At 39.3% G+C, this 144179-nt stretch overlaps 1 protein-coding gene across 1 annotated transcript; it reads left to right on the top strand.

Annotated features, from left to right (window-relative positions):
* The first annotated feature begins 23306 nt into the window (after nt 1-23306).
* RHOJ (ras homolog family member J) lies at nt 23307-139563 on the top strand. Its single transcript, XM_056134372.1, has 5 exons — nt 23307-23878; nt 115620-115678; nt 126552-126716; nt 128561-128656; nt 138835-139563. The coding sequence occupies exons 1-5, from the start codon at nt 23635-23637 to the stop codon at nt 138979-138981; spliced, it is 711 nt and encodes a 236-aa protein (XP_055990347.1). The 5' UTR covers nt 23307-23634; the 3' UTR covers nt 138982-139563.
* Nucleotides 139564-144179: the final 4616 nt, after the last annotated feature.

Raw genomic sequence — 144179 nt, 5'->3', positions numbered from 1 at the left:
AAGATCACAAAAATATTAATTCCAAAAGACATATGTATATTAATATTTATTGTAGTGCTATTTATAATAGCCTAGATCTGGAAAAAATCCCAAATGTCCAACAACAGATAAGAAGTGGATATAGAAATGTGGTATATACACAAAATTCAGCAATAATTTTAATAAAAAATGAAAATCTTACCTCTTACTACAACTTGGATGGTACTAGCCAGTGTCATATTAGGCAAAATAAAATAGAAGAGAAGGACAAATATTGGGTGATCTCATTTGTGTTGTATATAAATAAAGTGAGGAAATGGATAACGTCCAATGAAAACAAACCTTTGAATGCTGATAACAGAACTGAGATTACCAAACGGATGGAGGCATGGGGTGAGGGATGGAACTGACTAGAAGAGACACAGAAGGCTGTGGTGGAGAATTTCTGACACTTTGATAGTTGTGGTAGTGCATTACCTTTGAACACCTAAATTATAAATATTAATATTACTGTATTGATAAACAATAAAATTAAATTTTAAACAAAATATGTGTGTAATATGTGAGGCCAGGAGTATGACCTCCAATGAGCATTAAGTGTGTTATATGTAATTATCATAACTAAATGTGTGTGACCCCTTGCTAATACTGTGGCTAAATGTGTGGTCACCATAATTACAAGTATAATTCCCAATAAGTACCACAAGCAAGTGTGTGTGAACCCCAGCCATAGCAACAACAGCAACAAAGGAGAGGTCAGTTATATTAAATCATTTTATTAAACAAACTAAAAGCAAATGACATGTACTTTAATTTTTTAATAAAATTAAATATTTGGTGAATCTGGGTAAAGAATTTTTTTTTGGCTGGAAATGCTTTTAATCAAGGTAAGGTGTTTTCCAATTAAATAGTAAAATATTATGAAACATATCAGGAAAAAATTTCATCTAAAACAGGACTTAAATTGTCCACTCAAAACCGCTCTTCATCTGAGAAATTCAACACACGTGAGCATTACCAGAGATACTTCCAATTCATTAAACATTTGTTTTTGCATTTTGTTTTACATTCAGAAACCTTTTCTCTTTTTTTTTTCCAAAGTTTTAGCAACCACCACATATTATGCAATCCCATGTGGAGGTCTCCACACTCTGGGTAAAGAATTTATGGGCCATCTTTTTATTATTCTTGTACTTCTTCCTTAAATTTGAAGCTGATTTAAATTTTAATTGTTTTAATGTAACTCTCCAAGCAAATTGATGAACAACAGGAGGACAGTGATACAGTGCAGTGCTACTCCCAATGTAACCCTTAAAATATGAGATTATTCAGACTTCAAAAATAAAAGTTATTATTTTTAATACTCACAAATTTGGCTAATAATGTTGGTGAGTTCTAGAACTTAAAAAAAGTATGTTTATTAGTTGGAGGGGGCACTTTGGGGCCACACTGGGCAGTGCAAAGAGCTCTGTGCTCAAGGATCATGCTTGGCAAGCTCAGGGGACCATATGGGTTGCTGGATTTGGAACTCCAAGTCAACTGTATACAAGGAAATAGCCTTCCTGATTACTATCACCCCAGCTCCCAAAAAAAATGATGTTCATCAAACTAAGACTACAGATCATGAGAGCTACCCATTAAGCAGTTTAAAGTATTATATACATATTAGAAATGAGATTTTTGAGTGATTTTTTTCATAGTAACTTCATTATGAATATCTGAGGACTAAGGATGTTCAGAGTGAACTTGAATAACCTCCAAACACACAGAAGGCTAACATTTGAGTATCAACTGTGCACACTAATACCTAACTATACAAGTAGCTAGCTCTGATTTCATAGCTATATGACCTGGATATGTTACTTTTCATGAACATATCTCAGTTTCAACATCTATAAAATAGATCTTGATAGTGATGTCTATTTCATAGCATTCTTATAGTAAGCACTCAATTAACATTAAATAATGTTTTCTTGGCTGCTGCTACTATACAAAAAATTATCACTTCCAAGATTAGTCTTTTACTAGTATCTTTGAGTCTACATTTGTAACTCTCTAATCGTGACAACAACCGGAGAATCTTTATTTTAAAAAACACTAACAAAACATGCCATTCCTCTATTTAATGGGCTCCAGCAGCTTCCTAGTTCTGTAGAATATGATCCAAACATTTTTCCAAAGCTTCTGTGTCCCTGTTTGACCTAACCGAGTGTTTCTCCAACTTTCATTATTTGAAGATTACATGATGAGCAGTCAGTTGACATAGTACTACAAATTTTAGGTTAAAAATATTCAAAAGCACCCGGGATCTAACTCAATTATTGGGGCCCGGAGAGATAGTACAGCAGGGAGGGCATTTGCCTTTCATATGGCCAATCTGGATTCAATCCCCTGCATCCCATATGGTTCCTGAGCATCACCAAAAGTAATTCATGAGTGCAGAGTCAGAAGTAACCCCTGAGCACCGCCAGGTATGACCCAAAAATCAAAAAAATCAAAAAATGAAATAACTCAATTGTTGAATACATTCCTACTGTGTTCAAGGCTCTCATTTTTATCCCTGGCATCGTATGTTCCCCCAAACATCACCAGAATAGAGCCTGGTGGCTTCCAGGCTCAAACACCAAACCATTATACTTACACTGTCGGGCTGAGTATCACTAGGAATGGATCCCTTCACACCTCAGCATCAACAATATGGCCTCTGTAAAAGAGACAAAAACAAAGTTTTATTTCAATATAAAATTAAAATATTTAGAATCAAAAAATAATTATAGTCACATATATGTGAGAAGAAAAATTGTTGCTTGCAATTTTTTCACTAAAGCATCCAGTTCTAAAACATATTAGATCAGTTTCCATCCACATAGAAATTATTTTCTATTTCTAATAAACTATAAAATGCTAGATCACAAGAAATGCCGAATGAGTGGATCTTTCAGAGTCTATAATTGAATTAAGCAGATGACACCAAAATATACAGTGATATCTCAAAGAAGATAAATTTTAAAGCTCTGTCAGGTACCATCAGGAACATATCACATCACACACAGAAGCAAAAAAATTAGCAACTTAATATATTATAATATAAAAGTATCAAATTAGTACATTTTAAAAATTCTACCATAGCACTTAGATATGGTTTTCATTTTTACTCCAACATAACATAATTGTTTCTGTTATCAGTTGAGGTCAACATTTTGTACTGGATGAAATAAAAAATCTCAACAATGTATTCTTTTTCTCTATGGGCTAGTATTTTTAATAAATCCTTTCATTTACTCACAATATTAAGATTTCTGATATGCCAGATTTCAAACAAGGTATCAAACTATTTGAAATTCTGATATCACTTAGATATACTTGAACAAGCCATTTGAAAACATATTTCAATGGCATTCAGCTGTTATCAGGTCATCATGAAGAATTACATTTATCTTGTCCCTCATTGTAAAAGCTAGTGAGCACATTTATTCCAATTCTCTTTCCTTCTTCTATATTATTGTTTTTCCTTTTTATTGTGATTTTTTTCCATCATCAAATAAAATAGGCCTCTGTTCCTTTCAATAAAAGAAAACAACTACATCCCTAACCACTCTGTAACCTCTCCAATCAGTTTTTTGTTTCCATCAACTCCACCAAAACCTACTCTTGTCAAGATCAACAAGTTGCAAAATCCAATGGTCTGTTCTCAATCTTCCTCTTACTTCATCAGCAGCATTCAACACTGCTGACCATGGTAGTCAGCACAAAGTGCCTCCCGTATTTGGTCTCTTGGACACCATATTCTCTGAGTTCCTCCTTGAAAACTCTCTTTGCTCTTCTTTGGTCTCCTTTGCTCTACTGACCTCAAGAAATCTCTTCTTTTTCCGCAGAATAAAATCTACAGCTTCTGCCATAATTTTACACAGAAATGGTGGACCGTTTAAATGTAAGCCACTGAATACTCAGACCTTCATTAATCTAATAAACATACCTCCCTTTAAATCTTTTCCTTTTCTAACTGCAAATATCAACTTGGTTTTTTTTGGGGGTTTTTTTTTTTTTTTTTTTTTTACTTTTTGGGTCACACCCGGCGATGCTCAGGGCTCACTTCTGGCTTTGCACTCAGGAATCACTCCTGGTGGTACTCGGGGGACCATATGGGATACTGGGAATCAAACCCGGGTTGGCCGTGTGCAAGGCAAACGCTGTGCTATTGCTTCAGCCCCTCATCCTGAACTCTGTATGTTTTTATAATCTACATTCAAACTTTAAAAAAATTCTTCCCCACATTCAGAGAATATAATCATCAAGAAGATAAGGAATCCAGTGTTTATATGGGAGTGGGTCACCCAATATCATGAAATAACATTTGGAGTATTGTTGTAACCAGCTTCATAATAATAAACATCTCAGCATTACTGATCTTTATGTGTGATATCCAATAGGCTTAGTATCCTCAATGATGGATAGATAGATAGATAGATAGATAGATAGATAGATAGATAGATAGATAGATGAGAAAGAGGGAAAGAGAGAGAGTGAGCATCTGACTTGGGAGGGGGTATCCATAATTATGACTATAAGACTTTTCACCGTATCTAAGAAAGTAACTTGGAACCTATGACTATACAAGTTTTTATATCCTTATCACATTGTAGTGCTATGAGTGGTGCAAAGTAGTACAAAAATAAGATTCTTCCAATACTTCCAGGAACAAAATCTATTTTGGATAACATTCTGAACAATCCCAAAATGAAACTAGTGGGTTCATACTAATTTCAATTGAGCTAGTAATCCAAGATAATTCAAGTATATAAAATATGAAATACATCTGCTTGATTCGCCCCCTGCGCCATGTGATCCCATCAATGGCCAAGACCCAGAGACTATAAAACCCTGCTCCTGGAAGCGGACATCTTATTATCTAGTTCTTACTCTAGAGAACCTGGCAGGCTACCAAAAGTATCCTGCCCACATGGCAGAGTCTGGCAAACTCCCCATGGCGTACTCAATATGCCAAAAACCAGTAACAATGATGGGTCTCATTCTCCTGACCCTGAATGAGCCTCCAATGTGACACTTTTTAAAATTTTTCTAAATTCTCAGGACTAGGACGAAAGAGATGTTACTGGGGCCTGCTCCAGGCAATTGATGAACAACAGGATGACAGTGATATAGTGATTCTCGCGAGGAGCTGTGAAAATCCCCAACCACAGGGCTGTGTAAGCCCCTCACGAGCACGGGATTACACGTGAAAGGATGTTCTCAGCTCTCCAGGCAGCTTTCTCTCTCTCTCTCTCTCTCTCTCTCTCTCTCTCTCCCCCCCCCCCCCCCCACGGTCAGTGCTCTCTAGCCACTTCTGCACCTGGGACGGCCACTGCTTTGGAAGGACGAAGGAAGAACGAGGGCCAATCTGGTTGCTGATTAGTTGTCGTTTATTCAATCCCTCGTCTCTCCCAGCTCTCTCCAACTCTCTCTCTCTCTTTCTCTCTCTCCCTTTCTCTCTCTTTCTAACCATGCAATTCTTTCTTCCCGCTGTATCCATCTCTATTTCTCTCTCTCTCTGCTGTCTCCGTTATCATCTCTCCTTCAATCCCCTCTCCTTCAACCAATTAATCAATCAATCAATCCCCGTTTTACCCTGCAGCCGCTCTTTTTTTGTCCTCTCACCACTGCTCCCCAACCATGCCTCCCCACAGGAAGCGTGATCAAATGTTTTTTTCCAGACATCCCGACCACCTGCAGCCCACAAGGTCAAAACAGCCCTCAAGGTGTGTTTCTCCTCTCCTTAGACCTGCAACTTAATTAGCATCTTAAATTTTCTTTCCCAATATTTACCATTCTGTATGGACACAGTAATAGACACTTTTAGGCTTATAGGGTGACTCTCCTGGGGACATCTTACCACAGACTTAGACTGCAGTGCTCAGGCTAGATCAATTATTCCTAACCCCAGCCGGGTCCAAATCTAGTTATCACTTTTGGATCATGACAGAATTTGTCCATGACCAAGCTCTTAACTTATAGTTAAGCATTAGGGCACTTTGGCCAGGCCCATTTCAATGCCAGAGTAGCTCATAGCTCACTGCTTGCCCTGAGTCCATCCAGTCCCTCATCAGGACCCTGCTTTTGGGGATCTAGGAAGTAAGGGCAATTGAGGTTTAAGTTGAGAGAGCAGATGTCCAGGAGGTATATTATCTGGAGTCAATCAACTCGCAAGCCACAGGCTTGTCTTTTTAACTGTCTCCCTGTATCCATACAAAAAAGCTACTGCTCTGAAATAACTAACTATGCAAAGGACATTAGGGAGAAGAGAAAGACAATATTTACAAGTCAGAGTCTGATCAGGAGACAAAGGTAATTGACAGGTTGGGGGGCAATCAACAAACACAAGCTCCCAATGGCCCAATGGCCAAGGAGACAGGGCAAACCAATGTTATCCTACATACCCCCAAATCCAAAATATGATCTCTTATCTTCACTTTCTCTGCTACTCCTCTCATCTAAGTCACCATCGTATTTCACTTATATTGTCATAACCAGACTCCGTGTTTTCTTTCCCCCCTATACTTCTATCTATATTACTTACATAAGCTAACTGGTCCTTTTTAAGTACATCAATCATTATCACTCTTCTATTTCAACTCGTCAGTAATTCACCATTCACTGTCACTGTATCACTGTCATCCCGTTGGTAGTCAAATTGCTCGAGTGAGCGCCAATAAAATCTCTATTCCTCCCAGCCCAGAGATTTTAGCAGCCTCTTCTTACTCATCTTTTCCCAGCGATTGGAAGCTCTTTCAGCGTCAGAGGAATGAGACCTATAATTCACCATTACACTTAGTCAAATGCCATACCGTGACCTAACAGGCTCCACAGCTTCCTCCATTGCATTTAATTTCCCAAAAGTCTGTGTAAATCCTGGTTCTATCACTTTCTAGATATGTAAACTGAATTTCTATCCCTGGGTAACTTACTAGAAAAATGATAATTTACTTTTTTACTTTTCGTTTTTATAAGGGACTACCTCAACAGTGGGCTGGAGCCATAGCACAGCGGGTAGGGCATTTGCCTTGCATGTGGCCAATCCAGGTTCGATTCCTCCTCCCCTCTCAGAGAGCCCAGCAAGCTACTGAGAGTGTCTTGACCACATGGCAAAGCCTGGCAAGCTACCCGTGACATATTTGATATGCCAAAAACAGTAACAACAAGTCTCACAATTTGTTGTGAGACGTTACTGTTGCCCGCTTGAGAAAATTGATGAACAATGGTAGGACAGTGCCACGGCGCTACCTCAACAGTACTCAGCTTCCCAGTGTTCTGGGATCAACAGAGCTATAACCAGTGAAAATCAATTGTCGAGTATCTTAGCAGTTCTGGGACAGAGAGATATAATGTCAGGGAATGAACTCAGGACCTTGCATATGCTATACATATATGCTGCCACTTGAACTGTTTCCCCACCTCCAAGTGGTAAGAAGTTCTTACCACTTCTCCTGGTAAGAAGTAAGTATTATATGTTAGTATGTACCAACAAATACTATGTACTAGATTATTATCCAGGATTTTATTTTTGTTATTATCATTAGTACACTACTAGTATCAGTATTATTGTTATCACCATTACTTTTTTCCCACTTTCTACCCTAATAAACTATCTATAATTCCCTTTCTCAATCCCTTCCCCAATTTTAGCGCTGTGGTTTTATAGACAAGGTGGAGTCAAACTGATTCAAACCCACCAGGATATTTCTTTTGGGGATGGGGTGGTATCACATCCAGTGGTACTCAGGGTTTACTCAGGGCTCTGTGCTCAGGGATTACTCCTGGAAGGCTCGGGGAACAATATGGGGTGCTAGGGATCGAACCCAGATATCTGTGTGCAAGCAAATGACCTACCGATTGTACTGTCACTCTGGCCCCCATCAGTATATTTCACTTTACGCAAGTCAGAGAGAAACCTGACTTCTGAGCAAGAAAATCTGAGACACACAGTAGACACACACATGCTGAAGAAATGACATTTCCCTCCTACACTGTGGCTGAGGAGTGGACTAGAAATGCCAGGAATCCACTTGCAAAGCGTAAAGTTGGAGATGACCCAAAAGCAAAAGGCCAAGAATAGATCCTAGTGATAACATTAAGTCCTATATCAGCCAACCTTAGATCCTAGTGATAACACTGTTCTGAATCAGCCAACCTTAAAGCCAGTTCCCTGAAATGTTTGGTTACATGATTATAGGTTCTTTTAGCTTAAGCTATTTAGGCTCTAGTTTGTTCCTTAGATCTTCTATTTATTCATAAGTACACTTTATAGAGGGATTATTAACATTTTTATTTGAAGAAGACAAGTTATTACTTAATGAGGATTCAGAGATATCAAAAGTAGGCTTATGTGACTTAGATCCAGTTTTTAACCAGATGGCTTAGTTCAGGCTATTCTAACAAAATAATGTAGATTATTATAATGATGGAAATTGTTTCTCACATTTCTAAAAACTAACAGTCCCAAAATGAATCCAGAATCAGTATTTGATAAGAGCTTACTTTCTGGATCACAGGTTATTGGCTTAACTGTGGCAGAAGAGAAAATAAACTCTCTGAGCTGTTTTTTATTAGAGCTTTAATCTTGATTTAAGAACTACTTTCTAAGAGTTCTATTTTCTAATGCTATCACACTGAGTTTTGACTAATTGGGGGTGTCATTATTTAGTACCACATAGGAGCAAAAGCAAGAAAATTTGAAAATGAATTCAAATTATAACACATATATCCAAAAAGTCCCCACAACATTAGATATCTCTATTCAATGAGTATGAACTTATAAAGTCATATCTATATAAATTCCTTAAAATATAACATGGCATAACCAAGACTATCCAGGAATTCACCATGATTTTTCAGACATAAATCAAATGCAATAACTTAGATCCTTAAAAACTGATTTAACTAACATAATGGACTGGCTCATTCAGAAGGGAAATCCTGGATTATATAAGGAATAGCGGATTTAAGGGAGAAAATGTATGATCATGAATCTTTTCTATTTCAGCTTTATTTTTGCATAGTGCCAGAGCTATAAGAATATCTATAAGTTGGCTGTCAGATCTAGAATCCTAGATCTACCAATTGCAGTTGCATGGCATTGATGAAATAATTTAGCTTTACATTAATGTTTTCAGATTGCAATCTGTTTTGTAGCTGTATCCACCTTTTTTCAGCCTACTGTTTTCCCATTTTTCCTTGGATTGTGTTTATCATTACAGTTCAAATGAATCTCTTGTAAGCTAAAGAATGTTAGATTCAACTTCTCCTCTCTGGAAAGAAAGATGGCGGCCACATGGGAGCCTGGTGGAGAGCAGGTCTGAGCAGGAGGTGGGGGCACGACTGAAACCTCATGGGACAGGGGGCACTCTGGCCCGTCCTTCATGCCCGACCCAGGTCACCAGTTGCCCCCCACGAGCGGCTCTCTAGCACGGCCACGGCCCCAGAAGCACAGAGACCAATCTCTTAATTATCTGACTCTCAGTAGAAATACTTGCAGGGTTAATAAATAAAATAGCAGAAATCCAAAATTGCGCGGCCGCGATAGCGGCTGCGCGACATCATTTAATTCTTGAACCCAGTTGTAGAAAGCAGATCATTTCACAATGCTTTTTCAGCATGGCTGAGTTTGGGGGGAGGGGTAAAGTCTAAATAATTATGGTGCAACTTTTATCAAAACAATGAAGCTAGTCAAAGTAGACAGAGTGTTAACTAGAATTCATCTACCCCACAGACACTGGGGGGGGTTGGGGGGGTTTACTGGGGTTCTTCGTGGTGAAAAATAAGTATTGGTAAAGGGAATTGTGATTGATATTTGCATGACTGAGACCTAAACTTGAAAGCTTTGTAATTTTTCCCACAGCGATTCAATAAATAAATAAATAAATAAATAAATAAAAAAGAATGTTAGATTCAATTTTGTGATTGATTTATCCACTCTGTACCTGTTTATTGGTGAGTGAAGGCCATTGAGATTAAATGAAATTTTTGAAATAAAGTGAAGCCATGTTTTTGTATGGGTTCTAATTATGTCTGTAGTCTTTGCTTCTTGAGTTTTTTATAGATTATTTAGTGCTCGAGCGGGCCCAGTAACGTCTCCATTGGAGACTTTGTTGTTACTGTGTCTGGCATATCGAATACTCTCGGTAGCTTGCCGGGCTCTCCGAGAGGGGCGGAGGAATCGAACTCGGGTCGGCCATGTTGGCTGCGTGCAAGGCAGACGCCCTACCCGCTGTGCTATCGCTCCAGCATCTTGTTTAAGTGCTTATAACATTTAGGGTGTTGGCTATGTCATTATCATTTCCTCCTACTCTAGAGTTTCAATTGAAACATGTGCACTAATTTTGTGGGAAACTCCTAGGTGAATTTTGGTTTACTCTTGCTGCTTTTACAATAGTATCTCTTATCTTTTATCATTTTTATTACTACTTATTGTAGGATAACACTGTTCTGTCCTTCCTCAGATAGCTTAGGTTTATCGGGTCACACCCATCTAAGGACACTGAACTTGTAAGCAATGTCCTTATTGTATGGACACAGGAAGACAGTTAATATTATGCTTTGTAACCTGGGAGTTGATTGACTCCGAATAATATTTACTGCTGGGCATCTGCTTTCTTGACTCAGTTGCCTTTAGTTCCTAGCACCCCAAAATCAGGGTCCCAATGAGGAACTGAATGAACCCAGGGCAAGCTGTGAGCTACCCTGGCATTGAAATGGACCAAGCCAAAGTGCCACGATACTCAACTATAAGTTGAGGGTATGATCATGGACAAATGCTGTTATAATCCAAAAGTAAATAACGACAAGACTAGGACCCTGCTGGGGCTAGGAAGACTAACCTGGCCTGAGGACTGCGGAATGTATAATGAGATGTTTATATGTCTTACTGTGCTCACACAGAATGACATTGCTAGAAATATTAGAAGTAGATTTACTACAACTATTTAAGTAGATTATTAGCTGAGGAAAGAACACACCCTTGTTAGGATCCCACCCTTGAGCCGATCTCCTAGTAATCTGGAGTAATCTCTTTAAATGAGATTTTATCCTTGAGTTAATCTCCTGGAGGAGTGGTCTTACCTCTCTTTGTTGATTTGTGGATGATCAACCCACCTTTGTGTCACCACCCTACGTAATTGCTATATAAACTAAGAATGTAAGCTCAGAGGGACAGAGTCAGAAGTGACAGAGCTTGGTCTCCAGAGATCCAGAGTCAGAGCCAGAAGGAGAAAGTTTCCAGATTGGGTCCCAGGAGAAAAGGAGGCAGAGAAAAGACAGGAGTGAAGAGATTTTGAATAAACTACAACTGATATCGACCAGCCTGGCCCTCATTTCTTCCTTCATCTGCCCTTGGCCAACAGCCGTCCTGATCCAAACCACACACAGAGGCTCAAGAGCACCAAATGCAGGAGGTGGGAGAGAGCCAACCAAGAGAGCTCGTGAACATACAATTTTCAGCATGCTAAGATTTTTTACAATTTATCTTGTTTTTTTTTTTTTTAGAATTCATTCTGATTGGAACTCTCTGAGCTTTCTGGATTCAATATCTAAATTGATATTAAAACTAAGCAAGATTTTTCAGCTATACTTTTTTTTTCTCACCAAAATGTCCCTAAACTCTTTCCTTACCTCTGGGGCCCCTATAATTCAGATATTATTTATTTACAGAATATTGTATATATCTCTGATGTTTTCTTCATTCTCTTTTTATTTTTCCTCTCTCTCTTTCTCTTGGATGGCTTTGTGTATCTTGTCTCCCCATAAATTGATTGGTTTCTGTACTTCTCCCATTCTTCTCTTTATTCTTCTATTAGAGTTTTGTTTTGCATTGGTTTGATTGCCTTGGGTTTTGAGTCATACCTAGTGGTGCTCAGGGGCTATTCTGGGCTCTGAGTTTAGGAGAGACCCTTAATCTAGTCTGAGAGTACAATATATGGTACAAGGATTTAAAGTGGCACCAGTCACATGCAAGGCAAGTACCCCATTTTCTATACTATCTCTCTAGGCCTCTATTGTATTTTTTTAGTTCACCTACTATATTCTTCATATCTGATTTCTGATTAAAGTTTTTTCATACTGGAACCAGAGAAATAGTACAGTGAAGAGTTCTTGCCATGCACTCAGCCAACCTGGGTTCAAAATGGGCACCCCATATGGTCCCTCAAGCACTGCCAAGAGAGTGACTCCTGAGTGAGAGTTGGGAGTGGGCCCTGAGAGCCACCAGGTGTGCCCAAAAGCCAAAAATGAGTAACAAAATTTTCTCTTACTTATCTTTTCTCATAACCCTCCTATACTGTTTTCTTCAGCAAACAGCCAAACCTCTGTCATTTCGAACCCCTCATTTGGCATATTAGAGAGTGCCTGGAGTCTTCACAAGGCTTTTGTCACCATCCGTCACTACAAGTGAATTTATATGCTTGTTCATTGTCTGATGTGGAGGCAGCTCTTTTATGTGGATAGGTGTGTAGCACTATAGTACTGTCGTCCCCTTGTTCATCGATTTGTTCAAGAGGGCACCAGTAATGTCTTCATTGTGAGACTTGTTACTGTTTTTGGCATATCGAATATGTCACAGGGAGCTTGCCAGACTCTGCTATGCGGGCGGGATATTCTTACTAGCTTGTCAGGCTCTCCAAGAGGGGCAGAGGAATTGAACCTGGGTTTACCACATGCAAGCAAACACCCTATCTGCTATGCTATTGCTCCAGCCCAGATAGGAAAGGTTTGTAGCACTGTAGCACTGTCTTCCCATTGTTCATCAATTTGCTCAAGAGGGCACCAGTAAAGTCTCCATTGTGAGACTTGTTACTATGTTTGGCATATCGAATAAATCACAGGTAGCTTGCCGGGCTTTGCCATGCAGGTGAGATACTCTCAGTAGCTTGCCTGGCTCTCCAAGAGGGGTGGAGGAATCAAACACAGGTTGACCACATGCAAGCAAATGCCCTATCCACTGTGCTACTGCTCCAGCCCTGATAGGATAGGTGTGTATGTTCAAAACTTTGTGCGGGCTTTCTTGACACATGCGTTATGTGACCATGAACTGCTTCCTCAGCCCGCCTGCAGTCACTGCCAACAGACACATGAAGGAAGGAAAAGGGCCACCAGCCATTGTTTATTCTACTCTCGCTACACACCTATTCCAGTCTCACTGCACGCCCAGTTCTAGTTTCCTCCTGTCCCTCATTCCCGTCTCCTACTCTCACTCATGCTCATCTCCTCACACCTAGTCTTGCTGCCTTCTTCAAGAGCCCAACTTCCAAGATTGGGGGTAGCAATTACACATAGGTCAGATACCACAATCAATATATGTAAAGCCCTTCCATCACAGAAATCTCTACTAAGACAAAGATCTGAACCTGATAGGAGATCCACTCAAGGACGGAATTTCATCTATGGGCGTACTTCTCCTTTCCTTAGTCCATAAACAGTCATCTTAAATTTACTTCTTAATAATCTTTCTAGTTATTTAGAATGGACACAGTAAGAGATCTGTTAAGTGTGGACACAGTAAGAGATCTGCTTCCCTGGGGACATCTCACTATAGATCCCAGACTACAGTCTTCAGGCCAGATTAGTCCTTTCTAACCCTAGCAGAGTCCCTAGTCGCTTCTCTTTGGGTCATAACAGAATTTGTTATGACCACTACCATGCTCTTAACTTATATGTTTCATGGCACTTGACCTGTCCCATTTCTATGCCAGGGTAGCTTGTGACTTGCCCTGGGTCCATCCTTGTCCCTCACTGGGACCCTCATTCTGGGGGTGTTAGGAAGTAAAGGGCAACTGAGGCTTTAGTCAGGTAAATATAACGGATGCTCAGGAATAAATATTTAGTCAATTAACTCCCCTGTTACAAAAGCATAGCATCAACTGTTTTCCTGTATCTATACCAAAAAGACATTGCTAAACCACACAAAGTACATAAAGGAAAGAGAAAAGGAACATAGGATTATTGGTGTCTGATAGAATTGGGTGTGCCTCACGAGCACTGTTGTGGGAGTAATTCAATAAACCTAAAATCCTTGTGGGAGGAGCAAGGACAAACCAATGTTATCCAACAAATAGGGAGGAGATCCTAAAGGGGTCTAGTTGGATCAAGGGGTGGCTAAAAACTCATTACTCTATCAATACTCCTTCCTCCTAGAATAATGGGCTCTTATATTTCTTTATTTTGTGTCTTAGGTGGGAGCACATCCAGCAGTACCCAGGGATTACTCCTGGCTCTAGCTCTGTGTTTAGGGATCACTCTTGTCTGAAACCATATGCTATATGAGTCAGGGTAAGTAGCACACAAGAAAAGCACCTTAATCCCTGTACTTTCTCTTCAGCCCCTTACTCTATTTTAAAATTTTTTAATGAATATTATTGTAATAATATTCATATTATAGGTTTTGATGAAGATTAAAGGAGTTCAAATATATATACGCATCTACCATAATCACTATTATCATCTTCAGGCAGGATCTTTCTGTCTGTGACAAAAATGGCCCTAAGAACAGGCTTATTTAATCTTCAATGAGAAAAATCACAGGAAATGAACACCCATTTCCAGATAGTATTAGCTAAAACCCCAGAGATGATTCTCAGTTACCAAACCTGAATTATATGCCCACTCCTGCCTTGATAGATAGGGTGAGTCCCAGCTGGACAACTTAAATTGAACATCAGAGAAGAATAAAAGGAAAATTGGAGTGTTATTACAAAAAGAGGAAAGAGAAGTTAGACAGGCAAAAGTAACTGATGTCCACTACAGAATGAACTCTGATGACTAAGATAATATATTGTACTTGCTCTTTCATACAGTGAACAATAGTATGCAAGAGGACTCAAAATCTGAGTCATGTTATTAAAAAAATTCTTTATTGTTTGGAAATTTAATTTGATAGTTATAAAATACTTTCCAAAGTCGATGAAATCGGGCCTTGGAAATATTGTGAGACATAATAAAAAATGCAAATATAATAGTAATAAATTTTTAATAGTACAGAGTGAGTAGAAGTAATCATGAAAGCTCCACATTTTAACTAACAAATTAAAATACTTGATTTTGCCATAAATGAGATTAGTTATAAATGCTTTTAGACCGATTATTTTAAGGGATCACTTTCTTTTAATTGGGGAAATAGCATTTTTTATCATACAAAATAAAAGTTAAAGAGAAGTTACTGTTAGACTTTCAAAGAATAATGAGATATGCATATACAAGATCAATTATATTTTTTATTATTTTATTAAAAGTATGGTATACTATTAAAATTATGTGATTAAGAAATAATACATTAAAATGCAAAACTAGACAATACTGAATGGCCCACAGTATTTTTCAGAAGTCAGAACAATAATAAATATCAAAAGAAAAGGAAAATCCATAAAAATTTCCTGCTAAAATAAACACTTTGAAAGGATTCTCCTCTTGACATAACAAGGAGAGTCTTTTCTAAAGCACTCAAGTTGGGTCCAAATGTCTTCTTCACAAGGTCTTCTCTGCTTCATGGACTTGATGCAGGAACACCAAAATCTCAAACTTATCTAACTTCCAAAATGTACCCTTTATTATTTTTTTCAATTTTTTAATTATTTTTTATTTTTTATTTTTTTTAGTGAATACCATGAGGTACAATTGTAGACTTACAAACTTTCATGCTTGGGTTTCAATTATACAATGACCGAGTACCCATCCCTCCACCAGTGCCCACTCTCTACCATCAATGATCCCAGTAGCACTTCCACCCTGCCTCTGTGGCAGGGCATTCCCTTCTGCTCTCTCTCTGTCTCCTTTAGGGTGTTGTGGTTTGCAATAGAGGTATTGAGTGGCCCTTGTGTTCTGTCTACAGTCTCCTTTCAGCACACTTCTGGAAGATCAGAAATCAGTGGTAAGTTTCTTTCTAAATATTAACTCTACCTTTCTAAATATTAACTCTACCTAAATTTTCTGATTAGGTCAATTAACTATTGACTATGTTCAATTTTTCTTAAAAGGTTGTTTTGTTTAGTTTGGGGGCCACATCCAGTTTTCTCAGGGCTTACTCCTTGTTCTTTGCTCAGAGTACCCTGTGTGGTACATGGATGAACCAGGGTCAACCACATACAAGGCAAGCACCTTAATCCCTGTATCCTCCCTCAAGACCCTAAAAGGTCTTTAAAATTTGGTTTCCATGGAGGGATATTTTAAAAGGTTGATGAGTCACAATAATTTTTCTCTACAATAGGCTTGTATTCAGAGTTAAATTATGTTACAGAAAAAAAACAAAAGAAGCATCACACACAATTTTACCATTACTGACCAAGCAGGGAGTGAATGGAGCATCAGGAATGAGACCGTTTCTCATAAACATTATCTTCGTGAGATTCAGCTGTAGTCTGACCTTTCCACACTCACAGTTGAAGTCAGCCAGCATTTGTGACACTTGGCTAATGTTTGGTGTTATGAGAACAATGTCATCAGCAAAGCGGAAGTGGTGTATTGCCAACTGTCTATCTTCATTCCCTGTCCTTCCCATTCTAGTCGTCACATGACGTTCTCAAGGGTGGCACTGAAGAGTTTCAGTGAAATGGTATCACCCTGCTGAACCCCTCTCTTGACATGGATGATCACTTCCTTGTAGAATGGTGAGATCCTGGTAGTGAATCCATAATAGAGCTCACAGACCAGCCTGATGTACTGAGTTTGAACGCCCTGTGTGGCTAGGGCTTCAATGACCACTTTTGTCTCAACAAAATAAAAGGCCTTCCTTAAATCAATGAATGTTAGACAGAGCAGCATCTTGAACTCCTGAGAAACCTCAATGAACTTGGTTATCATGGGGATATGGTCGATCATGCTGAATCCTTTTCAGAACCCAGCTTGCTGGCATGATTGTCCTTCATTTAGTGTTCTGCCAAACCTATTAAGAATGACTCAAGTGAACAGCTTGTAGACGACAGTCAACAGGCAGTACAGTCCTGCTGGTTTTCCACTTGGATGAAATCTTGCTTTCAGACAGGTAGCGTGTGAAGAGCCAAGCCAGTGTATTGATCAGTACTGATGTGAGGTTCTTCAGGTGTTCGGGTCTGAACTTGTCTGGGCTGAGTACTGTTCGCTTCTTTACTGACCAAATGGCATGTCGGATTTCAGAAGGGAGAACATTGGAAACGATATATCCATCCTGCAGAATTTGGTATATGGGCAGGTGAACATGGCTATCAAAGAGATCTGAGTAGAAGTCATGGATAATCTTCTCCAGTGCCCTTCTGGAAGATGGGATAGATCCATCAAGACATCGGAGGGCAGTCATCTTGGTCTGTAGTTGGCGAAGGACAGGCAGGCATTGCGAATGCTTTTCCCAGCTTCTGCCACATCTGCCAGCACTGCTGCTCTTCTCTTTGAGGTCTTCCTTTATCGCTTCTCTGAACTGCTTTGTGAGCTCGGACGTTTGCTTGTGGTTGCCTGAGGCTTGCGCCAACCCATGTTGGTGAATAAGCTGAAGAGTTTTTGAAGACAGGTTTTTTTGTGCCTATCTCTCTCTTGGTATTCCTCGCACAATCATGGAGGTACTGAACCAGTCGATCATATTCCTTGTCATTGTTGTCAATGAAGGCATCTTCCCATGTTGCCGCAATAGTGCCAAAGTGCTCTGAGTTGGTGGTCATTCTGGGAGTTCTCTTCTTAAACTTTGCAACCTTTTCTCCCTGCTCTGTCAAGTAGAATTTTGCACGAAGAAGATGGTGGTCTGATCCTGTTTGGAATTTTGAGACAACAGCGACATCAGTTAGGCAAATCTGTCGATTGAATATGATGTGGTAAATTTTATTGTGGAACCGTCCACCAAGAGACTCCCATGTCCAACGTTTAGATTTTGCCTTCTGGAACTGTGAGATGGTCTTGGTCAATGTGATGAACTCAGAGAGTCTCTCACCCTGTTCGTTCCATTCTAGGCCATGGGTCCCGGTGTGGAGTTCTTTGGCTAAACTTCTCGGCATTAAAATCACTGACAATGATCTTGCGGAAGGTGTGATCTTCTTTATAGAACTTCTTCAGCTCCATGTAGGACTTCTTAATTTCTCCTTCATCATAATTGGATGTTGGTGCGTAAACAACAAAGATAGAAACTGCCAGCAGTGAGCCACAGCTATTCAAGTATAATCGTCCGATTTGGGTTGTTAGGCATTCGAATGAATCAATGCTCATGGCCAAGTTCATGTTGACAAGGACTCTGACACCACCGACGCCTCTTATGTTGCATGTTCCAAGGAGTAGTTCTTCTCCGGTATCAAAAATGGCATGATGTGACTGATGCCTTCTGGTCTCCGTCAGACTAATGGTGTCGTACTAGATCTTTCGCTTTTATACTATCAGGTCCTCGAATGCATCCGATGCCAACGTATGTGCATTGAAAATACAGTCAATTTTATCTTTCTTCATTTTGGCAGCCTAGCTCGGCCTTGAGATTTTATCAGCCTCTCCTTCCTCATCCTTCTTAATGCTGCCATATTGGTGGCTCTTTCAGGGTCAGGGGAATGAGATCCAATGTATTTACTGCTTTTGGCATATCGAATATGCCACCGATAGCTCGCCAGGCTCTGCTGTTTGGGTGAGATATTCTAGGTAACTTGTCAGGCTCTCTGAGAGGGATAAAGGCTTTTAGGGTGGCACCTAATTGCCCTTGCAGGTGTTCCCATGGTTCAAACCATATTTGAACCCTATCAAATATGGTGCGGCAATCCAGGAAGATGGGTATTATGATGTGTTGCAGGCTGCTTCATGGCCATGTGGTTTGGAAAGTGTCCTGGAGTGGTCTTCCCGGAGTCAGTTTGCTTGGGAGTACAGCCCAAAGCGGGAGGTAAACTCCATCTAAGGTTAAATACCGGCACGAGAACATTATATAATATTATAAAATATGATAATGACATAAACATAGCCAGGAGCTAAGAACAGGTGGCCTGACAGAAAAAAAAACTCAGATACATGAGTGTTCCTGAGGGCAATGACTCATTTCCCTTGGGGAGGAGTGATTCCAACCCATCAGTCTGAGAACAGTTTGTTAAGGTTAGCAGTCCCCTACTGACCTAGAGGGTTAGGCCCTCTGGGAGATTGATAGCTCTCCTAAAACTACTTGCTCCTCACACAAGGCACATATCTACAGGGGGCTGACTTTCATATTAATCCCAGAGAGGGAATGGGGGTGACTCATGACTGGATCAAGGATCATGAAATCATAGCAACCACAGCACATCTCACATTTCTAAGACTGACATCAAAACAGTCTCCTAAGGAGAGGGCAATCCACAACCAGAGGATGCAATACAATTGCATTATTCCCCCATGGAACTTCAAGTTTCAAACACAAAAAAAGGGGAGGGGGAGAAAGTCTAGGCTCTTATTAAAACCAATTTAAAACTAAAAGTGATCAGAACAGAGTTTTATCTTTATATTTTATGGAATCACTATGAGATAGACCCTTACATAGCTGTTTATGATCAGGTTTCAATCATACAGTGCTCCAACACCCATCCCTCCACCAGTGTACATTTTCCAACACCAGTGTTCCCAGTTTCCCTCCATTACCTCCCATGTTACCACCCCCACCCAGGAGAGAATTTTATTTGTTAAATGTTCTATTGGTATCTGAGGAAATTCATGTGAAACCAAAGTTTATAGAACAAGAAGGACCCACACAATTAAGAGTTCATAGGGAAAAAATCAGGAAATACTACCCAACAAAATTTTACCATGTATTTATAAGTTTTTATAAATATGGTATTTGTGATAAACCAAGTAATTAAAATTTACAAAACCATATTCAATCATTAACATGGCCCAAGGCACAAAAGTATACACGAATCCAATGGGAAATATTTTAATTAATGGCATTTAGACTTCTTGTACATTGATTCTTATAAACATTAGGTATTAAAGGATACTCCTGACCATTTTATCTGAAAAAGTGGTCACAGTTCTATGGACTTGTGTACCTACAAAAACAATGCCAAAATATCTTTACATTTTTAAAAATTCTGTTACTATGGTAAATGTCAATAACTTACTATTTCAAACAACTTATTCTTACAAGAACAATGTAATTCATAGAAAACTATTAAAATTTTAATAGCTTGCCATATTTACTAGGATATCTCAAATGTTTGTTTATGATAATTATTCCATTTGGATATAAGCAAATAATGAAGTGAGCAGCTTAATTTAAGAAATCAAGTCAACATTCTCTATGAGTAGACTATTTTTGCTATAATGCAATCTAACAGATTAAAAAATCCTTGAGTTTTATGCTTTAATTCTTTATATATCTCAAATTGCAGTGAAAATATCAGTCAGCATGACTTTTCATCTCTGTGTCTGTTTCTGCAAAAATTAAGTTATAGACAGATATAATAAAATTTCACCTAATTTCATAATTTTTTCTATATGAAGTCATCAGTAGATTTGGGAATATTTATAGAATAGGAATATAGGCAGGTATCCATGGCTTAAAAATCTATATTCCAATAAACTGTTCACTCCATGTCATGTTTATTGCCTGAGCAATAAAGATTAAAGTCAGAACCTCCTCAAAGTTCTTCCAACCAGATAGTGTCACATTCTGCTCAAAGAAGTCTTGATTGGGGGCTGGAGAGATAGCACAGTGGGTAGGGCTTGCCTTGCATGTGGCCGACCCGGGTTCAACTCCCAGCATCCCATATGGTCCTCTGAGCACCGCCAGGAATAACTCCTGAGTGCAGAGCCAGGAGTAACCCCTGTGCATCACTGGGTGTGACCAAAAAAGCAAAAAAAAAAAAAAAAGAAGTCTTGATCATATTCAGGGTGGAGTGATTGAGACTCACTTTTTTATCTTTAAATCATTACTCGATTTTCACTTTAGAGCCTCTTTTTTCTAGAAGAAAGCCTAAGTTTACAAGTTGTAGTATCATATATGCCTGATATTTTAGGTGGGAAAAATAAAAATAAAATTATATGTTATATTTTATATAAATTTTGATGGCATAATTATCAGACTATACAAATTGTAAATGTCTTCAAATTATTCATGGTAGCACTAAACATAATTTAACTTCTGAACATCTAACTGAACTAGAATATTTCTGGTTTGCTAAATTACTCAGGCTGTTCATCGATATTTGGCTTTCTCCTCCCTGGTTATGACAGGATTTTATATGCAACCCTATTGAACTCTATGAGTATATGACTTACTTTGGACAATGTATATGAGTATAAGTATCACCTCTAGAAGAAAATTTTAGGATTCAGGCCTGATAGTTAATACTGGGATGAATGCACTTGTCTGGCATACAGTCAACCACTGTTTTATCCCCAGTACCTCATATGGTCCCCTGAGCACTGACAGAAGTGATTCCTGAATACAGAGCAAAGAGTAAGCCCCAAACACTACAGGGTATGACCCAAAAACAAAAACAGAGAAAATGCTTAGTCAATGACTTGTCATCACATTAATCTCTTCTTTTGACACAGTGATTGCTATCATTCTCAATATTGATGACAACACACACACACACACACACTATGGATACAATATGAGCCAATAAATCATGGAACATAGAGAGAGGGAAGAAGAAAGAGAGAGTGAAGAGAGAGAGGGAAGGAAGGAAAGGAAGGGTGGGAGGGAAAAAGGGAGGGAGGGAAGGAAGGAAGGAAGGAAGGAAGGAAGGAAGGAAGGAAGGAAGGAAGGAAGGAAGGAAGGAGAAAGAAAGAGAAAGGGAGAGAGAAAGAAAAGGAGAGAAAAAGAAAGAAAGAAAGAAAGAAAGAAAGAAAGAAAGAAAGAGAGAGAGAGAGAAAGGCTGGGACACTGTATATAGCAAGTGTAATTTCAATGCAAATCAGAATAAATTTGAAGCCATATATTTTATAAAGTAAACCCTCACTTAACATTATAGATAGGTTCGTGAAAACTGTGACTTTAAGCAAAACTCATGAAACCACTTTTACCATAGAAACTGAATATAACGTATATCTTTTGGATGTGAAAGTGAAGTACCTGCACAAAATGCACACAGACACTAGGAGAACATGCAAACTGTACACAGGTTTTGACTTTATTTTTCTCGTTAACTTTATATCTAAATGAAAAAGACAACTTTTTCAGAGGAGTTCGGTATAAAATGCATATACATCCATACTCATACAAATCCATATATGAACATATATATATGGATTATGATAGTCACCTGTTAAAACAGACTAATCACAAAAGTAACCTCCACAAATCAATTTTTCTATCTGAATTTTTAAAAACAAAAACTTAGAAATCACAAAGAAACAGTTCCTCCATCAGAAAAGTACTTCACCTATTTGTCAAAACCATTTTCAGAATTCCACTTCTCTTGTAAGACCAAGTACATTAATCAAATAGAGGGCTTCAAAGGGGCTTCATTTTGAGTGACCCAACAGACAAATAAATTAGCTGCCAATGACTCCTTTGTAATTGAAGAGAGCCAGGCTGACTCAATAGGAGAAGACTAAATAAAATAGGAAACATCCAAGCAGCATTTGGGGACCTGAAGCAAACTAATAAAGCTTTTCCTCACACTTTCATTTCCAGTAGTGTGAGCCAAGCACGTGTGTTTTTACTCACTAATAAGATGCAAAGACCCCACATCTGATTGATTTCTTATGTGTTACAAGCACACAAAAATATCAGTAATATGTATTTTGTGCATTGTGCTCAAATGTGGCAGCTTATAAACGAATCACACATATTATAGCTATGGTCTATAAAATACTTCTTTTTGGAACAATGTGACTCTGGAAGGGTTTCGTCTTTATTGCAAGGACAAATTGCTTAAGATGTCTCATTTAAGTATGTGAAGAACTGCCCATTTTTAATTCACAGAGCTTTTAACTGGTGACTCAGTGAGGGATGATGTCATATGTTATCCTACAACAGCTGATGTGTTTCTCTCTGTTCACTTAAACGGTTCCCTCTGCTTCTAAAGCAGACAGTACTCCCCAGTTTCCATCCTTCCATCAGTTTCTTCTCAGCCTGCCACAGGCAAACAGCCTTCCAGCAGTGGATGAAACAGGAAGTCTGACAGCTTGAGTCTGCAGTGGGACCCTAGAGTTTTCCCACTCCGTGTCCTGGCAGCGTTCCCCAGAAGTACACACACACACACACACACACACATACACACACACACACACACACACACACACACACAGAGCTCCATTGTTGCAGCCTTCCCAGCCCACTGATCCTAATATGGAATGCAGCAGGAAACCCATGATTTCCTGACACTCAGCAAGCTGAAGGAAGCAAGGGGAAACTCCATTTAAAAGCCTAGCTTTCCTCCATGTTAGCCGTGAAGTTAAAAATGGGGAAGATTTAGCAAAATTCTGGTGTTTTTAGCTAAGCTGGAGAAAAGAAGTGCATAAAGAAAATCTCAGTTGAAATTTTTAGACAGTCAGGGAGTCCCCTGGAATTTAGTGATAATGAGGGTTTCTTAACTCAGCTGATAGGAAACGGGACAGACTCTTTCCATCAGTCCATCTGGGTGTTACCTTCCTTTACCAGCATGGCAAACCAGAGGGCACATGCCAGCCACGTTGGACATGTCTCTCTGATCCCAAGGTACTCAAAGTGAGTGAAGGCAGCCTGCCGCTGACTTTCCCCACTTCATGGGCTTCTGGAGTAGCAGGAGAAGCAACAGCAGCAGCAGAACAGCCACAGCTGGAACTGCAACAATGAACTGCAAGGAGAGAAATGACAGCAGCTGTGGCTGCAGTGGCAACGAAGAGAAGAAGATGCTGAAGTGTGTGGTGGTGGGGGACGGTGCCGTGGGAAAAACCTGCCTGCTGATGAGCTACGCCAATGATGCCTTCCCAGAAGAATACGTGCCCACTGTGTTTGACCACTATGCAGGTAAGAAAAGTGGGAAAGTAGATGTGTGGGGTGTGAATGATGCCAGGGTGACACCCACACTTCAGAGGGCCCAGGATTAATTATTTCTAATGCTAGTATCGTATCAGTTGCTGGCTTGGTAGTAACCAGGTAGCTTAAAAAAAAAAAGGAACTGAGCACTTTGCTGGAATTGATAGAACAATTTGTTCTGTTTATGTTATGACACAAATTCATTTGTATTATGACACTTTTTCCTTCATCAAATCAAATACATAACTCTGAGGAAATACATGGAACTACCCTCTAGCATTTGCGATCAGAGATGTTACTCAACTTTATCCTGAAGATCCTAAACTTTTTATTGGGAACATTTAAAATACAATTGTATCACAATTTGCTTTTACAGAAAAAGAAAAATCAACACTAACTCAAAAAATATGGTAAAAGAAATGTGCTTGCTTCTTTTTATATTTCATCTCACAGCATCCATAAAAGAAAATGTTGATTACTGAATATTAGAATATTCACTTTTCAATAACTATTGGTGCTATCCCATTGTACTTTATTTTCTTGAGAAAAGTGTTAAAAAGTTCTAACTAGCAATTAGTAAATATATCTTGGGTTAGCAGAAATGTCTTTAATCGATATGTTTTAATAAGAAAAAAAGAAAGGTAAGATTAAAATCTGTTTTATTTAAAAGTATGCCCCAAAAGGACAGAATATTTAAATCATGACAGTTAAAAAACTATAGTCACAATTTCTGTCTTTCAAGAACATTTTTTGAGTGTTCTTAACTTTTTGTCAGTGGCTCCCTTATCTAAATTTCTCCATTTTGACTTTCCCTTTTTCTTTTATTAAGTTTCTCAAAAACAAGTTCATGAAACTTTCAAAGTTTACAGTTAACTAAATTTTATAACTTCTAAAAAAAAGAGAAATTTTTATAACTTTCTTACATAGTGAACAAATAGGAAATTCTCAGAGAATTGGGGTTTTGTTAGAGGAAAAGTTCTCCTTTACCACCTTGGCTTTGGGACAAGGGAAATGGCCCACAGGAAACCTGTGTGAGTGTTGGCTTTGCTTTGTGGTGATTTGAAATCCTCTTTCTGTAGGAAGTAGCTTCTTTTCAAGTGCTAAACAATCACCTACATCCCCTCCTTCTACTCCTTCATTGACATGATTTATGATATTAAATAGAAGACAGGAAGAAACAACAATGAAAACGCTATCCTTTTTTTGGCAGATTTTTTATATTTATAGAAATTAAGAGCAAATTTTAATGTTGGATTCCTTGAGAATTTCTGAAATTATAACAACTATTCTTAGAAAAGAATTTTTTAATTGAGTCAACATGCGATACAGTTACAAAGTTGTTGTTCTGATTGGATTTCAGTCATACAATGTTCCAACACCTGTCCCTTCACCAGAAACATTTCCCACAAAGACAATATTTTTTAAAGAGAACAGAGTAAAAATAAGACAATTCATTTGAAAAATATCAAGTTACAGAATTAACAAATTTATACCTTTAAAAAGTTACTAGAATGTGAACCAGAAACATAGATCAAAGGGCATATGCACGAGGTCAGAGTGCAGTGTTCTACACAATACTGCCCACCAAGTACCTGTAAGTGTGACTCAGGAAGCCCTTAAGCACTACTCGGAGACCCCAAAAAATAATAATTTAAAAGTTAATAGGATATTTTATTAAGTGTTTTAACAAGGTGATTTGTTCTATGCCTTCTTTTTGCGAGGCAAAAGAAACTAGCAGTAACCAGATAAAAGATAAAGCTCAGAATCTATTCAGAGCAGAGCTATCAATTGATTTTGGAAATTATGCATTCTAATCTCCAGCTATCAGGTGATTCAATATTGGTAGTGTCAGGGGAAAGAGGATAAAACTATCCATCAAGAAAGAAATCAGCTCTAAAAAAAACATAAGTTATCAAAGACTGAACCATTACTAGATTCTCTAAGGATCAGAGTATTCTGTATTTCTACTACCTACATGCTTATGTTTATTTTGCACCTTTTCATTTTTATAATAATTTGATATTCTTTCAGTTGGATTATAAAGGAAATGCAGGCATGAGACACACACATCTATGATAACAATGAAATGAACATTTCAGTAGAAAAGTCTTTCTCCATCACAAAGACTCTAGTTCCTTTTACCACCACCCTCCCCATATATGATTTATTGACTCTAAGTCCTTAGGCTGTCAGATGGTAATCTCTAATCAATTACAAAAGAATTGATGCTCTTTTCTCCAAGTGGAAATGTATCTATTAACTAGACTCTGGGTTCTACTGGCCCATTTTGAAATGACAGCCTGAAACTGAGCTATTGGGTACTTAGAACTTTGCAGTTTAAATCAGCTAGAACCTATTTCTTGAAGATTTACACCAATTGACAGACTAATGATGATAGAATAATAGCACACTGCAGCAAAGGCTCAGCCTGTGCTAGTACTAGCTCTGACATTATTACTGTGTGGTATTTCACTTCTGAGTGCCTTGGTGTGTGAGACAATTAATTTATGCAAAGCTCTCAAATAGTATTTCACATATGATGAGTGTAGGATATATGATAGCTATGAATATTAATAAAAGGTTCTACACTGAAACACAAGTATGAAATGAATAAAAATATAACTACAAGATAAAGACTACAATAAGAAAAATATAATCCCAAAAGTATTCTCCAAATATAGCATGATAGATTATTGATTGCCTTTAAATATAGGTATTTTGGTAACTAAAAATATACCTAAATGGAGAGTAATAGGGGAATATTCACTTTTAGAAGAATTTAATTTTGCACAAAGGAAGAAAAAATAGCAACCAACTTTTAAAAATGTGCTTTTAGTTTTTATAAATCTTATTTGTTCTCTCTTCCTCCTGCCTGTAAGAATTCAAAAGTACGTCTTCTCCATGCAGCTTTTCTTGACTCTCAAATGAGTGTTCCTTGCTCCATCTTCAATCCATATCCAGAAAACTGTTGACATTTTTAGAACATAATTCCTACCACTGCATAGAAATTTATCTGTTTCTTTACCTTCCAGCTCCCACTATGCTTGAGGACCTAAGAAAAAGAATTGCATCTTTCCACAATCCACTGTTTGATTCTCAGTCTTCATCTTACTTGATCACTTGTTCTCTTAGATATTTTTTTATGGTCCATTATTTTTCTTTTTTGTTTACTTGTTTGTTTGTTGTTCTTTAGGCCACATCTGGCCATGTTCAGGGCTTACTCCTGGCTCTGTGCTCAGGGGTTGTTCTTGACAGGGCTCAGGGGACCATATAAGTGCCAGGGATCAAACCTGGGTCTACTATGTGCAAGGCAAGACTTACCTATCTGCTGAACCATCTCTCCAGTCCCCTCTATTACCTTCTTTGTGAAACTTTTTTTCTTGATATCTGAAGTATTAAATTCTTCTACTTTCATTCTTATCACTGGAAAATATCTATATCCTCTGCTATTTTACCAACTCTACCCAGCCACTTAATGTTAGCATGCAACAGTTTTCAGTACTTCAGTCTTCCCTATGCACATGCCCTAACAGATTCTATCTAATCTCATAATCTTGAATATTGATTCATTTATGAACCTCCAATTTGCATCTGTATCCACAATACTTTCTAGTAACTACACACACGCGCACACACACACACACACACAAACACAAACACACACACATCACTGCCCATTTGGAGATTTAATCGGCCTCTCAAAGTTTATCTTTCCAGCACAGAATTTTTTTTTTAATAATTTATTTCTTTATTGAATCACTGTGGGAAAAGTTACAGAGCTTTCGGGTTTAGGTCTCAGTCATGTAAGTATCAAACACATTTCCCTTTACCAATACTTATTTTTAACCGTGAACCCCAATAGAACCCCACCTCCCACCCCTCCCAATTCCTGTGTGGCAGATGAGTTCTAGTTAATACTCTATCTACTTTGACTAGATACACTGTTTCGATAGAAGATGCACAATTATTGTTTAGAGTTTATGACCGCCCCCCCCCCAATCAGATATGCTGAAACAGCGTTGTGAAATGATTTGCTTTCTACAGCTTGGTTTAAGAATAAAATGATGGCGGCCGCGCGGTTTTGGATTTCTGCTGTTTTACTTATTAACCCTGCAAGTATTTCTATTAAAAGTTAGATAGTTAAGAGATTGGTTTCTGTGCTCTGGAGTCATGGCCGTGCCGGAGAGCCGCTCGTGGGGGGCAGCTGGTGACCTCGGTCGGGCATGAAGGACGGCCCATTACGCCCCCCTTCCCATGAGGCCCCTGCCGTCCCCCGCCCCCGGCTCAAACCTGCTGTCCACAAGGCTCCCGTGCGGCCGCCATCTTTCTTTGCAGAGAGGAGCGGGCGAGCAGGACAACACCCTTTCCCCTCCAGGCAGGCATGGTGGTGCGGTTTAACACATAGTCCATTTGCTTTTCTGCTCCAGGCGGGTGGCTCTCTGTGTTAAGTCCTTGTGCCTCCGGGGCCGTGGCCATGCCGGAGAGCCGCTCGTGGGGGGCAGCTGGTGACCTCGGTCGGGCGTGAAGGACGGCCCACCCAGCACAGAATTTTTTATTTTCAAATTTTTAATTGAGTCACAATGAAATACACAGATACAAAGTTATTCCAATACCCATCCCCTCACCAGTGCACATTTCCCACCACAATGTCCCCAGTTTTCCTCCCACTCCCAGCCCCAGCAGCCTGCCTCTATGCAAACACTTTTCTTCTCTATCTCTCTTTTTCCTTTATTTCTAATATTATTATTAGGTGGGCTGGAGTGATAGCACAGTGGGTAGGGTGTTTGCCTTGCATGCAGCTGACCCAGCTGACCTGAGTTCGATTCCTCCACCCCTCTCAGAGAGCCCGGGAAGCTACCAAGAGCATCTCGCCTGCACAGCAAAGCCTGGAAAGCTCCCCATGATGTATTCGGTATGCCAAAAATAGTAACAATAAGTCTCACAATGGAGTCCTTACTGGGATTGCTTGAGCACATCGATGAACAATGGGAGGACAGTGACAGTGACAGTGATTATTAGGTACTGTGGTTTTCAATGCTGTTACTGAAATGGTTATGAATATCATGAATATCATGAATATTACTTTTTTTCAGCACTCAGTTCTTGTCCAGAGTAATCATTCACAGCTATCATTGTCATAGTGGTCCCTTCTCAGTCCTAACTGCACTCCCCCTCCCCATTTGTGGCAAGCTTCCTACAATAGACCAACCGCTAGGCCTTGTTTCTACTGTCTTTGTTTATTATTCACATAGTATATTTTTTCATACCTCACAAATGAATGCAATCATTCTATGTTTGTCCCTCTCCCTCTCATTCATTTCAGTTAACATTATACTCTCCATGTTCATCCTTGCACAAACAAATTTTGTGATGGTTTTTCCTAACAGCTCTGTCATATTTCATTGTGTATATTTACCATAGTTTCTTTATCCAGTCATCTGTTCTTAGGCACTTGGGTTGTTTCCAGATTTTGGCCATTGTGAATAGTGTTGCAATGAACAGGGGAGTGAAGATCTCTTTTCTGCGTTGTGCTTTTGGGCACCTAGAGTATATCTCCAGGAGTGGTACTGCTGGGTCATATGGAAGCTTAATTTCTAGTTTTTTTAAGAATGTCCATATTGTTTTCCAGAAAGATTGGTCCATTCAGCATTCCCACAGCAGTGAATGAGAGTCCCATTCTCTCCAAATTAATGCCAGCACTAGCAGTTCTTTTTGATGTGTGCCAGTCTCTGTGGTGCAGTACAGAATTTCTTTAATCCCCCCAGTTTATTACTCCCTTAGACCTCCCTCCAAAAGTTCATACAAAAGTACAAAAGTACGTACATCTTCTATTCTGTTTCTCAAAACAAAAACTTTGGTATTATTCTTAACTCCTTTCTTTTTTTGACTACATTTCCCTCCCCTCCATCCAAGCAATTGTTGTCCCTTCCAGCAAATAATCCAACATCTAAAATGCATCTCAACTCTTATCACTTCTCACTACTTCCATTGCCTTCACTCTTATCTAAATAACCATCTTTTCTCATTCAAACTATAGTAATCACCTCTAGTTTCTACACTTCTAATCTTGCCTCCTATAGTCAATTCACACAGTTGTGAATAGAAGGATTACTTACAACTTGAAATCCTTCAATCTTTTCCCTTCACACTCAGATTCTATCTTTTATCATGTATCATGGTCTACAAGATGCTCCATAACTTGGTACCTATTATCTCTCCAATTTCATTCCCTAACTTTCCTTTTTAAGTGTTTCTGATTCAGCCACCCAAGTAATTTTGATATTACTCATACGCAACTCACCACCTCCTTCCTTAAAGATTAACTTGCTTATCACCCAGTATTTCATGTTTCTTCCATGGTCACCGTCTACCTAAATTAACCACATTATTCAACACAGTCATACATACAAACATAAACACATGCAGTCACTCAATATGTTTTTAGGAATGGACATATGAAAATATTTATTAAACTTATTCTTTTCTTGAACTATTTTGTTTATCTTTTAAACAACCATTTCTTTTTTTATTTTATTTATTTTTTTATTTATAATGTAGGAGTACTGCTATTTATTCAGTCATAGACTAAGTTGATTGAATTGGGCATGAACTCCACATTACTTTTTTTTTAACTGAATCACCATGAGATACAGTTACAAAGCTTCCATGTTCGAGATTGAAAACCTATCCCTCCACCAGTACACACTTTCCACCACTTTTTGGACATTATGTTTTGCTCGAATTTTCCCACCACCATTCAAGCCTACCTGCCAGGGGCAGATGCTAGATCATTTATTGTTTGTTGCTCATTTTAAATATCTTGGGTGCCCCAGCGTTGTGCCTCTGGAATCCTAGATTGTAAATGGTTGGGTTCCAGAGACATTTCTTTCAGGCACTAATCCATTTTGGGATTCATTTGGGCATCTCTGGACCAGGGTTGTTGGTATGCTAAGATGATACCTGGAGGCACTTTGTGGGCTCACAGCCAGGCCAACGAGTGGGCAGGCAGCCAAGGAGGGACAGTTCATGCCTCTGCCGCCATGCGGCATGAAGATTTAATTATGGAACCGCATACCTGGGCCTGGTGTGTGGAAGCTCTTGGTCACCGGGATTCCATCTGGAATACGCAGGGAGACTGCACCTGCTCCATCTGGGATGCCCCAGTGAAATTGACTTGTTATGGGGCCCAGAGATATCTCTGACTCTGTGGTGTCTTTCAGGACTCACTTCTGTGTCTCTAGACCAGGGCTATTGGTGCACAAAAGGTGGCACCTGGAGGTACATTGTGGGCTGACAGTCATGCCAATGAGTGGGCGGGGAGCCAGTTAAACAACCATTTCATATCTAGTTATAATAAAATACTGATTTTTTATGGGTGGGGGAACATACCCGATGGTACTCAGGGTTTACTCATGACTCTATGCTCAGGGATCACTTCTGGCAAGTTCTGAGGACCATATGGGGTGCTGGGAATTGAATCCAGGTTGGCCACATGCAAGGCAAGTGCCCTACCCATTGTACTATCACTTTGGCCCCAATCAGTACAATAAAGTATTGATTTTTTTTAACTAAGTGAACAATATCACATCCACTGAACAGTATAACTCTAGAATGGATTAATTTGGAAAAAAGTGTGATATAATTAAAAGTCTCCATTTGCATTCTATTCAAAAGCCTACTAAAATTTTGGGCCATCCACACAAAAACTAATATGTTCTATATAAAGAGCTTGAGTAACACCAATTGCAGCTAATGGATAGGACTAAAATCTCCAGATAACTGTATGATACGGACGGCCTCAAATGCTGGGGGAAGAGGCAGCTCAGATAGAGAAGGGAACACCAAGTAAAGGGTATTTGGAGGACCAGCTCTGATTGGGAGATGCGTGCCGAATGTAGACTATAGATCAAACACAATGGCCACTCAATGCCTCTAGTGCAAACTACAACACCCAAAAAAGAAAGAGAGAACAAAAGGGAATGCCCTGCCTCAAAGGCAGGGTGGGGTGGGGGGGATGGGTTGGGGTTGGTGGGAGGGATACTAGGATCATTGGTGGTGGAGAATGGGCACTGGTAGAGGGATGGGTACTCGATCATTGTATGACTGAAACGCCAGCACGAAAGTTTGTAACTGTACCCCACGGTGATTCACTAATAAAAAAATTTAAAAAAAAAAAAAAGAAAAGAAGTCCACTTCATTTGAAATGTGCGTAAAGTACATGGTTTGCCATTTCTATCAATCATGTTCTGTATTAGAATTAATTTTGTCTGTGACTCTTTCCTCTTAGAATTTTGTCAAAAATCACTGTATTTGGAAACATTTTATGTCATTATTTGTGAACTCAGTTTATGCAGGAAATTAACACACTTCATATAAAGTAGGGAGTCCTGAATGGGCTGCAGAGCAGGAATTCAGTTACTTTATCAGCGTGTGAAATGTATAAGGAAGTTCTTTTCACTGATACCTGAATGCCAATTCTAATTTCTTCAACCTATTTAAGTCATAATTGGTTCATGATTGATGCAATCACAACATTAATGGCCTGGGCAGAAGGAGAAACTATGGCCAAACCCACAGAGTATGTCAGGGTACATGTGGTTTTGTATAGGGGTGAGTGAGTGTTAATATAAAATAATAAAGATCAAATAAAACAAGATTCCAGACATATAAAGGTTGCAAGATCAACTATCATTTAGAAATATTTATTAAAGGGGGAGGGACAACTGAATATCTCTGGAGGATGACAGGATTCATTTTTTGTAAGTCAAAGGATATTTAAAACAACTCTCATGGGAATATAAAATAATAAATCTCCAAATGGTTAACTATTTACAAAATATTTTTAAAAAGTCTGTGAAGGAGACAAAAATGGGCCACTTGAAATATTAACTCGGTTATCTAAGTTTCCAACTCTTAATATATCTTTTGCAGGGACCTCAATGTGTGTATGATACTTTTTCTATGCTTTGTAGATTATACAAAAGACATGTTAGAGCAAATGTATGAACAGTTCCTTTACAAGATATTTGCAAGAACAAGCTCACTCAGATGCTTCAGGAATTCAAATTATATTCAGAAAGCCAGAGCTTACTGCAGAGTGGGTTCATTGTGAAATATATCTCTTTGGAGTAAGAAAGAAGAAAAAATTTTAAAAGATAAGAGAAAATTATTTGACTGGAGTAGTCCAAGAAAAAATTATGCTCTGCTCCCAAGGTTGAAAAACGCACCTGCAGTCTCTAACCCCCTGCCTTCCATCTTTAGTTAGCAACAAGCCAAGGACAGCCACACATGCAACTTCAATGAGCAGACTCTCTAAGACCAAGACTTAGTTACACACAATAAGCTTCTCTTCACTGTTCAGGCTTGGAGAAGCTTCCTAAATTTTACTGCATGACTGCCCATTGAAATTGGATCCCAGACACATGCATACGCACACACTATTATATATTCATATATTATATATTTTATTTATATGTTTTTATGTCTAGGATAATTTTTCAAACTTGCAATCACTCCCACTTTTTGTGGGGGCAAATAACAAGTTTTACTCAGAAATAGCTTCGTATATTTGATGTCAATGTTTGGGGGGGCGGGGAGAGAGTTCTAAAAAGGAAGCATGAAAGTGAACAAAAAATATAAGGCCTCTCCGGAAGGTACAGGTACTTAAACTCCACAAAAACAATTGCCCTTGTTGATTGATTCTATGTACAAGATCCCCAAGGAACTACAGAGGCCTGACCTTTTTTTGTAATAAAACAACTTCTGATGAGGCTCAAAATTTGTTTGCCCACAAACAAGAATTTGGACCACTCAATGGGTTAATTGGATTCAAAAAGTTATTTTTTCTGAGTATAACATAGTCAGAAGTTCCATCATGAATCCAATAGGGATCAATTTTGAGTCACAGAATGTCCTGACATCATTCCTGAGCTCTCTGTAGTCCACCAACTTATTATATATGCCCAGATTTCCTGAAAACAAAGGACTTGAGTCATGTGCATTTGCTCAGCATTTTTTTTTTGAGTTTGGACCAGGGAAAATAAGAGAACTTTCCAAGGACTCCTTTCTCTCTTTTTCTGAGTGTGCACTTGCGCAGGCACACACACACACACACACACACACACACACACACACACATCCAATTGAAGAATATCAGAGTCAAAGAGATCTTGGGTGGAGAGAAGAAGGGGTTGAAGAGAAGTATCAGCTCACCTATAAAAGGGTGACAATTTGATTAAAAGTAGATTGCTCAATGTCAGCAACAAAACCCTGAAGACAGTTGAATCCCATTTTCAAGGGCTTTTTTAGGGAAAAATCTATTAACTTAGAATTGTGTACCTAACATATATATATACATATATAGTATGTATTTAAATACATACACATATATATTCATGGTTGAGTCCCACTTAGTAATGCTCAGGTGTTTTTCCTGGATCAATGCTCAGGAGTGAGTCCTGGCTGCTTTGGGGAACCATATGTGGTACCAGCCCGCACAGCAAAGCCTGGCAAGCTACCCAGGATATATTCGATATGCCAAACACAGTAACAAGTCTCAAAATGGAGATGTTAGTGGGCCCGCTCAAGTAGATCGATGAACAACGTGAGGACAATGCAGTGCTTTTCTGAGTTCATATTATAGCTTTTCTCCATGAGATGGATATCATTCTGGCCATGTGGGATTCCACAGTTTGGTAGAATAACTTTTCACTTATTGTGAAAAGTGCTAACAACAGTTATAGTAGTTATATACTCACATAGGCCTTGCTATTAGTTATGTGTTTTTGAAGTATTTTATATATTAATTCATTACCTAATCAGAAAGATCCTGACATGCTATGACTTTCCTGATAAGGAAACTAAAGCACAAATATATTGAACAATTTTCACCCCATGTTAAATAATTTGTAATAGAATAAGCAAAGGGTACAGCACACAATTATTATTATTATTATTTAAAACCCACTGTTAAATAAATCTGCTATCATCTTTTATAATCAAAAGATTCAGAGATCTAAGGATTAATTCCATGGTAAGGTTTTCCTTGCTCATGTTATGGGCCTGGGCTGGTTTTCAAATAAGTGGGTCTGCTTTCCTCCATTCATCCATTTAAGGACCCAGTTTCCTTCTATAATATTATCCTGCCATCCCCAAGGATCTCTTAGTCATCTATATTCAACCAATCTACTGAGAATGAACATGAAGAATCCTGAATGGAAATTTGTACAGGTTAAATCCGGTAGTCACATGAAACATGATATAGCAATCACAGTACATAAGAAATAATTTAGGGGGAAGAAAGATAATATAAGGATTAAGGAACATACCTTGCACACAGTAGATCCTGATTCGATCCTTGATACCACCAAGAGCTATCCCTGCACACAGGACCAGGAATAAACCCTGAGCACTGCCAAGAATGGCCCAACTCTCATACCCCACAAAAATAATTCAGTGAATCAAAGCCACATCTCTAACAAGGAAGGTTGTAAGATAAACCAACCTGTGCTCTAAAAAAGGAAAATGGATTATGATAGAATTTAGCTTTCTCTGACTTTACCAAATTTTCCAGTACACCCCCCCTCCAATATTCTCACATACCTTTTCCCTACAAGTAAAACAGTTTATTGTTTTCTCAAAAAGAACCAGAGTCACGATTCTGTCACTGTTCCAGATGATGATACAAGTGAGTTTATTTCTATGTTATGGAAACATGATCCTTTAATAGAAGAGTCTGTGCCCGATACACAATTAATTGCCTGTGCCCTATACAAAATTATCACTTGGACAATGGTAGAATAGAGATGATATAACTAAAATATTCAAAACTTCTTTCAGTAGAGGGAAGAAGTGAAGAGAAATATTAATAATAAAATCCTGATACAAACTTTGGGAAGTTTTTTTTAATAATAGAGAATTTTCTTGAATTTAGCCCTGATGCTATTCTCTGAGAGAAATTCCATAATCCATTTTTCTGAACCTCTGTTGGCTCAGGTCTCTGGGGCTTTCTTCTTCCTCATCTATTATTTTCTAAAGCATAACATCTGAATTGGGTAATTGGTAACATATCTTTATTGAGGTTGTACCAAATAGCTATTTGGAGCAGTGTGGAGGCTCAAGTATTACTTGACAATCATTGTCACTGTCACTGTCCTCCCATTGTTCATCAATTTGCTCGAACGGGCCCAGTAACATTGTGAGACTTGTTGTTACTGTGTTTAGCATATCGAATACATCATGGGGAACTTGCTAGGCTTTGCCTTGCGGGAGAGATACTCTTGGTAGCCTTCTGGGCTCTCCAAGAGGGGCAGAGGAATCGAACTCAGGTCGGCCGGGTCAGCCTCATGCAAGGCAAACGCCCTACCCACTGTGCTATCGCCCCAGCCCCTATAGCGATGACAAACACTAATATATTTATTCTTAGAATTTCTTTGGAGATTCAACCCTGAAAAACTTACTTGGCTTCTTATTAGTTCCATGCATCAGAACCATATAAAGACCAAAATATGTCTTTGCTAAGCCCTTTTTTAAAAAAAAAATCTTTTTTCTACTTTCTATAACAGAGTTTCCAAAATTTATGCAATTTGCCTTTCTTTAAAGAGAAGGAAAAACGTACTTTATGCTTTCTTTAAAATCTGCCATCTGCCTTCTTTAAGCAATCAATCAGAAAACATCTCCCCCTAAATTACACTCAAGGCTCCTACTGCTCCTGGATCACTCCAGAGGCCCCCTAAGAGGTAGATATCACCAACTTTGGGAAACATTGCTACAACCAATGCTCAAATTAATAATAATTATTCATACAATTTCAAGTAAGTAGGCATAGGTGAGAGGACAATACCCAGGATCTTATTTGACACAGAAGAGATTCTTCTCAAATTGAGAAATGGACTGCAGTTTTCTTAAAATCCTTTTTTCAATTGTATCTTCTATTTGTGGAATCCAGGTCATCAATTTTCCAACTCCCTGAGGCCATTAATATCCGTGTTCTATCAATCTCAGCTTAAAAAACAACCAATTCTGGGTTTTTTTCTTCCTGCAACATCTTGGTAAACACAGCAAATAAAAGCTCCATTCAATACAACCTCACTAGTTTTTTTTATTTACAATATTTAGTTTGAGTTCAATGGATGCTGTTGAAACTAAGTTTGCCTTCCAGGTTTCAGACAAAGTTATGTTAATGTTTTGCCTCATTATTACATAGGTCTTCATCTTTTCAGTCTGTTCCTTCACCTTCCCACTTGCCACTTACAGGTTAAGCCAACAGCATACTCCTTTCAGGCATTTTTAATGATGACACTACCTGCATAGGACAATGTTTTACAACAAGCAGATTCATATATATATATATGTATATATATATATATGATAATTCAACTTATCAGGACACTTCTCCTTGCTTATATAGAAGACCTGTGCAAGTGCTCAAGTTGATGAGATGATTCTGTTCTATGTGATCATTCAAGGATCTACTTTTTATCGTCTATGACTCTGCTACTAACCAGGCCCGACACTGCTTAGCTTCCGAGATCAGACGAGATCGGGCACGTTCAGGGTGGTATGGGCTGGAGGGATAGTACAGCGGGTAGGGCGTTTGCCTTGCAAGCGGCCAACAGGGCCAACCCAAGTTTGATTCCTCCCGCCCTCTCCAGAGCCCGGCAAGCTACCGAGAGTATCTCTCCCACACAGCAAAGCCTGGCAAGCTACCCGTGAAGTATTCAATATGCCAAACACAGTAACAATTGTCACAATGGAGACAGTACTGGGCCCGCTCAGAGCAAATTGATGAACAATAGGAGGACAGTAACTCTGCTACTGTGTAGGTCTTTCTAGGGTTTTATAGCTAGACAGTGAAAGAATATGGAAGAGTGAGGATAAGGAGTCAAGGGGTGTGTGTATGGGGCATGCATCACTTCTGCTCACATTTCCTCAGAGAAAAATTAGAATCTAGATCATACACAATTGTGCAAGAGGTTAGCTATATGACAAAATGAAGAAAAGATTTTAGTAAACTTCACCACCACTAACCTTACATCATTTCTTATAACAGATGCAGTGGAACTACATAAAAAATATAAACTTCCATAAAAATTCAAATTAGGTACTATTAAATTTATAATAACATATATGTATTTAAAATGTTTACCTTGCCATCAGAAAAATCTACTTGTAAAATGCAGATTATTTAATTCATACTATAATGTTGTTGGGAGTTTTGCAAGACACAAATGAGCTCCACTCAGAGAAACCGAATTGGGAATCTTTATTACAGAAGCTGAAGACTGTGAGTAGACTAGCACCCGCAAGAACTCGTGGTCAAGTCCAGTTAGGGATGAATTTATAAAGACAAAATTCACATCCTAGCCAATCAAGAGTGGGTAAAGGGGCAAACAGGAGCTATAATGAGTAAAGCAATTTACTGAAGAAAAATAAGATAGTAAATGGTTAAGGTGCCTTATGGTCATAGAGAACAATTGGCTTGCAGTTACTGGGGACAATTATGATGGGGCGGGGGAAGGAGTGATTCCTGGAACTAGACAGTATTTTTTTGTGTGTGGGGGCTGTACTTGTTAATGGGTTACACCTGACCCTTGGGACAATAAAGAGAAGTTTCCTTCCTGCTGACAAGCTACGAGGGTAATAAAGATGGAGTCCCTTTCGTAAGGAGCCCTTAGCTCAATACCAGACCCCTTTAGAGAACAAGCTATAAATATACATTTCAACACATATCATAGATATGACATAGCCTATGAAACTACCACTTTATACTTCAAAACTGCTGGATATCATTAGTTCAGATAGCTTGGTTTAACGTAATTTAGCAAATTCAACTTCTTTATGCTATAAAGTTGACTATGAAATGTTTTAGGGGGACATTTTATAATCAATCAGTAAAGAGAAGTTAAAAGAGATGCAGATGTATAAATTTACAGATAGTGTATGTGTATGTGTGCGTATGTATGTGTGTGTGTGTGTGTGTGTGTGTGTGTGTGTAAGAGAGAGAGAGAGAGAGAGAGAAATTGGGGGTGGTGGGAGGGAAAGACAAAGAATCTTCCTGACTTGAAATTTCTAATAGGAGAGATTATGTGCAACAGGAAAGTTCTTTGGTGTTCCTCAGAAATGGCTAGCAATTTCCTAGAAGAGGAACCAAAGTGTTCTTTTAAAAGATCTGAGTCCATACCTGAGATGACGAAGACACTAAAGAAAAAAAAGAGAGAGAGAGAGATGGTGAGAAATCATAATATTTAAGGCTCACAATTAGCAAGTGTTAGGACAGGGTTAACGCAAGGTAGGCAGAGAAAGCTTGGAGACTCAGAACAGCTAAGTGGAATTGCTAAAGCATAACAGAAAGGAAGGAGACTAACAAGGCAAATGCACTGAGCACCAGCTGCTGAAAGAAAAGCCTCAGGCATGGTTGGCAAAGCTGCATAATTGTAAATTGCTGTTTGCTGAGCCTGCTGTCCCTAAAACAGTGTTCAGCACAACTGTGAGACCTTCTGAGAGGTCATAGAGGGATATCTGAGAATACCTGCTCTCACTTGAGAACAGTCTTAAGAAACAGGGACTGGAAGATTTCGCAGGGAAGCTCTATCTATTATTGTTCTTCTATATCTCTCGGCCCTACAGTTATGAAAAGAACACAAACATCTGTTTTCCCCTCAGCAAATTCTCTTCATGCTTTGACCTAACATTTGGAGGAAAGGAGGAAAAACAAAATGGCTTAAGTTTCCATTTTTTGAAGACCAAAATAGTTTCTGCTGGAGCTTAAAACTGGAACCTGAAAGATAATTGGAAATACTGGAAAGGCAGAAATTTCCTAACAGTCACTCAAACCCCTAATCTGGACAATGAATTGACAAGCCCTTCCATGGTGAGAAACAAGTCTTCCTTTAGATTCTCTCCAGCTAGAGTCTCTCCAGCTGTTTCAATGCAGATTAGTAAATCAAGCCTCAGAATACCATTGCACTTGTCAGCAAGCAAAAAATAATGTTCCAAGTGGTCTTAAAATGCACCGTAGTGAACAAAATGACTTTATTGTGTTTTCAATAAGTATTTGGAGTTTATTAATAAAATAGTAATTTTCTAATATTAAACTTTAAAAGTATTTTAAATGTCAGCCTGTGTTATTTTTGCTATCTTCCTTGAGCTTCACATTATTTATAGTAAGTAAGTATCATCATTTCATATACCCCTCAAAAAAATGAAATTCAGGCAAGTAACTTAGCCAACCTCACACGGCTAGGAAGTGGCAGAACTGGGATTCAAATCTGTCAGCACAAAGGTTGCCTCTTTGGAGAGGCCAAACATCCCTGATTACACTGTGCTCATTTTCCAAACCTGCTGATATTGTCTATAGTTAGCCTAAAACAAGATTCTATCCAAATAAATTTAGAAATCTAACTGGCGCTTTTTTTTTAAATTCACGAATGAGACAATTTCCCTTCTAACAAATGAGAAAGGTTCAGGAAGAGTTTTTAAAGATGGGAGGTTTTTTAATAGTCTGAAGGGAATAATAGGCCCAGGGATGTAGCTCAGTGATGAAGCACCCACTTTGCAAGTGGGAGGACATGAGTTAGATTCCTGGCACTGTCCCCACATGCTTAAGTACAGTCCCACCAGCACTGCCATTTGTGATCTCCCACATCACAACGAAAGTAGACACTCGCCAGAGCATCAGAAACAAGAGTCTACAGGTACTGTAATCGAAGTGTGTCACATCCTCAACAAGCAACATACTTAATGTGAGTACCACAACCAAGTGTATGGAGCCCTTAAACCAAAAATCACTTAATCACTTAATCACTTAACTTCCCGTTAGTCGTCGATTTGCTCGAGCGGGCGCCAGTAACGTCTCCATTTGTCCCTGTCGCGTGCTAGTGTAGCCCAATGGCATCTCTTCGCTCCGGGAACATGGAGGGCCTCAAACCGATCGTTCATGACCTTGACAAAGAAGTCTGACCATCTGGTAGGTGGGCGGCCACGCGGTCTCTTGACATCCCGTGGAATCCAATCAGTAACAGCTCTAGTCCAACGGCCGTCTTTAAATCTCATTACGTGACCAGCCCATCTGATTTTCGACACCTTGGCAAATGAGACAGCGTCCCTGATCCTTGATCGTCGACGGATGTCAGAACTCCGGATTCGTTCTCTCATTTGAGTGAAACGTGATATTCCAAGCATAGCTCTTTCTATTCTTCTTTGGGAGACCTGAATGGCGTTCTCATCTTGTTTGCGTAGGGCCCAGGTCTCTGAGGCATATGTTAATGCAGGAAGAACAGTGGAATCAAAGAGATGTGCCCGGAGCCGGAGGTTCTTCGTCCTCTTAGCTATTTCTTCGACGTTCTTGAAGGCGTTCCAAGCCGCTCTCTTCCTCCTGCGCAGCTCGGGTGCCAGGTCATTTGTCATGTTGACCTCTCGACCTAGGTACACATAGCTGTTGCATTCGGAGATGGTCGTTCCATTGAGAGCGAATGGGGCGTCAGGAACAAGGCTGTTTCTCATAAACATTGTCTTCGTAAGATTCAGCTGTAGTCCTACCTTTCCACACTCACGGTCAAAGTCGGCCAGCATTTGTGCCGCTTGGCTGATGTTTGGTGTTATTAAAACAATGTCATCAGCAAAGCGGAGGTGGTGTAGTTGCCGACCATCTATCTTCACTCCCATTCCTTCCCATTCCAGTCGTCGCATGATGTTCTCGAGGGTGGCACTGAAGAGTTTTGGTGAAATGGTATCACCCTGCCGCACCCCTCTCTTGACATCAACGATCACTTCTTTGTAGAATGGTGAGATCCTGGTAGTGAATCCGCAATACAGCTCACGGAGGATCCTGATGTATTGGGCTTGAATGCCCTGATTGGCTAGGGCTTCAATGACCGCTTCCGTCTCAACAGAATCAAAGGCCTTCTTTAAATCAATGAACGTTAAGCAGAGCGGCATCTTGAACTCCCGAGAAACCTCAATGAGTTTGGTTATCGTGTGGATATGGTCGATGGTGCTGAATCCTTTGCGGAACCCTGCTTGCTCACATGGTTGTCCTTCATCTAGTGTTCTGCCAATCCTATTCAGGATGACTCGAGTGAACAACTTGTAGATGACAGACAATAGGCAGATCGGGCGATAGTTGCCAATGTCATGGATGTCTCCCTTCTTGAACAGTAGTACGGTCCTGCTGGTTTTCCATTGAGATGGAACCTTGCATTCAGACAGGTAGCGAGTGAAGAGCCGAGCCAGTGTATTGATGAGTACTGACGGCAGGTTCTTCAGGTGTTCAGGTCTGACCTTGTCTGGGCCGGGTGCTGTTTGCTTCTTTACTGACGAAATGGCGTGTCGGATTTCGGAAGGGAGAACGTTGGGAACGACATACCCATCCTGTGGAATTTGGTATGTCGGCAAGTGGACATGGCTATCGAAGAGATTTGAGTAGAAGTCATGGATAATCTTCTCCATTGCCATTCTGGAGGATGTGATGGATCCATCAGGACGTCGGAGGGCAGTCATCTTGGTCTTATAGTTGGCGAAGGACAGGCGGGCGTTACGAATACTTTTCCCGTCTTCTGCCGCATCTACCAGTACTTCTGCTCTTCTCTCTTTGAGGTCTTCCTTGATCGCATCTCTGCACTGCTTTGCAAGCTCGGACGTTAGCTTGCGGTTGCCTGAGGCATGCGCCAAACCACGCTGGCGAATTAGCTCAAGAGTTTTCGAAGATAGGCGACTTTTTGTGGCTATCTCTCTCTTGGCGTTCCTCGCACATTCATGGAGGTGCTGAACCAGTTGATCGTATTCCTCGTCAATGTTGTCAACAATGGCATCTTCCCATGTTGCCGCAATAGTACCAAAGAGTTCCCAGTTGGTGGTCGTTCTGGGAGTTCTCTTTTTGAACTTTGCAGCCCTTTCTCCCCGCTCTGTGAAGTAGAATTTTGCACGAAGGAGACGGTGGTCCGATCCCGTTCGAAATTTTGGGACAACAGCGACATCAGTCAGGCAAAACCGTCGATTGAATATGATGTGGTCTATTTCGTTGTGGAATCGTCCACCGGGAGACTCCCATGTCCATCGTTTAGATTCTGCCTTCTGGAACTGTGAGTTACCATGAATGGTCTTGGTCGACATGATGAACTCAGACAGTCTCTCACCCTGTTCGTTCCATTCTAGGCCATGGGTTCCGATGTGAAGTTCTTCAGCTGATCTTCTCGGTCCTATCTTGGCATTAAAATCACCCACAATGATCTTGTAGAAGGTGTGGTCTTCTTTATAGAACTTCTCTAGCTCCATGTAGAACTTCTCGATTTCTCTTTCATCATAATGAGATGTTGGTGCGTAGACAACGAAGATAGAAACTGCAGGCAGTGAGCCACATCTATTCAAATGTAAACGTCCGATTCGGGTTGTTAGGCATTCGAATGAATCAATGCTCTTGGCCAAGTTTGTGTTGACAAGGACACCGACGCCTCCAACACCTCTTTTATCGCATGTTCCGAGGAACAATTCTTCTCCAGTGTCGAAAACGGCATGGTGAGATTCGTGTCTTCTTGTCTCGGTCAGACCAATGATGTCGTACTTGATCATTCGCGCTTGTAACATCAGGTCCTCGATGGATGCATCTGATGCTAGAGTACGTGCATTGAAAGTACAGACGATCATTTTTGTCTTCCTTCGTTGTGGCAGCCTAGGTCGGCCTTGAGATTTTGTCGGCCTCTCCTTTCTCATCCTTCTCAGTGCTGCCATGTCGGTGAAGCCTTCAGGGTCAGGTGAATGAGACCAGTTGTAGTTACTGGTTTTGGCATATCGAATACACAGCGGATAGCTTGCCAGGCTCTTCCGTGCGGGCGGAATACTCTCGGTAGCTTGCCAGTCTTTCCGAGAGGTATAGAGGCCGTCGCCACACTCCAGGACGCTTTCCGGACCCGCGCGGCCGCAAGCGGCCGCGCGACACATCATAAGACACTAAATACCCGTCTTCTGGAATTGTCATACCATATTTGATAGGGTTCAAATATGGTAACACCTACAAGGGTGATTAGAGGTCACCCCAAAAGCCTCTATACCTCTCGGAAACCAAAAATAGCATCAACAAAAGGAAAGACAGTAGAAAGGAAAAGATTGTGGAAAGGTGGGGGAGGGAGGGACGTGGTAGAGGTGGCGGCTTTATCATAGAAAAGTATCATAAACAATACTAATCAGGAAATTCCATATTCACTTACAAGGAATTAGAAATCTAATTGGCAGGGTGAAACTATAACTAAATTAGTTATTAATTCACTAATCAGAAAGGGTGAAGCTATAACTAAATTAGCTATTAATTCTTAATGGCACAGCGGTAGGGCTTTTGCCTTGTGCGTAGCCAGCCTGGCCGAGCCAGGTTCGATTCCTCCGCCACTCTCAGAGAGCCTGGCAAGCTACTGAGAGTATCTCGCCCACACGGCAAATCCTGGCAAGCTACTCTTGACATATTCAATATGCCAAACACAGTAACAGCAAGTCTCCAAAAAAAATGGACATGTTACTGGCCCACTTGAGCAAATCGATGACAATGGGAGAACAGTGTTTGGGGCCAGCATGAATAACTCAATTTTGAGACTTTTGTTTCCCTAATAAAATTTTATTATAATTATTTTTATAGAGGTATCATGGTTTACGGGTTGGAGTGATAGCATAGAGGGTAGGGTGTTTGCCTTGCAAATGGCCAACATGGCCGACCCGAGTTTGATTCCTCTGCCCCTCTCGGAGAGCCTGGCGAGCTACCGACAGTATCTTGCCCGCACGGCAAAGCCTGGCAAGCTACTCGTGATGTATTTGATATGCCAAACACAGTAACAATTGTCACAATGGAGGCATTACTGGGCCTGCTCAAGCAAATCGATGAACAACAGGAGGACAGTGACAGTGATCAAGGTTTATAATAGTATTAATATTATTAATTTATCTGGGAGTTTTATGATTCCATATGAATTTGAATTTGAATTTGAATTTCCATATGAATTTGGGCTGGAGTGATAGCACAGCGGTAGGGCATTTACCTTGCACACAGCCAACACGGCCCGACCCGAGTTCCATTCCTCTGCCCCTCTCGGAGAGCCCGGCAAGCTACCGAGAGTATCTCGCCCTCACGGCAGAGCCTGGCAAGCTCCCCGTGATGTATTCGATATGCCAAACACAGTAACAACAAAGTCTCCAATGGAGACATTACTGGGCCCGCTCGAGCAAATCGATGATCAACGGGAGGGCCTTTATGAATTTGAAAAGTGTTTATTTGTCCTTAAAGAGTGTCATGGAAATTTTGACAAGAGTTGCATTGCATCTTTAAATTTCTTTGAGTAAAACGGTCATTTTAATGATGTTGACTCTTCAAATCCATGAAAATAAGTATATTTCTATTTTCTCTTTCTTATTTCAGCCATGACTTGTAGCATTCACTAAATTGGTCTTTTATTTTCTTTAAATTGATACCTAGTCACTTGAGGTTTCTTTTTTACATGCTTGTAAATGCAATCCTTCTTAAAATTTCTTCTCATCAATAACATTGTTTGCATACAAAAATGTAACAGTTTCCTATGTGTTGATTTTGTAGCTGATGATTTACTTTGGTATAGAAGTTTTACACCAAAGTATAAAGTAAATAAAATATAAAGTATAAAGCAAAATAGTAGTAAATTAAAAGATAAAATAATTTACTTTATTTCTAGAGGGTTTTTTTGAGGCTTCTTTAGGGTTTCCTAATGTTCAATCTCATGTCAGCTGCAAAAGTGATAGATGGACTTTACTATTTTGTATCACTTAAACTTCTCTTTCTTGCTTAATTGTTGTAGCAAGGCTTTCCAATATATATAGAGTAATAGTAGAAAATGTGGAAACCTTATCTTCCCTAATCTTAGGGTGTTAGGACGCGGATAGTGATCTCCCTTTAGCGACAAAGAGACTCCAGAGACTGCAAACAACAAGCAAGGTTTATTGTGAGACTGGCTAGGTAGGGTCGAGCCACCAACACAGACACGCAGGTCAGATAGGTGAGGCAAGATCTTGAACTTCTTCAAAGGGGATCTTATATAGGCCTTCACTGGCTGTTACTGCAAAGCCCGCTCATTTCATAGCCAATAGATTTGTAACAACATGTACTTTCTTGACCAATTCATTTGAAAGTACATCACTCCTTAGCCTATAGATACAAAGATCAGTCACCGCATATTTCCTGGATGTCTAATTTTATTTAATTGATGAAACGCCACTTGTTTTCAACCTTTCCGAACTTGACTTTTTCACTCTGTTTGACTGACATTAGTTATCACTGCTATTTTGAATTATGATCATTTTAACTATGAATTATTAATCTTAAACATTTGCAATCTAGTAGAAATTGGCAAACATTATGCTGCATAAGAACTGTGAGATATATATATATATTTGCTCACATACACATATGTAAGAAAGAGGTAGTTTGTTATGTAAGCATTTAAGCAACTAGGCAAATAACATGTACGAAATATATATTTCTTATTAACACAAAAATCCATTCTCCTAAAGGCCTCATTTTATGATAACACTTTAAAGAATGATTTATTATTTGCATTTAATATTGATGAATACATCACGGCTGGAGCGATAGCACAGCGGGTAGGGCGTTCGCCTTACAAGCGGCCAACATGGCCGACCCGAGTTCGATTCCTCCGCCCCTCTCGGAGAGCCCGGCAAGCTACCGAGAGTATTCGATATGCCAAACACAGTAACAGCAAAGTCTCCAATGGAGACGTTACTGGGCCCGCTCGAGCAAATCGACGATCAACGGGAGGGCCTTTACCTTTACCTTTACTATTAATTTTGTATATCTCATTAATTAAATCACATATATTAGATGATCCTTGCATCCTTGGGATTCCCACTTGTTTGTGGTATATAATCTGCTTAATGTAATTTCATATCTAATTTTTTAGGATATTATTGAGGATCTTTGCATCTATGTTCAACTGGGACACTGGTCTTTAATTTTCTTATTTAGTGAAATGTCCCTCTCTGGTTTTGAATTCAAGGCAATGTTATCCACAGAAAGTGTTCAGAAGAATTACTATTTCTTCAACTTTCTGGAAAAGCTTGAGAAGGAGGGATAATGGTTCTTTGAATGTTTGGAAGTGTTTACTTGAATGTATCCATATGGCCTCAGGATATTGCTTAGGGGTAAATCTTTTATTACTGTCTTGACTTACTTAATAGTAATAGGCTATTCAGATTATCTGCTTCTCCAGACCTAATTTCGAGAAGTTAAAAGGCTCTAAAAGTGTATCCATTTGTACAAGGTTAGTGGCATAAAGTTGGCATAGTAATCTCAGATGATCTTTTGTATTTCTGAGATGTCTATTATAATTTCTTCCCCTTCATTTCAGATCTGACTCACCTATTTTCTTCTCTGTTTTCTTTGTGTATCAAGTCAAAGGTTTTCAAATAATGACATGAATTAATATGAAAAGGAATAAGTTATCATCTCCTTAAGGTATACAGTTATAAATGTAACTCTTCAGAATTATGTTTATAAAAATCAGCCATTCATTTGCTAGAAAATATACTAATTCTTAGTCAGTATGTTTATACAAAATATAATGAATCTCTTCATATATTTATAATGGGCCACTTTGTACTTGTCAAGTAAGAGCTATTAGAGAAAAAAGGATATGCTTCCTCTCAAGACTTGTCTCTGTTCATATTGGATAAGCCTGCAGTGTAAGTCTTAAATGCTTCTTTCCCCAAATAAAATGACTTTCATATGACATATGCAATAGATCAATCAGTAAATAAAGTTTTAAGAATTTTCAATAGTAAAACACTCTTTTCGCAAAACTTTTGAAGAGGAATAGAAAGTGTTAAATCTTGTGTCAGTATTAAGCACAAACTTTGCTGTAGAGGTTTCATCTTTTTCATATTATCCATTTCTTCTCTTAATAACCATGCAAGAACTTCCTTTTAGGTAAATTGAACCTTTTCAACTGTATGTAGATCAAATCCATTTCCTCTCACTCCATCTAACCAGAGGCAAAGAAATCCTCCTTGTCATCTTCCAAATTAGGGCTGTTCATGTATTTGAAGACCAAGGAAATTTCCAGTTCTGTCATCCTCAAACAACTCTCCTAAGGCTTTCCAACTTTCTTCACAGATATTTAACCCATTTCATCTCCATTTTAATATCCAGTTTCTCCTAAATTTATTTAGAGTCATTCGCAAACAATTTGCATTTCAAATCCACAGCCAGCACATAGCATATTTTTTAATTTTTGTTAGGAATGGGTATCTTGTTCTAAAAGGATGTGAAAATATTTAATAAATTATCTTTTATATTGCTTCTATTTTGTTTTTCCCTTATTTAAGTTATGTCTATCTTTATTACTGAAGCCATCAATATGAGAATACTGAATTTCTAAATATATATTTTAATGGATCTCAATTCAGTTATTTCCAGGTTTTTCTATATTATATTATGTTAGAGCTCTCAAAATAGAGCACACTTTTGATGCAGAAATAATAAAATTTTGGGTATTCCTAATAATTCAAACACTCACAACTGTTGATTTTAAGATCATGGTCGATTTTGACTCCTTAGATTAACATATCCTCTAGTATTATAAAAGATACCTTGATCAGGATATACAAAGTACTGGTTCAACTCCACAAGAAGAAAACAACCAACCCTATCAAAAAGTCGGGCAACGAAATGAACAGAGACTTTCTCAAAGAAGAAATCCGAATGGCTAAAAGGCACATGAGAAAATGCTCTACATCATTAATCATCAGGGAGATGCAGATCAAAACCACAATGAGATATCATTTCACACCACAGAGACTGGCCCACATCCAAAAGAACAAAAGCAACCTGTGTTGGCGCGGATGTGGTGAGAAAGGGACCCTCCTTCACTGCTGATGGGAATGCCGACTGGTTCAACCCTTTTGGAAAACAATATGGATGATTCTCAAAAAATTAGAAATTGAGCTCCCGTTTGACCCATCAATACCACTCCTGGGAATATACCCCGGAGAGGCAAAAAAAGTATAGCCAAAGTGACATCTGCACATGTTTGTTTATTGCAGCACTGTTTAGAATAGCTAGAATATGGGAAAAAAAACCTGAGTGCCCGAGAACAGATGACTGGTTAAAGAAACTTTGGTACATCTACACAATGGAGTACTATGTAGCAGTTAGAAAAAATGAAGTCATGAAATTTACATACAAGTGGTACTACATGGAAAATATCATGCTAAGCGAAATGAGTCAGAAAGAGAGGGACAGACATAGAAAGATTGCATTCATCTGGGTAACATAAAGTAACAAAATAAGAGACTAACACCAAAGAACAGCTGTGATAAATACCATGTTGTTCACTCTATGGCTTATAGGCTAACCACACACTCTAGGGACAAAGGCAGCTCAAATAGAGAAGGGAGCACCAAATAAAGGGTGCTGGGAAGATCCGCCCAGGATGGGAGATGCATGCTGAAAGTAGTCTATAGACAGAACATGATTGCCACCCAATGTCTCTTCTGCAGACCACAGCACCCAAAAGGAGAGATAGAACAAAAGGGAGTGCCCTGCCACAGAGGCAGGGTGGGATGGGGGATGGGGAGGTGGGAGGGATACTGGGATTGGTGGGGGTGGAGAATGGGCACTGGTGGTGGGATGGGTACTCGATCATTGTATAACTGAAACCCAAGCACAACAACTTGTAAGTCTACAACTGTACCTTATGGTGTTTCACTAATAAAACAAACAAAAAAAACAAAAGTCATTAAAGGAAACAAAAAAGATACCTTGATCCCTGTAGTGACCATAAACTGAATATTCTGTTATTATAACAGATACACTAGTCTTGCTAGTACTCAATTTATTGGATGATTACAGAGCATTCTATGTCTTTTCGGACCAGTTAACACATCAAAAACTTCTTTAGGGTTGTGTTTCTCATCCAAACTTCCAAATCAGCAACCTCCAATTTAGTGAACCATGTTTCAAATTCAAGTTTTGCAAAATATATCTTAGTCCAGTGAAATATAGAACTATGCATATTTTGGACACAAAAAAATCTTCAGCTCCAAGCTACAAATAAACCCTGAAGTAACTACAAAAGGCTATCATTTTTTAAACCTTCTACACCCTCAACTTATTATTTAAACTTATCTACACCCTCAAATTATATTAATCATATAATTTACACAGAAAATGAAATTAACTCATGTAGTATCTAATTCTATATGTGGGTTCTAGATTGACTTGGAAAATTTCAACTGTTAATGCTTATAGTGGTGCAGAAAAGGGGGATTGGAACCAAATTAATAAACACATAGCTTTTAAAGTATCTAGACCACATTTGGGGAAGCACATTTTATTTGCTTTACAGTTACAATAATTCTACTATAAACTTTCTTTCTGCTCAGCTTTCTTAACTACACCATCTCATAAACAGTTTAAAAGCCTTCCCTGTGAAATGAGGGAGAGAATTTCTTTTCTATGACAGACACTTAACTTTACTTTTACAGCCAACATCTGGTTACTCCCACAAACTCTACAATTAACTCACAGCCTAGAGGAAAAGAGCACCAAGTAAAGTATTTTGATAAAAAATTAGAAAGATCAATCCAAAGAATGGTCCATTTGTAATTGGGCACAGTAACCTTTAACCAAAGTAAGTAAAATTAATGATTTTGAAGGATAAAAAGACATATCCTTTTTATAATTCTTAAGTTTGATAGTCTGAATTGAAAGATATACTCAAGGGTGAAAAACTCATAAATTTTTAGTTTTAATCTTTTTATGAGTTTTTGATACTTATTTTTAAAGCACTATAAGCCTTTCTTTGATGTATGCATTAAGAGTTTTTCACTGTTTGATTAATTCTACTGTAGAAGAAAAGCACATTTTCTAAAGGAAAAAAAAAACAGTGGAATATTAACATGACAAGCAGCTCCTGATAAGCCAAGCTTTATGCTAATACTATTTAAATTTTATCCTTGACTGAGAAAAAAATAAAGAAATATTTGAATGGCATAAGTTAAACATAAATTCAATTACAAAAACCACATTGTGATGCAAGAGGAATAAGGAAGGACTGCATATTTCTTGTTGAATTAATCAGGTCTAAGGCACTCTACCCCTGAGCAATGTCTATCAAATCTATGGAAAGAAAAAAAATTAAATAAACTTTGATTATGCAATTCCTCAAGGACAAGTTTCTTTTTTTAAAATCTAATTTTATATTTTATTTACTTTTTGTTTGGGGGCCCACACCTAGGTGTGTTTGGGACTTAATCCTGGTTCTGTGCTCAGGGAACACTCCTGGTGGAATTCAAGAGCCATATGAATGCCACAGATTGAATTTGTATTGGTTGTATTAAAGTGCCTGGAGCAATAGCATAGCGGTAGGGCGTTTGCCCTGCACGCAGCCAACATGGCCGACCCGAGTTCGATTCCTCCGCCCCTCTCGGAGAGCCCGGCAAGCTACCGAGAGTACTCGATATGCCAAACACAGTAACAACAAAGTCTCCAATGGAGACGTTACTGGGCCCGCTCGAGCAAATCGATGATCAACGGGAGGGCCTATACCTATACCTATGGCACTATTTCTCCAGTCCAAAAGGCAAGCTTCTTTTAGCCCCATATCCTTGGTATTTATTCCACTGGAAACCTTTCTTTGGTACAATCAGCAGCCCTTCTCTATCACTTCCATAATTTCTGTTCTTTTCTCACTTTCACATCAAGTCTCAGAAACAAGAAAGATAAAGTGATTCTAGGAGTGGTAATAAGAAAGGGACACTAAAAAACCAGAGGGACAGATGAAGATGCTTGCCTTGCACTTGGACAAACTTGGTCCAATCCCTAGCACTGGCTCTTTCCCTGAGCTTAGAGAGAAGGAAGGAAGGAAGGAAGGAAGGAAGGAAGGAAGGAAGGAAGGAAGGAAGGAAGGAAGGAAGGGAGGGAGGGAGGGAGGGAGGGAGGGAGGGAGGGAGGGAGGGAGAAGGGAAAAGGGATAAAGAAGGTGAGAGGGAGAGATGGAGGGAGGAGGGGAGGGAAGGAGGGAAACAGGGGGAAGGAAGAAGAGAAGGAGGGAGGGAGGGAGGAAAGGAGGGGGAAAGAAGGAGAGAAGGAGGGAGAGAGGAGGGAGTGAGAGAGGGAAGGTAAAAAGGGAAGGAAGGAAGAGAGGGAGGGAGGGAGGGAGGGAGGGAGGGAGGGAGGGAGGGAGGGAGGGAGGGAGGGAGGGAGGGAAGAAGGGAGGGAGGAAGGAAAGAAGGGAGGGAGGGAGGGAGGGAGGAAAGAAGGGAGGGAGGGGAAAGAAAGGAGGAGGGAATAAAGGGAAGGAATAAAAGAGAGAAAGGAAGGAAGGAAGGAAGGAAGGAAGGAAGGAAGGAAGGAAGGAAGGAAGGAAGGAAGGAAGGAAGGGAGAGGAAGAAAGAAAGAGTGCAGTTCATCTTATTGTTGATACTGGCGTGTGTGTATGTGTGTGTATGTTGTGTGTGTGTATAGACAGAGAAAAAGAAACTCCCAAACTCTTTTATACAACTCTGTCTTTCAGATTAGAGCTTAATTTCATTATTCCAAAATGACTTCAACTTATTTGTCTTTTAAGAAAATATTATATTACCTATAAAAACTCTTTTAAAGTTTTTACACTCTCATTTCAATTTTACTTTACCCTAAGTAGATTAAAATTAAAATAATGCTATTTCAAAATAAATTGTGCAACCATTATTCACTAGTGCATTCAATATAATAGTTAAGATATAGAATCACCTAAGTGTCCAAAAACAGATGAATTGATTATGAAGATTTTGTATATATAGACAATGGAATACTATGCAGCTATAAGGAATGATATGATACAATCATGCAATTTGATGCAATGTGGTTGGAACTGAAAGATATCATACTGAGTGAAGTAAGCCAGAAGAAGAAAGACAAACACCAGATCACCTCATTTATCTGTGGCATATAGTATAGTGGATGAGGAAATGTATTGTAGTAAAAGAGGGATACCTAGATCTCCCTTGACCCTAGCATTTAGAGAGGACATAGAAGGAAAGAATTCAAGTGGGATGCAGTCCCTATAAGGATACCCATGACATTTTCCAAAGAAATAGACAAAACACTCCTAAAATTCATATGGATCAATAAATCCCCACGAATTTTTAAATCAGTCCTTGGGGAAAAGATTATTGGAGACATCACCTTATCCAACTTTAATCTATACAAAGCAGTGGCAATTAAAACAATATGGTATTGGAATAGAGACAGACCTGCAGACCAATGGAATAGAGTTGAATATATTGATAGAAACAAATACATGATCACTTAATCTTTGATATAGGAGCAAAAAATGTAAAGTGGAGTAAAAAGGGCAGTATGGATAGAGAATGGGCCATCATGACAATGGTGGTAGGAAGAGATGGTAGAAATGGATGGGAGATGTGTGCTGAAAGTGGGTAAAGGACCAAACATGATGGCCTCTCAGTATCTGTATTGCAAACCATAATGCCCAAAAGGAGAGAGAGAGAGACAGAGAGACAGAGAGACAGAGAGACAGAGAGAGACAGATACAGAGAGACAGAGAGAAAGAGAGAGAGACAGAGAGAGAAAGAGAGAGAGACAAAGAAGAAAATCTTACCATTAAGGCAAGCTGGTGAGTGGCAAGAAGGATACTGGGTATACTGGAATATTGGAGATGGGAAACGTACACTGGTGGAGGACTGGGTGTTAGAAAAGTATATGACTGAAATCCGATCACAAAAGCTTTGTGACTATATCTCATGGTAATTCAATTAAAAATAATAGTTAAATTAAGTAAATAAATTAAATTAAATCTTTTTTAAAAAAGGAATCAAATGGGGAAGAAGAGAATGGGAAGTAATGGGTGAACAGGCATCAGGGCTTCAGTTGTAAAAGTGATGTGGGTGAGTGGCATAGCCATATATCCAAAATACAGACTCAACAAAATTGGAAATATGAGATCTAAATTACAACCACTGAAACTTTGTAATGTGCCAGTCAAGCTGACAGGTGGGAATGGAGTGAGGATTGGAGTGGGAAGGGGATATGGAAATACTGGTAGAGGGAAGCTGACATTGGTGGTGGGCGTGGCATTGAAATATTATACACCTAAAGCTCAATTATCAATGACTATCTAAATCACAGTTCTTTAATTTTAAAAAGACTTAAAAATAAATAAAAGCAATAGAAAGGCAAAGATATATACATCGTGAAAATTCTTTATTACTTAAACTCTAACATCTAATTTTGCATTGAAACTAGATATCTAGGAAGTAAACTATCTTCTTGAGAACTCAGAGTTATAAGGATCCCAAGGCAATTAACCTGTACTAAACAAACAGCCCCAAAAATTCACAAATTATATAATATAACAAAATATTTATTCGAGCTTGAAGGAAACTCTGTGCCTTTTTGGGGCAGAGTGATAGCACAGCGGGTAGGACATTTGCCTTGCATGTGGCTGACCCGGGTTTGATTCCTCTGTCCCTCTCGGAGAGCCCAGCAAGCTACTGAGAGTATCCCGCCCTCATGGCAGAGCCTGGCAAGCTCCCTGTGGTGTCTATTCGATATGCAAAAAACATCAACAAAAAGTCTCACAATGGAGACATTACTGGTGTCTACTCGAGCAAATTGATGAACAGGAGGACAGTGCTACAGTGCTATAAAGGAAAAGTGTTATTGTTTTATTAGTAATAAATTGCTGTATTTATTAACAGACCCACAAGTGTAGAATGGCGTAGGTGCACTTAACTACAAGAAACAATGAAAGCATAAAACTAGACATCCTCTTTACCCAGGATTGCATCTCTAAGAATGCAGCTAATCTTCCTTTGTTCTACATCCTTACATAAGCAATATTGATGCTTGGGTGCCAGGAGTAGGACACACAACTGGAGGTCTCAGCTTTGTGTATTCTAATTCGTACACACAGCCTACTTGTTCCTTTTATGAGTGGAAATGCCTTTGAGTTGTTGGCATTATCTCAGAAGCAGGTGTGGGAGGGGAGAGGGTGTTCTCCACAGCTCAAATCTTCCAGCTGCAGTCCTAGAAGAATCATTTCTAATCAACTATGTAAATCTATTTTTATGACCTTAAAAAGACTCACAATAAGAACATTTGGATATTAAAACACTCTATTCTAAAGACATAATTGTAATTGCACTGTTTTACTGTTGATAATATACCTCAAACCTTTATTGCCAAGTAAAAAAATCCAAGCCTACTTCATACCAGATTCACAAAGCAGTTAAGAAGTACAATCAGTTCCTACTAGTATATATTTAGAAGTTGGTTCCTTCAAAAATACTGCCCATTTCTTCCCTGATTTCATCATCATTCTCCGGCCTCTAAAGTTAAGGCTCACCTTATCTCTCACCCTGCACCCTGGAGAGGAGTTCCTTTCTTTCCACTCCTAGTATTAGTACTTAGACCCTCAACCCCATCGCAATTTTGGAAGTGATTGAAGTTAATATCAAGGAAAAATATTTTTTCCAATTACATCCAACTATCATTTAATGAACATTATCACTTGTACAATAATAATTCATAAATTTTTAACTATAGTTGGAAGTTGATGAAGAAAAATTTCCCTTAGAGCAATATTAGTTGTCTCTAACTTTCTGGGACAGGGTAATATTGGCTACAAAGGAAAATAATTTAAATACTGAACTTGTAATCATCTCATCTCTATTACTATAAATATTGAAATCCTCTACTTATCAATTTTATCTCTTTTGACAAACATCCCCTAATGTGAGATACTTATACTATTTTTTTTTAATTAGTGAAACACCATGAGGTACAGTTGTAGATTTACAATTTTTTGTGCTTGGGTTTCGATTATACAATGATCAAATACCCATCCCTCCACCAGTGCCCCTTTTCCACCACCATGGATAATATCCCCCCACCCCCATCCCCCCCCATCCCACCCTGCCTCTGTGTAATTATTGATCACTGTCAGGTGTGGCAATCCCTTGTGTTCTCTCTCTTCTTTTGGGTGTTGTGGTCTGCAAAAGAGGCATTGAGTGGCAAACATGTTCAGTCCATAGTCTACTTTCGACATGCATCTCCCCTCCTGGGAGGACCCTCCAAACACCCTTTATTTGGTGCTCCCTTCTCTATCTGAGCTGCCCTTTCCCCTAGAATGCCCGGCTGGCCTCTAAGCTATGGAGTAATCCTCCTGGTCAGCAAGCATCATCCTCAATGGGGAAAAACTGAGAAACTTATACTATTTTTATGTTCATTAGTTATACAATTTTATTTGTTTTATCAAGACATTTCTTTCAACTTTAGGGAACAGAGCAATAGTACAGTGACTAGGGTACTTACCTTGCACATGGCAAACCCGAATTTCATCCCTGATGCCCTATATGGTTCCCTAAACCCCACCATGAGTGATCCCAATAGAGCCGGGAGTAATTATTGATCACTGTCAGGTGTGGCACAAGAGAAAAAGAAATTTCAGCTGCAAGATGACTCTTGAGACTTTGTGAAAATGAATTTAATATGTATTGCTATTCAAATAATATTTCATTGCAGCATTTTAGATAACCATGATTGAAAAGTTTTATCCCCTCCCTGAAAACAATCCAAAAGAAAATACGGGGTTTGATGTAATTCCATTTGTTTCTTTTTCTTCCTATCTGCTTAGCTTGGGGTTTTTTGTTTATCTATTTGTCTATTTTTGTTTTGTTTTGGATTTGGGTTTGAGTTTGGGTTATTGGCCTATACCCAGCTGTGTTCAGGATTGGCGTCTGCCTTTGTATTCAGGGGTCACTCCTGGTAGTACTTAGGGACCACATATGGTGGTTTGGGGGCCACATATGGATTCCCATGTAGTATCTCTCTGGCAAGCAAATTTAATTTTTTTAAAAAGTTAATTATAATAAGGAGTGGAAAATAAAAGGCAGAGACAAGTCTAGAAAGAATACCAGATAAATGCTATGTATAAATCTGATTGGTCCCTGTCTTGGAAAATAAATGACTGACAATATTTTGCTATAATTAAGAACATTTTTGGAAAAAGTTTACTTTGTATCATTATATAGATTTCAGATATGCAGCATTAATTTGACATCTGTGTATCACAATGTGATCAGCAGCAAATGTCTAATTTTTATCATCCACCATATACTTGAAAGAGCATTTTAATGTATACAAATTTTCTGGTAGGGCTGGAGGGATAGCACAGCGGTAGAGCATTTGCCTTGCATGTGACCGGCCTGGCCAACCTGGCCGACCGGGGTTCAATTCCTTCACCCCTCTCGAAGAGCCCAGCAAGTTACCGAGAGTATCTTACCCACATGGCAAAGACTGGCAAGCTAACCATGACGTATTTGATATGCCAAACACAGTAACTACAAGTCTCATGATGGAGATGTTACTGGGCCCACTCAAGCAAATCGATGAACAATGGGAGGACAGTGCACTACAGTGCAATTTAGAGAGTTAATGTTCATTTTCTTGGATACGCAATACTATTCTGGTTATGTGGAGAAATAACACTTTTAAAGCTGTTACTAAATTACATAAATTATTTACATATGGCTAAATGTCTCCATATATACGTGCAATTCACTTTTTAAAACGTTTTTATTTTTGAATGGGGGACTATATGCAAGTAATTTGAGAGAGAGAAAGAAGAAAACATTTGTGGCAAAATTTTAACGTTATTTCTAGTTGAGGGTACAGGGTATATCCTTTTTCAACTTTTCCAATAGTTTCAAAATTTTAATATTAAAACTTAGGATAAAATCCTCTTTGAAGAACTGCTTTAAAAATGTAATTGTGCTCTCAGCTGCAACACATATTCATTCAAATTACAACAGTCATTGATATTAGAGTTAAGTGTGTCTGTTGTTGGTAATTAATCCCATAGAGACAACAGTGTTTGTTTCTGATTTTCTATTTTAGAACTTTGTTTAAATGGGAAGATTTCTAATCCTACTAGAAACTACAAAAAGAAGCCACGAAGTCTACAACACTGAAATCAAGAGACCCAAACTTCAATGACCAAAGTTAGAAAGGTTCCGGTCAAGAGTTGGATGGGCCAGGGAGATAGTATAGTGGGTAGGATATTTACCTTGCACACAACAGATCAGGGTTCCATTCTTGGAAATCCTTACTGTACTCAGAGAGCAAAGCCAGGAGTAAGCCTTGAGCATCGCTTGGTGTGGCCCCAAAACGAAACAACAAATCCCCCAAATAAAAGGCATGCTGGAGGGGGCCAATATGGAGGGAACCTGGAAACATTGGTGGAGAGAGGTATACACTGGTGGTGGAATATGTGCTGCAGTATTGTAACTCAGCTATGAATAACTTTGTAAGTCACAGTGCTTTAATTAAAAAAAAAAAGAAATAGTGGAGTAAATCTAACAGACTATGGAGGGATATTTGTACTTTAGTGGTGGGCATTGTGTGGTAATAAACACTAAAGGAGTTTTAAACCTGTACTCTAAGATACAGTGTGGCAAACCAGTTACTCAACATAAACAATTGAGTAAGAATTATTTTTCCAGAGGCTGGAGTGATAGCACAGCTGGTAGGGTGTTTGCCTTGCACGCGACCAACTCAGGTTCGAATCCCAGCATGGTCCCCTGAGCACTGCTGGGTGTAATTCCTGAGTGCAGAGCCAGGAGAAACCCTGTGCATTGCCGGTATGACCCAAAAAGCAAAAATATATATATTTTTTTCCAGAGAGGATGTATTAAAATACAAGTTTATTATTTTTTAATAAATAGCTTTATATGGATAAACATTTTCATAGAGGAAAAATGTGTATATAGAACATGTGGAAGAAAGTTTCTTAAATATGTTTCTTCAATTTTTAGAACATTATCTAAAATCCAGCTCCCGGAACGAATGCGGCCGCGCGACATCTTATTGTGACATCTTATTATCTCATTCCTACTTTGGACAAACTGGCAGGCTACTGAATGTAGCCTGCCCACACAGCAGAGTTTGGCAAACTCCCCGTGGCATACTCAATATGCCAAATACCAGTAACAATGATGGGTCTCATTCTCCTAAAGAGCCTTGAATATAATCTCAGAGCTAGGATGAAAGAGACGTTACTGGGGCCTGCTCGAGGCAATCGAGGAATAACAGGATGATTTGTGATTTGTGATTGTGATCTAAAATCAGCACTCACAATTATTTAACATGTATCAAATCGCCCTTTTTACTTCCTTCTACACTGATTCCAGAAAGTCTCTTAAATTGCCTCAAATTTTAAGAAAGACTAAAAGTTTTTATGAGATCATTCAGGTTTCATGAATCAATTGACATCACACATTTGCTTTTACAAAGCCTTGTAAACAAAACCTAAGCAAACCAACTCTGGTGGTAGATAACCCAGCTGCATCAACTACAATACTTCTTGGATGTCTTTTCTAAAGTTGTATGAAATATGGAATGTTGTCTTGTGGCCAAAAAACAGTAAAAAGTCCAAATTCTCTCTACATAAAGGTTTGAAACATACACACACACACGTGACCTTACATGGGAAACTTTATTCAAGGACCTTGATGAGACAATAGAAAAAGAAAAAGAAACAAAATGATGCTTCATGAAATATAATTTGCCTATAGAAACAAAAGGAAACATAAACATAATAAAAATTATGTATTTTACTTTTGTTAAGAGCTTGGAGCTATTAGGAAGCAATATGACATAACTCAGAAAGAATGATCCGACAAAACATTAACCAGCTCAGTTTATTGTATGAGCTTCAAAGCTTAAAAAGGATTTCATTTCATTTCCAAAGTACTCTACACAACACTTAAAACAGCATAAATGTTAGATCAGTGGTGATCTCTGGAAAAGATTAATTTTTAGCATCAAAAGATTTTTGAGAATTATTATTTCTTAAATTCTCCTAGTTTCCCTCCTGGGCCAATGATAAGAGTGTGTGACATAGAGTTCTGTTAACAATTAGTCAAAACCTCCAATTACACACTTAAGTTTCAGTTTAATTATGGCTCCAGCAGGTAGTTTCTTGTTTAGCTTTCCAAATAATATCTAAAAGATAAAAAAAATAGTGACGATGTTAATGAAATTTTAGGCAGATGTCTTTAAAGTCATATTTTATTACAAAGTTCTTGAAAATCGATTGACATGTCTCCTTGGGCCATCTCCATCACACCTGGAATTGATGACATCAGGGGATTTTTCACATGCATCTATAGCAAAAACAATGTAGGTGTGGAAGGAATTTGTATTTGTTTTTGGGGGGCCCACACCTGGCTGTGCCAGGACTCACTCCTGACTCTGTGCTTAAAGAACACTCCTGGAAGGACTCAGGGGACCATATGTCATGCCAAATATTGAACCCAGGTCATCCACATGCAAGGCAAGTGCCATATCTCTTGTACTATGGTTCCGTCCTGTGAAGGGAATTTTTATCATCACATAAAACCTTACTGTTCTCCCTCCCTGCTCTTCCTGTCAGACATTGGTAAACTTGAGACCATATTGAACATACTTTAGGTTTTTTCAAATGAATTTTTACCTCATAGCTTTGGTTTCCACTAGCAAATGATGGCTTGACTTGGAAATTCATATATACACAAATTCTTGATAACTCATTGTGAGAATTACGGAAAAAAATATAGAATTTGGGAATATTTAGAAAATTGACATCAAATTCAGCTTAGAAGTTTCACTAAAGAGAACATGATATATGTTACAGGGGTGAATGAGCTTCCCTTTCATGAATTCAACCGTGCTTGATCCTCAGGGTTGCATATGGTCCCCTTAGCTATGAAAGTTCCCTGAGCAATACCAGTTGTAGTCCTTCATAAAAGAACAAGAGTTATTCAGGCTCAAGATATTTATATATAGTTTAAGGCAGACCACTTTTAGGAAGATCTGGAAATTGTTAAAGCAATAATCATCTTCAGCATGGTATAAAATTAGCTTTGTTAAACTCAGGGTCAAGGGAAAGTCTTGAACTGTATACACGTTAATCGTGGTTAGGAGGAAAATAGCCAGCAAGGAGTTCCTGAAACTCTTCTCATACTTTGGGAACGGTGGTGAGAACTTTCCTAACACTCCTTTATCATGGTGATCCTGGGAAATATCTATGATTTTCCATTTCTGGAAATGACAAAAATACAACACAATTAGGAAATCAAGTTCACAGTCACAGCATTCATTAGCAAGTGGCAGAGTTGATGTTCTGTGCCATGATTATCTCCACATAAAAACCATGTCACAGGCTGGGTACTGTGCACCTGGAGTCCACAGTATATACTTTTGAGTATATTCTATTCAAATGAATAATAAGCCACCATAAGGAAACAGAAAAGAGCTTATCTAATAAATTTACCCTGTTATGAGAGAAACATTAGGGAAGTCTCATAGACCTTTTCTATCATTAAGAGAGATGAAATTCTAAATAAGTAAAACAGAAACTTTTGTGATATCTGAATCTCACTACAGGGTATTTCCAATTAGCAGATGCCCTGGCTCTGATCTGAATTTTCTTTATAAAATAATACAGAATTTTATATTTAACTCAAGCAGGTCCAGTAACATCTCCATTGTGAGACTTGTTACTGTATTTGGTATATCGAATACGTCACGGGTAGCTTGCCAGACTTTGCCATGCAAGTGAGATACTCTTGGTAGCTTGCTAGGCTCCCCAAGAGGGGTTGAGGAATCGAACCTGGGCCGACCAGGTCAGCTGCGGCAAGGCAAACACCTTAACCACTGTGCTATGTGGTAAGTGTCTGTAAATATGGTAGAATTGTAAAGTGAATACTCTATAACATTGAAAATAATTTTTAAAAAAACCCTAAAGGAATCAGGTTTAGTTAGTAAGGAAAAGAAAAAGCTGGCGGCGACTCATGATTAAACAAAAATACAAAAATGTTTCAATAATGACATGTTAATGTTTTATTTCTGCAATGGTCTGAATGTGGTTGTTTAAAACAAAGACTCCATCTTCTCTAAGATGCTATTTTTTATTATCAAAACCATTAAGTGCTTTTTGGCATGAAATATGAATGTTAGTTGTTATGAGAAATAATCCGAACAGAAATCTACTTCAGGAATTAATGTTTAATTCCTGAAAAGTCTGCTACAATGACAATATAGCAAATACTTGCTGATTGATTGATTTCAGAGTTTGAAAATGATATAGCTGAAGATGCACAAGGCTCTAGGCAAAAGAAGAATTGTGAGAAATATGCTAGAATATTTATACCAAGTACATGATAGAATAAAGTAAGGAAATAAATGCTTGATTCCTAGCAGAAACTTAAAAAAATGATTCCCATAAACTGCAGGAACCCTTTATAATACTGTTACTAAGTCTCACAATGGACACTTTATAAATCAATACCCACTGACTTTATAGAAGTAAAAGAATTAATTCTAGCTATTTCAGGATTTTTCTCCATACAATTTGATTTCTCAAGGAAAATTACTCAATTAATTTAGTGTAATTAAGGCATTTATAATAGATGCCACTGTGTTTATTTTTTCCCTTTGTGTTAATAGTTTCATGATATTAAAACTACACTTTGCTCAGAATATGTTCAGTAATGGAATGCTTAAAGCTTTTGATTTCTAATTCAATCCATTGCACATCTTCTTACAATGTTTCATTCGCTTCCTTTCCAGGGCATTCATGAGAAATAATGACTAATAGAATATAAATTCTAGATATCAAAGACAATGCCCTGGAAATTTCCTTTAAAGTTATTATGAGTTCTAGCATAGTCAACAAAAGTGTTGCTTACTCTGGATCAGACCAAGTATAGCAGAAAGCCACACTGTATGTGTTATTTAGTTATCTTTGGAGATCTACATAAACATTGAAATGTAATTTGAAACAGCCACTCAAAATTGAAATCCAAGCACAAAAATGTGTAAGTCTACAACTGTACCTCATGGTGTTTCACTAAAAAAAATGTTAAACAAGACAAATATAAAAAACAAAAATAAATAAAAATGATAAAAAAAAATTAGAAAGTGCAGTGCCACCTAAATAGCCCCAATCATCTATCCTCTAAGAGTTTGGTTTTGTTTTGTTTTTTTGTGAGGGGTGAGGGGTGAGGGGGTGGGGCATACCAGCAGTTCTCAGGGTTTACTCCTGATTCAGCTCAGGAGTCACTCCTGGCTGTGCTCAGGGCACTATACGGTATGCTAGGGATCGAACTCAGGTCAGCTGCATGCAAGACAAATGCCCTACCCAATGTGTTTTCGCTCCACCCCTATCTTTTAAGTTTCCTGGGAAAGCAAAGATCAAAAAACTGTTTGCATCCTCCCAAATCTCTGATAAGGCCATAAATACTGAAGAGAAAGAGGAAAAGGGAGAGATGTTTAATTCCATCAATGAATAACTTGCCAGTTTTATTTTTATATTTTAAACAAACACTTGTTCCCCATTATTCAGAAGAATGACAAAAAAAATTTTTTTGATTACTTTATAAAGTTTAGAGTTTATGAATTGATATAAAGAAAAGCAAATACTAACAAAAGGTACTCGCATGAAGTGTCTATGTTCTTTCTACAGCTTTTCAATGAGAGATATCTACATGTTTACATGTAGAGGAGAAAAGAAGTGAGGGTTAGCACCCAGGGATAACTGGAATGCCAGCATGAAACCTGCAGGGCATCTGCTAAAGCAGAGTCTCTCTTGACACTTAGTTAGCCAGTAACTAAATGTCAAACTAATTTATATTCAGACCAGAAGATTCAATGATATAAAGATAAATGAATCATGTGGTATATAAAAATGCCATTTTTAAAGACCACACTACACTTGAGTGAATTAAATGAGTACAGTGGAATCGTATACATCTCAAAATTTTCTACCAACTGACTTTTGGTGGAAAATGACTGTATAAAGTAAATCCCATAGAAGGGGATAAGCCCAAAGGGAAGTGAGCAATAGTGGTGCAATAGTGGGGAAGGAAGTTAATTCTAGGGGAGAGGAGAAAACCCAGTATGCACAAGTAGAAAATTTTTTTTCAAGTTCCATGTTTTAGCTTTGATATTCTCATGAGTTCGGCATCCTACCCACAGCATATCCTTCTTAGCTTTAATGTGAAAATGAAGTCTTCTCACTTGACTGTGTTTAATGGGAATTGAGGTTATAGGAAGAAGTATCCCTTTTCTCTGTGTGATGAGGCCTGACCTTGATAGAAAGGCAAACATTAGCAATCTTCTAAGTTTCTTCTCTTTAGTTCTCTTTAAATAAACAATTGCCTCATTATTTTGTGAGAAAACTCATGTGTCCTTATATAAACCAAATCAACAGACCTGTACATGCAGTTGTCATACAGTTACCAAGGGAAATGGCTCAGAGATATAAAGAAAATTAAACAGAAACTTTATTATTTGTAAAATAACTCTGCGTTATTATTTTACAAATGATAAATCTCTAACAGTTCAAAAATAAAGAGGCCCATTTTCTACTGAACATTTCATTTAAAGTCCATAGAGGGTATCTGTTGTATCATCCATATCACCAATACAAGGAATTCACCGGACTGTATCTTATGGGCTTAAAAACACTCAAAAGGAGATAATGGCCGAAAGGAACACTGTGGTACTGTACCTTCTAATTTTTTAATTGAAATTTTGAAGAAAAAAGTCTCAAAATAAGAAGAAAGTGAACAAATATACCTCCAAGCTCTCCCTACAACCATTCTGATTAGAGCCTTTTGAAAGGAAAAAAATATGTATTTCTTTCCTATATGTCATGAGAGCTTGGGATCATTCTTTACTGGTCTCTCAATTAGAGTAGCTGTCCCAGGAACTCTAAGCCTAGTTCTTCCTATTCCCTTGGTCTTTTTAATGATATGCTGACATGAAACTTGAATAACCAGCAAAAGACTTGATCCAATGACCTACAACATATTTTGCCTAAATAACAAAGATAGCTTGAAAATTTTTGCCACAAAATAACACCCCATCAAGATAGGAAGCCTTAACTGATGAATCATGCTGTGATATGGGAAGCACATTATAATCTAACTACTCTGGAAGGTTGATGCTCTTGACATTTGGCTAGAAGAACCATAAACTCTTTTCTACACAAGTACCAGTCATTTACATAGCTGCACAAAAGACGCTCTGTCTCTAATGTATATGACAAAGGCAGCATCATGCTACATAACTTCTATAACTGACTAATCTTAATTGATTTACAGCACCTATTCCTACTCAGAAAAGTGCAACATTCATTTATGAAACAGGAAATTCTTACTAAATTCTCATCTTCAGTCTCATCAACTCCATAATGGCAATGATAGAGCTCTAACTTCATATGCTTTTAGAGAGAATTGTGTGAAATACAAGCTCAGAAAAAGTGCTTTGTAACTGACACATTACAAGAAGTCGCTAAATTTTGGCTATGATTGCTATTATGACTTTCATATGTGAAATTATGAGAATTGTCATCAAACCAAAGTAATACCTGGTAAAAATAAGCAACTTTGACAATTAACTATGACTATTATATTTAATACCTGTCAAACCTCAAAGATTATATTAACATCATCTTAGTGCATGCATATTATTTTTAATTATTGCAAAAATACCACAAAGCTATTAAGTCCCCAGTTTTATTTAAAATAAAAAGAAACTGAGATTCAAGTAAGTTTTTCCAAGGTCATAAGACTAAATAAAAGTTTTTTTTGGGGGCAGGAGAAATAGCCTAGCATGCAAAGCATGTGCCAGACCCAAGATCAAACCCTAGCACCAGATGTTCTCCCGAGAATCACTGGTGCAGTCTCCAGGGATCATCAAGGAGGCCCTGGTGATTCCTGGCACTAAATGGTCCAAGCAGCTTTGCATTTTCAAGTTTAGCATTGAACCATCTGACTGGATTGGCCCAGAGTATCTCAATAGCCCCTTCATTATTGGGGGGAGATTAAAAACATTATTTCAATAAATAAAAGATTTTCTAGGTATACAATTTTTTGGTTTTGATGTTATTATACTTATATCTGACAGAGTTCACTCCCTTGTGAAAATTTGTGTATACACAGCAGCACAGCTTATTAAAAACAGTGCGAGCCTTAGGGTCAGAGAGACATGAATCTAAATTACAGTGTCCGGTGTTTATTATTTGTGTGACCCTCTATGGAATCACATGGATATTGTGAGTGTTTCTGTGCATCTTCGCATGTAGACTGCAAAATCTTCGGGATAAAATTTGTGATCTACATCTTTTGAGTCAGTCAGTATACGAAAGTGTAGACTATTTGCTTTGTATGACAGTAATTTTTGGTTTAACTTAGGTTTTACTTCATTAAATTTTTTGTTCTAATTTCCTCATTTTCAATAACGCTTACCTGACTGGGAGATAGCTAAAAATGCCTGAGTGTTTTGCTTGTGGGGGACCCATGTTTAGTCCCAGGTACCACACAGTCCCTCAGCATCACCAAAAGCATCACACAGAAAGAAGCCTGAGAACTACCAGGTATGGTCCCCCAAGTCATAAAATAAAAAATTTCAATTCTTACATTTGTTTTGGCAAACTTACTATACCCTTTCTGAATTAACACAGAAAAAAATAAGTTAGCAATTATTGATCAATGATTTAGTAAGTAACATACAAAATAATTTAAAAACTACAACTAAATGTTTATCATCTTACACAGAAGTGTTTTTAAATGCAGTGTAACTCTTAAAAGTGTTTCCACTGAGCTCTCAATAACGCTCTATATGTATCAGCGTGCTAGAGGAGCTTATACTCTTTCAGTGATGTTGTTTCTATCATTTGTGAGTTTTGTTTTGAGTTTTTGTTTTGTTTTGTTTTGATTTGTCTGGGGGGCCATGCTCAGTGGTACTTATGGATTACTCCCAGCTCTGCACTCAGGGATCACTCCTCAGGACTCAGGGGACCTCAGATACAGGAGATCAAACGCAGGTGAGATGCAAGCAAGGCAAGCACCCTACCTGCTACACTATCTCATCATCTCAGTGGTGACTACTTCTGAATGTTGTTCTGACTCACCTTTGAGTCATCAAAGTGTAAACTGAATCATGTGGGAAAACTCAAGATTTCTTGGCTTTATTGAAAAGATAATGAGAAGTAACAACTGGCTACACTAATGTACAGGATGCATTGCTTAGAGAAAAATTTAAACTGTACACATCTGATTTAAGTATAAATCAGTTTCTAAACCTGAAATGATGTTCTCTTCTTGAGTGAATGCTTAAAACTGATAAGGTTTAGAACACTTGTAAAACTCTTAACCACCACCGATAGCCGGAGCTTCAGAGAATGTGCAGTGGCTCAGACCATCAGTAACTTCAAAGAAGGTAGTAATTCAAGCTTTGAGTTATAGAGTTCTGCATTCTCATCCTAGTTTTCTCACCCAAAAGCTGTGTAGCTAATGGGACTGCACTATTCATTACTACACCCAAAGAAATCTCCAAAGCACAAAGTTTCCCAAAATTTCAAACATCCACTTTCAAGTGTGCTTATGCCCCTCCCCCACCACCCCTACCTCTATCTTGGCAATAACCAAGGGAATTAGGTCGGACTCTAGGAGAGCCCCAACCCCACTTTTGTTCCCCATAACCTTCTCAAGTACTCATTTTCTCTCCTCTCCCTTCTTTTCATGTTCTTACTATTCACCTTGGGTTTTATATTACTTTTCTTTTAGTCTCCCCCCTCTTTGTGCATAAGTTACAGCACAACATGCAATGAAAAAATTAAACTCTTGAGTATTTATGAGTGTTGGCTGAACATCAAGCAGTAATAAATAAGAGCCTGGTAAGTTATGGAAATTTTCTCTCAATTTAATTTAGTTTAACTGTTTGGGAGGATGGGGCGAGGCAAGGGCCTCCCAAGCAGAACTCAGGAGGATCAGAAATTCACTCACTGGAATTCTCTGCCAATCCAGTTAATGGTTCAGTGCAAGGGCCCAAGAAATCGATTGTTGACTGGTCCTGCAGCTGCTGGAAATAACTGGCCACCCAGGTGGTGCTACGGGATGCATCCAGTGATGCAGGTGACCACAAAATGACTGGGAACCAAATCCTACTCAGGTGTATGCTAGGCATACACACTAACTTCTATTTTATCTCCAAAACCAAATTCGTGAGTTGGGTGATGGGCAGTGGGGGTGGGGGAGGGGAGGGAGGCAGCAATAGTGGGAGGGAGGTAGGGAGGTTTGAAACAACTCCCAGCAGTACTCAGAACTCAGAAACTATTTCTGGCTCTGTGCTCAAGAGTGACGTTGGCCATCCTTATGGGACCATATGTAGTATCAGGGATCAAACCAGAATCTTGACCAAAGGGATAACATTCAAGGCAAGTGCTTTACCTTCTGTACTATCTCTTTAACCCCTCAATAATTTATTTAGGAACTGATTCTATAAATTTTGTATATCCATATAAGTGTAATACCATGAATATAAAACATTCATTTTTAAAACAACATTTATGATCCCATGATGATTTTAAAATGATGGTATAAGACTGAGTAGATGCTCATGTAAAATGGTATACACAATAAAATGTAACTTAAATATTAATGCTTGCTCTACACACATCAACATACAACTACATAATACTGGAGCGATAGCACAGCGGTAGGGCGTTTGCCTTGCACACAGCCAACATGGCTGACCCGAGTTCGATTCCTCCGCCCCTCTCAGAGAGCCCGGCAAGCTACCGAGAGTATTCGATATGCCAGACACAGTAACAACAAAGTCTCCAATGGAGACGTTACTGGGCCTGCTCGAACATAATACAATACTAAGTAATTTAACATAGTATATCCAATAACAACACTATTAAAATAAAAATTATTTAGACATGGGTATACATACCAAATATGTATGAAAAGAATACCAAAGAAATGCACCAAATATTAATTATACTACATGAGAATTAAGTAAATTTTATTTACTCTTTTCTGTATTTTCTCCAGTTCTAGGGCATTATCGCCCCTTGAAAGTATAAACTCTTTTTTCATTTTAGAGTATGTTGTTCAGCTTCCAAAGGTTACTTTTCCTAATCTTCTTTTTATGATAAGATTCTTAATATGGTTTGTAGTTTTGAAACTTTATGGATAATTGAGTTATACTCTAGGATATCGTCTATCTTAGAGAGCATCCCATGTGTAATAGTTAAAAATGTGTATTCAGCTTTTATAGGGTGGAGGGTCCTGTATATATAAATTCATTCTGATTCTTCTGATTCTTCAATTAAGACTCTTTTTTCCTTATTACTATCCTGTTTCATTGATCTGTTTAATGATGATAGTAGGGAATGTTAATATCTCCCACTACTGTTGGGTTTCTATTGATATACCTTTTTAGGTCTCCCAGCAATAGTCTTATAATTTTTGCTGCCCTTCATTTGATGTGTATATTGATAAGAGTTAGATCCTCTTGACCTATTAATTCCTTAGCCAGTATTCAATGTCCATCCCTATCTATAACTTCCTTTAGCTTGACTTTTCCTTTTTGTCTGAAGCTGGGATAGCAACTTGTTTTTCACCTTGTCACTCTAAATCTTTGCTTATCTCATGAATTGAGTGTTTCCTATAAGCATAAAGTTGTATTTCGTTTGCTGATCCATCTAGCCCCTCTGTGTCTTTTATAGTAGCATTCAGTCCATTGACATTTAGATAAATTATTGATAGGATGTCATACAATATTCCTTTCAAAGTTGTTTTAAATGCAGCAAATGTTCTCAGTTCTTGTTTGTTCAAGAAAGCTTTCATTTATCCCTCAAATGTGAATGACAGTCTGGCAGGATGAAGGACTCTAGGTTGAAGGTTTTCTTCACTCAGTTCTTTGACTATATCATTCTATACCATTCTTGCCTATAGGAGTTTGTGTGAGAAATTTGTTTTGAATTTTTTTGTTGGTTCCTTTGTATTTGAGGTTTTTAGTCTCTCTTGTCACTTAACGTTACCTCTCCTTTTGGTTCTTGTCTTTTTTTATTATTTAGTCACTGTGAATTACAGCATTATTTATGTTTGGGTTTCTAGCATACAATATCCTAGCACCAATCCCTTCACTAGTGTCCAATGCCCTCCACTAATGTGCCTAATTGCCCTCCTACCCCAAGCCCACCTCTACGATAGGCAATTAGATTATAAATTTTAGGTGCTGTGGTTTACATTATTGTTACTGATAGGATTCCATGCTTCTCTACCTTTTAGCACTCCTTAGCACCCATCACCATTGTCAAGCTGGTTCTTGCCTTTTTGTATTACAATGTGTCTTGGTGTTGGTTTTTTTGTTGGTTGGTTGGTTGGTTGCTTGGTTGGTTGGTTGGTTTTTTAACTTATCTTGTTTGCTACTCAGTGAATCTCTGAATCTGTATACTCACTGGTCTTCTCAGAGTGAGAAAATGCTCAGCTATTATCTCCACCAATGGCTTTTCTCCCCCATTCTCTTTTTATCTCTTCTTCTAGTTTTTTCTGATATGAAGATTTGCTCGATGCGGGCCCAGTAACGTCTCCATCGTGAGACTTGTTGTTACTATGTTTGGCATATTGAATACGTCACGGGTAGCTTGCCAGGCTCTGCTGTGCAGCCGAGATACTCTCGGTAGCTTGCCGGGCTCTCCGAGAGGGGCAGAGGAATGGAACTCGGGTCGGCCATGTTGGCTGCGTGAAAGGCAAATGCCCTACCGCTGTGCTATCGCTCCAGCTCTTCAATTCTAATTGAATTAATTCTTTAATAGTTTACATCAGTTTTTCTTTAGGCTAAGCAAATCTCTCAATCAATGTTTTCTTCATTTCAATTACCTTTCAGTTTTTGGGGGGAGTCACTGTTGTTCTGAGGTCATCCTCACACAGTATCCAGAGTTTTGGAAAATTTTAGGTCTCATCTGAACTTCTATTCCTGTTTGCTAAAACTGCTGAATTATTTTGTTTTCTCATTATTTCTAATGCTCTGTGGATGCTAAAAGTATAATTTCAAATTTCAGATTGTCTGAGCAGTAGTCAGGTGTTATTCCCTGTATCAGGCAACTGCTAATACCTTTATTGATTTCTGGCCACCACCACTATTTTGCAAGTAATTTTCAGCAGAAGTGGATATGGAATTAAGTTGAAAATTCTAGGGGGTTAATGGGTGCTGTTGGTAGAAACTAAAATGAGACCCTGAGGATTCATAGCAAGAATTCAAGTGTGTGTAGGTTGAGGGAGAAACTTAAGGCATGAATATGGTACTGAAGAGATTACAAGAGTCAGATATGGGGAAATTTTTATTTTAAAGTAAATGTGATTCAAATGAAGTAGAATATTTGTAGAGCTAAGAAAATGACAAGAATACTTTAGTTTTGGAACTCATTGACTTACATGCTTTAAATCTGAGTCAGATTTTCCTGGACACTGTTGTCATTTTTTTTGTCATTTTTTTTAAAAGAAAGGATTTTCTCCCTCTCATCCAACTCATGGCCAGATTTATTATTTATTATTACTCTTTCCACTTAGCATCCTTTATCATTGCAGAGTAATTAGAAATAAAGTCTGTATTCTGCTATTTCAAGTAGCTTTTCAGAATCAGAAAAGTAATGGGAGTTTGATTTGTTAGATAATGTTCTTCTAAATTATGTAGACTCAATATTTGGGTTTCTGTTCCCAAATATCACTCTCTTTCAAATTCTGTTTATAATTAATTCATTTGACAAATGTTTATTGGAGTCATAGTCCAGAAGGCAGACACAATCCTTATGTTATTACAACTTACAAGGTATTATCAATTTCAGATGAAGGTTTTCATGACTGAGATAAGTTACCTCCCTACCTTTTTAGATGTATTCCATTCTCAAAGGGCTGGAGCAATAGCACAACGATAGGGCGTTTGCCTTGCACGCAGCCAACATGGCTGACCCAAGTTCGATTCCTCCACCCCTCTCGGAGAGCCCGGCAAGCTACCGAGAGTATTCGATATGCCAAACACAGTAACAACAAAGTCTCCAATGGAGACGTTACTGGGCCCGCTCGAGCAAATTGATGATCAACGGGAGGGCCATTCTCAAAGAGATTTCTTTTACAGACCAAGTTTGCTACCAGACGTTCTGGAATTACCTCCTTACCACTTCCAGCTTTAACAGATTCATTCTTCTACAACCCAAAAATCTGGATTGAATCTTATTGATCCCAATTCATCTAACTTCGGTCATATGAAAACTCCTAACTGATCAATGTGATCAGGATTTTAGGACCCTATGAAAAATGCTAACCACCTTTGCATATCTACTGCAAAATACAGTCAGAACTCATCTACATAAAGATGAGATGCTCAGGGCACTTTAAGTAAACAGAAAAAGGTATATAAAGATGCTGGAAGGAAGAAGATATGTCCACTACTCTCTCTGACAAAGCTGTAAAATTGTCAGAATAGGGAGAACTTGCCACTCAGTATATTCATGAATCATTTCTGATATCTAAGGACTAACAATTACATAGTCCTGGGAATCTTTGCACAGCCACAGGATACAGACCCATCGTCCTGTTATAAACTACCATTGAGCAACCACCCCAGGCTCAGAAATGCAATCTCTGGCAATGATTTACAAAAGAAACCTTTTGAGTCCAATTAAACTACATTTTGATTCATACCATGCCTAAGGATTTGCCTTTATTAATAAATTTCAAGTTTTTAGGTAAATTTAACAAGAGCTGCTGAAAGTATTTGCTAGGACATTTGTTTCCTACATTTAATCATCATTTAATTTTCACTGTGTAGTGCTGATTAGAGAAAATTGCAAGTAGTTGGTTCCATTCAAACCTCACCTTAATAGAAATATTTCTTCTCCAAATTGTTTACAACCCTGAATTTTGGATTCAATTCTGACCTCATTTGTTACATATTATCATCAATTTTCTGCTGTAAGCCAGTGATTCTAAATCACTAGCTGCATAATGGCACCACTTGGGAAGCTTCAGAATATATCTACACCTAGGCTCCAATCACAGAGATTCAGTTGTAATTGACACAGGTTGTTACCAGGTTGAGAGTCACTGCTCTAAGTAGAATCTTGTTAGAGATGTCTCTTAGGAAACATGCCCCATTTTTATATGAAACTAATTTAACTTCTATGGCCAATCAGTTAAACAAATGGTCAAAATTGAATTAGGATTCAATTCAGAGTTTGAGATAAAGAGAAACATTCTCTATTATAGTAATCCCCCTACTTAAGCATCATTCTGCCCACTACCATAGAGACATCTTTATGTATCTACTACTACCACCTAGTCTGAGGAAGGACCATCTTTCCAAAGGTCATTGAAACACGCTCTTAATATTTTCTTGCTTTCTGTCTGAGGAGGCAGTCTTAAAATATAAATAAGAAAATGTCACTTCCTTCCTCAAAATCCTTCAAAGTCCTCTCACTGCTTATCCTCCAAAGTAATATTTAATGAATGGGAAAGGAAATTCTCCCAATACCCATCTGACAAGGGGTTGATATTAAGGATATACAAAGTACTGGTTGAACTCCACAAGAAGAAAACATCCAACCCCATCAAAAATGGGGCAACAAAATGAACAGAAACTTTCTCAAAGAAGAAATCCGAATGACAAAAAAGCACATGAGAAAATGCTCTACATCATTAATCATCAGTGAGATGCAGATCAAGACAACAATGAGATATCATCTCACACCACAGAGACTGGCCCACATCCAAACGAACAAAAGCAATCGGTGCTGGCGTGGATGTGGTGAGAAAGGGACCCTCCTTCACTGCTGGTGGGAATGCCAACTGGTTCAGCCCTTTTGGAAAACAGTATGGATGATTCTCAAAAAATTAGAAATTGAGCTTCCATTTGACCCAGCAATACCACTCCTGGGAATATATCCCAGAGAGGCAAAAACGTATAGTTGAAGTGACATCTACACTTGTCTGTTCATTGCAGCACTCTTTACAATAGCCAGAATCTGGATAAAACCTGAGTACCCGAGAACAGATGACTGGTTAAAGAAACTTGGGTACATATACACAGTAGAGTACTATGTAGCAGTTAGAAAAGATGAAGTCATGAAATTTACATACAAGTGGTACTACATGGAAAGTATCATGCTAAGTGAAATGAGTCAGAAAGAGAGGGACAGACATAGAAAGACTGCATTCATCTGGAGAACATAAAATAACAAAATAGGAGACTAACACCCAAGAATAGCTGAGATAAGTACCAAGAGGTTTACTCCATGGCTTGGAGGCCAGCCACAGATGCTAGGGGAAAAGGCAGCTCAGATAGAGAAGGGAGTACCAAATAAAGGGTGTTGGGAGGATCCTCCCAGGATGGGAGATGCATGCTGAAAGTAGACTATAGGCCGAACATGATTGCCACTCAATGCCTCTTTTGCAAACCACAGCACCCAAAAGGAGAGAGAGAGAACAAAAGGGAATGCCCTGCCACAGGGGTGGGGTGGGAAGAGGAAGATGGGCATGGGAGGGATACTGGGATCCATGGTGGTGAAAAATGGGCCCTGGTGGAGGGATGGGTACTTGATCATTGTATAACAGAACCCCAGGCACAAAAATTTGTAGGTCTACAGCTGTACCTCATGGTGTTTCACTAATAAAAATTTTAAAAAAGAAAACAAAAAACCAAAGTAATATACACTAACTTTACTAGGCCATTGTCTGCTCTCTCCTCCTAATTGATTACATTTCTCTTGTCGTCATCCTGAGCTTTTTTCTCTATCTCATGAAATATGTTGCTCCCTCTGCCTAGAATGTTCCCCAACACATGCACATGTGTGTGCACACATACATGCGTGCACACACACACACACACACACACACACCTGATCTCTTCCACTGTGTGCACATTCTTTATCATGCTCACTTGACTGAGGCTGAGCATGATCTTGTCTTAGGCCACAGACTATATGTCCCATCCCCAAAGAATCTGTTCCTTATTCCTAACCTAAAATGAGTCACCTGCTTTATACTTAATGCACAATGTATGTATTTCTAGTATGAAGTTATTTTTACAGTATATAATACAAATAATTCTAGACATAAGCCCTTGAAGACAAAGATAATTCTAATTTTGCTCACCTGGATGTACCATAGTAACAAGTCTTGCTCTTATCCACAGCGGAAGCCCAATAAATATTCAAAGTAAATGAAAGAAATGTGTTGTATTATATTATTCACACATTGACAGTTATTGCAAGAAATAGCATATAAGGTATGCAGTCATTTTACTCTAGATAACATTTAGAACCTTGTTCACTCCCTTATATATGTTTTCTTTCTGAAGACACATAGAAGTTTCCTGCAGTTTGTTTTTAAAATAATGTTATTACACTTATATAACCTAAGTCAGTGTTCTGTTACTTAATCCATAAATCATTTAATTTTTATTCTATTAGGTTTCCATCTTTACTTAGACTGAGAAGAAGCTCAGAGTCAAATTTTGGTTATTCCTAACCACACCCCCTGTCAGCATCAGAATATATTCTCATCAAATGAATTTGCATTCTAGTCTCATTCCAGTTTCATCTAATAGATCCTCCCTTCATTTATTTTCTGTTCCTCATGCTTAATTATATTGATAAACTACCTTAAATATGCTCTGTAAACAACAACATCATAAGTAAACAACTTATTTGAGAAGAGACTACATATGCGAAGAATGGTGTTTTAGGGAATTCCATAAACAACACATCTTTATCCTGCTTTAACAGAGAAGGAAAAATCAAAAAGAAAAAATATCAGAACAGAGGCTGTATAGATGGTACAGTGGGTAAGGCATTTGTGTTGTACACAGTCAACCCATGTTCAATCCCCAGAATCATATACAGTTCCCCCAGGAATAATTCCTGAGTGCAGAGCCAAGAGTAACTCCTGAGCACTGTTGAGTATGGCCAAAAGAAAAAAAATAAAAAGAACAAAACAGGTTTAGACACTAGCATGCATTGGGAAACAAAGGCATGTGTGGGAGCAGCAGGAGAGGGAGAGCATTTTCCTCTTGACAGACATACCAAATACAAAGGGAGATAGTTGGGCAATGCATATTCACTCTCCTGGGAGCAGTCAAAACATGAGTGCCAACCCTAAATTGTACTCATCACATGAAAATATTAAGCAAAGAGAAAGGATATTCTCTCTACCCTAACATCATAAACTCTATAACATGTATTTCAGCTGTAGAAATTTTATAGCTCAGTTACTGTATTAGTTTCCTATTGCTGCCGTAACTTACTACAAAGAAATGATCTTATAGTTTGGGGTTCAGGAGTGTATCCAGAAGCTAAAATTATGCTGTGAGCAAAATTTAATTTCTACAAACTTTTGGACAGAATCCTTCCTTTTCCCAGTTTCTAGGAGCTGCCTTTTCCTTGGCTGATATCCCCTTCACATCATGTCAACCTGTTTCTCTTCTGATACCTCTTATCTAACCCTGATTCCATCCTTCCTCTTTCCGTTAAAAATAGTCTGTGGATACTTATGTTGAATCCACACGGTAATTCATCATAAGCTCCCTAACTCAAAATCCTAAACTTAATTATATTTTCAAAGTCCCTTTGCAATACAGAATTGCACATTCATGGACTTTGGAAATGAGGAGGTGCATATCTTTAGGAATTCTTTAATCTGCATGCTATTGAAAGACACTAAGTTACTAAGTTTGTAACTTGAACTTGAGATGTGACTGAAATGATATCAAAGAACTGTCTTCAGTATCTACTACCGTTCATTCAAATTATTCTAACCAGCCCTGTATTTTAACTGTTCAGTTTAAAAAACATGACATAAAATATTCTTTCACCCCGGAGTAGTAGTGCAGGGAGAATTCTAAAGTCAGTCACAGCAGAAAGAAAACACAACAGTGATTCTTAATCAGTGATATGGGAATAACAAACTTTGTTATTCTTTCTGCCTGCAATTCACCATCATCTCTGTGATCCTCCAAACATGACAAACTCTACCTGCCACTCTTAGTCTCTGTACTAACCTTCTTTCTATCATTACTGTTCCCAGAAATACACAACACCAGCACCGGGTCATGAAAATGAAATAAGATACATCTTTAATAATAGAAAAATGAGGATGAAACAATGTTTAACAGAGGAATTAGGAAATTTTCCACAACTGTTTAAGAAATATTTTTCCAGATGTTTTCTTAATTTCTGTAACCCTTCTAGCAAAACCTTGCTAGTAAAACTCTTGCATTACTTCATTTCTTATAACTCAAATAAGTTAGACTTATTTGTAAACCTCAAAATATCAAGGTCTTTATAATTCCCAGGAAAAAGCCCTTTCAGAATCCAGGGTAGTGTCTTAAAAATGCTCAATAAATAAATCTTTATTATCAATTATGGACTTCCTGTTATCATTCACCTACAAGTGACAGTCCTTAATTTCTGCCTCTGCTAAAAGCACACTCAACTGAATACTTCAGAAGTATCTGAAATCGGTTAAATTTTGAAATCGTTTGTTTAGGATTTTTCTTCCACTGGTTTAGGTTCCTGCCCCTGTATAGCCGTCAATCTTGTTTTCCTCCAGATATCTCTATTTTTAGTTGGGTCAGCACTTATTGATTTGAGAAGCTGTTCTCACTCTTTTCTGAAATAATATAGTGAAAACAACTAGAATAGTGACTCTTTATATTCAGTTTTGTTTTCTTGGCAGCTTCAGTGAGCCATAGTCTACTGAGGTCCAGAAATATTACATACAACATATATTGAGAAATACCATGTTCACATAACTTTCATTACATCATATTGCCATTCTATTTATTATTATCTGTTGTGGTCACTTAATTAAACTTTGTCATAGGCACGTGCATGTATAAAAAATATGTAGTACTTAAAGGTCTGCTCCCTCTCTGCCATCTCAGTCATTCACTACGGCTCTTGAAACATCTGCCTTATGGAGGGACTAGACATAGAAAGGGGACTAAACATAGTTAGAAATGCCAAACTTCTCAATGAGCTAGAAGACATGATCCTCAGACCAAAGTCAAGAGAGAAAACCTTTGGCTGACTGTTGGTTGGTTAGCCAATAAACTGATTAAAAAGGAAAAATTAAATTGTTCGGAGGAGATTCATTATTGTTCATTTAATCTAACAAATTTTATATTTTTTATCTGGAACATAATTAGCAAGGGTATTGTTTTTGTTGGGTTTTTCTTTCCTCTGCTTCTTGGCTGAAGCTCAGACTTGGAAGCAGAGTCTCTGTACCTCTGGCACCATCCCCACATCACTCCCAAGCTGAATGGTGGTTGGAGTGATGGAAGAGTCAGCACTGATGGAGAGAGGGTCAAGAATTTGGGCTGCTTCCTCCAGACCCTGTAATTGACAACCTCAATGGCTGACTTATATCATAGAAAACTAGGACAGGATTGCCTCCACTGTCAGTTCTGGGAACTAGCCAAATACTCCATCACTATTTATCTTGGAGTAAGCCCAAGCTAAGAGTTCAATAGCTTTTCTTGTTTTCTAGAATTGATTAGTTTCAGTTCAAAGTTGTGTCTCTGGGCATTCACAGTGGACAGTATCACCAAGACCTCCTGCTGTGAAGTTCTAAATAAAAGGAAAGCTAAGAGTCTCCAGAGATTTTTCTCCAGCTTACAAGCTGCTTCCGAGACTCCTCTTAAAGATTTATCAGTTTAATATGATTCACTTTAAAACATATATGTAGCACTGCCCTCCCACTGTTCATTGATTTGCTCGAGCAGGCACCAGTAACATCTCCATTGTGAGACTTGTTACTGTTTTTGGCATATCAAATATGTCACGGGTAGCTTACCAGGCTTTCCTGTAAGGGCAAGATACTCTCAATAGCTTGCCAGACTCTCCGAGAGGACGGAGGAATCAAACCAAGGTTTGGCCACATGCAAGGCAAACACCCTACCCTAGGTGACAATTACATATTGCTAAATACAAAGGTGGAGAGCTAAATTCTTGAAACCTATATTATAATTTTATTTTAATAAAAATCAACTTTAAAGTATAAACTTTCTAGAGAAGGGGAAATTTTAAGTTATCATCCATTCAACAGATACTCATTTATTAAATATCCATTATTTTCAAGACTCTATGCTAGTTTCTAAAGTTTATCTTTTCCTGTTCATGGTTTTGTCAGTTATTTTTTAATTTCCTTTAAATTAATTTTGAAGAAAGTAAATCATTATATTTTATAAGTAAATGTTACCACACCATCTCCAACAACAATTCTTCAACAACAACCCTTCCATTCAGTTATTAATTCAGTTATTAATTATTTCTAGAATCTCTAGGTGAAGTGGGGATGAAGATTAAAAAAATGACAGTAGATTTTGAAAAAAGTAAAGAAGAAAAGAGATAGTAATTATTAGACCAGAGATGAGAGAATAGGACTAGGAGAGCTCCAACCGGCAATATAATTGTATTCTACATCACTAGCTGTTCCTAAAGCCAAGTCCATACAGGTCCTAACAATGGACAGACAGATAGTAGTCAGCACTTTCTACAGGCATTTAAGGTTTTCAAATTAGGTCACTGAACTTTAAAAAGGCACTCAAAACTCCCATGCAGAAGAAAGCACTTTGGTTTTTATTATGCTCCAAACTTCTCTGTACAATCTACTGAAATATTGAAATAAATGGCTGCAAAAATCAACCCTGTTCATGTTCTCCTTTGCCCAAATTGGTAGGTTTCCTCCCTCTACTCAAGTACTCCCATTTTGAGGTCAATTTCCCCTCAGTGATGACCCAAGGGAGTGAGACAAAAATTTCCAACTCTCAAAATTACTTGTTTATAATTTTTAAGTTTTATCATCTTTTTTTCTGGCCTTGGTCCTTTCCTGACCTCAAATCCACACTGAATAAACTGCCCTCTTTCTCAGGATACATTCCTTAGAACATAGTGACTTTGACTTTTTATAGGATTCATAATGTGACTATTCCCCCATCCACTTAATTACCAAAGACTAGTGAGGAGAAGCTAAGAATGTGACCCAGATCCTGTCTACATTTTCTTTGTGGAGTATACTTTCCATTTCAAATATATCTGTCAAATGCCCAAGGAGCTCCTTGAGGAAAGAGCCTTGAAACTCGAGTGGCCTGCAGATCCGTGACAAGCACACCACTAGAAGTTTATTAGAAGTGTAAATTCTTAAACCCTCCTCAGACCAACTGAATTAAAATCTGTTAACAAGAACCACCACCACCTAACTCAAACCTTCCCATCTTTCTCACAATCATTTTTATTTTTTCTTAAAAATAATCTCTTTTATTATTCATTTTTATTGATTCACCATTGGTTGAAAATTCTATAAGATTTGGGATGATATCTTATTTTTTAATTTTTTATTAGTGAATCACCGTGGGGTACAGTTACAAACTTACAAACTTTGGTGTTTGCATTACAGTCATACAATGATCGTTTACCCATCCCTCCACCAGTACCCATTCTCCCCCACCAATTTTCCCAGCATCCCTAGCATCACCCCCACCCCATTTCCCACCATCCCACCCCATCTCAGAGGCAGGGCATTCACTTTTATTCTCTCTCCTTTTAGTTGTTGTGGTTAGCAATAGAGGTATTGAGCGGTTATCGTGCTCGGTCTACAGTCTACTTTTGGCACACATCTTTCAACCTGATGGGTCCTCTCAACATCCTTTACTTGGTTGAGATGATATCTTTGTGCCTCTGTATGTATGTAAATATCACCATATCCACCACCCCAATCTGAGTGCCATATCCCTGTCAAAATGTCCTCCACTGCCCATTCCTATTACCTCGCTTCCTCTTGGCCTCTGGTAATCACCATCTTTTTAGGAGTACAAGTGTTATAACATTTTTTGTGTTCTTTCAGTGTGTTTGCTTTGGTTATTCATATTTCCCATATTATAAAAACCATCTAGCAGTAATCTTTCACTTTCTTAATCATTCCATGATTGCTTAGCATAATCGTTCCCAGCTCCAACCATTTTGTCTTGAAAGCACAATTTCATCGGTTTTGAAGACTTCTTTATCTGGTATAACATTAGCATTTCCTGCCTTTTTCTTTGTGTTATTGACTTTAAGTACTTACTTCCAACCTTTCCTTAGAATATGTTTATCTTAACATCTGATATGAGCTTCTTGTATGAATAATATAAATGAATCCTTTTTGTATATACAGGCAACCACTGTGTGCCTTTCTATTGGTGAGTTCAGATCATTCATATTGATGGTGATTAATGATTTATGAAGCTAAACTACTGAAATTCTATCTTTTGTTTCCTGGTTATTTTATATTTTTGGTGTTTCTTTTTCCATGAGTTTTTATTCACCTTTTCTTTTGGATAGTTATGCCTCGTGAGAAATTGAGAATTTCTTTCATTTTTCTTCTAAGTGTCTCTGCTGCAGATTTTGTATTGTCGTTACCATAAGATTTGATTCCACTTATTTTTATATATGGGATGGTCTTTTGGAGGGGTTGCTTTGCCATCTTTAATCAGATTCTGTTCTATTCTTCTTCCCTTTTGAGGCTTTGTTGTTTTCTCATTTTATTCTTGTTGATGTTTCTGTTTCTGTGTTACTACTCATCTCCATACTCTTATGCTTACTCTTTTCTTGTAAAAGAATTCTTTTTCATATTTCTTACAATGCAGGCTTACTAATACAAGCACAATTATATTTTATTTTAGGAGAAAGCCTTTATTTCTCCATCATGTTTAAATAATATTTTGTTTTAGAGCAGAGTCTTCCTGAATGGAATTTTTTAACTTTTAGACTTGTGACTATATCATTCCTCTCTCTCTTACCTTACGGAATTTCTACTGAGAAATCTGATAATTGATCTGGGTGCCTTTGGTTGTTACATATGTTTCCATAATATCCTTGAATTTTTTTCTTACTGTTGAGAATTTTGATAATTTAACATAGGTGTGCCTCAGTTTATGTCCTTTTGCATTTAGAAAATTGAGTCTTTTTTCAATTTCCTGGATTCCTATGATCAATTATTTCTTTATGTTTGGGAAGTTCTCAGTAATTGTTTATTCAAATCAGCACTTTGTTTCTTTCATCTTCTCTTCACCTTCTAGTAAACCCATTAGCCTTATGTTTCCTATTCTAAAGAGCTTGACTGGGACAAAAGAGATAGTCAAGCAGGTAAGGTGCTTGCCTTTCATACGATAGACCCAAGCTTGTTGCCCAGCACCCCTAGGGTCCCCAGAGCCCCGCCAGGAGTGAACCCTGAGCACAGAGCCAAATATAAGCACTGAGCACAGTTAGGTGTGACTCAAAAGTAAAACTATAAAATTAAAAATTAAATAGTAAAATTAAATAAAGGAGCTTGATAGTTCTCAAAGAAATTTCCTATATCTTATTGTTCTCTCCTCTTTCATTTGAACCATTGTTGGAATTGGAAGGGTGATTCCTAAGTGGTTCTCAAAAGGCCTTAGGGCCTCATTTTGATTCTAAGTCAACCAAGCTGGTGTTTTAATAAAGGAGCCTAGAGGATACAATTATGCTTGGGACGTATGGTACAGAGTTACTCCGACCACCTCATTGATCCAGGAGGTTTTCTAGGATTATATCTTGTGATACGCAGGGACCATGTGGTGCTAGGAATTGAACCCAAGTTGAGCTCATGTTAGACATGCATCCTAGCCACTGTGCTATCTCCCAGCCCATCAATTACTAAAACCTGATCTTCAACTTTACTTATTTTTTCCTCCAAATAATTGGGTCTACAGTAATGAACTGAGAACTATGACAAGTAAAACTTTACATCATCAAAAAAAAGAATAAGAATAATAGGAAGAGGAAGAGGTAGAGGAAGAGGAAGAGGATAAAGAAGGAGGAGGAGGAGGGGGAGGAGGGGGAGGAGCAGGGGGGAGGAGGAGAGGGAGGAAGAGGGGGATGGGGCAGGAGGTGGAGGAGGAGGAGGAGGGGGAGGCGGAGTAGGGAGGGGTGGAGGAGAAGGAGAAGGAGGAGGATGAGAAGGAGGAGGAGGGAAGAGGACAAGGAGGAGGATGAGAAGGAGGAGGAGGAGGAGGAGGGAGGAGGAGAAAGAAGAGGAGGGAGGAGGAGAAGGAGGAGGAGAAGGAGGAGGAGTAGAAGGAGGAGGAGGAGGGAGGAGGAGAAGGAGGAGGAGAAGGAGGAGGATGAGAAGGAGGAGGAGGAGGAGGGAGGAGGAGAAGGAAGAGGAGAAGGAGGAGGAGGAGGAGAAGGAGGAGGAGGAGGAAGGAAGGAGGAGAAGGAAGAGGAGAAGGAGGAGGAGGAGGAGAAGGAGGAGGAGGAGAAGGAGGAGAAGGAGGAGGAGAAGGAGAAGGAGAATAACTGGGTTTATTCACTATGCTTTTCATGGAGATTTTTATTTAACTCATTGTACTTTTCATCTTACATTTCTGTTTGCAATTTGTTACAGCTAAGTCTCTTTGGTAAATAGTTCTACTCTATCCTATTAATAAAATTTTTATTCTTTTTTATATGAGTTTCGTATATCTTACTTTCTTCATGGTTATTTTAAATTCATTGTCTGTTAGACTTCGTATTTCTATGTCATTAAGATTTATTCTTGAGGAATTGTTTAATTTTACTTATTCTGTTGCTGGATTTAAGCTTTTTATTTGCTTTGCTTTTAAAGGAGGATTACTATGACCCTAGTTTTGGAAATCTGTTTTGTTTTTCAGGAACTTGTATATGTTGGGGGGGAGGGAGTGAGAATCACTTGAATCTTCTTGGTTTACCTGGACACATGCTTGCCAGTGCCCGTTTCACTGAAGAAGGTGTTGAAGGAGTCGTCTCCTCCCCCAGTGGTCTTGTCACTGGGCATCTGGCCATTGGGCTGGATGCCGTGTTCCAGGCAGTAGAGCCCCTAGCAGGCATTGCCAATCTGGACACCAGCCTGACCAACGTGGATGGAGATGCACTCACATATGATGAGGACTTACTGCGTTTCGGGACAGGAGAAAGCGAAGGATCAGAGTCAAGTGTCTGCCACTAGCCGACTACCAAGGAGTCAGGGGGAGAAGCAGACTCCACACGGACTTCACGCCAGGCTGTTTTCACTTGGGGCGCCCCAGAGTGGGGCGGGTGAGAGCCCTCCATGCCCCAAGGGACCCAGCCGTGGCAGCCAACCTCCACTACCCAACCACCACCACCCTCCAGGCCACTTTCCAGACTGCGTGGCTGCTTTGCAGCCACACCACACATCATAAGACACTTCCTACTCATTTTCCATAATTACCACACCATATTTGATGGGGTTCAGACAGTAGGCAACAAAACCATAGAGAGGGGAAAAAATATATATAATATATAATATTATAATATAATATAAATATAATATGATATATAATATATTATATTTATATTATAATATAATATATAATTATATAATATATATAATATATATGCTACAAGTAAGACATCTTCTTAGTAAATGGCTAACTCATGTTTAAGTCTGTTTCTGACACCCCAGAAGATCCCCTGAATCTGTCAGGAGAGATCCCGGAGTGCAGAGCCAGGAGTCCTGAGCACAGATCAGTGTAGCCCTCAAACTAAACAAACTTTAAACATTAGCATTGTTATAAGCATGTTTCCTAAACTACAATAAAATTTTTTAATTAAAAAAAACTCTAACGTAGGACTGGAGCGATAGCATAGCAGGTAGGGCATTTGCCTTGCCTTTGGCCAACCCAGATTCAATTCCCAGCATCCCATATGGTCCCTGAGCACCACCAGGAGTAATTCCCGAGTATAGAGGCAGGAGTAACCCCTGTGTATCGCTGGGTGTAAGCCCCCCCCAAAAAAAACTGATGTAAAATAAAAGGTATCTATCTATATTTTTGAGACTATAAAGGTATCTATCTATATTCAGAGACTATAAAAACCAGCTCCGGGAACCGCGGCCACATTCGCGGCCACGCGACATCTTATTATGACATCTTATTATCTCATTCCTACTTTGGACAAACTGGCAGACTACCGAATGTAGCCTGCCCACACGGCAGAGTCTGGCAAACTCCCCATGGCATACCCAATATGCCAAATACCAGTAACAATGATGGGTCTCATTCTCCTAAAGAGCCTTGAATATAATCTCAGGGCTAGGATAAAAGAGACGTTACTGGGGCCTGCTCGAGGCAATCGACAAATAACAGGATGATTTGTGATTTGTGATATATATATATATATATATATATATATACATACACACACACACACACACACACACACACACACACACACACCTCTTGAAGAGCCCAGCAAGTACCAAGAGTATCCCTCCCGCATGGGCGGAGCCTGGCAAGCTCCCAGTGGCATATTCGATGTGCCAAAAACAGTAACGATAACAGGTCTCATTCCCCTGATCCTGAAAGAGCCTCCAATCATTGGGAAAGAAGAGTAAGGAGAGGCTGCTAAAATCTTAGGCTGGGAGGAATTGAGACATTACTGGCGCCCGCTCAAGTAAATCGAGGAACAATGGGATGACAGTAATACAATGATACAGTGAGGGTAGGGTGAAACAGACTAATAAACACTCTTTCCTCCTCTGACCAGAACTGTCTCTGAACTCAATGACTGTCTCTAGATTTTTTCTCTCAGTAATGGTATCTGCAGGTATTACTCTGGAGTGACTTTCTCCAATGAAGTGGATAAGGTCTCAGCCTTCAAAGCTATGCCTGTTATCTCTCTCTCTACAGAGCCTAAACAACATGGAAGCACTGTCCTTCTGCTCCACGGGAGGTTTCTGTCCTCCCTGAGCTCGCCTTAGGACACCTGCATTACAGTTTGACAGGTGTACTGCCCTAGTCAAATTCCCCACCTGGCACTGTCCCCAGAGCAGGTCAAGCACGACCGTCATGTGGCCGGGCAATCAGAGTAGTGGTATTTCACAGGTGGCCCCCCGCCCCGCCCCCTCATGGGGACGGGGGTGGGGGAGGGGGAACAATATGGAAATTTGTTGAAATATTTTCCTATAAATTTTTCAGTGCTTATCACTGAAGACACAGGAAGAGGACATCCCCTACCATTTTGTCTGTTCTAAAATCCCTGTAATTTGGAGGCCATCCACACATGCTAGGGGAAAAGGGAGCTCAGATAGAGAAGGGAGCACCAAATAAAGGGTGTGGGAGGATCCTCCCAGGATGGGAGAAGCATGCTGAAAGTAGACTATAGACTAAACATGATTGCCACTCAATGCCTCTTTTGCAAACAACAACACCCAAAAGGAGAGAGAGAACAAAAGGGAATGCCCTACCACAGAGGCAGGGTGGGGTGGGGGGTTGGGGGAGGGAGGGATACTGGGACCCTGGGATACTGGGAAAATGGGCACTGGTGGAGAGATGGGTATTTGATCATTGTATAATTGAAATCCAAGCACAAAAATTTGTAAGTCTACAACTGTACCTCATGGTGTTTCACTAATAAAAATTTAAAAAATAAAATAAAATCCCTATAATTCTTGGTTAGGTACAATTTCTGCTTTGGGTAATGAGATGGAATCTCTTCTCTTCCATGAAGAAATTTGGTTATTCCCTAGAAATCTACATGTCTTCAAAATCCAGGCACTTTTTCTGATTGGAAGAAAACCAGTAAAGCTGAATTCCTCATCTGCTGAATTAAGTAGTCTATGGCCATGGCCACTGTGGATGCTTAGGATTCATGCTGCAGGACAGGGAGCAGGCTTCATCTGTCACACTTTGTCTGCTAGCATTACCAGTGGCAACAACACTGACAACAGTAGAAGCAGGTAACTGCACCCAGCTCAGTCATCCAAAAGAGTTTTTCTCTCCTCAGAGATCCATTAGTATCCTAGAATATTGGGTGCTTCCAAATCCCACCCCTCTGCTAATTTGTCTAAATTCATATCTCATTATCTCTATATAGTATAAAATAAAATAGTAACAGGAGTTTCAACCTCCCCATCTTTTTTTTAAATTTTTTTTTATTAGTGAAACACCATGAGGTACAGTTGTAGATTTACAATTTTTTGTGCTTGGGTTTGATTATACAATGATCAGATACCCATCCCTACACCAGTGCCCATTTTCCACCATCATGGATAATATCCCCCCCGCTCCATCCCCCCATCCCCCCCTGCCTCTGTGGCAGGGCAATCCCCTGTGTTCTCTCTCTCCTTTTGGGTGTTGTGGTCTGCAAAAGAGGCATGGAGAGGCAAACATGTTCAGTCCATAGTCCACTTTCGACATGCATCTCCCCTCCTGGGAGGATCCTCCAAACACCCTTTATTTGGTGTTCCCTTCTCTATCTGAGCTGCCCTTTCCTCTCGAATGCCCGACTGGCCACTAAGCTATGGAGTAATACTCCTGGTGCTGATCTCAGCTATTCTTGGGTATTAATCTCATATTTTGTTACTTTATATCCCCCAGATGAATGCAATCTTTCTATGTCTATCCCTGTCTTTCTGACTCATTTCGCTTAGCATGATACTTTCCATGTTGTACCACTTGTATGTAAATTTCATGACTTCATCTTTTCTAACAGCTACATAGTACGCCATTGTGTAGATGTACCAAAGTTTCTTTAACCAGTCATCTGTTCTTGGGCATTCAGGTTTCTTCCAGTTTCTGGCTATTGTAAAGAGTGCTGCAATGAACAAACAAGCGCAGATGTCACTTCGACTATACATTTTTGCCTCTCTGGGATATATTCCCAGGAGTGGTATTGCTGGGTCAAATGGGAGCTCAATTCCTAATTTTTTGAGAATCATCCATACAGTTTTCCAGAAGGGCTGAACCAGTCGACATCCCACCAACAGTGAAGGAGTGTCCCTTTCTCGCCACATCCGCGCCAGCATCGGTTGCTTTTGTTCTTTTGAATGTGGGCCAGTCTCTGAGGTGTCAGATGGTATCTCATTGTGGTTTTGATCTGCATCTCCCTGATGATTAATGATGTAGAGCATTTTCTCATGTGCTTTTTTGCCATTCGGACTTCTTCTTTGAGAAAGTTTCTTTTCATTTCATTGCCCCATTTTTGGATGGGGTTGGATCTTTTCTTCTTGTGGAGTTTAACCAGTATTTTGTATATCCTGGATATCAACCCCTTGTCAGATGTGTATTCGGCAAATATCCATTCCCATTCTGTAGACTGTCTTTGTATTTTGGTCACTGTTTCTTTGGAGGTGCAGAAGCTTCTTAGTTTAAGATAGTCCCATTTATCTATCTCTGTTTTCACTTGCTCAGACAGTGGCGTGGCATCTTTGAAGATACCATTAGCTTCAATGTCATGGAGGGTTTTGCCAACATTGTCTTCAAAGTACCTTATGGTTTCTGGTCTGATGTTGAGGTCTTTAATCCATTTAGATCTTACTTTTGTACATGGTGTTAGGCAGAGTTCTGAGCCCATTTTTTTTCATGTAGCCATCCAGTGATGCCAGCACAATTTGTTAAAGAGGCTTTCCTTACTCCACTTCACATTACTTGCACCTTTATCAAAGATTAGATGATCATATGATTGAGGGGAGATGTCAGTGTATTCAACCCTGTTCCATTGGTCTGCAGTTCTGGCTTTGTTCCAGTACCATGCTGTTTTAATTATTACTGCTTTGTAGTACAGTTTGAAGTTCGGGAGGTTGATTCCTCCCATTTTCTTTTTCCCAAGAATTGCTTTAGCTATTCGTGGGGCCTTATTGTTCCATATAAATTTCAGGAGTGTTTGCTCCATTTCTTTGAAGAATGTCATGGGTATCCTTATAGGGATTGCATTGAATTTATACAATGCTTTCGGTAGTATTGCCATTTTGACAATGTTAAGTCTCCCGACCCATGAGCAGGGGATATCTTTCCATTTCCTCATGTCCTCTTTTATTTCCTGAAGTAGCGTTTGGTAGTTTTCTTTGTACAGGTCCTTTACTTCCTTAGTTAAGCTGATTCCTAAGTACTTGATTTTCTGGGGCACAATTGTGAATGGGATTGTTTTTTTCATGTTGCTTTCTTCTCTCTCACTGTTTGCATATAAAAAAGCCATGGACTTTTGGGTGTTCATTTTCTACCCTGCAACTTTACTATACGAGTCTATTGTTTCTAGGAGTTTTTTGGTGGAGGTTATTGGGTTCTCTAAGTATAGTATCATATCATCTGCGAATAGTGAGAGCTTGATTTCTTCCTTTCCTACCTGAATGCCCTTAATATCTTTTTCTTGCCTAATCACTATTGCAAGTACTTCCAGTACTATATTGAACAGCAGTGGAGAGAGTGGGCATCCTTGTCTCGTCCCTGATCTTAGAGGGAAGGCTCACAGTTTTTCCCCATTGAGGATGATGCTTGCTGTAGGCTTGTGGTAGATGGCTTTAATTATGTTGAGGAAGGTCCCCTCTATACCCATTTTGGCTAGGGTTTTCATCATAAAGGGGTGCTGGATCTTGTCAAATGCTTTCTCTGCATCTATGGATATAATCATATGCTTTTTATCTTTTCTTTTGTTGATATGATGGATTATGTTGATTGATTTCCGAATGTTGAACCATCCTTGCATCCGTGGGATGAATCCTACTTGGTCCTGGTGTATGAACTTTTAGATGAGTAGTTGGATTCTATTTGCTAGTAGTTTGTTGAGGATCTTTGCATCTGTGTTCATCAGGGATATCGGTCTGTAATTCTCTTTCTTTGTGGTATCTCTGTCTGCTTTTGGTATCAGTGTGATATTTGCTTCGTAGAAACTGTTCGGAAGTATTTTTGATATTTCAATTTCGTGGAAAAGCATATAGAGGATTGGGAGTAAGTCCTCTTTAAATATTTGGAAGAATTCACTAGTGAATCCATCCGGGCCAGGACTTCTGTGCTTGGGGGGACTTTTTATTACCATTTCAATTTCCTTGATGGTGATAGATCTCTTCAGGTATTCCAGATCTTCTTGGTTCAGCCTTGGGAGTCTGTAGGAGTCTAGGAATTTATCCATTTCCTTGAGGTTTTGATGTTCCGTGGCATACAGTCTCTCAAAGTACTCCCTGAGGATCCTTTGAATTTCTGTAGTTTCTGTTGTAATGACCCCCTTTTCATTTCTGATTCAGTTTATTAGGGTTTTCTCTCTCCCTTTCTTTGTGAGTTTTGCTAGAGGCTTATCAATCTTGTTAATTTTCTCGAAGACCCAGCTCTTGGTTTCATTGATCTTTCGGATTGTTTTTTGGGTTTCCATCTCGTTAATCTCTGCTCTGAGTTTTATTATTTCCTTTCTCCTTTCGGTTGTGCTCCTTTTTTTTGGTCCTTCTCCAAGCTCTTAAGCTGTGAGGTTAGGTTACTTATGTGTGCTCTCTCCTCCTTCCTGAGGAATGCTTGTAGAGCTATAAACTTTCCTCTTAACACAGCTTTTGCTGTGTCCCATAAGTTTTGGTATCTCGTGTTCTCATTTTCATTCGTTTCTAGGAATCTTTTGATTTCCTCTTTGATTTCCTGTCTAAGCCACTCGTTGTTCAATAGAGCACTGTTTAATTTCCAGGTGTTTGATTTAGTTTTCTGTTTGTGTATGTGATTTACTTCTAATTTCAGCGCATTATGGTCTGAGAAGATTGTCGATACAATCTCTATTTTCTTAATTTTTGGAGGCATGTTTTGTGGCTCAGCATGTGGTCTATCTTGGAGAATGTTCCATGTACGCTTGAGAAGAATGTGTATTCAGCTTTTTGTGGATGAAGTGTCCTGTATATATCTACTAAGCCCCTTTCTCCCATTGTTTCCCTCAGATGAAGTATGTCCTTGCTAAGCTTGAGTCTGGTTGATCTATCAAGAGGTGACAAAGCGGTGTTGAAGTCTCCCACTAGTATTGTGTTGCTATTGATGTCTTTTTCCAAATCTATGAGTAGTTGTTTTAAGTACTTTGCTGGTCTCTCATTAGGTGCATATACATTTATTATTGTAAGTTCTTCCTGTTGTACAGATCCTTTGATCAATAAGAAATGGCCTTCACTGTCTCTTATGACCTTCCTCACTCTGAAATCGATGTGGTCTGATATTAGGATGGCTACTCCAGCTTTTTTATGGGAGCTGTTTGCCTGTAGGATTGTTTTCCAGCCTTTGACTCTGAGTCTGTGTTTGCTTTGACTATTGAGATGTGTTTCTTGCAGGCAGCAGAATGTTGGGTTCAATTTTCTAATCCATCCTGCCACTCTATGTCTTTTAATTGGTGCGTTTAGCCCATTGACATTGAGAGAGATTATTGTTATGGGATTTTGTCCCATTGTTCTGTTGAAATTTGGTGTATTTGAGGGGCCTTTCTTGCCTTAAAGTAGCCCATTTAGTTGTTCTTGTAACCACGGTTTTGAGTCTATGACGTTCCTGAGCTGTTGCTTGTCTGTGAAACTGTGTGTTGTTCCTTCTATTATGAATGAGAGTCTCGCTGGGTAAAGTATTTTTGGGGAGGCATTTATTTCATTGAGTTTTTTCACTATGTCCCACCACTGTTTTCGGGCCATGAGGGTTTCATCAGAAAAATCAGCTGTGAATTTTAAGGATGCTCCTTTGTAAGAGATTTCTTTCTTCGATCTTGCTGCTTTCAGAATTTTGTCTCTGTCTAAGGTTTTGGTCATTTTGATCAGAATGTGTCTTGGGGTATTTTTATTCGGATTTCTTCTAGCTGGTACCCTTCGGGCCTCCTGAATGTGGTCACAAGTTTTCTTCAGCTCTGGAAACGTTGTAGCAATGATGTCTTTGACAGTTTCTTCTTCATCAAGGTTTTCTTCCTGTACCTCTGGGACTCCAATAATTCTTATGTTACCCCTCTTGGCTTCATCACGATCTTCTCTTGCCATCTGTTCCCGAATTGTGAGTCTCTTTTCCATTTTCTGCTCTTTTCTGGAGAGTCTCTGAACTTCATCTTCGAGCTCACTGATTCTGTTCTCAGCAGCTGTTACTCTGCTGCTGAGGCCTTCCACTGAATTTTTCAATTCGCCTACGAGGTTTTTCAGGTCTGACATTTCTGATTGCATTTTCCTCATTTCTGCCTTCAAATCCTCTTGTCTTCTATTAGCATTGCTTTCCATTGTTTCTTTTAGTTCCCTAAGCATCCTAAGTAGCTCCCTTCTGAATTCCTTGTCAGAGAGGTTGTCTAACACTGCAGTACTGTTGGTGTCATCTGGGCTAGACTCTTCAATAAGAAAGTTTGGTGGGCTTTTGTGTTGCTTTACCATTGTGAAAAGTGTGGTTTAGTCCTTCACATTCACTGTTACTATTCTGCTTGATATGCAGTGTGAGTTAAGATAGGCTTATGAGTTATTGGCTACTGTGTTTCTAGTGACTGAGCTAAACTAGAGAAGTTTCCATCTAAGAAGGTAGCTTATGGTTTCTATGGCATATGTAGTGGGAAAATATTTCGCGGCCGCTAATGCGGCCGCGGCTCCGGAAAGAGTCCCTGGCACTGAGCGAGGAGTTGGGAACGTTGATGGAGCTAGCTGTGCATGCGCAGAGAGGGTCCCAGGCCCTTGGGGGCAGGCTGTACCTGGTTGGAATAGGAGCCGTTCAGCTTGGTTGCCCAGAGCTGGGCCTCCGTGCCCGTCCCTGCAGATCAGGGGAGAAAACCGGCTTTCTGGGAGGTGGAGCTAGCTGTGCATGCACAGAGAGGGTCCCAGGCCCTTGGGGGCGGGCTGTACCTGGTTGGAATAGGAGCCGTTCAGCTTCAACCTCCCCATCTTACTCTGCCAATACCATATAAAAATGCAAATGCATGGATTGATAAGAAGTCCCTCAGTAAGGAGTGTTGGGAGGACCCTCCCAGGATGAGAGATGCATGCTGAAAATAGACCGAACATGATAGGCACTCAATGCTTCTTTTGCAAACCATAGCACCCAAAAGGAGAGAGAGAACAAAAGGGAATGCCCTGCCACAGGGGTGGGGTGGGGGGTGGAGGGATGCTGGGAGCATTGGAGGTGGGGAATGGGCACTGGTGGAGGGATGGGTACTCAATTATTGTATGACTGAAACCCAAGCACAAAAATTTGTAAGTCTACAACTGTACCTCATGGTGTTTCACTAATAAAAATTTTTTTAAATAAAATAAAAAAATAAAAAGAAATAAAATGATCTTAAATTATAATAATAAAAAGAAGTCCCTCAGTAATAAACTTATAAAAGTTATATGATACATAGATAGTATCTGGATTATTATAAGAGTTTTTTTCCTGACTCTCCCTCTTCCTCCATGTTCTGAGGGTATGTCCACTCAAGCTCATACTCCTAAAGGCAGCAGAAGATAAAGCAGTTTCACCCTCTTCTCTTTCTGGTTTTTCACTCAAGTGAAGAACTACCATTCTAAGTGTCATCTTTTTCTATCTCCATTCTAGAACCATATTTCTTTGGTCTTAAACAAGTGATTCTTGCCTTGATTAAAACCAAGATAACTCCTCCACTTTTAATAGAAGTTCTGGATCATTAATGACCAAGATGTCCGGGGGAAGGAATAAGAAACATAACTGTATATGCTCAGGCTCTGTGCTCAGAAATTACCCCAAATGTTCCTCAGCGCACCATATGTGGTGGCTGAGATGAAGTAGGCTTGGCCATGTACTAAGAACATACCTTACCCTATACTATGTCTTCAGCCTGCAAAGCATGTTAGTACCTTTATTCATCAACTTCATGCTTCTATAGTGAAGTCCTGTGTCTCTTACCTGACACTCCATACCAATTAATTCTAACCAACAAATTTTGGAATGAAAATATCCTTTAGTTTAATTCTTATAGTAGGCCAAAGGCTGTGCTAGACACTTGGCTAGATACTTTACACTAGAACGTCAGCTAGTTATGAGATTGTATATTAGACTGTGAAAACCTACTATATAGCCATTAGACTAGCCAGGGAAGCAAAACAGAATATGACTATTTAGTAAGAGGTATCTACTTATTATAGATATATTTTGTTGTTACTGTGTCTGGCATATCGAATACTCTCGGTAGCTTGCCGGGCTCTCCGAGAGGGGCGGAGGAATCGAACTCGGGTCGGCCATGTTGGCCGCTTGTAAGGCAAACGCCCTACCGCTGTGCTATTGCTCCAGATATATTTTACTCAATAAGGAATTGATTAGCTCAAGAGTTTTCGAAGATAGGCAACTTTTTGTGGCTATCTCTCTCTTGGCATTCCTCGCACATTCATGGAGGTGCTGAACCAGTCGATCGTATTCCTCGTCAATGTTGTCAACAATGGCATCTTCCCATGTTGCCGCAATAGTACCAAAGAGTTCCCAGTTGGTGGTCATTCTGGTAGTTCTCTTTTTGAACTTTGCAGCCCTTTCTCCCCGCTCTGTGAAGTAGAATTTTGCACGAAGGAGACGGTGGTCCGATCCCGTTCTAAATTTTGGGACAACAGCGACATCAGTCAGGCAAAACCGTCGATTGAATATGATGTGGTCTATTTCGTTGTGGAATCGTCCACCGGGAGACTCCCATGTCCATCGTTTAGATTCTGCCTTCTGGAACTGTGAGTTACCATGAATGATCTTGGTCGACATGATGAACTCAGACAGTCTCTCACCCTGTTCGTTCCATTCTAGGCCATGGGTCCCAATGTGAAGTTCTTCAGCTGATCTTCTTGGTCCTATCTTGGCATTAAAATCACCCACAATGATCTTGTAGAAGGTGTGGTCTTCTTTATAGAACTTCTCTAGCTCCATGTAGAACTTCTCGATTTCTCTTTCATCATAATGAGATGTTGGTGCGTAGACAACGAAGATAGAAACTGCAGGCAGTGAGCCACATCTATTCAAATGTAAACATCCGATTCGGGTTGTTAGGCATTCGAATGAATCAATGCTCTTGGCCAAGTTTGTGTTGACAAGGACACAGACGCCTCCAACACCTCTTTTATCGCATGTTCCGAGGAACAATTCTTCTCCAGTGTCGAAAACGGCATGGTGAGATTCGTGCCTTCTTGTCTCGGTCAGACCAATGATGTCCTACTTGATCATTCACGCTTGTACCATCAGGTCCTCGATGGATGCATCTGATGCTAGCGTACGTGCATTGAAAGTGCATACGATCATTTTTGTCTTCCTTCGTTGTGGCACCCTAGGTCGGCCTTGAGATTTTGTCGGCCTCTCCTTTCTCATCCTTCTCAGTGCTGCCATGTCGGTGAAGCCTTCAGGGTCAGGTGAATGAGACCAGTTGTAGTTACTGGTTTTGGCATATCGAATACACAGCGGATAGCTTGCCAGGCTCTTCCGTGCGGGCGGAATACTCTTGGTAGCTTGCCAGTCTTTCCGAGAGGGATAGAGGCTTTTGGGGTGACCTCTAATCACCCTTGTAGGTGTTACCATATTTGAATCCTATCAAATATGGTACGACAATTCCAGAAGATGGGTATTTGCAAGCTAACGTCCGAGCTTGCAAAGCAGTGCAGAGATGCGATCAAGGAAGACCTCAAAGAGAGAAGAGCAGAAGTACTGGTAGATGCGGCAGAAGCCGGGAAAAGCATTCGTAACGCCCGCCTGTCCTTCGCCAACTATAAGACCAAGATGACTGCCCTCCGACGTCCTGATGGATCCATCACATCCTCCAGAACGGCAATGGAGAAGATTATCCATGACTTCTACTCAAATCTCTTTGATAGCCATGTCCACTTGCCGACATACCAAATTCCAGAGGATGGGTATGTCGTTCCCAACGTTCTCCCTTCCGAAATCCGACACGCCATTTCATTGGTAAAGAAACAAACAGCACCCGGCCCAGACAAGGTCAGACCTGAACACCTGAAGAACCTGCCGTCAGTACTCATCAATACACTGGCTCGGCTCTTCACTCACTACCTGTCTAAATGCAAGGTTCCATCCCAATGGAAAACCAGCAGGACCGTACTACTGTTCAAGAAGGGAGACATCCATGACATTGGCAACTATCGCCCGATCTGCCTATTGTCTGTCATCTACAAGCTGTTCACTCGAGTCATCCTGAATAGGATTGGCAGAACACTAGATGAAGGACAACCATGTGAGCATGCAGGGTTCCGCAAAGGATTCAGCACCATCGACCATATCCACACAATAACCAAGCTCATTGAGGTTTCTCGGGAGTTCAAGATGCCGCTCTGCTTAACGTTCATTGATTTAAAGAAGGCCTTTGATTCTGTTGAGACGGAAGCGGTCATTGAAGCCCTAGCCAATCAGGGCATTCAAGCCCAATACATCAGGATCCTCCGTGAGCTGTATTGCAGATTCACTACCAGGATCTCATCATTCTACAAAGAAGTGATCGTTGATGTCAAGAGAGGGGTGCGGCAGGGTGATACCATTTCACCGAAACTCTTCAGTGCCACCCTCGAGAACATCATGCGACGACTGGAATGGGAAGGAATGGGAGTGAAGATAGATGGTCGGCAACTACACCACCTCCGCTTTGCTGATGACATTGTTTTAATAACACCAAACATCAGCCAAGCGGCACTAATGCTGGCCGACTTTGACCGTGAGTGTGGAAAGGTAGGACTACAGCTGAATCTTACGAAGACAATGTTTATGAGAAACAGCTTTGTTCCTGACGCCCCATTCGCTCTCAATGGAACGACCATCTCCGAATGCAACAGCTATGTGTACCTAGGTGGAGAGGTCAACATGACTAATGACCTGGCATCCAAGTTGCGCAGGAGGAAGAGAGCGGCTTGGAACGCCTTCAAGAACGTCGAAGAAATAGCTAAGAGGACGAAGAACCTCCGGCTCCGGGCACATCTCTTTGATTCCACTGTTCTTCCTGCATTAACATATGCCTCAGAGACCTGGGCCCTACGCAAACAAGATGAGAACGCCATTCAGGTCTCCCAAAGAAGAATAGAAAGAGCTATGCTTGGAATATCACGTTTCACTCAAATGAGAGAACGAATCCGGAGTTCTGACATCCGTCGACGATCAAGGATCAGGGACGCTGTCTCATTTGCCAAGGTGTCGAAAATCAGATGGGCTGGTCATGTAATGAGATTTAAAGACGACCGTTGGACTAGAGCTGTTACTGATTGGATTCCACGGGATGTCAAGAGACCGCGTGGCCGCCCACCTACCAGATGGTCAGACTTCTTCGTGAAGATCATGAACGATCGGTTTGAGGCTCTTCATGATCCCAGAGCAAACAGATGCCATTGGGCTACACTAGCACGCGACAGGGACAAATGGAGACGTTACTGGTGCCCGCTCAAGCAAATCGACGACTAACGGGAAGTTAAGTGATTAAGTGATTAAGTGAAGGAATTGATTGATGAAATTATGAGATTATGAGATCAGATGAGATCGGTCGTGTTCAAGGTGGTATGGCCCAGCCGAGCCTGGTTTGGTTCCTCCGCCCCTTCCAGAGAGCCCAGCAAGCTACTGAGAGTATCTCACCCGAATGGCAAAGCCTGGCAAGCTACCCATGATGTATTCAATATGCCAAACACAGTAGCAACAAGTCTCACAATGGATACATTACTGGGCCCGCTCAATAAAGTAGGTGAACAACGGGAAGACAGTGACAGTGACAGTGATGAGATCAGAGATTATGGAGACAGAGAGTTCAAAATCTGCAGTATAGGACAGCAGACTTAAGAGGCAGGAGAGACAATGGTATAGATGGAGTGTAAGGCAATCTAACCAAGAATTCCCTGTTACTCCACAAGAGTCATTCTTCTCAACCCATTCATATCTTCATTTGATTGAGGTATCAAATTATGAAAAGCATTCATCTTTTCTCTCTTGATTAAAATGTTGATCTCATCTAAAATAACCCTCATAGAAATACCCAGAATAACCTTTGACTAAATATCTGGGCACTCCAGGATAGAGTCAAGCTAACACAAAAAGTTAGCCATCACAGTTCTTTTTAGAATCTATGATGGAAGGAAAGAGAGATACAAATTGTGCAAGATTTGTACTCCAGACTGCCAATACTTAGACTTCCTGGAACATTCTTTGCCTGGCCTTTTGCTTCTACCTGTGTCCCCATGAAGAATAGTATTTGGTATAATATAATACATGGAAAAGAACAGTCCAGACAAGGTAAAAAAAAGAGCATTTTTATCAGTCATCCCTCCACACAGTCGTGACAACTTTCTATTTATGAGCCAAACCTAGTCCCATGTGCCTTTCCTCCCACAGCTAGAGGTTTAAATTTTCCCAGTGGGAATATCATAGATCAAGATTGAGGGAAGCACAAAGAGATCAGAAGACTAAAAGTTCTCTGGGTAAACAGGTCAGTTTAAGGCAATCATGGAGATAACATGAAAGCTCTGAGTTCGGCCAAACAATCAAGATGGATTTTTTTTTTTTAGTTTTTTTGGGGGGAGTCACACTTGGCAGTGCTCATGGATTACTACTAGCTCTGTACTGAAGTATCATTCCTGATGGGGCTCAGAGAACCAGAAGTGGTGCCAGGGATGAAACTTGGGTCAGCCACATCCAAGGCAAGTGTCTTTCCCACTGTATGATCACTTTGACCCCAACAGTAGAGCTATTTAGACTAACTCCTCTACATGTGCTGAAGTAGGGCACACATTAAGCTTGAAAAGATAGATTGTGATTAAAGTAACCTATCTCCCAAATTCCTTCCTCTTCCTCTTCTTTCATACTCCCACCTGATCCTAGTCTTCAGAATTTCACTTTTCTTTCTCCTCTCTAATACTGTATTTCTATGAAGCTATTAGCAAAGAGGCTGGAGCAATAGCACAGCAGGTAGGGAATCTGCCTTGCACGTGGTCGACCTGGGTTTGATTCCCTGGTCCCTCTCTGAGAGCCCAGCAAGCTACCGAGAGTATCTCCCCCGCACAGCAGCGCCTGGCAAGCTACACGCGACGTATTCCATATGCCAAAAACAGCAACAAATCTCACAATGGAGACATTATTGGTGATCGCTGGAGCAAATCCATGAACAACGGGAGGACAGTGCTACAGTGTTATTAGCAAAGACCATGTACCTCTCCTCCAAAGCTACACAGACCAACTAGGTCCCAAATTCCTAAATTCACATGGATAGTGCTGATCTCAAGAAGATGATTTCACACCCCTTCAAACACACTGTCCTGATCTCCATCCTGTGTCTATGGGGACACTGTATGTCCCCATTCTTGTGTTGGCACAACCTCCTTTCACTTCTGACAACTAGTGATGACTCAAGAGAATTGTTACTCTATCTTTAATATTCCTTTCTACACTTGAGCCTTTAACCTTCTAATCCAATAGAGATTACAGTTCAGGGTAGCCATGATGCCCTTCGCAATGAGTAATTCAAACTTCTGAGTGTTTATATATTTCAAGAAAGGCATGATGAAAAATTTTGACAAAGGAATCCTTGAATTGTAAAATAAATACCCACATTATAAATGTATCAGATATGCAAGGGTATTAAATACAATTTGTTCATTTTATTTTCCTTCCCTCTATTTCCACATGCCCTGTCCCTTTTGTGAAGAAAGTACTTTTGGTTGCTCAACTTCCTTCCCCTATCATGTCCAAAGGAGAGTACCAGTCAAATTCTGTACTTGTTGTGTTGCTAGAAGGAAGACTGAAATCTTTACAGAAAGTATGACAGAAAAGAATAGAGAGTAGGGCCTAGCTTCAGGGATGTGCTATGAAAAATAATGAGAAGATATTTCAAGAATCTGTATCATGTTTTACTATTTGAAATAGTCCTTAATATCTTAATCTTTTGCTAAACATTAAACCATTAATGAGGAATTTTGGTTCCTAGAATTCAGACTAAAATGTGAAACTACATTAAGACCATACCACATGGTTCCCTATTTACATTTGTTTCTACTTTAAAGTCCTTTTATTTTTTCTTCTCATCATATGTGACAGAAGAATATCAGCAAAGTGAAGAATAAGAAACCAAAGCTGTGGACTGGAGAGATAGTACAGAGGTTAAGGCACTTGCCTTGCAAGCAGCCAATCTTGGTTCAATCCCAAACACTGCATATGGGCCCCCAAGGAAGTCCCTGAATGAGAGCCAGGAGTAAGTACTGAACGCTGCTGAGTGAGGCCCAAAATGTCCCCTCTTCCTCAACCCTGGACAAAAATATTTCAAAAGTTCAAAGCTACCTAAGTACAGATATGTGGGTAGAGTTTTGGTGCCTTGGTGGTGATGGTGACATTGTAATGTTATATACCAAACCATGAACATTAATACTATTATAACCATGTTACCACAATAAAATAAAATTTTATTTAAACATTTTAGTAAAATTTTTTAAAAATTCAAAGCTTCAGACTGCTAATTCAGTGAGCCAACTGATTCTGCATGCCAAGCTTTGCAAGAGGTCTCTTTCTAGCTCTAAATGACAATGCAAGCCCTAGCTATTGATTTAACCAACATTCTATGCATTCTTTACTGGCTTCAAATACCTCCTTATTTTGACTGACTGCCAGATACTTTGCCCTGCTGACATGTATCCCCAAAACTATAGTTTAATTTTAAAACAGTTTAAGGAAAACTAGATAATAATATATGAGCAAGAATAGAGAGATTTACCTGAAACAACCCATGAAAAAATTGTTTACTACAACATTACATGATGATATTATGTAAGGTTTTAAGAAAAAATTGATCTCAAATTTTTATACATCCTCTTCTGATTTTAACTGAGAAATCTGAATTGATTCTTGACAGTTTTTAAGAAGTAAAAACTAAAGGCATTATCTAAATATGACCCTAATATGGTTGGGGAAAGTAGACTAACATAAATAAAATTAAAGTGGGGTTGGCGGGAATTAACAGACACAAACTGTAGGCTTCTGATTAACAAAGATGAAGTCCAGGATTATCAAGAACAACAATGCACAAAACTAGAAAGGATAAAATAAATTGCTTAATGTACTCCAAATTATCTTGCAATGTTTTGAAAAAGAAGTTATTGAAAGCTGAAACATACACTCTAAATCTCCACGGGGCTAGTTTATTTCACTATGCCTAGACATTGTCAATAAAGGGCTATATTTAGATACAATTTACTGCTGTGATCTGTACAGCTCATATACTTCTTTCAGTTTACAACTAATACACTTTGGCAGGTTCCAGTGTCCTCAAATGCACAATATTTTCTTAGTGACTTCGAAAAGTAAATACAGGTAGCACTTTAGTGATCCATCATAATTCTCTGGAAAAGTTGGGCTGCTCTGCAATAGTTTGTAAATCTCCACTACAGCAGCCCTCTTCATTGTGAAAATATAAGCCTGGTCCTACAGCTTAGAATAAATCTGAATAAAGTTTATGCCTCAGATCATGAACTTGAAATAATAGAATTGAAGTGGTGGGGGAATAGGTTAAATAACATTTAACCCAATTTGTATTTAAATGTAGCAATAACTATATAATCACCACAAGCCACAGCTGTTAAACACCAGATATCTTTTTTTCCTGATTTATATGTTCATAGCAACAGAAAAAATAAAAAGCATTTTCTGTTGAATATTTTTACATATACAATGTTGGGTTTTACCTCCTATCTAGACGTCATATAATCAACAATTAACCACAATCCTAGTTTATTCTTTAAGAGATGACATTGTATTTTTGTTCCACATTTTAAAGAACCAACCCCCAATTACTGAACACACATGTTGTTTTGAACTGTTAGTTTTGGGGGTTTTTTGTCATATTTATTTATTGAATCACTGTGGGAAAAGTTACAAAGCTTTCAAGGTTAAGTCTCGGTCATACAATGATCAAACACCTTTCCCTTCACCAGTACTTATTTTTCACCACCAACTGTTAGTTTTTATGAACCTGTTGGTAATGAACAGTCTTGTGGGCAGACACTGTTGAATACATTTATGATTATTCCTAGGGATGCATTGCAGAAATAGATTGCTGAGCATAGGCAGACCAATGGGAAGGCATTTGGTTTCATTTAGTTTGGGGTTTTGTTTTGGAGACTCACATGTGGTACTCAGGAGACCTCTAGGGCCCCACTAGAAATTTTCAGTCATGTGGCCAGTGATTAATTCAAAGGGCTAAGGATACCTTGCTGTTTGGACCCTGAAATACTGGCGATTACCCAGGCCACCACAGGAGTGCTTAGGGTCCCCCCTGGGCTGCATCTGGCACCATGCTTAGGAGACAACATGGTGACAGGAACTAAACTGGGGTCAGCTGAATGTAAGACATGTGCTTTAACCCCTGTGCTCTCTTCAGATAACCATGCTGAAACATTTGATCTGCATTGCCAAATGGCATGCTAGAAAACATTAACCAGTCAATTTACATTTCCTTCTTCCATGTATACAACTGCATCTTCTCATACCTGCACCAAAGGTTGATGAACACTGCGTATATGTCTCTTCATTGTTTTTATGTGATAGGACAAACAATATATATTTTGTAACTTGAGTATGTTTAACTCTAATACTTATTAGCTGTTAATAGCTTGTGTTTTATTTTTTATATTTTATATTATTATTATTTGAGTGCTCTTATATGTCATTTGACCCTCATAAGTTATAATTTTTCTCAATATATTTCTTTCTGAGTCAACTATGTCAATCATTTCTTTATAATTTTCTATTTTCCATCCTTTTGTATTTCCAAATAGGGCTGGAGTGATAGCACAGCAGTAGGGCGTTTGCCTTGCGCGCAGCCAGCCCGGCCAAGCCGGGTTCGATTCCTCTACCCCTCTCAGAGAGCCTGGCAAGCTACTGAGAGTATTCAATATGCCACAGACAGTAATAAGAAGTCTCACAATGGAGACGTTACTGGACCCACTCGAGCAAATCAATGAACAACGGGAGAACAGTGTTTTTGTTTTGTATTTCCAAATATTAATCAAATTTCTAAATGCATTATAATAACACTTATCTTTTTCTATTGCCACCCATTATATAACAAATCTTTTCATATGTGGTATAAGTTCTGTGATTGAGATTTCTCTGCTACTTCAATGAGTCTTATACTTATATTGAGTTAATTATTACAGGGTTAAAATACATGCTAATACTGTTTACAATAGCTAGAACATGGAAAAAACCTGAGTGCCCGAGAACGGATGACTGGTTAAAGAAACTTTGGTACATCTACACAATGGAGTACAATGTAGCTGTTAGAAAAAATGAAGTCATTAAATTTACATACAAGTGGTACTACATGGAAAATATTATGCTAAGCGAAATGAGTCAGAAAGAGAGGGACAGACATAGAAAGATTGCATTCATCTGGGTAACATAAAGTAACAAAAGAAGAGACTAACACCCAAGAACAGCTGTGATAAATACCAGGTTGTTCACTCCATGGCCAGCCGCAACTCAGATAGAGAAGGGAGCACCAAATAAAGGGTGCTGGGAAGATCCGCCCAGGATGGGAGATGCCTGCTGAAAGTAGTCTATGGACCAAACATGATTGCCACCCAATGTCTCTTCTGCAGACCACAGCACCCAAAAGGAGAGATAGAACAAAAGGGAGTGCCCTGCCACAGAGGCAGGGTGGGATGGGGGATGGGGGGTGGGAGGGATACTGGGATTGGTGGGGGTGGAGAATGGGCACTGGTGGTGGGATGGGTACTCGATCATTGTATAACTGAAACCCAACCACAACAACTTGTAAGTCTACAGCTGTACCACATGGTGTTTCACTAATAAAAAAAAAATACATACTAATATATATTTACATAGCTATTCTGACATTTTAATTATTGTTAGTCTCACCAATTTAATTTTTATATAACTGTTATAATCATTGTAATAAGTTTCTAACTTAAAAATTTTATTAAATTTACTTTAAATTTATTAAATGGGGAAGGTTTCACGCCTTTAAAATCTGCAGCTTCCCACACAAGATCACAAGTTTTCTCCATTTGTCTTTTTCTATGTAACTGAGCAAAGTACTTTTTTGTTCTTTTTTTTATAAAGGTCTTGCACATTACCCATCACTTTATAGTTTTTGTTGTTATTGTGAAAAAGAATATTTTCTATCATATTTTCTAACTAGTTATAGCTGGTACCTGATAGAATTTTTATGAGCCTAATAATTCTTTGAAACTCTTGACAGGAACACACTATTCCACTTTTATCATCACCTAGATGTTTGAATTACCTTCTTGACTATTTCTAGACAAACAGAGAAGTGTGCTGTTACATACGACTGCTTTGTTCCTGTATTGTGTAACAGATATAGCCAAAAAGATAATATCTCTGTAGCACTATATGCTTTCTTTTTCCCATATATTATAACTTCTGCTGACACTCACAAAACCTCTCATAAGTGGATGGAATACTCTCATGTTTCTCAACCATTTTCTAGCCACAACTCCAAGTCAACCTTGCTTCCTTACTGTGAAATCCTATCCTTTAAGTTGGCCCCAAGTCCCATGCTATGTTCCCCCCACCCAAGGAAATTTTATCTGTAGCCTCCTTGGATTATCCTGGGGACCACCTGAGCCCTAAAGTTCCTAGTTAAAAACACTGCTCTAAAGTCATCAGGTTTTTACTTTTATCATCTTAATTTGAGGAAATGAATGTTTAGATCAAAATTATTTGCTCTGCGATACAATATTATACTTGAATAAGTTCTGCATAAAAAATTTCATATTCATGGTCTCTTATACTTCTCAAATAAATGTAATCTTTCAAAGAATATCTAATGCTTGTCCTTCTCAAATGCTTTTCCAAAGTTGGATAGGAATGTCCAACATCATTTTTGCTTCCAAAATGAGACAATGAATAAAAGAAAACTATAGACCAATATATCTGATGAATATAGATGAGAAAATCCTTAAGAAAATCTTGATGGGCCAGAATTATTGTATAGCAGGTAGGAAGACACTGGCATTTCATGTAGCCAACCCTGGTTCAATCCCCAGCATTCAATATGGTCCCCCAGGCCTGCCAGGAGTGATTCCTGAAAGTAGAACCACGAGTAGACCCTGAGCACTGTCAGGTATGACAAAAAAAATCAAACAAAAAGAAAATCTTGGCAAGATAAGTTCAACAACCCATTAAAAGAATAATACAGAATAGTCAAGTATAATTTATTTCAGGGATTTGAGGGTGGTTCAACATACACAAATCAGATTCAGCCCAAGATAAGGACTACATGGAGGGCGGGATCAACAGATCCCGAAGTAAAAAAAAAAAATAAACAGTTTCCAAAAAGAGCCGAGATCATCGGGAAGTCCAAGATGGGGTAGGTACCGCATCCCGCCTCCCCCAGATGGAACCCTGGTGACCAGAAACCTTTACAAGCACAGCTCGAGTATGCGGGAACTAGGACTTTTCCTCAAAAATGCCGGGACTACAACTCCCAGGTAACCTCAGATCCCGGAAGTCACGCCCACAGCCCGCCCCCCAGCGCCATCTTGACAGCATTCAGCCCAAGAGAAGGACTACATGGAGGGCGGGATCCACAGATCCCGAAGGAAAAAAAAAAAAGTTTCCAAAAAGAGCCAAGATCATCGGGAAGTCCGAGATGGGGTACCGCATCCTGCCTCCCCCAAATGGAACCCCGGTGACCAGAAACCTCTACAAGCACAGCTCGAGTATGCGGGAACTAGGACTTTTCCTCAAAACTGCACGGCCACGCGACATCTCTCTATATACAAAGTGATCCATGGGAAGTAAACCACCTAACGTTTCTCTCTGAAAATCATAGTTAAGTTTGGAGCACGGCCACAGCCCCAGAAACACAAGGACTTAATGCATAACCCAGCAGCTTGGAGCAGAAAAGTGAATGTGTTAATCCAGGCCATCAAGTCTGCCAGAGGGGAAAGGGTGTTGGTCCCTTCCACCCTCCTCCCTCTGGAAAGAAAGATGGCGGCCACATGGGAGCCTTGTGGACAGCAGGTATGAGCCGGGGGTGTAGGGGCGACTAAAACCTCATGGGAAGGGGGGCGTTCCGGTCCATCCTTCACGCCCTACCGAGGCCACCAGTTGCCCCCCACGAGTGGCTCTCCAGCATGGCCACAGCCCCAGAAACACAAGGATTTAATGCAGAACCCAACAGCTTGGAGCAGAAAAGTGAACGGACTATGCGTTAATCCAGGCCATCAAATCTGCTGGAGGGGAAAGGGTGTTGCCCCATTCGCCCTCTCCTCTCTGGAAAGAAAGATGGCGGCCACATGGGAGCCTTGTGGACAGCAGGCATGAGCCGGGGGAGCGGGGGCAACTAAAACCTCATGGGAAGGGGGGCGTTCTGGTCCGTCCTTCACGCCCTACAGAGGTCACCAATTGCCCCCCACGAGTGGCTCTCCAGCACAGCCACAGCCCCAGAAGCACAAGGACTTAATGCAGAACCCAGCAGCTTGGAGCAGAAAAGTGAAAGGACTATGCTTTAATCCAGGCCATCATGTCTGCCCGGAGGGGAAAGGGTGTTGCCCCAGTCGCCCTCTCCTCTCTGGAAAGAAAGATGGCGGCCGCATGGGAGCCTTGTGGACAGCAGGTATGAGCTGGGGGACTGGGGGCGACTAAAACCTCATGGGAAGGGGGGTGTTTTGGTCCGCCCTTCACGCCCTACCGAGGCCACCAATTGCCCCCCACTAGCAGCTCTCCAGCACGGCCACGACTCCAGAGCACAGAAACCAATTTCTTAACTATCTGACTTTCAGTAGAAATACTTCCAGGGTCAATAAGTAAAATAGCAGAAATCCAAAACCAACATTTAATTCTTGAACGCAGCTGTAGAAAGCAAATCACTTCACAATGCTTTTTCAGCATGTCTGACTTGGGGGGGGGGGGGTAAACTCTAAATAATAGTGGTGAATCTTTTATTGAAACAATGAATCTAATCAAAGCAGATAGAGTGTTAACTAGAATTCATCTGCACCACAGGGACTGGGAGGGGTGGGGGTGGGGTTTTATTGGGGTTCTTCATGGTAAAAAATAAGTATTGGTAAAGGGAAATGTGTTTGATATTATATTTGCATGACTGAGACCTAAACCTGAAAGCTTTGTAACCTTTCCCATGGTAATTCAATAAATAAATAAATAAAAAAGAAAAAAAACATACACAAATCAATTAATATGATACAACATACCAACAAAGGGAAAGATTAAAACTATTTCATCACGTCAATAAATACAAAAAAAATGCTATCTGACAAGATTTTAACAAATTCTGTTTTGCCATAAAAAATGGAAGCTTTAAAAAAAAAAAAAGGCTTCTGTGGTTTGCTCAAGATCACAGCGTTTACAGTGAATCCACAGCCTGAACCAGTTCTTCTGCCATAAAATCTGGGAGGTTGCAACCTTGTGTAACTCCACACCAAATCCCCTGTTACAATAGGCTTCCCTGAAGAAGGAATAGGTTTCCCTGAAGAAGGGAAACATCACAGGGGATGGAACATGCAGATGTGTTACTCTGTTCAAATGGGACTTTTTTCACTTTAAATGAATACATGAACCTAACAATGCAAGCCCTCAGCTCAGGGTCCTACTATATTCTCAGGAAGCCTATTTAATTTTTTCTTCAATCTTTGTTATACAGAAATAGGACCTTATGCCAGCACATCAAATAAGAGACTTCCCAAAGCAGCTTTTATTTCATAAACACACACACACACACACACACACACACACACACACACACACCACACACACACACTCACTTTTGTCAGGAAACACAATACATTGTTTGCTGAGAAAGGAAACAAGCAGGCTGGGGTGAGTTAGTACAGATGAATAAGAGTATCCAGACATATTAAGAGAAATAGGTTGATGATGCCCAAATGTCGAGATAGAGTAAGAAGGAAGGTGCCTGCCACAGAGGCAGGGAGTGGGATGTGATGGGGGTGGTGGAAGGGATACTGGGGATATTGTTGATGAAAAATGCATACTAGTGGAGGGATGGATGTTTGATCACTGTATGACTGAAGCTCAATCATGAAATCTTGGCAACTGTATTTCATGGTGATTCAATAAAAAAAAAATTTAAGAGAGAGAGATAGATTATATTTGCAAGATGAAGCCCTATGAGAAGAGCATTCACGCCATTCATTTTAATGCAATGTATCATTTACTTCTAGCTTTATACTGCTTTCTAACTTATTTTAATTTGAGAGGAATCTCATCCCTAGTGCTTCCAAGCTATTCTCATAAAACATACCACACATTTATAAAACTTAAACCAAATCACAAATATGCATGAGCAGCCTCTAAAGTGGACACTGGAACTGAATGAGTCACTGTTTCAGACAGTACATTGTAGAATGGAAGAAGGTCAAGACATAAGACTAGGTCAGAGGGGACATGGCAGAGGATACCGTGGAAGATATCCAGTCAGCTAGCCCAGGAGAGCCCGAACTATTTTTTTAACTCCACATTACTTGTCTAAACATAGACAAACTATTGTGATAATTACCACTAACATCTAAACAGCTTACAAGAACTTCTATGGCCCGATTTGTCAATTTTTCAGATTTCTCCTATCTCACCCAGTGAGTAGCAAAGCACCAACATTAAGCCATTCAGATACTAAGAAAAATTATCCAGAACTTCACTAGAAGGCCAGGAGTATGCAATATGTCCTTTCACAGTCATGCAAGGTAATGATGAACATTATTCCCTGTCACACACAGAATTAATAATGTAGGAGAATATACCTTTTTTCATTTTTTAAATTCAATCACCATGAAATTAAAAGTTATTCATGATTTGGCTTCAGGTTTCAGCACAGATTTTTCAATATTTAAGCATAGATCCCTTTACCAGTGTCCACTTCCCTCCACCAATGCCCACTCGCTCACATCTGCTTCCCACCATTCTTTTAATTTTTTTTAATTTTTATTAGTGAGACACCATGAGGTACAGCTGTAGACTTACAAATTTTGTGCTTGGGTTTCAATTATACAATGACCAATTACCCATCCCTCCACCAGTGCCCATTTCCCACCACCACGGATCCCAGTATCCCTCACACCCCCCCAATCCCCCCTACCCCACCCTGCCTCTGTGGCAGGGCATTCCCCTCTGTTCTCAGAGACTGGCCCACATCCACAAGATCAAAAGCAACCGGTGCTGGCGTAGATGTGGAGAGAAAGGGACCCTCCTTCACTGCTGGTGGGAATGCCAACTGGTTCAGCCCTTTTGGAAAACAATATGGACGATTCTCAAAAAATTAGAAATTGAGCTCCCATTTGACCCAGCAATACCACTCCTGGGAATATATACCAGAGGGGGAAAAAGTATAGTCGAAGTGAGATCTGCACTTGTTTGTTCATTGCAGCACTCTTTACAATAGCCAGATCTGGAAAAAACCTGAATGCCCGAAAACAGATGACTGGTTAAAGAAACTTTGGTTTTTACACAGTGGAGTACTATGTAGCAGTTAGAAAAGATGAAGTCGTGAAATTTACATACAAGTGGTAAGGTAAAGGTAAAGGTAAAGGCCCTCCCGTTGATCATCGATTTGCTCGAGCGGGCCCAGTAACGTCTCCATTGGAGACTTTGTTGTTACTGTGTTTGGCATATCGAATACTCTCGGTAGCTTGCTGGGCTCTCTGAGAGGGGCGGAGGAATCGAACTCGGGTCGGCCATGTTGGCCGCTTGTAAGGCGAACGCCCTACCCGCTGTGCTATCATGGAAAGTATCATGCTAAGCGAAATGAGTCAGAAAGAGAGGGATAGACAAAGAAAGATTGCATTCATCTGGGGAACATAAAGTAACAAAATAGGAGACTAACACCCAAGAATGGCTGAGATTAGTACCAGGAATTTTGCTCCATGGCTTGGAGGCCAGCCACACGTGCTAGGGAAAAAGGCAGCTCTTATAGAGAAGGGAGCACCAAATAAAGGATGTTGGGAGGATACTCCCAGGATAGGAGAAGCATGCTAAAAGTAGACTAGAGACCAAACATGATTGCTACTCAATGCCTCTTTTGCAAACCACACCATCATTCTTTTATGAGAGGCACTTATTCTTTATGCTGTTTAAAAAAACTATGGTGCATGTGCACAATGAAATATTACTTGGACTTAGGAAAAGATAAAATAAAGAAATTTTCTGCTACATGGAGAGACCTGGAGAGAATCATGGTGAATGAAGTTAGTCAGAGGACAGAGACCAATACAGAATACCCTCCCTCATATGAAAGATGCACACAAACAAACACTGCCCTCCCGTTGTTCATTGATTTGTTCAAGCGAGCCCAGTAACATCTCCATTTTCAAACTTGTTGTTACTGTGTTTGGCATATCGAATACGTCACGGGTAGCTTGCCAGGCTCTGCCGTGTGGGTGAGATACTCTCGGTAGCTTTGCCAGGCTCTCCGAGAGGGGCGGAGGAATCAAACCCAGCTCGGCTGGGCTGGCTGCACACAAGGCAAATGACCTACCGCTGTGCTATCGCTCCAGCCCATGAAGTATGTAAAAAAATAATAATAACAGTGGAATAATGAATACCCAAAGTAATGGAAACAAAGAACATACCTCTATTTTACTCTATTATTATCCAAAAACTTCGACTTTCTAAAGTTGTACACTAACTTACAAATGCTGTTGGAAAGAGATGCAAAACAGTTCTTGTATAGTAAAAAAGAAAAAAAATACAAGGCTATCTCTTCTAGAACATAACCTACTTTCTTTTGAATCTAGACATCTTATTTTATTAATTTATTCTTTAAGTACCTATAAAAAACCCATTCCTCAAAATACTTTTTGAATAAGATTTATAATCTTACTGGTTTACTCACTAATGAGTTAGTAAATCTTTATCTCATTTATAAAACTTCATATTATGCTTCAAATTTTATTAATATTCTATTTCTTGCTGTATATATAGTCTAATGTTTCTTTATCCCAACTAATATCTTTATGGAACTACTTTAACTCACTAGTCAGCTCTGCCTCATTGTACCTGACAAAGCAAGTACCCTTAACATGATCGATGCAGACAGAGAGATGGCTATTTGTTGGAAGTAACCTGAAGGTTTCCTTGTATCTGACCTGAAATTTCCATCAAGAGAGTTTTGAGGATTTCTTTTATTTCTCATAGAGACTTCATAAATCTACTGTTAACAACGGTGGCAGCCAACCCACCACCTGGCATGGAAGGACTTTGAACCAAATTCCTCATTCTGCTGATGAGCTGGACTGATGGCCTCAGTTGGTTTATTGGAACAGACTAGCAAATCCTTGTCTGAGTTTACAAAGAGTCGACAGTTTTGTAAGATTGCAATGTTGAGCGGAATAGTCTCCAACCCTGCCTGGAACATTTTCTCTCTGAATGAAACTGTTCCTCTTGGGAGCAATCCCAAGACTTCATTAGACCTCAGACTTCATTACTCCTCCCTCTCAACTCACAAAACTAACCTTCTACTGCACAAAGAAGAAACACAAAGAAATAGTGTGGGATGGATATGTAGAAGGCTTTTCATTTTACACACTAAACAGGTCACTGGCAACATTTCACACTTTATTGAGAAAACCATAGAGCCATTAGCAGGTGACTGACTCTCTTTGATGACCTCTCAAAACTCAGAAAACAACACTAATAACAGCTTCAAGAATAGAAGGTAGGCTGGAATTTTAGCCTGAACACTGTCTGCCAGGCAGATTTGCTGGCTACAGGAGATTCCCAATAGTGTCTTACCAAAAGTATTAAGCTGCTGGTCGGCATATTTTGTAGGGCAGCTTTCTTCTGTCTGTTTTTCTGTACTGTATAGTCAGCATTTACCAGGAATACCAGACTGTGCTGCTTAGTATGAGAAATGAGTTCAGAGACTGTCTCCTCTGAATCTTTCTGTTCAAGAGAAGGTATAGGATATCAAAATATCTAAATATCTTCATTTAAGATAGGAGGCGAGTTGCAGGTCACAATGTTGAGATTCTACTTGTGCTCAGGGATGTGCACTGGGTATATATCAGGATTTACCAGCCCTGTCCTTTGAAGTTTAGTAAGCATTTATTGAAGGAAGGAAAGTAAACTTGTTCAAGCACCTACTGTGATCCAGACTGTGTGTCAGGCATTTTCTTATTTAATTTCTTTCTTACAACTGTTCTATTGAGTAGGTGATGTTATCACCATTATTAGTAAGCAAAGGAAGGGGATAGTGGAGGGGAGAGGAGGTGAAGTGACCCAAGACCTTCATATGTGAATAGCTAAGAAAAGGCTTGGAGAACCAACTGGCTTAAGAAAGAAAGAAAGAAAGAAAGAAAGAAAGAAAGAAAGAAAGAAAGAAAGAAAGAAAGAAAGAAAGACAAAAACTACTTTTAATGGGAGTCAGGTCAGGGGATTAAGCTACAAAGTTGGTGTTAAGGAATGATAGAGTTTAATATGCAAACCACAAAGTCAACAGCACTGAAGTCAAGAGGCCCAAACTTTAACAACTAAACTTAGAAAGGTGTCTGTCAAGAGGGCTGGCCAGAGAAGAGTGAGGAATATGGGAACGTTGGGAACACTGGTGGAGGGAAGTTGACACTGGTGGTGGGATCAGTGCTGCAATGTTGTATATCTAAAACTCAACTACAAATAACTTTGTAAATCACAGTGCTTTAATTTTAAGTTAAAGGAAAAAAGACCCTGCTCTTGAAACCTCATTACATATTTTTTTCACATTTTAGGAAAGACCTTCCCTCTGTGCTCTTGTGACTGATTTGTTTCTAAACTGAGCAGCCTCACAGGACTCGGGTTGGCAAGAATAAGGCATCCACTGCTAGTCCAAGATAAGGACTCACAAAGCCATTTGTACATGCCACAAAATGTGATTAAATGCTCAGATCTGTCTCTGGCTATCACTTGATATTCTCTGGCAACAACTAGATGATCCACTTCCCTTCTGATAAAATGGCAGCATAACAAGCAGAGAAAAGGAAACAAAAGTGGTTTCCAGAGAACGTGGATACGAACTCTGTCCCCTTCCTGTAGGATTCCTCAACAGTGTTGTTGCACCACACACAGAGTAGACAAGTCACCACACACAAAGCTGAAAGCCAAAAAGCAACTTCTGCTCCATCATCCTCCTTTCTTCTAACATTTTACTTTAACCCTGAAGAACTATTTAAGTTTTCTTTTCTTTCACTTTCATTGGGGGAGGGAGGAATGGAGTCAAATTTAGAACTTTCATAGCTAAACAAAGTCTTCAGAATAAAGTCTAAATCAGGGGCTGGAGAGAGTACGATGAGTAAAGCGCTTTCCTTGCACACAGCCAACCTGGGTTCAATCCCGTTGGCATTGCATATTGTCCCCTGAGCACGGTCAGGTTTGATTCCTGAGTGTAGAGTGAGGAGTAACCTCTGAGCATCACTGGCCAAAAAAATTAGAAATAACATCTAAACCAATGAGCTGTGGCAGGAACTGCAAAATGCCCCTTCAGCATTGAATCACAATGCACCATCGGTGACTCTTGACCATCCATCAGTTTCAATTCAGACATTCCAGAAATTTGCACAATTTTTCAATCAACAGAGGTGGGGTGAATCATATCAAGAAAGTCATCTCTTATTAACTCCAGCATATACAGTAGGGCCCTTGTAATATCTCATATACCCACCCACATGCATAAACCTATGCACAGTCTCTCTCTTTATCTCTCTCTTTCTCTCTCGCTCTTTCTCTTTCTCTCCCTCTCTGCCTCTCTTTCTCTCTCTCTCTTACCCCTCTCTCCCTCTCCCGCCCCCCCCACCACACACACAGTGACATGCCTCCCGTAAGCTCCCACATCTCTCTAAGCTGCCCCTGACATGGCGTTGACTAAATCTCACCATTCCCAGGCTTTCCCAATAAATCCTTCATCTCCACTCATTTGGGGACAAAGGTTATATCAAGAGAACTGTTCCCAATTCTGAACACTGGCCAGGAAACCAACTAACCCTTGAGGAGGAAAAAGATGCAGAGCAAAGAAGGCTGTGCCCAGGACCCATCCTCCTGAACTTAAGGCTCACCTTCCAGAACTGGAACTTTCCTCAGGCCTAAGGAAATTCTCCCATGGCCCATCCAAGCCACTGAGGGACAAAAGCACAGGTCTAAGAAAAAGCAAGCTAAAAGGAAGGATTGTTCTCTGAGAAAACCCAAGCAGGAGTTTCAGGGCTCCAATGACAAAAGTCAGAGCCATTGCTTAGAAATATTTACAGGGCCCAGTGGGACTGCAAGGATTATTTGTTTCAAATGTTGGCTCCACAGATGGCCCTGGGCCTGTAGGGGGTGGAACAGGCCAATGGGTCTCAGGAACAGCTGTTCCTAACCCATATATACTGGGCTGGCTAGAGGCAGGAAATTCCATGTTGTAATGGCTGGAGTTCTTCCCTTCATTCCTGGTCTATGAGGAGGTTGTGAAACGGTCATTAATGAAATCCTCTAGGCAGATTTCAAGAACATCTGGCTGGGCTCAGAGTGGAGGAAGGGGAAGACTGAACCACACCAAGAGCTCAGAGCCACGCTGTCTCAGTTTCCTTCCCATCACTAGCCTAACATGTGAAAGAAATAAAAATGTTTCCTCTTCTGTCAGCGTTGGTCCCAGGCTTGAATGCAGCTGGGTCTACCTTGAGAAATACTTTTGAAACTAATCTAGAGTGGCTTCAGTCATGTTGTCAAGTTAAACACAGGAATATCTGTAGCACTGCAGTGTACCACTGTCCTCCCATTGTTCATCGATTTGCTCGAGAGGACACCAGTAATGTCTTCATTGTGAGACTTGTTGTTACTGTTTTTGGCATACAAATACGCCACAGGAAGCTTGCCAGACTCTGCCATGCAGGTGGGATACTCTCGGTAGCTTGCCGGGCTCTCTGAGAGGGATGCAGGAAACAGGAATACCTAAGCAGAAAAATTGTTCCTGATGTCTAGCAAACCTATGCCTTTTAGTAAGTGCTTTTCAGAGAACCAGCCATTAAGAAGTATCTTGCATACATGTAGCCCATGAATCCGAACACAAATGAAAGTGAAATTAGTATGCAATCAGTTACTTTGAGTAGCAGACTAAAAAATTTTGCTGGCATATGTTAAAGGTATGGTTATAAAAGGTTGGTATTCAGCTTATCTTTTATTTCCTGCACAGCTAATGGCAGGAGAAATAAAAAATCATCTCTCCAGTGCATTTGCACATTTTTTCAATCAACAGAGGTGGTGTGAATCATATTCTCCTTCATATTTTACTTCCTTTTTCCAAAATAGAATACCTGTTGGGGAAATTTAAATTTGCTCTTTCCATTCACCAGGAGAATCGTATTACTCTTGCATTTGAGCTGTTCAATTTCAGTTACGTTTCAAGTTGAGACTGTATTTCATTTCCAGATATGTATAGAGTGTTTAGTGTCCCTTTATTGCTTCTCACTTTTGGACACAATTGCTTGGCAAATCAGTAAACCTGCTGGGTAAATCAAACTCTCTACTTCTCATTCTCGATATATCCTTTAGGTATGTGAAATCAGACCTGTACAACATCTCTTTCTGCAACTGTTTCAAAACTGGAATGAATTAAACTAAATCACGTGAATATTTATTTTTTAACTATTTTAAAAATAGGTGGTAACCCATTTTCATGTTATTATTAGCTTTGTCTTATAGATTACAAAATAGATAGTAGATAGGAATACTCTATTGTCTGTGTCATGTTAAGATTTCTAAGACAAAAAAGAAGACAGATTTCTAAAGAGGAAGTTTCTCTCTCAGTTCTACATCCTGACAGGTTGCAAACAGAAGAAGAAAATCACCTAACTGAGAAAAGAGTTCAGCATTAGTTTTCTTCTGAAGTTTGATCTTGCTGGGCCTAATAAGGAACAATAAGCAAACTATGAAGTGCCTTAAGACACCAATGATGTTCATCTTAGATGAGAAAACCTGGATTTGGCTCAGTCCATCTGCTCACTGCAGCCTAAGGTTGCATTTTATTTGGAAACCATGCTGCTGCCTTGGTTTAGAATATACATGTGTGTGGCATATGCTTATTCCTGCTGCCCAGGGAGATGCTGGCATGGAGAGATGTGAAGCCTCCTGATTGAAGCTTGCCTTAATGTACTCTCTTCTCCTCTTCCCCCCTAGTTACTGTGACTGTGGGAGGCAAGCAGCATTTGCTTGGATTGTATGACACTGCAGGACAGGTACATTTTCATTATCTTTATTCATTGAAGGTGTTGGAAGGGAAAAAGTGATCTACTCGGCTAGGCGTGGGACTCATAATACAGATATTATCTCTTTTGATCGTTTGGGATAATTTGTTATCTATCTCAATGAGGACCTAATGATGATTTACTATCTATTGATGATGATTCAATGGCACAGTCTACATATCTCAAAATTATTTATAATTATGAAATATGAAGTTATTACTTTATTGATAGCTAGATAATGGTTCATTCATTGATGATTATGAAAGTAACATATTTGTCAAGAGTGGCCACTTCTTTCTATCATTATCAATTCCAGATTTAGGATTACAGAGTCAACTTCATAAGTTTCTGTTTTACCCATTTCTGTTCATGTTATATTCTTTGCTCACCTTTCTTTGAAATATGCTGTGGAAAGATTCAAAAAGACATCAAGGATGGGTAGTGTAGGGAGTGGGAGGAAGATAAAATATTGGAAGTGGAGCTGAAGAGACTAGAGAAAGGTCACAGAATTAATCTTATGTATGAACAATACCAGAGTGATACCCAGCATTACATATGGTCCTTTGAACACTGCCTGGAGTGACCACTGAGCACAGAACCAGGAGTAAGCCCTAAAGCACAGCTGAATGTAGCCCAACCCAATTTTTTTTAAGTGTTATAAGAAAAACCAGGATCTTAGGTGTTTCCAAAACTAAAGGTCAACCCCTGGGTAATTGGGGATTAACGCTGTTTTCACTAAAATTCTGGAAATGTTCTCTGTTAGAAATACTCTTCAATTGGAGGACCTGGCCTACCCTAATGGAAAGCCAGGAACCAGAGGCCTCAGAACTGAGTCAGTTAGCAGAGCCTCTGCCTGTGAAAAAGCCAGCCGGGCTTTCTTTCCTTGAACCCCAGATCACAACGATGAAAAGTCGCTGATGTCACAAGCTGGAGAGGAAACAGTTAAATAATTGATGGCTATGGTCTAATTTTTAGATAGAACTTTTATTACCATGTGCCTTGGTTTGATTTATTTAGGTCAAAATCAGCAGGCTGTTCAGTTTGTCTGAATTCATATTTCTTAAGTCCTTTGGAGTGAACATTTACCCGTGCTCCTTCCCACTGTGAGTTTCCTGGTAATTGTTATTTGTAGTTATGCATTTGTCAAGGCTTTTTTTTCCACAATTATCTGGGGAATATGTCTTTTGCCCAACTTGAAAGCTATGTACTATGGGGGGAAAAAATAAATGGAATTCTCTTTGGGATTTCTGTGCGCACTTGCAAGGACCACTATATAAATGGCTGCGGCACATCAAAGACTGCGGTTGAGCAGGGCTGGCTGGGAGAACCTGGGAAAAGTAGCCTCAGACTCAAAACTTCTAAGAGCATCCAGTTTCCCCTGACAGACACAGGCTGCTTAGGTCAGCTAAACTCAGGAACTGGTGGGGGCAGGGTGCAGAGGCTGATTTCTCATATCAATACCAAGATGCGTGACCAGAAAGGAAGCACCATACTGCCTGAAAGGAAAAATTATTTGGACTCCTCAGAAATGAGCTGCAAAGGCCACAGTGCAGTTCACACATGGCTGCCCGAGCACCCAGAATCATTCCAGCCACACAGGGACAAGGCTCTCAGAGTTGTAACTTACTCTCATGAGAATTCTAGGTCATTAGCTGGTCCCCATTCAAAAGAGAGGGGAGGTTATATTTTCCCCATGGTCAATTTTATGACTGATCCAATTTGAAGAGTTCGGTACAGAAAGGATTGTTGTCTGACTCTACAACCTCAGTTTCCTTTGCCTTTTGAAGAGCTCTCTGAAGCCCTCATGCTTATTCAGTGCTTGATTCAAGATCATCATTAGTGTCTGAGCATTAATTGCCCCCAGAGCAACCTCCCCAGGCCTCTATTTAATTTTAAATCCAATAAAACTGTTTTAAAATTTGTTGTAGAGTGTAATTACTCTTTCCCATTGCTCTGTCTCTTTCAGTAAAAAAGTTTGATAGATTAGTAGCGGAATTAAATTTCTAAGGCAGTGAAAAAAATATCTCAAACGTCTAAATGAAAGAAAGCAGAATGACCCAAACCTCTGAGATGGGAAAAAGTGGTGAGCACCAGTAAAATATTTCAATCATTAAGTTATAGCTATTTCTTCAACTTAATTTCCACTTTAATGTCTTCCTCCACTTACTTTGAAAGATTAGTGATGGCCAAGGTTCATAGGAGAGAAAAAAGTATAGGGAAAAGAAATCAAAACATCTTTTTTTAAAGAAACAAGTACATAATAGAAATAAATCAAAGACAATTTAAAAACTCTCAAAGTGAGCTAGAAGCAAAACATATAAGAGCAAACAATAAAATTTTTTCAAGCTTAAAACACCTCTTAGCTGTCCTTCTCCACATCTGTGATTCAATTCTTCAAAAGATGAATTCAAGAATTCCTCAAAGAACTGGAGCAATGAAGCAGTTTGAGGCTAAACTCAAGAGAGAATGTTTAAAAGTCAGGAACTATTAAATGTTGGGATATAGTATGCTAGAGAAAGACGTGAAGCTCATTTTGTTGAATGATGCTTCTCAAACGAATTTGCATCAGAATCACCTGTAAACCTACTTAAAACCTAGCTACCAGCTTGCAACTTTTTGATTCGACAATGAGGAGACCAAGAATCAGCATTTCCTGGTGATAGCACTTCTTGAGACCCCATATTTTGAGAACCATCATGCTAGGAAGTTGACCCTGAAAATGTGTTTCTCTGAGAAAACCACCAATACTGCCAGGGAACGTCTTATAAGGGCAGGATCTCCAATCTACAGACAACTGAATCTGAAAACTCATTTTTTTTAAATCCCTAGGTGATTTGTATGCACATTAAAATTTGAGAAGCACTGCTGGAGAAGTCTTTGGTAGTTGACACATTGTTCCTAAAAATAGGAGGGTGTAGTACAAAACAGCCATTACTGGAACTGATTCCCATGGCTCTGCCTTTCTGACTGTGAGCTTTTGCAACAAATTCGTCCCAAAATTTCCATTCCCGGTTTCAGGTTGAGTAAACCACCCTCCTAGTTATATTCAAGTTTCTGTGACATATTGAGGCAATTCAGATAAAAGGTTGCCAAGGAATAGTACAGTAAAAAAGTAATGTATGGAACTAAAATATACAAAATTCACTCAGTCATACTGAATCTGGAATTGGTATTAATAAAGAATATTGAAACTCTAGATCAAATACACCGTTATTACAGATGCCACACCTTAACTAATAAACATCAATAATTAATTCAAATGTACTGAATTGGCCAGAGCTACTAACGGGAAAGGGAGGTGATCTCTAAACCAATTGATTAATTCCTCAACTAAAAGGAAGTACATCTCAGAATCTGGCTCTAGAGTCCGAACTTGCTGTGAATAATTAGATTTTCCTACATGAGTAAACCAAGAAACCATGCCCCTTCTCCTCATCTACAGCTAACCTCAGGTCAGAATTAACTGAAACAGCCTCTAGAAACACGTGTTAGGAAAGGCGGTCATATTTCAGAATTTAGAACTCATTATTTCTACTCCTAAGATCAGCGCTGGACAAAATCATTTGACCCGGAGTCCTCCACTTTACAGCACTTGGTGGGCCTCGGAAACCACGCCGTCCCACGGGCCTAGCCTGAGCCTCTTCCACAAACCAGGCACACATTTGCTGAAATCAATCTCTAGTGAACACACTAGGCTACACTGCCTTGCACATGGCAGCTGCTGGTTTTAATTTTGAGCCCCAATAACAACAACCCCCTGAAACAAACCAAAACTTGCACTTTGCTTCCTCTGAAGTTCCTCTGAAGACTTTCAGATCTTTGGCTCGGCTACGGAGTGTCTCAGAGTCAACTTTTCCATAACGTACATGCAGCCCAGTTTGTTTAGGTGCAACGGGAGCAACCCAGGGGAGAGCAGGATGCTGGGGCGGGGACATGGCAGCCAAGTCTGGACATTGGCCAGCAGAGGAAATCCACGCTGGGAGAAGCTGCTTTCCCAGGCCAGGGCTCAGAGCCAGGCTCCCTCCCAGGCCACTGCCACTGCCTAGCCCAGAGCCAGCCATGGCACTAAGATGCCTTAATGATTCTTCACAGGGAGCCCCTCATCTATATACAAGCAACGGGGACTGCTCCACATTGTTGCCTTCCAGGCCCAATTCCAAGGTCAGCACACCTCCAAAGCAGTGTTTACAGAGGTGGCGGCAGTTAGAGAGGAAGGAGAATCTCCTGGTTTCAAGGGTATCTGGGTTTTTTTTTTTTTAGCAAAGCAAACCCATAAATTTATGGCACTCCAGGATAAAAAGCACAAATAGTGTGTGTTTAGGAGAAATGCCAGCCCCAATGCAGTGTGGGTGTGAGAGCAGTAAGGCCAATGGCTGTGCCCTCCTCTCAGCAAGGCCGTCCCCCCCCCATCCTCATTAAGTCATGAAGCCACTTTCTTGGGAATGGCTGTGGTGAGGCCAAGAGGTGAGGGTGGCCAGAGCTCATTAATGACCACCCCATGTTCCCCGGGGAGAACAGGAGCCTTCCCCTTTGCTATAAGCTGATTCTGTTGGCACCATTTGGAGCCCAGGAATTATCCTTGACCTTCTTTAGAAATTTTTCCAAAATACTACAAAATGACTATTTTTCCTCAATGAATAACTCAACTTTTCTTCTTCGCATACATCTTGATATGATTTTAGAAGTGTGCATTTTGCAGGACCAGGAAGAAATGTACTCATAAGACTAGTTACTGGTAGAAGTAAACTTAGTTCATGATCTTCTCCCCAAATTATAAAAAAAATATGGGCTCTGGGGACCTGACTCAGAGGAGCAATTGGAGTTTTAAAGCATTTAGGTCTCATCACTACCCAGTCTAGGAAAAGTCAAGACTCAGCTCTGAGTCTTGGAGCAATAAATCAGGCCTGACCTCTCTGGTTGACATTGGATGACAGATTCTTATCCACTATCTGGTCGATGCCAAATTCTGGGCTCTTGGTGACCCAACCAGACCATAGTCTTTGCTTATGTTGCTTATGTAGGTGAGGGGTTCTCAGAGAAGGAGATGAGATGCCTTTGCACCATTGCTGGCCAACAATGGGAAAACATCTGGCTTTGAGTCCTAGGTCTCTTGAGCAGTCCTAAGTGATCTCAAAATGGTAACATTTTCCTATAGCAATCTTATGAGACAAACATTCTTATCTACCTCATTTGACAAATAAGGAAATTAAGGCAGAGAGAGCCTAGGCAAGATCATCCAGATTGATAGGCATGATGGTAGATTTGAAACTTGCAAACTATGTCTTTTCCCAAATCCGTGCTCTTATCTCTCTGCATTTCTCCTGCCCTAAGAGAGTTGCGTGGGCTTCTTTAAGCTAAGCCCAACTGTATACTTATGGGAAAGAAATGAAAATAAGGGAATGAAAGATAGGACAATGGTCAAGGTACATGTGAGGAATGTGGGTTTGATCTCTGATGCCCCGTGGTTCCCGCCCCCCCCCCCCCCAAGTATCACCAAGTTCAGTGCTGGAATCCTGGGCACAGGTCTGAGCAGCAATGCATCCTCAGGTTCTTGCACTGCACTGAACCACCAGTCCTCGAGAAGTGCTGGTTGGGCCCTGTGACTCCAACACACACACACACACACACACACACACACACACACACACAACCACTCGTGCTGAAATTCTGAGATAAATACCACTAAACTTAAGAGGACTTAGAAGCAGAAATCTATTTGCCAGAGAACTAGGAATGGAGCCTAGGCAAGAAAAAGGGCGAGCTCGCCGCTTCTCTCCTGAGTCCTCCAGTAGCACCAGCAGAACCTGGAAACTCACTCAAACTATATCAGGGTTTCATCCCAGACCAGGGGGTGCCTTGATCCAGTCAGGGAGAAATGAGAATCTCTGGGGCACTGGAACATGGATTCTCAACAGTGTTGTCCCAGAGTTCCCTGCATTCAGCCCATGTGACAGGGATGGTTTGCATGTCTAACAGATTCACTCATCTCCTGCCTGTGCCCCCTGACACATCTGCTCCCAACATACAGGGAACCCAGAAGTCTGACCCATCTACTGAGTTGTTCCTCAACAACTACCCATAGTCTGAGCAGGTCTGCCTCCAAGATGCCTCCAGTTTTTGTAGTGAGCTGAGGAGAAAGCACTCAAAAGCTTCTTCCCCATTCCCTCCTGATCCCCACATTCCCACCCCCACGCTAGCCTCTGTCAACTCCAGCCCTAGGACAACCCTTCTCAGACTTTGAGTTTAAAATTTGGTGTCTTCCAGAGGCACAAAAATTCAGTTCTTCAACCCTCAAATATCAGCTCCACAAAGCTCTTCTACATTCTTTCAAATGTGCTCACCCAATTAAGGCTCAAACATGCTCAGTGGCAAAAAAATAAATAAATAAATAAATAAATAAGAAGAAGGCATTCATCAACCAGTGCATGCCACCAGTGGCTCACACCAGGATGTCCACTGGACAGACTGTGCCAATAGAAATAGTGTTTGTTGCCAAAATTCCATAGTACACTTTACCTTGGTGCCATCTGGCAAAGCAGACCACTAGTCATGAAGCCCCCAGGTAGTGGGAAATACAAATTGCTGAGCTGGTGTCAACATGTTAAACCATCAGGAAAAAATTCAAATCCTATAGCCTGTACCCACACACCTTCAGAATCAAGGGGACATTTCCTCTAATTAACTCTGTGTCCCCGCCCGCCCCACTTCCATGTTTCATAACCACAGCCAGTGGCTAAGGGAATTGACATGAACCCTGACTAGTCCAGGTATGGGCCTGTTTCCAAGGTATACTTGCTCTGCAGTCCTGATACAGTCATTTAATCCATCTAGACGAGGTGAGGCCTAGGCTATTGTCTGGAAACCTGATTCGAGAACCACTGTTCTAACTAATCTCTAAGGCCTCTTCACGCCTTTACTTTGCATTTCTCCAATCCGGGCAGATGCATATTCTGCATTATTCTTTTATCAAATTAGCTAACCAAAAGCAAGAGAAATGACATCTGTCTCACTTGCAGAGATTGCATTATTTTGAAAATAAGATTGCTCTTATTTTTATTTTCTTTCCCCAGCTGGTTGGTTAAATCATATTTACCCCATATAGTTCATCTTAGCATCGTTAAAACAGTGCTAGACATTCCGTAGTCAATTAGCTTATCTTAAATAGAATTTCACAGCAGTTTTCACAGGGAGAGATACAGGATACAGAGCAGGAGAAAGTTCAATGAAAGATATGACCAGAGCTCACTAGGGCCTTGTTGATTCTGCCAGGAGGGAAAATAATCATAAAACCAAGTTTCCCCTGGGGCCCACCTGCAGTCACCCCAGCAACCCATGGTTTTCCTAACTTTCCCATAAGGTAATCGCAATTCCTTTGATAGCTTCTGGATAAAGAACCAAGCAAATATGATCCTTTTGGACCACTTGCTATTTGCTTATCAGATTGTGACTTTAATTTTTTCATGGGTTGTTTTCCTCCCCTCAGAGTTTAAATAGACAGTGTCTGCTGCCATCTGGTGGTTATTACAAGCAGCTGCAGATCCTACAATAGATCATTGAATCCATTCCGAGGCCTAACATTTCTTAGAACCCTGAATTAAAAAAAAAAAAATCACATCTATATTAAGATTCCTGCATCAATGGAATTTTTGAAGAAAGTCATTAATATTTCATTTAAAAGTATTATCTTAATCCAAAAAATGGGGTACAATTAAGAACTAGAAGTGAGTTCGGGGAAGTCACTCATCCTGATATACAAAAGCTTTGTGACTCGTCTATTGCTCAATTTCTCTGAATCCTTTCTCCCTCTTCTATAAATTATGGGTGTTGATGGTGCCATATCTTCAATGCTCTTGTGAAAATTCTATGCCTAAGTCCTTGAAACAGTGTCTGACAGTTAAAAGTTCTGATGTGTTCTCCGCCAATGACGATAAATATGATGGTGAGGTCAATCAGACCTCAACTCCATGCTAACCCTGAACCAATTAAAGAGACTGCCAGATATCCAAGCACATCTCCAGAATTAATTGGTTCCAAATTAGTTAAGGGAAAGGCAAGTAATTGACTACCAGGCAGCAATATGTTCTTAAATTATCCCCAGGGGATTCTAATAAAATTAACATACAGCAAATGACCCACAGAAATACCATGTCCCTTTGAAGGTCATTGTTGATATGACCACTTGGTGGCAATTATAAAATATTTGCTAGGGAAACAGTAAAAATCCAATCTGATCACAGCAACATTTAGGTAAACTCAGGTGGGATGATGAAATGGAAGAGGCAGGTGGTATCAGGACCAGCTGTAGATTGTAGACTGGAAGAAGAGTTTATTCATCTGTGGGTCTCACAGCATCTCCCTAAGGGAAGCCTATGAGAGGAAGGAGAGGGGAAGAGGCCACAAGCAACAGATGTGGCTTTCAGGACTAGTGATGTACAGAGGAGGGGCCAGTGAGAAGAAATGGGTTGTCTTTCTTCCCCACCACCAATGCCTTACAGACATACTTAAACACACATGGGCCCAACTTGATGGACATGCAGTCAGCAGCCCGCCCCAAAAGCCCTCTGTAATGACTATTCATTCATCGGAGATGCATTAAGATTTTTCAGCATCCTTTTACCTTGCATTGCATTTTAAGTAAACTTTGCTTAGATGTTATTACAGTAGTAATCATGTGGCATCCATATGTACTGAGTCCCAGTGTGCTGGGGATTCCAGGTAACTAAGGATTCAGTCAATGCATGATCACCAAGCAGAAATGGCCTCACTTAACCTTGTAAAGGACTTCCTTCCAGTCACATATTTTCATGTCTATGTACAAGCCTCTTCATAAAGGCATTATGAGAGACTGATAGATTTTAACATCTGGGACAGAGTAAGTTAAAAAGAAGTGGTACGACAATATAATTTATTACACAAACAACTGTATAAATATTTGAGTCAAAATAGCTGACTTATCTTTTTAAATAAACACATACCTGTCATATATGAATGTTAAAAAATAAAATATTTGGAAGGATATTGTTAGATAGTGGTTCCCTTTGAGAAGAGGGAAAACTAGTCTATCACCTAGAAGAAGAAAACAAAGTTTTACTTCTCTTTGTGCCTTGGTAAGTTTCTTTTTTTTTTGTAATGAGCATATATGAGTTCTATGTTTTAATGCTAGGAGGCCCTGATGAATGAATTGATATGTCACCCATACCTCTATGCACACATGAAAAAAAGTGTAAATTAATAGGTGTGTAAACTTACATAAAAAATATAAACTTATAGGTGTGGTATCTATGCACGTAGAGTACATGTATGTATATGTACATATCTGAATTGTTAATGGGAATGAACATGTCATGCTGTATTAGGTGAGAGTGGTCTACGTAGATTATATATACATGCAAAAGAATGGCTACTTTTGGCTTCTATATTCTGCAAAAATATATCAGTCTTTCTAATTAAATAGCAGATTTCACCCTATATTCCCCTAAAACATTACTCATACTTGCTGACATTTGCCAAAGCTGAAATGATCTAAAGTTTTACATTGTCTTTCTAATCCTCCATCAAATAGTACATACATAAACATTTGACGTAACCAAGAACTCTTTAGCCAGAGCCTATTCTAGTCTGAAAAATCTTTGGAGAAAAAAATAATTAAGCTGGCAATTGTTTATTAGGCACACCACAACCTTGAAGAAAACTTAGAAACAAATCTCAAATTCTGACAAGACATATTTCTCTAAAATTAGATTTTGTGGTGTCTAATTTGACAACAGCTCTTTGCTTGACATTTCAGTTTACTATGAAATAAATTTGAATGAAATTTTTAGAAATTATTTAAGGAATGTTTAAGTTCTGGCCAATGGCCCACTCACTTAAATCCATATTCAATATATTTTCAATGTTATTGAAGAATTTTAATAATTCATATTGAATAATACAGATGAAATAGGTGCATTTTAGAGTATATGAATCATCTATTTAAAGCAATTCAAGTAATTTTAAAGTTAATCTTAAAAAGGGATATTTCATAATTTATATACAAAACTTGATGAAAAAGGACGCCTTCGTCACTTTTGATGAAAATGTTGTCCAGTAGAGCCTCTGTGGAAAACAGTAAGATTTCTCCAAAAACGTTAAGACTAGCACTTCCATATGGTCTATCAACTCTGCTTCTTGCATCTAACCCCAAATACCAAAACATTAATTTGAAAAGATATATGCACACCTGGGTGCACTGCAGCACTTAGGAAAATAGCCGGGATATGAAAACAACCCCAATGTTCAATGACAGGTGGATGTGGTATAAATAAATATACAATGGAATATTACGCGGCTTCCAAAAAGAGGACATCTTGCAGTTCACCACAGTATGCAAGGAACTGGAAGGCAAGCAAAATAGATCAGAGGAACAAGGATAAATAACAGAGGATTCCACACATCTGTAGTATATTAAGAAACAAGACAAGGAAATAGATAGTGCAGAACAATGACAAACCTTTAGCCCTGAATTACAAAACTGAGAATGCCACACAGTGGAGGGAGCTGTGGGAGTGAGTGAAGAGATGGACTAGAAATGACATAAGGATAATAGTGGAGGATCTTGGGCATTTTGGTGGTAGTGAGGTGCAGTAATGGTACACCAAAACTACAAATATTAGCACTACTGTACCCATGTTACCTAAACTAAGATGTTTAACTTTAAAAGACAGCAATTAAAAAAAACTTATTTTACTCACTGCCTCCTTTTACTGCTGGTCATATCGTGAGTCATATGAATCTAGGGTGGGAGAAGGAAGGAGTTCACATGGTGCTTTAAGGATCCCCAGAAACCACATTACTTTGATGAATGAACTCTTTGTTCTTTCTGCAGGAGGACTACAACCAACTGAGGCCGCTCTCCTACCCCAACACTGATGTGTTTTTGATCTGCTTCTCTGTTGTGAATCCTGCCTCTTACCACAATGTCCAGGAGGAATGGGTCCCTGAGCTGAAGGATTGCATGCCCCATGTGCCTTATGTCCTCATAGGGACACAGGTTCAAAGGCTGAGGGTGGCAGGGTGGGACAATGGGTGAAAGGACAGCAAAATATCCTGTTTTATCAAACACTATAGAAAAGGGTCTCAGATAGATCAACTCTGTCAACAACAGTTCTTCAATTTGCATGATTGGGATGGAGAGATAGTATAGTGGATAGGGCATTTGTCTTGCACATGGCTGACCAGAGTTCAATCCCCAGCCTCTTATATGATCTCCCAAGCCTACAAGGAGCGATCCTTGAGTGCAGAGCCAGGAGTAACCCCTGAGCAAACCCAGGTGTGGCCCAACAATAAGTTAAATTATTTAGTTAAATTATTTAGCATGATTATTTAGCTGATAGCTGTAAATATCATAGAACTATTTGATTCTGGAACTTTTGATAAAGCCTTTAAAAATAAATCTCTTAACTTCTCATGCTTAAATAATAAAATAATTTTTGAAATTACCCTTCTCTAGCTATGAATCAAAGGAATGAGATGAAGATGCCACTTGCATGTGTCAGCTCATTGTTTTATGTCTAAAACCACAATGCTTTAATGCCACAAAACAGATATGAATGTCAAAATGACTCCAGCAATATAAATAAGCACATTATATCAGAAACTCCTTAATAACACTCCAGGGAAAGGACTTAAAATAAACCCTGAAAGTTCCACCATTCACTGTAAGCCCTGTGGTAGTCCACATTTTGGGGGTTTGGTGAGGAAATGGGACAATTAAGACAGATGTATCAGATAAATGAAGCTGCTACTTAGAAACTTTTAAAGTATTTGAAAGCAAATGAAATTTCATACTTTGAACTTCCAAATGTAAGTCGATTGGACAAATATATTAAATCATGTTCCATGATCTTTAAATTTATCATTTTTTCCTTATTAAAACCCATATAACTATCCCAAGTGTGTAATAATGTGGCAAGACTTCATTGTTTTCTGTTTCATAGACTGATGCTTCTAATTCACATTTTATACTCTACCTACAAAGAGAAATTTTCAGAAAACAGAATAAAAGCTATTTCCAAGAGAAGACATGAATAGATAATTAATACATTCATAAATCATAATATAGTCACTCTCAAAGATAATAGTGTGTTTAAATCAAATCTGCTTGCCTTAATTCCAAGTCATAATTTTTCATCATATTGATTGGTCCTGGATTACCACTGCCAGATATATACAGGAATATGCAAAAGTCTTTGTATGACTTGAGTCTATTTTAGAACAAACAGTACACTGAACAATTAAGGTCAAAATAATAATAAAAGCCACAAAACATACAAAGCTGGGCAATATGCTTATAAATAAGACCTTAGTTTATAAATACTTTCTTTTTTCTTTTAGACTCAAGTCTGTATGTGCCCACTCATATAGGAAAGGGTTCACAGACTAGTGAGACCTATAGCAACTATAGTATTTTGTTAAATTATTTGGTATCCCCAGCATCACATAGACCCTCCTCCCCAGCCCTACCAGGAGTGATTTCTGAGCACAGAGCCAAAAATAAACCCTGAACATAGCCAGGTATGACACCAAAAAAAAAAAAAAAGAAAACAACAAGTAATCATATGTAAGTTCAACCATGAGGCTATTTTCAAAGTAGTTCTACCCTTCAAAATATTAGTGCTTATTCCTTGACAAATCCTTGAGAAGCTCCTCTTTAGAACTTGCCTCACAGCCCACAATGCATTTGTGAGTCTATGTGGTTCCTTAAAGGAGAAGTTCTTTAAAGCTTCATAAATGATAAAGGGATGGGGGGGCGGAATCCTTATGAGATCAAAGTTTAACATATCTGGAAAGGTCTGAAAAAAATAAGTGAGCACATGTGTATTTTTTTTTTGCTAGATTGATCTCCGCGATGACCCCAAAACCTTGGCCCGTTTGCTGTACATGAAAGAGAAACCTCTCACTTACGAGCATGGTGTGAAGCTTGCAAAAACGGTACAGTCAGGTTGGAATTTAGTTGTAAATGTATGTTGAGAGAAGAGCTTGGCGTATGTTTTGGAATCGGTGAGCTTCCTAGGCTTTGCTCAAATGTGCAATGAGTTCGGAATCCTTTCTCTGCTCTGCACTCTACCCTCAATTCTAGTCATTCTGAAAGGATCTGCTTTCAGGTTGTTCTTATCAGCCTGCACTGTCTGTTTCTTATTAAGAGACTTGGTGAAATTAAATAGTCAAAGCCATTATTGTTTAACAACCTCTATAATCCATTTGCCTATCTTTAGCATCAACAAAGGGAGTCATTTGGTATTTATTTGAAAATTCATGTTGATGATTGGTGTAACTCATTTCAGTGACCCCATCCATAAAAAGTATCTTATGATTTTCTTAAAGGAAGTTAAAAATGGCCTCTGACAGGATTATATCTGTATGATATTTCTCATCATATTAAGAGCCACTTTGAAAATTTAAATTGTGCCACAACAACCAAAGAGAAAACTAATGTAGACACACCCAAGAGATAGTTAATTGGGATAACTCTGTTGGCTACACTCAGATAATAGGAACTTGCTTCACTGCTACAATAGATTGCATAGACCTTCCTAACCTAACCTTGATAGTGATGCTGTAGGGGAAACGCTTTAGAAAGTACTTTTCTGAAACTGAATCTTTGTCCCTTGATTACTTAACTACTGCACACAGACTCAAAAATGGGCAACAGAAGAAAGAGGTTCTTATACAAGAAGACTCTTCGATGTCATTTTTCCATACCCTGAATCCACCTCATCATTGACTTGGTCACAAACTCATGTCAGAGTTTTCAGAAGTTTCTTTTATTTTCTAAAATAACTAACCCTGCAGTAAATGCATGCCACAGAGAGTGAGGACTTACTCTCTTCAAGTGTAATAATAATTATAATAATATCTTCTTTAACAAAAATATATGTACTTATCTAATAAAGGGTCTGGAGTGATAGCACAGCGGTAGGGTGTTTGCCTTGTGGATAGCCAGCCCGGCTGAGCCAGGTTCAATTCCTCTGCCCCTCTCAGAGAGCCCGGCAAGGTACCGAGAGTATCTCGCCCACATGGCAAAGCCTGGCAAGCTACCCATGATGTATTCAATATGCCAAACACAGTAACAACAAGTCTCTAAATGGAGATGTCACTAGGCCCTCTCTAGCAAATCGATGAACAATGGGAGGACAGTGTGTGACAGTGTGTGTATCCTAATAAAACTTGCCTATGGATCCAAAAACTTAAAAAGTGCATTCAGAAGTAAATAAGATGAAACTGTGTTTTGGGTTATTTGCCTTTGCAGGGTTGGGGATGGAATTCAAGATCTCACACATGCAAGACTGGTACAGTCACAAACCCAACCTTAAAATTTAGGTTACTTTGTTTTTTCATTTTGGGGCTACACCCAGTAGACTTAGGAGCCATTTCAAGCTCAGTGCTCAGCATCACTCTCAAAGGTATTCGGGGGACCATGAAATACCAGTGATCGAACCTAGGCTTCCCACATGCAGATGTGCTCCAGCATTTTGAGCTAGCTGTTCCTAGACTTTAAATAAAGATTGAAAGTAAATAAACAATGACAAAAATTACCATAAAATTAAGTCCATTTATTTCAAATCATCCAGTCATTAATACAGAAAAACATAGAGAGAAATTTTCACTACTTTATTGGCATGGTACAACAATTACAAACTGTAAGCAAACTAAAACCTAGTTCAAAATCCGTCAAAAAATTGCTTGAACCTAAAAAAACTGAAAAATCTTCTGTCCTACTGAGGAAGATCAAATGAAGTGTTAAAATGTTTTGGTGGATGTGATACATGCAGATGTCTCAAAATGCTTTAGAGACTGTCTGTGAATAGCCACGTCAGAACTTTTTATATGGAGTCATTCGTGGATTTCTTAGGATACTCTGTTTTATAAGCCCTGTCTCACTTCATGATAACCTTCTTAAACCCTTTTAAACAGTGCTTATCTCATCTTCAGATGAGAAAAGAGATTCTTAAGGAAATCCACATGTTTGGTTCAAACAGGTAATCACAGCAAAGGCACACAGTTCTAATCTGGATCTGTGAATGTCATCCCATGCACCTCCCCAAAGAGTAGCCTATCTCCTCCAATCGTCTCTTTCTCCTCCAGCAAAAAGAGTCCATATCTCTAAGTTCTCCAACCTTTCCCCCCAAACTCAGCTTTCATCCTTCCACTGTGGTACACAAACACAGAGTGCCACACCTCACTGTATGTGATTCCCAGCTCTGTATGTCTCACATTGGGAAGATCCCATCAGTTCAGCACCAACTTTTTCCAGCAGCTTGACTTCTGTGTTCCTTGCTCTCAGCCTCTCTCCCACCATCATTCTGTCAGTGTCCTAGCCTGACTTCTCATTTAGGAAGTTGTTGGTTTGTTGGGTTTATTTTTTTTCCTTAATCTCTGAAAAAGGGAGTCTAAAACCTTCCAGCTCATTTTTGTACTTATTTTAGGAACAATGGCTGAATTCGTCACTTCATTGCCTCTTGCCAGTTTCTCCTAGCAACTGCTCTCAGATACAGAGAGAATCATGTTTAGCTTACAAGATCCAATTTAGAATAAAACCAAGCAAGAGTTTAACTTGTTTCATCACAATTCATGTAATTATAGATGCTTTAAGTTTCTCTGTTCCCTGACTTTCCTGTCAAGCAGTTTATAATAACAGTCCACATTTATGGAGGGTTTGCAAGTGTGCCAGGCTTCATGCCAAGTGCTTTCCATGTCTTGTCTTAATTAATCTTCACAGCATGCCCTGAGGTGTGTATATCATTATCTCTCCTTTCCTCGAAGAAACTGAGACTCAGAGAGGATCAGGTCAGTTCCTTAGAAAATGGCAGGACTAGGATATGTCTATGCGTTTTATCTGTCTCTTCCTGTAATCTGCAAAGTATAGTCCTTCACTTCAGGGCTTCTTTTTCAATATACTGAATATTCTTCCCCTTACTTGGACCCTAGGCAATTTCAGGGGGTTTTTTTCTATCCAATTCCTTTGGTCCAGTACTTTTCAATTTCCAAAGCAGTTTTTTATCTGTCATTTCATTTTGATCTCAAAGGGATCACTTTATTTTTAAAGGACATTTTCATTTCATACATATTTACAATTCTTAATACTCCAGAGACAACATTTACATAAAATCCTTGTGCCAACTTATAATAAATATTCATTGTTCTCCCTGTTTTACCTTCCCTCTTTTCATTATTGGGTTCTTCTTTAGTCTCACTCTCCCATGGTTTGCCCATTTGTATATATCAATATTGCTACTGTATTTGATAGTAACAGATAAAACACCTACTATGTGCCAAAAACGTTGGTAGTCTTCAGCTCTAAGATTATCATTCTTGTGCATTCTTTCATAACTCTAGAGTATTACGGGGACCATATATGGTGCCAGGAATTAAACCTAGATCAGTTATGTGCAAGAAAAGTGCCTTAGCTGCTGTAGTATCACTCTGGCCCCACGGAATTTCTTAATTAAAATATTTTTCACTTTCATTTTTTTGTTTTTTACCTCTTTTTTACCTCTTTTTTCATATTCTCAGCCCTGTATCTTTGCTGTTGTTGCTGCTGTTGTTGTTATACTCATTCTTGATTTTAACTTTTATTGTCTGTGGAGTTGGTAGCATATGCCCAGGGTGAACCATGAAAGTAATTAGTAAAGTAAAGTAAAGGCCTTCCCGTTGATCATCGATTTGCTCGAGCGGGCCCAGTAACGTCTCCATTGGAGACTTTGTTGTTACTGTGTCTGGCATATCGAATACTCTCGGTAGCTTGCCGGGCTCTCCGAGAGGGGCGGAGGAATCGAACTCGGGTCGGCCATGTTGGCTGCGTGCAAGGCAGACGCCCTACCCGCTGTGCTATCGCTCCAGCCCTGTGTCCCCACAGAAGTAAAAAATGAAAGTAATTAAAGTAGCAAAATTGCTGAAAAGCTTCTGCAATCAATGCTCAATCCTGTTAATCAACTGAAATCCTCATTATACTCTTTGTAACTGAAAAGATAACCCATACCCACCTTGTTTTTATGAGGGGCATTTTACAACTAAGGTGTGGGATGCAGTGATGAGAGAGGAAGACAGACCATGCCTGAAAGAGCTTGCAGGCCAGAAGATAGACAAGCAAGCAAAGGATGAGACTGAATACACAGAAGACCCACAAGGAACTAGCATAGCAGAGAGGAAGGTGAGGGACACATGCATGTAAGAGGGTTCAGAGAAAAACGTTTTTGAGTCATTGACAACTGAATCAAACTTGGAAAATAAGAACAAGCATGGCTGGAGCTATAGCACAGTAGTAGGGTGTTTGCTTTGCGCACTGCCGGCCGGCTGACCCGGGTTTAATTCTTCTGCCCCTCTCAGAGAGCCCGGCAGGCTACCAAGAGTATCTGGCCCTCACTGCAAAGCCTGGCAAGCTCCCCGTGGCGTATTCAATATGCCAAACACAGTAACAACAAGTCTCACAATGGGGACGTTACTGGGCCTGCTCGAGCAAATCGATGAGCAACAGGAGGACAGTGACAAGTTAGACAACTGGGGAAAAAACATCCCCAAGCAGGGACACCAGTATATGAAAAACAGAGGAAGGACCAAATTTTTATCCACATATGATTCCATCAGTTCACACTCCTAGTTTTCCTGTAATTTGGTAAACAACACTTAATAATTTGGAAATTTTGTATGAATTTAAACTTTTTTTTGTTTTTAAAAAATCAGAAGGTCTGACAATACTGGGCTAGCATTTCTTTATCACCTGCAATCTTTGAACAGGTTTTAGACAAAATATATATTCTTAGGCTTGTACCTAAGAATATATATATTAGGCTTGCACCTCAGATTATATATATATATATATATATATATATATATATATATACATACATATATCAACTGGAGCGATAGCACAGCAGTAGGGCATTTGCCTTGCATGCGGCCAACCTGGGTTTGAGTCCTCTGCCCCTCTTGGAGAGCCTGGCAAGCTACTGAGAGTATCAACACAATATGATATGCCAAACACAGTAACAAGTCTCACAATGGAGACATTACTGGGCCCACTAGAGCAAATCAATGAGCAATGGGAGGATAGTGACAGTGACAGACTTGTGCCAATTCCCACCCCACCAAATTATCTTGCATTGAAGCAGGACTTAATGTCACTTGCTCTTAAATTGGCTACCATTACTCCATAGTTTTGAAATCAGCAGCAAATCTATCTAGCCTAGAAAAGTTTTTCCTGTTTTCAGCAATCTGACCTTAATGCTAATATGGTGAAATGAAGTTTCTCTCAGAAGTCACTGGATTTCTTTTTCTTTTTCTTTTCTGGGCTCTCAAGTCACCCTTCCTAGTACCTTTCCTAGTTCTAAAATAAGAAATAACGAATTACTCTGCTAGCCACTATTCCTTTAGATACCTGCTCACTCTTCTATTCCACTAAAATGTCTCGATCTTTAAAAATCACCTGACAGTTCCTACCCTTCTCTCACCACCCACACATAATCCATAACAAATTCATGAGTTCATTTGTTTGGTTCTTTCTGCCACATTCTTTGCATTTACCAGAGGCAGCCTGTCAAGGTTGTTGGGACTTTGACTCTAGAGACAGACAAATTCAAATCTCTGCTATTTGGGGGGGGGGGGGGGAGGGGGGGGTGTAGGGCGTTTACCTTGCACGTGACCGACTGGGGTTGGCCCAGCAAACTACCGAGAGTATCCCACCCGCATGGCAGAGCCTGGCAAGCTCCCCGTGGTGTATTCGATATGCCAAAACAGTAACCACAAGTCTCACAATGGAGACATTATCAGTGCCCGCTCAAGCAAATCAATGAACAATGGGAGGACAGTGCTACAGGACAGTGCTATTTTTTTCAGTTGTGTGGACTTTCAGAGCTTCACTAACCTCTCTAAAAAGAAGTTTCTTAACTAAGTTTCTCATCCATTTAGCTTTCTAAGTTCTTGTGACCATTAAATGAGAAGCCTATGGTGGGAAGTAACATGATGGAAAATGGGTTATAAGTCTCAAGTACATGGGTGGTGCTAAGAGAGGTAACTGTCACTGTCACTGTCACTGTCCTCCCATTGTTCATCGATTTGCTCAAGCGGGCCAAGTAACATTGTGAGACTTGTTAATGTGTTTGGCATATCCAAGCTTTCCAGGCTTTGCCGTGCGGTCAAGATACTCTTGAGCTCTCTGAGAGGGGCAGAGGAATCAAACCTGGGTCAGCCGTGTCAGTCACATGCAAGGCAAATGCCCTACCCATTCTGCTATTGCTCCAGCGCAGAGGTAACCGTATGCACTAAAATATTAATTGTCAATTAACAAATAAGGAACATTGAATCAGACTGGACAGAAAGATGGGGGAGGATCACAGGCACTTCAATGCTGGGGAGAGCAGTGATTTTGTACATCAAAAATCACAAACCTGAACATGATTGTAACCCAATCACCTACAATATAGCACTGTAGCACTGTACCCCCATTGTTCATCAATTTTCTCGAGCGGACACCAGTAATGTCTCACAACAAATTGTGAGACTTGTTCCTGCGTTTTAGCAAATCAAATACATCATGGAGAGTTTGCCAGGCTTTGCCATGAGGGCGAGATACTCTCGGTAGCTTGCCGGACTCCCCGAGAGGGGCAGAGTAATCGAACCTGGAGTTGGAAGTATGCAAGGCAAATGCCCTACCCGCTGTGCTATAGCTCCAGCCCCACCTGAAATATAATTCTAAAAATTTTAATCAGAATAAAAAAGAAATGAACAGATTCGCACAAAGACTAGCTCAGGAAACTAGTTAGCAAATATGTGTGTGTTCTCTCAGACGTGACTAAAGCTGGGATCTCTTTGCCTTGATTCATTCCCATTACACTCAATCTTATTCTATAACATGTTCCACCTCCACAAGAAATATCTGGAAGAAACTCTAATTTTCCTTCCTCTGGATTCATTGTTATACATGTGTTTACTTTTTGATTTCTTCTTGGCAGATCGTTGCATGTTCTGAACATCTCTGCTGTGTGCTCCAGGTTGCGAGTCAATAAATCTTTGTTATTATAAAGCTATCAGAAAAGCATTCCTTCAGTTTACATTCCTCAATCTTTTTTTTTCCCTGAGAGTAAATCATTTTGATAAGGCATAGTCCAGATTGCTAACATGTGTGTATAGATGTGGATCTGTGAATCTTTCGCTCTTACAAGACCATTTCTAAATGTTTGGCAGTGTGGTCCCTTTACACCAAGAGGCAGAGGAAATCGCTGTTATAAGGGAAGCTGTATTTTCTTGCAACCATTTTCTGTTTCATAGCTTTGAGGACACAAATGTTTTTCCAGCAATCCTGGCATGACTGTGCCTTTTCCCCCAATGTGAATTGGTTCTTCTTTCTGATCCGCTGAGCACTTAAGACGTAGTTAATAATTCTCACCTCCTAACTGGGTTGTTTCTTACATATATTTCTCAAATTATGCCCCAAATCTATTTGCTATTATTCCTGCAACTATCCGTACAAAATAATGTGTTGCTAACCCTGTTATATAATAGAGCCTTGGTACATTGTTTTATTATCTTCAGAATCATCAGAGTTGAGAAAGACAGGTTTGGGCTTCTTTTGTAGTAACCTCTGAAACATCATTCACAGGACAGAGAAGAAGATGACAGAGTGGACTCCCCCATATTGTGGGACAGACATCCCAGAGTCCCATAGAACCTGCTCTGTTATACTCTTCTGCAGTTTCCAGAACAAGCTAAGGAGATGCTTTTGGTAGACAGCTTCACAGCACTTTCTGAGTAACTTTTTCAGGATGATGGACAAGTATCAGCATGTTACAGTCATTTAGTTGATGCATTTAGTTGATGCATTCATCAGATTAGCATGCTTTCCACATGTGGTCATATCAAGTATTGGACACAGTTCCAGAAAAGCACCAGATGTCCTTATTAGGAAAAATGCTCTACATTGTAACCTTCTCTTGCATCCAACCATTAAGATTTTTCTAATCTAAAGGTCACACCACGGTCAACATGAAACCATAAAAATGGTTTTCAGGGGCTGGAGAGATAGTATCATGGGTAAGGGGCTTATGTTGCTTGTGACCAACCTGGGTTCAAACCCTGCCATCCCACATGGTTCCCCGAGCACTACCAGGAGTAATCCCTGAGCATAAAGCCAGGAGTAACCCCTGAGCACTGCTCAGTATGGCCCCCAAACCAAATAATTATAATGAAAATTTTTAAACACCAAGCTTCTTTTATTTAGATGATCTTTTTTCTTTACTCATGTAGTAACCAGTCTTGGGGGCTGAGGGGTAGGGAGCAGTGACGGAGGAGAATTGGCATGAATGTATTGGAATATAATGTATGAACTTAACCAGAATAATTTTATTTCTTGTTTAGTTTTTATATTATGAGCTTTCAAATAAGTGAGCATCCTCATTTCAGATCTAGTTCTTTTGCTTTCTAGTTGGATGCTCTTAAACAATTTATTTTACTTTCTAGGGCCATCTCTACACTATTCTGAGCTAAACCACAGTAAGTTCCTTTGTGCACACATTACAGATTGGTTGTTTGCTATTAAAAACATCCTACATGTACCTCATGGTGTTTCACTAATAAAAAAAAATTTAAAAAAAAAAAAAAAACATCCTACAGCAGCAACTACTTTGCCCCACAGAGTGCTCTTAGAATTGTTAAGCATTAAGTAAAGGTCTAAGTGTCCACTCTTCGTGAAAAATACAAAGCAGGGAATTGTGAACCTTCCTGCATGGCAACAATTGTCTAAAGCTAAGTAAAACTGCCAACTACACAGGGAATGTGTTGTTTACAGTCTACTGCAAAATCCCACCTCTTCCTGTTGTCTCAGGCAACCCTGCTTTTCTCTTTTCCAAAGGATCCTGTCCTGAGTAAGCATGTGGTTTTGCTACCCTTCTCTGGCAGTTACTCCGCCTTGGTTTCCAAGAGCTCATCATCTTGCCACCCTATTCTGATTCTGCTTTAATTTTTCAAAGTTATTAATGTAATCTGAAGCATATTATAGAAGCATTTCTCCAGATAGCCTTAATAGAAAAAGGCCCATGTTACAATGTTGGTACTTACTGAGTTTGTGTGCACAAAACCTTTGGTCTCATAAAAATTACTCCATGTCAGCCAAATATGGTCTGCTCTGCCCACAATATTGTAAGGACAATCTATAGTTCTTGCCTAAATTATTATTTGTCATAGGTATTTTGAGATAATTATAATACCTTAGTACAAAATCACCGAAAACTTTGAAATAAAAAGTTCTAAGTAAGCACAAAATATGTTATAATTTAAATATGCATAGACTGTATACTGACAAGAAGGGTGTCTCATCAAATGAATTTTGTGATTTTTATTTTTATATGTTCTAGAATTTTTTAGCACTTTAATAATATCCATTTCACAGCATGTTAAAAACTGAGGGATAACACGGATCCAATATTAACTTGCTGAGAGACACCTTATCAGAAGAATACTTTGATCAAGAATGACCCATAAAAGCATATCACCCACTCCTATTATATGCTTTGTCAAACAGTATGTCTTAGCACAGACAGGGGAACTACATTTTACTTATGCTGGATTGATGCAGTCTGTATATAAATGAGCGAGTACTGAAGAACATCATGAAATAAATTTAAGCCATCTCCTAGTTTTGAATCTTGATTTTTGATGCTTTTATATAAGATTTACATAGGGAATAAACAGTTGTGAATCACTTTGTTGAGCAACAAATTCCAAAAATAATAGCAGAAAATAAAAATATCTTAAAGGCAGAAATGAGCATAGCAGATCCAAATTGAAATATAGCACTGTCCTCCCCTTGTTCATCAATTTGCTCGAGTGGGCACCAGTAATGTCTCCATTGTGAGACTTGTTACTGTTTTTGTCATATCGAATACGCCAAGGGGAACTTGCCAGGCTCTGTTGTGCAGGTGGGATACTCTCCGTAGTTTGCCGGGCTCTCCAAGGGTGTAAGATTGAAATATAAAAGAAGAAAACACATCCAAGCCAAGCCCTGGGCAGTCTGTGGGACAAGCAGCCATCAACCCTTAACTGAGCAGACGGCGGACAGGACAGTGCGTTTCTCTCTTTTTCCTTTTCTCATTCCTCTTTCTCTCTCTCTTGTGTCTAAGATTGGAGCACAGTGCTATTTGGAATGCTCGGCCCTGACTCAGAAAGGTCTCAAAGCAGTTTTTGACGAAGCAATTCTCACCATCTTCCACCCCAAGAAGAAAAAGAAATGCTGCTCTGAGTGTCACAGCTCCTGTTCAGTTATCTGAGGTGGCTTGAAATCTGTCTCCACCCTATCTCAGGGTGTGAATAGCAGCCAACCTCCGTCCTTGCGCTCAAGCCAACAAGGAGGGCACAGCCAGAGAGGACGTCCCCTCATGCACAGGCTTGCTCCTCCTCCCTGTGAACCGGCCAAGCTCAGCACACTAGCCAGCCAGCTGCCACCTCCTTCCTACCAGCCAGAAGCACCCACGTTGCACACTCCACAAGGATGTTGACACAGTCTGTGTCACTGCTGACCGTGTTGGTGACGGTCAAAGATCGCCTTGCTTTTTCTCTCTCCATCCACCCCCCACCACCACCCTGTGAACAAGCAATCACCACGGAAGACCCAGAAGAGGCACTCAGCTCCTGAACTGGTGGTCTTTCTTGATGTCTTTCACAAAATAGAGGACAACAGTACTAACCACAGCTCTGAATCTGTTACTCTACCCATGTGTCTTAGATTTATTTGTATTATTTTAAGAAACTTACTAATTCACCAGTTTACTCAGGCCTTACAGACCCAGACCAAATTTGTCCAAAGACAAAGTGTTTTTTCTGGTTCTCTTTTTTGCATGTTTCTACCAAAGTTATTAGAACCAACATATACCTCTGAATTCCTAGTTACAAGGACGTACAGGTAAATACTAAAAAAAAAATTTGGAAACTAAAACAGAACTAAAATTTTTGAACTGGTTGAAAGAAAAGACAATTTGATTTGTTGTGCATCCATTTTGCCAATGATTCACCCAGAAATGCTTATGTTTATGGTCAAAGTTTTTCTCATGTTATTTGGACATGGAAAAATTATACATGTATTTAAGTTTTATGCTATTTGGACCTGGAAAAATTACAAGTGTGTTTCTGCTCTTTAATCAAATTAATTGAGAGCTGAAGAAAGAATATTCTAAGACTTTTTTTTTCGTACTTTATATTCAGTACTAACTCTTCTGCTCCTTTCTATTCTTGCTACTTACTGGTTTCCTCCCTTGATTTCTCGAATTCTTTCTCTTTGTTCTCCCAATAAGAACCTGATCTAAAAGAAGGATCTGACTATCGGGCATGAAAAATCAAATGATTTGAAGTCCCCAAACATTAAGCAAAGTGCCTCCAACTCTCACAAACTACAACTGAAAGTGCTTCTGAATTCTTCCAAACAAGCACCATTCTATTTAAATGATCCTTTCAAATATAATCAGTACTAAAATACTGCCTCTCCCTACTTCCTAATCCCACTCTCCTAGGTGTTTGTTTAGGACCTAGGTCTGTAGCCCCCAAAACTCTAAGTGTTTTTATGCTCTGCCTTCTACCCAAAGTGATACGTCACATGAACAGGGACTTAGGTCAAGTAGAGTTTCCCAGAGAGGAATTTGTGTGCCTTTGCCATATGACTCTTCCAAACATGTAGAAGTTCTTTTATCACAGAATGAGTTACTTCCTAGCTTTTCAATAGTCTGTGAAATCTTCTAACTAGTTTATTTGCTTATAATTGCCTACAAACTCCCAGGTAGGCTCTTAAATCATTTCAACTGCATTTTTAAAAAGTCTCTTTGCAGCATGAAATTGTACTAATTTTAGTTTTAAAACATCCAGATTCACACTCTTTTTATTACAAAAAATCTACTGTTCCTAGTCCCTCCTGCACATAGAAAAACTTCCAATGTGGCTTCTTTCTAGAAGGTCTGTTGTGACACTGCCTGTTTTTGTTGTTTTATGTGTGCGAATTTTCTGAAGTGTGTTTTCCATTATTTCACATTTCAAATTCTATTTTCCTTCTCCCCATAAAATTGCTAAAAGACTTTCTTACACACATACACATATATACACACACATACACACAAAAAAGTCAAAGAAAAAGGGAGTTTTGAAAGTTAAAACTTGACATTTAGAGAAAATAAGTACTTTAAAAATAGAATTCAATTGTGTTAAACTTTAACTCTGAAGAGACCATGAATTCATCTTTCCCAAACTATGAGAATCATTTATTCCTGTAATAAATGAAGTGATGATAGCTATTTTCATTACACTATTACACAGTTATATCTTGCTAAAAATCCACTCCTTCTAATCAACGTGAATGAAAAATTGTGACATATTTGCTCTGCCAAGGAGAATTTTTCAGATGTGTACATTAAATAAGCAATTGGATCCCCAGGCCATCAACTCCCTAATGGACCACAGGGATTATCATGTTCATTGTAGGAAGTTTACTTTCTTGCTTCGATACAGAACCTGCAGAAAGAATATTCAGGTCTGGATGGAATGTGGGCTCTTAGGAATCTTGAGAGATTTCTAGTGAATACAATAATAATTTTTTTAAAAAACAGAGCAAACTAAGTGAGCTAATGTCTTTCCAGAAATTAGCCATGTGTTCCCTATATTATGCAAAATGTAGTTTATTTCATTATGAAATGTTTCCTATCATAATATTGAGTAAAATATATTCTAAAACTAAAAAGAGGAAAGTAATATGAAGGATATTTTAATAGTTGCAACATCTTCCATAGTCAAGAATGGGCAACTGGTCTCATCTTGAGAGTAGAGTCGTAACTTTTCAGACCAGAAAGGGGCCTAATAATCTAAAATCCAATCTGCTCCTCATACAGATGGATTAAGAATATATGTTGTGACACAGCTGAGATCTCAGCTTTTGTGCTTCCCATATAGTGCCCAAGTCCATGCTATATTCATTATATGTGTATTAAATTGAAGATTAAGAGATATATTAATGAAATTATATCTTTTAACCCAATAAATTCTAGTCACATTTAAAATGCATGATTTAGACCACTATAAATAAAATAATTCATCACAATAGTAGTAATCTAGAGACAGGAATTATAGTTGCATACTAATTGACCTAGAATCCACAGTACACAATGTAACTTAATCCCAATGCAATTGCACAGTATGCCACAATGCAATCCAAATCTAATAGTTCAACGAAGTAGCTAACCAGACCATTTTTTTTCAGAAGGTTGATTACTTGGCTGAATAAATTAATTCTTTGGTCTATTTTACAAACACAAAATTTCTTGGTTTATTTTAGAAACGTAAAAGGACTGAGATACAGATCAAATCCATGTCAAGATTAGGAAGTCTGGGCTAGTTTCTGCCATGAAAAATTATACTGAAAGAACAGCTACTAAATGCAGTAACTACAGCAATTCCAAACCATGGAAGCACTGTACTGGGAAATCAGAAACTAAGTTATACAAATACAATAAGAAGAGAGACTTAGTCCTGAGACTTCCATAATAATAATAGTATATTGGATCATGATGTGCAAAATATATAAAAGTATATAAGAGCCATTTGAATGATTTCTGGTCCAAGATATAATTCTATGAAATTTCCATATAATCACCATAAGGAAATAATATAATGGTAGTAAAGCAGCATGCTTATAGTAAAATCACAACCAAGTTCACAATTTTAGGATAAAAGGTTAAGCAAACTTATGATTTAAAGTGAACAAAAATGTCATTACTTAGAGTTTAAGTTCCCATGAGTAATAACTTTGTGAGGGAGAGAGTCTTTAAGAAAGGTATTTCACTCATGATAAGAAATTAAATATGTAGTATTACTTTCAAAATTCAAAGTTACACATGAGATCAACGTGATGAAAGTTTAGAAAATGATGTTATCTTTAAAGGAATGTTTGGCACCACTCTAAAAATTATTAAAACAATTTGAGAGTTTACTTTTAAATCTATCATTATGTTTAAATACCAAATTGCAAAACATGCATCTCTATTTACAGAGAGAACACAGGTCATCAGCTATTCTAAGACTCATTGAATAGGCTTCCCAAGTATAAATGAAAAAACTCGAAAAAAGTATTTTCATTTCAATGACCATTAGAAGCATAAAGAAAATGGAGAAGGCAAAAATGCCCAAAGTTTCTTAATAGGGTAGGTGCTTTTAAAAAGGAAATGCTCAGAGAATAAAGAGAAAACTAAAGACAAACAAAAGGCAAAAACATATACCTAGCAAGCATCCCGGAAAATGATTAACCATTCCAAAGAATGTCTAGTCTCTTGAAATATAGAGAAGAAAGGAGACATGAAAAAGCATATCACATTTCATATTTATGGAAGTCCAAGCAGAGTCATATAATGGGTGATAATCCTAGATAATTCCACCTTACTGTCCATTAAAAGTGAATAAAATACATAGACAGTGCCCTTTGGGTCTTAAATACAATGTGGTACATTTCCCTCTACATTTCCTCTGCTGATATGTAGTAGGCAGTCAAGGAAACTTACCAAGAAAAACAAGTGATTATAAAAATTATTTTGAAACTTAGAAAAATTATTTTGAAAATAAACATGACTTAAAACCTAAGAATGATACTTTTGAGATATCTAGAAGGATCTCTCGAAGGACTCATGAATTATATGAGTTCATCTCTGAGGAATAACTTTAAATACATATGTTTAGTACATATGCTTAATGCATATGTTTGATATAGCATTTAAAATGCACATTAGTAGTAATGTAATGCAAAAATATGAAATAAACAAGATATGGTACATCAAATGGCAGTAAAGATCTGAAAGGAAATTATAGCACCAAGCTCTACACAGAGGCACTCAAACATCAGGGGCTCAAAGTTCTGGGAGATTTTTTTTTTAGGGTTAGAGCAGGGATGAGTTCAAGGAGTGTCTGGCTCATCTTAAAATTCATGGGATGCAATTTCGACAGTTCTGGGCTTTTTAACTGGTACTACAGGAAATTAAAGTAAATGCTGCATGATTAATCTTGGTCATGGTCTACTTTTTCTCCTTAGGGAGCATTATGTCAAAAAAAGAGTAATTTTATGTGTGTATGTTGCATGCCACACCCTCATCATTCACATTGTTTTGATTTCTGAGCAACTCAGAAACTTTCAGCTACAGTTGAAGATACTTTTGTTGCATTTTTGGCTAAATTAGCCAAACCTCCTAGTGATTTCAAAGTTCAATGCAGGATCTAATCAGTGTTTGGAGCTAGGATATCTAGGGCAAGAAGGGGGTTCCCAATACAAGAACTGAGTCTGCCAGAGCCTAGTAGCACACTTAGCCTCCTGAAACCTTAGTCAAGTTAGTCTTTTGAGTCTATGTTGTCTTTGGGGAGAAATAAATGGAAAAACTTTCACGCAATGTGGTAAGTTTAGAGAAACCTTTAATACACACTTAGAATCATCACCATCTGCCATTTTCTC

The sequence above is a fragment of the Sorex fumeus genome, unplaced genomic scaffold (assembly GCF_029834395.1).
Source record: "Sorex fumeus unplaced genomic scaffold, SorFum_2.1 ptg000098l, whole genome shotgun sequence".
Lineage (NCBI taxonomy): Eukaryota > Metazoa > Chordata > Mammalia > Eulipotyphla > Soricidae > Sorex > Sorex fumeus.
This window is presented reverse-complemented; position numbering and strand designations above follow the sequence as displayed.

Excerpts from the sequence above, each read along its gene's own strand:
- RHOJ (XM_056134372.1), top strand. The coding sequence starts at position 23,635 with ATGGGCTTCTGGAGTAGCAGGAGAAGCAACAGCAGCAGCAGAACAGCC. Across the intron at positions 23,879-115,619 it reads TGTGTTTGACCACTATGCAG|TTACTGTGACTGTGGGAGGC; the intron begins GTAAGAAAAGTG and ends CTTCCCCCCTAG. Across the intron at positions 126,717-128,560 it reads ATGTCCTCATAGGGACACAG|ATTGATCTCCGCGATGACCC; the intron begins GTTCAAAGGCTG and ends TTTTTTTGCTAG.